Source organism: Aulonocara stuartgranti (assembly GCF_965226115.1).
Source record: "Aulonocara stuartgranti genome assembly, chromosome: 15".
NCBI classification, from domain to species: domain Eukaryota; kingdom Metazoa; phylum Chordata; class Actinopteri; order Cichliformes; family Cichlidae; genus Aulonocara; species Aulonocara stuartgranti.
In genome coordinates, this window is record NC_138951.1 from 11,387,470 (window position 1) to 11,504,799 (window position 117,330).

General features: G+C 40.5%; 1 protein-coding gene and 1 long non-coding RNA gene across 7 annotated transcripts; one reads left to right on the top strand and one right to left on the bottom strand.

Moving 5' to 3' along the window:
* Positions 1–10,043: 10,043 nt before the first annotated feature.
* Positions 10,044–112,801, bottom strand: stxbp5a (syntaxin binding protein 5a (tomosyn)). 6 transcript variants are annotated; one of them, XM_082506754.1, is made up of 28 exons: positions 112,435–112,801; positions 112,169–112,313; positions 109,907–110,004; positions 77,567–77,648; positions 76,176–76,276; positions 62,963–63,097; positions 53,515–53,578; positions 52,006–52,089; positions 39,383–39,506; positions 36,802–36,880; positions 36,004–36,158; positions 34,044–34,116; positions 33,640–33,787; positions 31,264–31,331; positions 29,318–29,358; positions 28,824–29,044; positions 26,505–26,677; positions 26,104–26,229; positions 25,579–25,730; positions 24,442–24,504; positions 22,399–22,452; positions 20,075–20,125; positions 18,711–18,992; positions 17,557–17,926; positions 15,746–15,911; positions 13,632–13,743; positions 13,314–13,534; positions 10,044–12,812 (listed from the first exon to the last, which is right to left on the bottom strand). In XM_082506754.1, exons 2-28 carry the CDS (start codon positions 112,304–112,306, stop codon positions 12,771–12,773), a joined length of 3,423 nt encoding a protein of 1,140 aa, XP_082362880.1. In that variant the 5' UTR covers positions 112,307–112,313; positions 112,435–112,801; the 3' UTR covers positions 10,044–12,770. The 6 variants fall into 6 exon arrangements, with proteins under 6 accessions (XP_082362880.1, XP_082362883.1, XP_082362881.1 ...); XM_082506757.1 differs by lacking the exon at positions 62,963–63,097; XM_082506755.1 differs by lacking the exon at positions 22,399–22,452 and having other exon boundaries at positions 112,435–112,800.
* Positions 18,937–26,192, top strand: LOC309689993. Its single transcript, XR_014271578.1, has 3 exons — positions 18,937–19,015; positions 20,680–20,714; positions 26,106–26,192. It is a non-coding gene; the product is annotated as an uncharacterized lncRNA (long non-coding RNA).
* Positions 112,802–117,330: the final 4,529 nt, after the last annotated feature.

Here is a 117,330-nt window from a genome sequence, read left to right on the forward strand (position 1 = left end):
CAGTTTGCTTTTTGTTCACTACATCCATTCCTGCATTCCAGGTTCACACTCACCTCTTCACTTCATGACACTATTTAGGACCTCCTGTCACTTAACGTGGCCTAAAACTTAATAATCCAAAATTATTAATTTGATCATTTATCCTGGACAAGTGGGAATATTGACCTTAACCTTTATAAACCTTTTTTTAAGCTGTTTAAATGGCTGTGCACATCCTTATTTCTGTTTTAAAGGTAGATCATTTAACATGTGGCTCTGTGAGGATAGCAGACAGTATAAAATATGGACCTAGCTACCGTGATGTCAACCGCTGGATTTGGGCTCTACAATCTGAAGCCTCAACTTAGCTTTTTTGGCATCTGCTGTTTTGGGTATTTCTTTTAGCCAGAGCTCCATCCATAGACAGTACAAGTACAACATATAGACACAGATGTCTACTAATTAGTGGTAAGTGACATTCAAATAAAACACTACACCAAAACTGAAGCATATAATTCTTGACTCCTCGGCTACAGACAGCTGACAAATAATATGGTTTCCTATGTCCAATAAAATGCTCCGTGCATCAACGACAGCACAAGCCTGGTGGAATGGTCCACTTAAGTGATTCCACGCAGCAGGTGTGAAGCCCAGCATACACATACTGACTGCAGCTACCTGTTTTGGGATGTTTGTCAGTCAAACTGGTCATACTCTGGCACCCAGGTAAAAAAATAAATACTATACCAACACTAATACTTTCCACAGAGGTAACCTTTTTTTGTACAAGTCAACTTTTTTAAGCTCCAAACTTGTGAGCCACTTTCAAGTGGTCTGTTTCAGTTCACCACCAGCTCTTCCTGTGGATTTATACTGAGTCAAACAACTTGACTCAGTAATAATATATATATATTATTTCCAAAAACCCATGACAAAGAATCCGCTAAGCAAGCTACACAGACAGCTTTCCAGTTGTCTCACTTTCACCTCAGGACCGTACCTCTGGGAAGGAAAGTGTCAGCATGACAGTCAGGGAACACGTCATGCTGCTCTAAATGATTGCTTGCACTAAAAGAAGCGTGGGCTGCACTAATTGCAGCTCTTCCCGACCTCAAAGGCCACAGGATGCCCAAACAGTAAGTGACCATCCAGATTTGGAACACCCCATATTTGGCCAGACAAATTGCAGCAATCAAAGGTTTCCCTCCCAGTTGGTGATTGGCTTCATTGTATAGCTGATATTTTTAAAAATCTCCTATCATGGAACAATCATACGACACCTGGCTAAGGTTCTGCACAAAGCAACGTGTGAGTGTTGCAGGGTGTGATTATGATTAGGATCCTAGACGAGGCAAATGTTCTTAAATTTCTGTTTCATTTTTCTTTCAAAAGAAGGTAAAGCAAACAAAGATGAACTTTACTGAATGGGAAAACAAGAAGATTTAACGGGACATTGGAAAGCAGGTCAACTGACAGCTGATAAAGAGAAAGATAGAGCTGGAAAAACTAATTTGGGAACAACGTGGGGTGAAATTAATGATAGCAGATCGGACAATCAATAAAGTGATTCAACAGAGTAACAGAATTGCTAAAAAGACAGACTGACCTAAGCATTCTAATTTTTCAGTTTGAGCACTCTCTGCATGCACGTTAGTCCTTCCAACGTGAAGTAGAGACACAATGAGGCGGCAGGCCCTTAACAAAATGACATCATTGCTTAGGAGACATCATTCTAAAGCAGTGTCTTTAAATATGATATGTGGCACATCTGAAGCATCTGATTTTTGTTGTTGTTATAACCCAGTGCTGTATTTAATAAGCTCTGTGAAATAAGCATTATAGCACTCACAGGAACACATTTATTTTCACCACAACATATAATGTGATCAGAATGAACTCTTTTAATAAACACACAAAGACAACGGGCGAAGGGGAGAAGGTTTGACTGTGTAGTTGGTCAATCTAGAGAACAAAAACAACATTTATTTGGAGTCCTCTTCCCTTATCGTGTTGGTGTCTATATTCCAGTCTTTTTTTAAAGATTCTTGTAAAGGATACACCTGTGCATCCACACTAATACCTCCTCCGGGAAGCCTCCTTTCTCCTCTCTGCCGAGATGCATTTTAGAAATTGAGACCTTCAAGATGGCACAGTGAGATCAAGTTTTCCATCTGGCAGGAAGGCAGAGAACGGAGGAGGTGAAGGAGGCGGCACAGATGAGAAATGAGGAAAGGCTCACAGAATGCACACAACAATAGAGACAGACACAGACAAGGAAGTACTTTGTGACAGGGGAAAGGTAGAAACTGTATGTAGTGCAGGGGTGGGCAATCTCAGTCCACGACGGCCGGTGTCCCTGCAGGTTTTAGATCTCACCTTGGGTCAACACACCTGAATCACATGATTAGTTCGTTACCAGGCCTCTGGAGAACTTCGGGACATGTTGAGGAGCTAATTTAGCCATTTGGTGTTGGTTCGAGGACACATCTAAAACCTGCAGGGACACCGGCCCTCGTGTAAATGGTAAATGGCCTGTATTTATATAGCGCTTTACTAGTCCCTAAGGACCCCAAAGCGCTTTACATATCCAGTCATCCACCCATTCACACACACATTCACACACTGGTGATGGCAAGCTACATTGTAGCCACAGCCACCCTGGGGCGCACTGACAGAGGCGAGGCTGCCGGACACTGGCGCCACCGGGCCCTCTGACCACCACCAGTAGGCAACGGGTGAAGTGTCTTGCCCAAGGACACAACGACCGAGACTGTCCAAGCCGGGGCTCGAACCGGCAACCTTCCGATTACAAGGCGAACTCCCAACTCTTGAGCCACGATCGCCCCATGGTGGACTGAGATTGCCCACCCCTGATGTAGGGCCTTCACCTTACGACAGGAGCGTCCAACTCCAGGCCTCAAGGGCCGGTGTCCTGCAGGTTTTAGATATCACCCTGTGTCAACACACCTGAATCAAATGATTAGTTCATTACCAGGCCTCTGGAGAACTTCAAGGCATGTTGAGGAGGTAATTTAGCCATTTAAATCAGCCTATTGGATCAAGGACACGTCTAAAACCTGCAGGACACCGGCCCTTGAGGCCTGGAGTTTGAAATCCATGCTTTAAGATATAAAGCGCCTTGAGGCAACTGTGATTGTGATTTGGCACTATACAAATAAAATTGTAAACGTGATGATAAGCACACACAGCAAGGAGGTCCCATGTTTGATCCCACCCACGACTCGGTTGGGGTCTATCTGTGTGGGGTTTGTGTGAGTTCTCTCTGGCCACTTTGGATTCCTTCTAAAAGTCCAGTGTTTCCAATGTTTCACGTCTAGAGTCATAGTTTGTGAATATGGGCTGCATGCATTTTGTGCTTTCACAATATTTATATAACACTTAAGGCTTTATGATCAAAAGGAAAAAATGAAAATGTCATTCTCTGCAATATGGAACCTTTAATGAATCTGTTTTTGTAACCAGGACACATGAAAGTGGTTGCCAGATGGTCCAGGGCTGAGTGCGTCTCACCTGAGTGCCCATTAGTTTGTGGAGGAAAAAAATGTGTGGGCATTGAAGCACATCAGGCATGTGTATGATTTCCCGAATGTTTTCTTTTTTTAATTAATCCTCATTCGAAGATAATTAAAATGAAGCCCTAAAATTTTACTATATTTTTAATTAGGAGGAAACTTTGGAAACTCTCTTGAATGCAGTTATGGGTTAACTGCTGAACTAACATGGAACTGGCATGTAGTGAAATGATCTGGTGCTAGCCACTGCAGCAGCTCAGCTGCTTTCAAACCAGCTATTAAAGTTTCATTCCCTTTATGCAGGAAAACAGCATGCCCTGCATATTCAAATGGATCCGCTCCAGGAGAAGCCAAGCCACATGTTTCTAAACAGCATTACATTTTCTGACAAGTGAAATGTTCGAGGATTTCACATATTCACAAAAAGAATCCTTGAACAAAAAGCCACAAAAGGGAAACTTGGACCTCTGTTTAATTACTTGTGGGATATGAAATAACGGCACTAATTACACGAACTGTAGCAGTGTAGGAATGTTTTTGGAAAACAAGAGATAACCGTTTTCTGCTTTCTAGGAACAAGCATTTGATCCTTTTTTCGTGACTCAGAGAAGTAAATTGATTAAACCTCACTTCAGTGCTTGTTTGAATCATGCACACACATAAATCACTCATTTCTGCTTAATAGAGCTGCGGTATTTTAAAACTAAATATTACAGCAAACACAAATTGGTCACGCAGGCTGAGGTTTTGGATGGTGGCCATTTCGTTTTGGTGTGCATTCCATAACTTTGCCTTTTGCATGTTTGCCTCTCTGGAGATGGTTTAAAAGAGGAGGACTTGCTGTTTACACTTTTATTCTACTTTAGTTTCTTCGAACAGTTGGTCTACATCTGAAGGAAAGTGGACAACAGATGAATAAAACGGGGTCTTGTGGCCCTGTGGGACCGAAATCTTGTCTCAGAAGCACCCAGCTGAGCATGTGGCACACTGCACAGCTTCATCACTGAGCCTTCCCTTCAGACTCCCTTCACTCTGTCGAAAGAAGCACTGAGTTGGAGCCTTTTTTAAAATGAAAAGGTCAGAGTTTCAACCGCACCCGTGTCGACGACACCCCTTCTTTCCCTTTACTCATGCATGCACACAGGCACATCGCACACATAAGCCCACAGACACACACACGTACACAGGGCCAGCCCAAAGATGATCTTCAGTTTACCTCCGAACACAGATGTTTCTCAGCTTGACAGACTGAAGCTAATGATCCTTTTTAACACATTTCTGCTTGCATGTTAACTCGGTACAGATGAAACAAAACAGTAACATATGTATTTAAATAAGCAAGGACTCCGAGCTTGAAATATCTCTCTTCATCACAAGAGCTGTTTTTTTCAGGAAGCAACTGAAAAGTGAAAAGTGGTTAAAAAAAATCACACAGATAATTACAAGAAGTCTGCAGCACATTTTCTCCTTTTTTCCCCCCACACAGCAAAACAGTCTAGAAATATCAAGTGAGTCACGATGCTCATTACCTTTCCAAATATGATCCTTCCAGCACTTATTTCCTGTAAGGGAGAACTGTTATGGGGACGTGAACTGCTAATGCAGTACTGACTCTCATATCAAATTTCTAAAACAAATTAGGAAGGGATGCTTTGCTTTAATGGATTTCTGTCACCATCACTGACCAATGGGTATTGTTTAAAATATAAGATTTTTTTTTATTTAGAAACCCCAAAACTTGAAAGCTAACAAATCTATATTACTAACAAAGACATTGAAACACTGAACACATTTTGTTTCCACATCTTTCCACAGTACTGTGCAGAAGTCTTGAGCCAACATCTTATTTCTTTAATTTTTTAAGGAAAAATGGAAATAGGTGTAGGAATGAATGGAAGGAAGAAAATTAATATTTGGCATGACCACCTTTATTCTTCAATAAAGCCTGAACTCTCTCAGTCAAGCATTCTTTTAATTCCTTAAAACAGTGATTAGCAATAGTTCCTCCCATGTGGGGAAGCCTATCCATGACTCATAGTGTTCCACTGTGTGTTTTTCTATCCAAGTGCTTTTACTGCATTGGCAGTGTGTTTGAGATCATTTCCTTCTTTAAACGTTGCTTCTTTTCAGCCACCCTTGCATTGAGATTTCCTGATGAGGTATCAGTGAATAATAGATGGATCAACTGCATCTCTCAGGTCCTATGTCCTCGCTGGACTTTTCTCTATTTATTAAAAACATGAGTTCCAGATTCAAGATTCAAAAATACACTGCGTGCCATGCTGAGATAGGTCAAGGTTATGGCTAACTGATCTTTGGGATTCGCCTTCTTGGTGGAAGATATACTGTTATGCTTTTCAAAATCTTTTCTTTTAAATTGGACTAAGAAAATATAGTGTGCTTTTATGACAGACTGCTAGTAACTGCCCAAAGATATCTTTTAAAATTGATGATTTGCTAAGCTGTTGATTATGGGAGAACATAGGTGAAAAGGCAGAGCAGTCAAAGTCAAAAGAACAACTTTTAAATGGGTTCAGAAACCCTGTCGAACTACTGCTGAAGACCAAATTCAAAAAGATAAAAAGGAAATCTGTTTCCTTGGAAGCCAAATATAAAGACATATGAGGTGACTTCTTTGTATATGAGGAAATGTTTCTGTCAAAACGTCTGTTCAGGCTTGTTGCTTGTTTAGAATGCATTTCTAGAAATGGTCTTTTTCTTATGCTGATTATAGTTGGGAGAACTTGAAGCACCGGTATCAGCAACTGAATTTATGTATGTGTGCTGCATATTTGTGCTGTGATAGAAGTTAAGATCTAAGAAGTGCAGCGGTTTAGTTCATGTCACCTTTGTTGAGCCATAAGATTGAAAGGTGAAAGCTTAAGAGCTGAAAAGTTGAGAGGTCACATAGTAGTTATTCACAGATGTTACTACAACTTGGAACAGAATGAAACAACATGTTAACTGTCCGAGTGATGTAACATGTTTGTTGGCACAGTCATTCAAGAACATGATACCTACTGATTGTTACATGATTGGACTAAAACTAGCTTTAAAAAATATATCTATTGCAGTATTTCATATTCTCAAGTACTTTCAAAAGCTTGTGATTAATGCAATTAAAAGGGGCGCTTATCTGATCAAACCAGTCTTGATAAATAATCCTTAAACAACTGGTTGTTTATCGATGACATTTTTGATGATATTTTAGAACAAAATACTCATTTTGAGTCTCCCTGCTGTGCAGGCGATGCTCAGGTCATTCACACTTCCAGTCACCACGGCAACAGTCTCACGGACATGTCATCTGCTGAGCAGCATGCTTAGCTGTGGATTGCCTGACCCTATATCTCAGTCAGTCAGTAGTTCAAACAGTACGCAACAACAAACATTTCTCCCCAGTGACCTTCTCTTCATGGCTTCAGCCAAATTGAACAAATCAACTATTTTTTTTCTCCTTATCTACCACATTTCCCTCTTTGTCTCCCTCTTCCACTCTCCCCTTAATTCACCTGTCAGCCTCTCACACCCACAGAAGCTTATCTGTGATGAAAAACACAAGCTCTCTTACCTAATAAAATGGCACCACTTTGTCTGATAATTCTGTTTAAGCAAAGACGGGAAGAACCATAAAGCCTATTCAATACACGGGAAGAGAAAGGGCAAGAGAAAGTAATAGATTCATTCAGTTATCTTTTCCAGAGATTTATGTTTTATGGAATTATAAATTTCACATATGGATTTGTTTATAAGTCCGTGGTGTATCTTCATTTGTTATTATTCCAGGAAACTCTGCTTTTCCCAATATTTGAACTATAGTGTCTCTGCTTTTAGTTAGATTGGGCATTAATCAGCTAGAAGAAGGCAACATTCAATCACAGTCTGCTTTATCCCTCTAGCCAGCAATCAATATCTGAACTGCAATAAGCGTTGTTTGTTGGTTTATAAATCATTTGTCCTTTTATTACCAATTCTAGCCGCAAAAGATTAAGATATTCTATCACTATATTACTCTTTAACCTAATTACTTTATCTAGTTTCGTCTCTGAGCTATTTTGTCCACATTAATTCCAGCTACGGCTACCTGACCTTAGTCACACATACAGTGGGGCAAAAAAGTATTTAGTCAGCCACCGATTGTGCAAGTTCCCCCACTTAAAATGATGACAGAGGTCAGTAATTTGCACCAGAGGTACACTTCAACTGTGAGAGACAGAATGTGAAAAAAAAATCCATGAATCCACATGGTAGGATTTGTAAAGAATTTATTCGTAAATCAGGGTGGAAAATAAGTATTTGGTCACCTCAAACAAGGAAAATCTCTGGCTCTCACAGACCTGTAACGTCTTCTGTAAGAAGCTTTTCTGTCCCCCACTCGTTACCTGTTTGAATGGCACCTGTTTGAACTCATCATCTGTATAAAAGACACCTGTCCACAGCCTCAAACAGTCAGACTCCAAACTCCGCCATGGCCAAGACCAAAGAGCTTTCGAAGGACACCAGGAAAAGTATTGTAGACCTGCACCAGACTGGGAAGAGTGAATCTACAATAGGCAAGCAGCTTGGTGTGAAAAAATCAGCTGTGGGAGCAATCATCAGAAAATGGAAGACATACAAGACCACTGATAATCTCCCTCGATCTGGGGCTCCACGCAAGATCTCATCCCGTGGGGTCAAAATGATCATGAGAACGGTGAGCAAAGATCCCAGAACCACACGGGGGGACCTGGTGAATGACCTGCAGAGAGCTGGGACCAAAGTAACAAAGGTCACCATCAGTAACACACTACAACGGCAGGGAATCAAATCCCGCAGTGCCAGACGTGTTCCGCTGCTGAAGCCAGTGCATGTCCAGGCCCGTCTGAAGTTTGCCAGAGAGCACATGGATGATACAGCAGAGGATTGGGAGAATGTCATGTGGTCAGATGAAACCAAAGTAGAACTTTTTGGTATAAACTCAACTCGTCGTGTTTGGAGGAAGAAGAATACTGAGTTGCATCCCAAGAACACCATACCTACTGTGAAGCATGGGGGTGGAAACATCATGCTATGGGGCTGTTTTTCTGCCAAGGGGACAGGACGACTGATCCGTGTTAAGGACAGAATGAATGGGGCCATATATTGTGAGATTTTGAGCCAAAACCTCCTTCCATCAGTGAGAACTTTGAAGATGAAACGAGGCTGGGTCTTCCAACATGACAATGATCCAAAACACACCGCCCGGGCAACAAAGGAGTGGCTCCGTAAGAAGCATTTGAAAGTCCTGGAGTGGCCTAGCCAGTCTCCAGACCTCAACCCCATAGAAAATCTGTGGCGGGAGTTGAAAGTCCGTGTTGCTCGGCGACAGCCCCAAAACATCACTGCTCTCGAGAAGATCTGCATGGAGGAATGGGCCAAAATACCAGCTACTGTGTGTGCAAACCTGGTAAAGACCTATAGTAAACGTTTGACCTCTGTTATTGCCAACAAAGGTTATGTTACAAAGTATTGAGTTGTATTTTTGTTATTGACCAAATACTTATTTTCCACCCTGATTTACGAATAAATTCTTTACAAATCCTACCATGTGGATTCATGGATTTTTTTTTCACATTCTGTCTCTCACAGTTGAAGTGTACCTCTGGTGCAAATTACTGACCTCTGTCATCATTTTAAGTGGGGGAACTTGCACAATCGGTGGCTGACTAAATACTTTTTTGCCCCACTGTAATGCCCGGAAGCATCAAGCGGCAACGCAGAGATACAGTCTGTAAATTTGTACTCTTACGGGAAATCATAAGCTAAGCTGGTAGCCTCTCTGATTTTCACAGTAATTGATCCACATCGTAATCCTTTGTAAATACAGTATGAATTTACAGATAATAGGGATTAGGATGATTGCATCTGTGATTCAAGAGGTCTGTTTCTATCTAGAGGCCAACTGTAAGGTATTTACAGTAAATATTAGTGGACGTCTCCCCGTGTGAGATAAAACATTTAACAGAAGTCAGACTTGGGGTGACTTCCTGTACATTACCCCAAGATGAATATATAAATAAATTAACCCTCCTTGTCTGCATCACAAGTGAGCACATGTGGGAATCTGCTGTGTTCAGTACAGGACAATGATGTTTGAGGAAATGGAGCCTTGGAGTATAAATAAAAAACTAATAAACAAGGAAAACTACTATATAACTTCATTACTACTATGTAGCTTTGGCAGTTTTCTGCTTCACTGATGAATATATGTATTTATTTTTGTAAAAACTAATCTTTTATTTGCAAGTTGTCAAACATTAAACCTGCTAATAATAACTAGTAGGATCGCCCTTTCACTGTTTGCATTTTTCCTATTTATTCAGTATTGCTTGTTGAGGCAACCATGTGTATTTACTGCCATCTAATGTTGGGATAAAATTGTGATGAAACCAGTTTTCCATGATCTAACTGTATTTCACTGAATATGCAGTGTGCCTGCATGTCGTTGAGATACTCCAACATTTTATTCCTCTTTCTGCTAAACAGAAACCGTTTAATAACCGAAGACAAAAATCCATTTTCGACTTTTATTTTCCATTGCACAGTAATCTCTATCTACAGAATTTCTAAATTTTTGTGGCAGCAGATAAAGTCATAAACATCCATGTGAAAGTTGCATAAAACTGTACAAGAAAATTGGCTACAATGAGAAAAATACTGCAACCCACTGATAACTGTTGAATCGAGGACAGAAGATGGCATATGGCAGATAGACAGGACTCCCTCTTATTGAGTGTGGATCATATCAGGTAGGAATACTGCATACTGTAGTACATGGGCTGAAAAATCAAATTCACTCAAAGATGGGAAAACAAGTATAACATTCAAAGAAATAACAGCTGGATTAAAGGGAAAGACATCAAACGGATATTGGTGGGGGGCTGACTTGTAGCTAAAACAGCTATTTTTCCTGAAGTACTTCGTTTTGTCTCTCTTTTTAAGCTTAGGGGCGAAAGATAGACCAACCAGCCAACATTCACACCACAATGCTTACTGGAAACACAGGAGGCCACACCTGTAGCTGCGCAACCAACGGAGAGAATACAGAGGACAAATGAAGGACTTTTAAATTAAACCAAAATTTAGAGGTCGTCCTCACATATTATCACACATTATCTTACCCTTGTCCTCTTTTTTTCCCTTTTTTACTTAATTGGTGGTTTGAGTTTGTCCACACTTACCTGAACTAGGACATCACCAGCAATGAGTAAACAACCGGAACAAAATATAATAAATCATATCACTTCATTTACATGAACATAACCTTACATACAGACAGAGAAGATGTACAAATACACCCATTCACACAGATGAATACCATAAACATCATTTGAGGTGTGGTGGAATGATAGTGATTTTTATGATCCATCGTGTTATAAATGGCTGAGTTCCTTTGCGACTTTCCATTTCCTGAACCCTGAAAAGTGACAAGGGTGATATATCTAAACTGGATAACACATATTCACATGTACCGTGTGGTTTCCAGACTCGCGGCCAAATGCTATGGGACAACGCAATGGGAAAGGTAAAGCAATTCTTTGGCGTCAGAAAAAAATATGGCCTGTCTCCTCTTTTGTTGCCTGAGCAACTTCGGCATTTACTTTCCACTTAGATTGTCAAACTATTTACTTATATACAAATAAAGGTTAAAAGCCCGGCAGACAGATACATCACATTTGAGTTCGACTGCAAACATGGAAAATAGAAACAGGATAATAATGAAGATAACACCAAACACAGCTGTCTCCTCCACCTCAGTAAGTAAATATTAAAAGGAATCACACGTACAGACAAGTGTGAGCAAAACACAGAAAAAATTTAAAAAAAAATACACGAAAAAAGTTTCAAATATGTCCCTTTGAAAGATTACTCAGCCATTTTCTTGTTTTTATCCCACCTGTATGATTACTGTTAGGATTTATGCTTGCAATGTATGTAATCCAATACTGATACTTGGCTATTTGTGTATTTAACGCTGATTTCATCAAACCACCGAGCTCGTGACATCGGAGACAGAGCGAGCAAGTGGGAGGCAGCTCACATTGCATCTGCTAAGTGATTAAATTACATTTTCAGTAAAGGAATAAATGTGTGTGGCTCATACATTCTCTCTTTTAGAATAATAAAAAAAAAAAAAGCTGATGTCACCATGTTACTGAGTCCCAAATATGCCTTTTATATCCTTGCCCTCCTTATAGATTCCAGCCCTTTTCATAAGGAGAAATTAATTTCAGTTGTTAGACAAAAGTCACAAAATGTATTTTCTTTTTCAACAAATTAAATATCATCCACTTTCACAACAATAGAAAAATAAGAGTTTTTCCAATAATATTACTACTAACAATAATGATCATAATACAGACGGAGCAAATAACCCAACAAATAACAAATAGAGGAATGGCGAGAAAAGAAATTCACGCACGCACATACGTTCTCACGCACGCACCCACACACACGGTAACGATTTGAAAGTTTGTCAAATACAGAGGTGAGTCTAGAGATTGAGCAAGATGATGAAATATCCAGTGTACTTCCGAATGAGTTATCCCTGCGACCCTCTGCATAGAGGAGACATCGCTATCGCAGCACTTCTTATACCTCTCCAACGGTGCCTCCTTCGGCCCTCGCGCCCCGCTTCCATCTCCCCGATGAGTTATCCCTTTGTTTTGTACTTGTCACTTGGAAGTGGATACAGCATTGCACATTTATTAGATCTATGTATATATAATGATGTATTTACTTTTTTTTTTTGTACATTTTAATAACTTTTTGAAGTCTTTGCTTCTTCATTACACATTTGTCTTTTTTTTTTTTTTTTAGCCAGTTTGAATATTGGCCACGAGGGTACAGAGTAGAGACAACAGTAAAGAACATTTTGGCAAATGAGAGTGAAGAATCTTCAGGTGCATGGGCCAGTCAGCTACCTCAGAGGAGAGGCTGAACAGAGATAAACAATGAGACAAGAACATAAAAAGAAGACACCATTTATTAAGTTATTCCCTCTGAGGTCGTCTTCCTCTCCTGTCTACCCCTCAGTTCCACCCCAAGACTGAGGTAAGTACAGTGTTTCATCGTTGTGCTAGGGAAGAAAATCCCCAAGTGTCTCAGTGAAGGAGGCTTGGAGGGACGGATGAAGGGACAGACAGATGGGTAGGGGTCACGGTGAGTCCAGATGAGCCAGATGAGGGAGGTCAATCAGACAATGGTGTCCACAGAGCTCTACTCCACCCCTTCCACCAATCAGAACTGGTACCACTTTTTGTCTTTGCACTTTAGCATCATCTGGAAACAAAGAACACGTAGTCATGGGAACATGGTCCAAATGATCGGGCAGTACCACAAAACCATCACGTCTCTCTCTAAAACCACTTCCATTTGCTGTTGATAAAGTTAATTTTATGTAAGAATGTATATGAATTTGCTTTGATTTTGAATTTTGTTTACTTGGTCAGTCAAACACTGTAAAGAACAGGGGCCCTCACATAATTTTAGAAACCGTTTCCATTCTGAAAGAAATCTACAATTTGAGTAAGTTTCTTGGTTACATACTGCCCTCTACTGGTTAAATAGTGTCAGGTATTACATGTAATATTTCACAGTAACTGCTTTGCTGTGTAAAATATTTTATGGAGGGTCAAGACTGGTCACAAGCATTTAATTTCATTGTTTATTGTTTGTTAGTAGCACTAATGTACAGTGAGCATTCATGATGTCACATCGTCGCTCTGTTAATTGTGGGTATGAATTTTCAAGCTCGACGTCCTTCTTGACACTTTTGCTCACCTCGTGGGCGTGTTTGGAAAAAGAGTCTGCACTGGCCATCATGGCGGCCGTCCTCTCCTCCAGTTCACCCAGTTTCTGGCCTCTTTCATCTAGTGCTATCCGGGCACGTGCCAGATCACCAACCACACCAGAGGCAGCTCCCTTCATCCCCTCAATGCCACCTGGGCCAGGGATGTGCTGGGCCAGACTTCGCGATGCCCTTCCAGCTGTTACTTCACCAACTGATCGAAGGAAGAAAAGACAGATAAGCATGAAGTGATGGTACATATAGGACAGAAATATACTGTATGTATATCATCAGATACATATTCGGCATACATAGTTCCTCTCTGTCCAGCGACTGTGCACCGCCACCAAACAGGCCTTTGAAGAACCCTCTGTTGGGGGCCTCCGGTGTCTCCACTGGTGTGAAAAGTTCACCCAGCATCTCCTGAAATATTAACACATTTTATAAATACATATATAAAATGTATAAATATAGATAAAGATATATATATACTAGACATATAGAATAGAATAGAATAGAATAGAATAGAATTCAACTTTATTGTCATTGCACATGCACAGGTACAGGGCAACGAAATGCAGTTTGCATCCATCCAGAAGTGCTTTAGTGATATAGATATATTACAATATATATTAGCAATAGTATAGATATGTAAGTATATTACAGAAATGGGTCTATTATGGTATGTTATAATGTACACGGTATGAAGTATGTTGTGAATATTCTATAACTATAAGTATGTACAGGCTGTAGTGAGTACAAGCTATGTACAGGCTATGAACAGGATATAAATATGAAAAACTATACAGACTATGAAATAAATAACTTTACAGAAATCTGAGATATACAGCTATACAGAAATGTGAACTATGGAAGTTGTAAACAGTTGTAGAATTAAAGATTATCGAATGTACAGAATGATTATTTACACAGAGCTATACAGTAGTGCAGTTAAGATAAGTGAGGGTGTAGATAGTTTCTACAGAGGCTATATAAAGTGCTAGTGGTTGTGAGTGGTGGTTCAGTCCATGTTATTATTGTGTGTTTGAGGGTACAGTTGTCCATTGTGGGTGTGTGTATGTTCAGTCCATGAGTTAACGTGGGTCAGATGTCAGGAGGCAGAGTTCAGGAGTCTGACAGCTGTGGGGAAGAAGCTGTTCCGGTACCTGGTGGTCTTAGTCCGGAGGCTCCTGTAGCGCCTCCCAGAGGGAGGGCTATCCCCCAATAATACAAGTCCCTAGCTTGTGAGACACACTGCAGTAAAATCTGGACACGGTTATAAATAGAATAGTTCTCACCATGGATGACTCAGTTCCCCATAGTTATTTCAGGCCAAGCAACTTATGTGAGACAAGTTTCAAACTACTTAGGCTACTTTGGATTAACTCCATTCCTTGCATTCATTTATTGATGTTTTGTGTTCATTAGCTATGACACAGGCAGTAAGTGAGTGTATGACAATATAAAGGTTTCTCCTGGTCCAGGCTTAGGCGTCAGAGCTTTGTGTGCCCGCTGGATATTCAGAGCAGGGTCTGGTGGGAGAAAGAGCTCAGCTCTCAACAAGTGTTCCACAAACTGCAGCACAGAGTTTCCTTCAGAACCTTCTATTAGGCCTATTGATCCATTGATAATATACATTACTGGACAATATACATTTTTCTAGGGCAGCCAGTTTTGTTACAGTGACTGAATTAATGCATCTTTTGTGGCCATGTTCCAACTTTCCATCTCTTCCAAGTGTTTTGCAGCTTCTTTGAGTCTTGTCTTATAGCTAGCTACCTCACCTATTGTTTCTGTCAGTTTTATATTAATGTCTGGAATTCTACCTTCATTTCTTGTTTAATGTCTTTGTTCAGTGGGACAAAATCAGTTCTGAACTTTGCCTTAAGTGAGTGAATTTCTTTAATGATGTCCTGGAAGCCTGAGTGGAGGTGGCTAGCCCCTTCTCCTTCCACATGCTCACCTTGCATGCTGTTTTCCGACTGTCTCCTCTAGCCGGCTCCCCTGTCTTCTTGACCTTCTCCCACCGTTCATGACATTTATTCCACAGTTTAATGATTAAAAATACTTCAGCACTTTTATTTGTGAGTTTTTACCAGGAGCTGCAAACTTATGCTGCCATCCTCTCAGCATCCCCCTTGTGAATTTTGATTAGATAGAGGGAGTTTGGCAGGAGTTTTTCAAAATCTCATTCTGGCATGACAATAGGAATATAGGGTTATGGTATTTCAAAATTCTTCCTGTCTGTTACCCATAGAGACAAGGTTAATTTTAATACGTGAATATTTCTTATAGGTATAAACAAACCAAAACAAAATAGCCTAGGTACTTAGTTGGCTAATGTGTGTCTCCAAGCCATGCAGAGATTTTAAACTGTTTTGCAATAGTAACACGTAGTAGTGCTGTATATAGAAGGCTAATTCACCTGTAGGTTTTCACAAGTGTCCTGACTGTAAGTGATCCTCTGGATCTCAGTGGGGGAGCAGAGGTACATGGCCTGACCCAGGTTAGTAAAGCAGAAAGTCCTGGCTATCCGCATGTCTGTCAAAGGTAGGTAGTTCACATCCATGAGCGGTCTCAATCCTGGCACACTGTATGGGAGGCACAGAAACAATATCAATAAAGTTTCTGACCTACTCTGAACTCTAATTATTTAAACTCAACGTCCATTTTGTTAGGTATACTATTTTGTTAAGGCAAATAACTCATCAGCCAAGATGTGCAGCAAATCCATAGACAGTCAGACCTGCTGAAATACAATCTGAGCATCAGAATGGGAAAAAAGGTGTCAGATTGTCTGGTCTGAATATTTCAGAAACTGCTGATCTAGTGAGATTTTGCCGGACAGACGAAACTAGACAATAACCCAAGATCAGCAGTCGTCTGAGTTGACAGGAAGGAAAGAGTAACTTGCAAAAACAAAAAAAAACAAACTCTGGTTATAAACAAGTTATGCAGAGAAAGATCTCTGAATGTACAACACGCTGAACTTGAAGCAGATGGGTTACAGTAGCAGAAGACCACACTGGATGTCAATCCTGTCAGCTGAGAACAAGAAACCAAGGCTATATTTTGTAGCCCAAAACTGAACAATAAAAGACTGGAAATTGTTGCCTGGTCTGACGAGTCATGATTTCTGCTGCGACATTCGGATGGTAGGATCAGGTGTTGGCATAAACAACATGAATGCACGGATCCATCGTGCTTTATATCAATGTTTCAGACTGATGGTGGGGGCGTAATAGTGTGGGGATAATTTTTGGCACACTTTTGACCCCTAAGTACCAACTGAGCATTACTGAAATGCTACAGCCTGCCTGACCATTGCTGCTGACCATGTTCATCTCTTTATGAACACAGTGTAACCATCTTCTGTTGTTTCCTTCCAGCAGAATTACACACCCTGTCACAAAGCTCAAGTCATCAGACTAGTTTCTTGAACATGACAATGAGCGGTGTAATGAGAGATTCACGTCATAAATGTGTAGCCGACAAATCTGGTCAAACTGTGTGATGCCAATTCCAATATGGACCAAAACCAAAAGCTCTTAAGATGGAATGTTTCCAGCATCTTGCTGAATCTAGGACATGAATAATTAAGGAAGTTCTAAAGGCAAACACTTTTCCAAACCAGTAAAAGCAAAGTGTACCTAATAAAATGTCCAGCATTGCCTGGTGTTTGGCACTTTATCCTTGCTTTTAACATAGTCCAGAAAGAGCCTGTATTATGACACAAAGTCTGAATTCTAAAAATGAAGTCCAAAGTGTGAAAAAAAGTGAGAATGCTGAGATTAAAGTTCGAATTCTGAAAATTCAGTCTGGAAAAAAAATTTATTTCTAAAATCAAAGTCCAGATTCTAAGTAAAAAATCTGAACTTAAGATCTGAACTAATTAAAGTCTGTATACTATAAAAAAAACACCTCTGGATTTCGATGAACAGGTGCAAATTATGACCAAATTAAATTATGACCCCAATTTTTGTATGTACCTGTCCTCTTTCTCACCATATGGCAGCTTTCGCTGTACACAGTTTACAGATTTTGTGTGGAAAGTCTTTGCAACAAGCACAAATATGAGCAAAATTATTTGCTCTCCTGCTTCTTTTGTTAAGTCAATTCCAGTTCATGTATATAAATATATAGACATGCCATGCATGATAGAGGGGAGAGCAAACATTCTTAATTCTAACTGCATGTATTGGTTGAAACATTGCCTGACTTTAGATGTAGCCTTACCTGAGGGTCATGATGTGGCCGTTGGCACAGAAACAAGCCACGCACATGCCTTGGTTCATCTGCACCACATCTGCCCGTAAGATGAAGGAGGTCTCTGTGATACTGTGTTTATAGATGCAGGACTGGGAAGGAAGGGCAATGACTTTGGCCTGTTTCTCTGAACACACTACAGCATACTGGCTCTCATTGAGGTCCTGGGAGGTGGAAGGGGACACTGAGACGGGCCGGCGCTTACGGACTTTTTCTCTTTCTTCGCCGTCTGCTGTAACGTTGGGTTCATACCAAGGCTCATATGCAGATGGCAGCTGAGAACCCGTGGAGTCTATAAAGGCCATCCGCAAGATGCTTCCCTTCAGCCGTACCAACATACCTGGTGAACAGGAGGAAAAAAATCTATTGGAACATTATATTTCCAGAGGACTGCTGCATTTTGGAAATGCTTAGTGTGTTCTGGTGAAAAATGACTCCAAAGTTCAGTGATGGACGCCGAGATAATGCCATTCAAAATAAGTATCAGGCTAGACACTGGCTGCCTCAGATTTTTAAATACAAAAACTAAAGTTTTGACTGAATATATCGATAGGAAATTACAAGTTATCAAGGCCTTCATATCCTTTATATCTTTAAGACACTCCTGCAGTTTAGTAGAGGACAAGTAGAGGACAAAAGAAGAAGAAGAGGCAGGCCTAAAAACTTACACACAGAAGTAGAACAATATATGAAATTCGTTTCTTTGAGAAACAGGAAAAATCTAAAATATACACATGATAAACAGTATAATCCAATGATCTGCATATGATCACACCGTATATTTAAAACAACTATTTTAAGAACTTTTGGAATTAGTCATAAGGTCAGTAATTAGTAAATAAATGACTAAAGTGCCTACTTTAAAGTAATGGTTTGATTAAAGCCACCTTAAAAGCCTCTGGTATGTAGCCTATTAGCAGAGATAAATTGGTCATACTGTATTTATGTGTACCATTTTTGGTCCATTTTCACTTAAACATTTAAAAATCATTGTGTACTGTTTTTCCTTAAAATTTACAGAGTGGGTTGCCAAGTTTGGTCTTTATTGCCGTTAAAAAAAACAAAAAAAACCTCTCACACTCTAATTTCCCTCCCTCCCTCCCATCTGAGATTGCTTTACCCACCGGCAGGTGAAAGGATAACTGGCTGCAGTTGCCGTTGCTCTCCAGCAGGTGGCAATGTGAGAGCCAGAACCAGGACAGTTCCCAGGGAGGTGCCCACATACAGGCAGGGTGTCAAAATGCTGTCCCCCTTCCGAGCGAAAGTCTCACAGAAGTGGAATGAGCTGATGGCCTCTCGTGCTTCCTTATCGATGCTGGTGACACTGGACGAGCGTGAGCGGCTGAAAGAGTTGTCCCGGTGGTCTAATGGGTTGGCACCCCGCGGCGGGCATACAGACAGGAGGACAGTAAGGAGAAAAAACAGAGAGGTAAAGCACCTGCAAAAAAGTATTATTGCAAGACAGACAATGGAGAAGTTGGCACAAAATATGCTAAAAAAAAATAAATAAATAATGAAAAAAATAGAAACATAACAATCACTAGCTTCTTACTGCCTTAAAAGAAAGAGTTTGGAAGTTAAATGCAAATGGATTTACACTTTTCAAAGCAAATTCAAGGCATACCAGTAATAGCATTTTTATTTGTTTATAAATGATTGATTTTAGTACTGATAATGTAGATACTGGAAATTGAGAGAAAGAAAGTCGACTCGCACTTTTAACAGCTAGTGGCAAAATAAAAGTAAATAGTTAGTGGTCTTGTCTTTCTAGGAAAAACAGATCTCATAAGTTGAATTGCCTTTTTTAACAGAGCAGCATCATTTAAGACCTATTTGTTGATGATTTAACATCACTGCAGTTCCCTTACATTATACAAGAGCCATCAATTTAACACAATTTTATTACTATAAAATAAACCAGCTGTTTGGCACATTACGAAAGTTAAATGTGCATAACACTGAGATCATTAAACAAGCATACAGGTGAATATCTTATTTTAAACCCATGAAACCTAACAATATTCCATGTTTGGGAAGAAGGTTGTACAGAAAAAAAGTTGTATTGATATTATTTTATTTTATTTTATTTTTTTTGAAGGACCAATCAGACAGAGAAAAGAAAGCCATGAAAAACACACAAGAGAAAAGAAAAGCTGCAAAAGTTACACAAAGCTTTAGAGTGAGATGGGGTGTAAAAAGTTTAGCTTAGCACCACTGACCTCTGCTTTAACCCCCACCATGGTCAAAAGAAGTGTGAGCAAGGGTTCATTTCCAACAATTTGATTGAGTTCAATCATTTTAATTCAGTTCAGATCAGTGCTACTTTTGATGCATGCAAACTAAAGAGAACAGTTGCACAGCTTGCCAATTTTGAGACTAATAACCAGAAAAAAAACTGGACTAATGTAAAGTGATGGAGTCCAGTCAGAGCGAGAAAAGTATATTGCATTTCATACAAATTGTTTGGAGACACGAAGTCAAGGCTTACCCAAGTCTGGCTTTAGCTCAGTAGGCAAGCTTAATTTCCGTGACATCTTTGCTGGAAAAAAGAGAACATCCCTCTTTACAAACACATGTCTAAGCTAACACACGATGCCATGCAAAGCTAGTTAATCTAGCATTGGAGTAGGACTGTGCACACACCTGAAATACACCAAAATGACAGAAGACTGTTGAACAAGTGCCAAGGGATTGTTTTATAGAATAGGAGAGCCAAAATGCTTTAGACAGGAGGAGACACTGCATAAGGATTAAGAGACGACCCTCTGTATCACAGAGGCATGCTGTTACAGACTAAACAAAAGAGGTGACGTCTGTTTGCACAATGCCCTGAAAGACAGGACAGGTAAGACACACGTCAAAACTGCACGGCCATTCAGGACCTTCATGCCAAAGGAGCATGCAGCAAGAAGAAGGAAGTAACAAGAAACAAAAAATGAACCAGAGATGGAAGAAAACATAGTGAAAAGGATGGTTAAACCTGCTGCTGGTTATATACTTTCAGTACTAGTTTGTAAAGCATTCCATCTTTCAGAAGAGTGAATATAAATAGCAGTGAATGAAAGTCCTAAATATTATTTTCTCTGTCTGTAGGAAAAAGAAGAAGGACGATAAAATGAGACATTCAGGTAATAGAGTTATGACTGTCTTGCAATTTAAACTGCCAGAAACAATACATAAAGAAATCCATACAAGTTCCTTTAAAAAAACTGCAACATTCGTAATACCTTCAAGTATTTGAGTTGAATTTGATTATTTTGGCTTTTTATCATTAGCGTTTTATTTTTTAAGCTAAGTGGAGAACATAAAATCTTGCTGTTGCCCGTCTACGGTACTTATGAAGGTGTAGACCAACTTTTAGAGCCCAAAACGTGCATATGCTATCCATACATGCATTATTTATCCAGATGATTTGATTTCTGTTCTCTAGTATGCTGGAAATTGGGGGAATTTTATTGACTTTATCAAGATTTTTTTAAGCTAAACTAAAATACTGAACTCACATATGTGGGTTTTGGGGATATTGTAAAAATATTGCACTGTGAATAATCAGGTGTTAAAAGGACTCAGGAGGACAACATCAGTTTCCGGACCAGGCTAAGCAAAGACAAATAATCCAGCACAAACAAAGCAGCCACAACATTAAAACTATTTACGAGACGTTGTTAACAACAATTATCTTGTACTCTGAAAAGCTGGCTCTCAACAGTCACGTGAACGTTACTTTGGCATGGTTCACCCACCTTCACATTGCTAGAGACCAAGTATATCGGACATGACGACAGCAATCCCCAAACTTTGCCTCCTGATGTTCACGTGGACGTTACTTTGGCATGTTTCACCCACCCTACACTTTGCTGGAAATCAAGCGTATTGGACATGGCAACAGCGATCCTGAAAGGCAGAGGCCTCCCCAGAAGTGCAGAAAGTGATCAGCAATAGCTCAAGCAGCATGTCAATGAGCCCAAGATGTTGAACTCCCAATACCCATGGGATGTGCCTGAGTAAGCCTGATCAACAGAGGGCTCCACTGTCAAAATGTGAGACACTAAAGAGTCAGGGCTGCTATGTCATCACAATGACCAAAAGAAATTTGTGCAGGTGGTTTTAATGCTGTCGCTGATTGGTGTGGATATTGTACTTACTCACTGTCACTTGTATGAGATACCGAATCCTTCCTTTGCTAATCCTCTTTTTTGACTTGCTCACTTAGTTTAAATGTACTTTTACAAAGTTTTATCAACACACACTGAAGTTGGACAAAGACAAAATCAGACAGACGAATTGCTCTCTGTTCAATGGTATCATCAAACTTCGTACAATTAGTTGGGACAAGTATCAGATGCAGGCACATTTACAATATGACACTCGTGCTACATACATGTAGCATGCAATATGTACAGTATATTTGACAAGTAAGGTGTCTCAAGAAAACTGCAGTCCCACCGTCCTTCCAGGTAAGCTTTTGCTTCACAAGCTCTGAATCCTTAGAATATAGTTTTCGTATATTACTCTTCTGTGCTCAAATATCAAATATGAGCATCTTGTCATTTCAAATGAAGAATACTCATTTATGTTAAAATACAAAGTGGCTTCAAAGATAGTTGAATAGAAGCTAACCCAGGAGTATAGAGGAACGTCAGCTCTCTGTTCCCTACTTTAGTTCTTCCCACTGTGGTGAGTATGGACAAAGGAAGACAGAGACACTTTCTCCACAAAAAAAAAAAAAGGAAACAAAACAGGGGCACCAAATCTAGACCACGTTTTTTCCTGCCTAAACAGCCTCTGATAGACATTTTTGCCCAATCTTACCTCCTCTACCACCTCCATTGTAGAATTGGTGTAGATTGCTGTTTGACATCAAGACTTTTGAGGGTGTTGGGGAGGAGGGAGGAGTAAAATAGAGTAAATGCGCAGTTAGAAAAACACCCATTTTTACCCCATTACCCCAGTGCGTGTGTGTATTAGCACAAAAACTGAGTAAATATTTATTTGGTCAACTATTTCTTTGTTGTAACAATGCTTCTTGGCAAAAAATCTTGGAGAGGCAGTTTTTTTTACCCTTAAGTGATGCCACATTTGTAAGGAAAATGCATTTGGAAATCCCCCATTATATGGATGTTGGCCCTCAATTTGGAGATTGTACTAAGGCTCACTCAAAATGGTTTTATGGAACACCAGCTTAAAGTTGCCCTGTGGCTCTATCCAGATCAGTCAAATGTGGCACAACCCATACTCTGCTGCTCAACCCACAAATGCATTTTCCTTACAAATGTGGCACCAATTAAGGGGAAATAAACAGGCTTTCCAAGATTTACTGCCAAGCATAGTTAAAACAAAGAAATAATCAACCAAACACAGATGTGCTTACTTGTTCTGAGCAGAAATTGGCTTGTAATGTCAATGGCACCTTTCTTTTTGAAGGAACACTGATTTCACTAAGACATCCTGTCTTCTGATGTAAATTATTCTCGTACAATGTAAAGAACTGGGAAATAAATCAAGCCAGGCCATCCACATTTACACTGTATTTAAGTCTAAAACAAGCCATCCTACAAACGTTACATTATTCCTCTGCAGAATTCATACCACAAATACTCAAAGAGAGACAGAGAGAGGAAATAAACAAAAATCTAAAACAAACTGGCTCACACTTAAAACCTAGATTACAAAGAGAGTTTTGTAGGAAAGCACTCTTTTTCTCTCCCTGTCCCATGAGTATAGCAAAGCAGACAGATGTATCACATCACAGTCTGGTGGCACCAGACACAGAGACTGGGACAGCCATCATACCTGGAAACAGCAGCAAGCAGACTCTGTGATTTGTTTTCTGTCTGACCTTTTTAAAAAGCTCCTTATTTTCATCGTGGTAATGCCAAGTTACCCATAATGAGATAAACCTAGGCTGTTCTCTCTTCAAGCGCCTTCAGATGAAATACTAATGACGCAGATTAAGATGGAAGCAAGTAAAAGAGCAACGGGGAATCTTGTTCCTGCATATCACAAAGCAGTAGATCATCAAAAGGCTGAATATTTAAAATCAGAGGTGGGATAGTGCAGCATAAAGTGGATTGTGTTTTTGTTCTAGTACATTCTATTGAGTTTGCTGTCTAAATGTCATATACACACAAAAACTGCTTAATTTGGCAATACATTTAGACGAATCTGCTTCAATACACTGCATCCGGACACAGGGAAATGTTGAAAGACGCACCCTTATCGAAATCCAAGTTAAAAATAATCAAGAATCTTGGCATGCAATATATTTGTGAGTATCAAAAAGCATGGAATTTCAGTGCTACGGAATATGTGAAGCCCCTTTTCCTACTAATATTCATGTAAATGAATAGGTTTCTCTACCAGAATGCAGAGTTTGGTTTTCCCATAATTTCGAGCAGCCTCAGTGAATTACCATCAGTCCCCGGATGCATTTACAGCCTATGTAACCCAGTTTTTCAGAATACAGAGTGAGATTATAAATGACGTATTCCCCTTTTTTCAACTCTGCAAAGTGGTAAAAAAAAAAAAGAAAAAAGCATGGACATATGGCAAAACTATTATAAATCCATAAATGTGAAATATTTAACCGAAACAGTGCATTTTTAAAGAAAGAGGTTGAATGAAGCCAAACACGTGAATGACTCAAAAAAGAAGAAACTTCTAGAGTTCAAGTTTGATGAGCAACAACTTCATTACAACATTAATAACCGTAAAGGCTATTTTGAAACATTAATCTTCCTCCCAGCACACGTAAGTGGTTTTCTAGGTATATTTCTGACTGCTTTACTGTTTGGTTGTTATTTCTGCTATATTCGCCACTCCTCTCTTTCAATGACAAGCTGAAAGATATGTTACCTGAAGTAGGCGACTTGCAGCGGTCCTCCGATGTAGCCGAGCCTTCATTGATGTCACAAAGACCTGTATGAGAGATGACATAATCAAAACAAAAATCAGGTGGATTTTCAAAAAAAAAAAAATATTGGCTGTTCGCTCTGCGTATGCATAAAAAATATGTTTCTTTAACTTTATATTTTAGTGTCGCCTTGGCTAGGATCTATGTGCAGTCTCATCCGCCATCTGTCAGAGACTATCAAGGTCTCTAGTTTTCTTTATCCAGTTTTAAATGCTACTTCCTCCCTTTCCCGCATGCATGTTTGAGTATAAGTGTGTTTATTTGTGTGTGACATTGTTCTGTGAGGCAGAAAGCCAAGCAGACAGAAGTCCCTATTGGCAGAGCAACACAGCTGGATGCCTGATTACTGCTCACACTTGCCAACCACTGACAAGTGCCAGCCCACTGCTCACCAGTTAGTGACACCAGATGCTCTGCGAGTATTTAATGTGAGCCTTTTTGTGAACATTCGGATGTTTACACATACAGTACTTTGAGTCTTTACTTGCATGTGTGGTTGCTTTGCATACAGCATAAAAATCTCTCAACCCACGTGGACACACTTTGCTAAATTCATTAATCAAACTTTTGCTCAAGTATGGACAGGAAACTGTCGTGACGTTGCGGCAGTATCAAAACATGCACTGCTGTTTTCTGACACGTGGTGGCAGTGTGTCCTTACTGGAAAGGATACCGTTCGCTGTCCGTGGTAGACAATAGTAAAAAGGAAGGGATGCGTGGAAAAGGGATGGGCTGCGAGAGAGTGGGTATGTGAATGAGAGGCAAAGAGAAAGAGAGAGGCGGATAAACAAAGAGAGAAAGTCAATCGAAGCACAAAGAGAGAGCGAGTATTTGGTCGTCATCGCTCAATCATGCGTCAGCATTGTAGACTAAGCAAGAAAGAGAGCATCATTGTGCATTCAAAGCGTGTCGTCACTTTATTCATTCTCATATTTGCATCAGTTTACAGTTTAGAACGGGAACTAAAGAACTGTGGGGTGAGCTGTTCTGGCCAAAAAAAAAAAAAAAAAAGCTGTAATGCTCAGAAAAATGAATAAAATGTTTTTCTTTCTGGCTTCAATCTTCTCTCTTTTTATTACCTCCAGAAGGCTGTCGCGTCTTTCTTGGCGACCGGGGCTGTCTCTGGTAGGGGTCATTAGAGCCATAAAGCTCGACCGTCCCCAAGTTGAGGACTACTGTCTTCTGGATGTAGTCCACCACTGCCAGACCGTTACTGTTGCCAAATACCACTCTGGGGATTGGCAACAAAGTAAAGAAGAAGTGGGAAGAAAAGGAGGGGTGAAAGTTTTTAAAACAAGAATAACGGAAAGTTACAGTTAGGAGATTTGATTTTGTTTTGGAATACGTAAACATTGTAGTTGAAGCCCAAAATCAGGTGGAATCTCTTAAATTCCCGTAGCTGCTGAACTGTGTCGACAGGACTTGAGCAGTAACTTCTTGAACAGCACCGGTATCTGTGACGATTTTGCCTGCAATTTGATTTGCGCTAACTTTGCTAATGTTGCTTTTTACCTTCAGATTAAGCGTCTTAACATAAATAGCATAAATCCCAGCAAAGTCCCAGAAAATGCTTCTAGTTTCAGTTAAGGCTTGCGTGTACTTACAGGCCGTAGGAGGAATTGACGGCCAGACTTGTGATCTGCTGAGGAGGCTCTCCACTCACCCACACTAACTGGACCACCAAATCTACCTGGTAACCTGGAGACTGCTTCAATGGAGTACTGCGCACTCTGTGGATGAAAGGAGGCCATAGACAAAAAAAAAGGTTTCATAAAAAGAATGACGAGGGGCGCAGCTGCGGTTGTGAAGCTGTTGTGTATTGAGTGGCTGCAGGGGAATGTTGGGGAGGCTGTGGCTGAGAATGCTTCGAGTGTGCTTGAGGCAAAAGGCAAGACTCTTGTGTGCATGAGTATGTGTGCAAGTGCTCCTGCAGCTTATGAGCGTTTATGCGAGTGCTTCTCTCTCCCTCTCCTTAAAGTTATATATGTGTGTATGTGTTTCATACTTGAGGCAGGGTATGTTGCCTCCATCAGAGTTGTTGCTGCTGGTGGAAGGGTGTGAAGGTGGGCCGCTTGTCTGAGGAGAGGCACCGGGCGTCGGGAGCGCCGATGTCTGTTCACCCCCGCCATCTGGAGACTCTATGTCATTCAGCTCGTACTGCATTCGCACCTCTAGCAACTGGATGAGAGGACATACACACAGGTGCACATATTAACATGCACATTATAAACGAGGAACATCATGAAACTTCCTCTTCTACATTATTGTAAATAATAATTCCTCAGGACATGATGACTGTGTCGCTAAATGGCTTTCATATGCGATCGCAGAGTCACTTTGATGATAAGGAGGTGTTTGATGTTTGTGTGGGAAGATTGAGAGTCTTAGAGGTCCTCCAATACTGCGATGTTTCATTCCTTCTGAGTCCTCCTTCAGGCTACCCCTTTGCAACCCGCGCCTTCGCAGAGACACGCGTGTACGATTCACACACACCGATACACACGCAAACTCATCAGCTCCTCTCTTTTGCATTCTGTCAGTCTCATTAGCCCCACTGACATGTGGGAGTGAAGAGTGATCAGTGCCCTTGTTCAGAGACTACCTTCATTTCTGCAAGGTTATTTAGAGGTGTTTGACCTTGTTCTAACACGGGCTGTTTCGCCTAATTACTGCTCGCCATTGCTGCATGTAGCGTTCTGATCCACATTACAGCATGTGGCGTTTAGGACTAAGGGCTCTAACATTTCTCTTCTGCGTGCATCAATGCTTAATGTCATTTACCCACAGAAAACTGCAAAGCTTTCAAACATGAACGTAGCTGATTTTTAATCTCTTCCAACAGCTACTAAGAGGCTCCTAAGCAAGGCACTTGAAGTCTATAAATTCATAATTGCTTCTTGCTGTTTGTTTGAAAGAACAAAACATTTGGGCATTTAGGACAAACAGTGCTGAACACAAAAAGGGCATCAGCTAAACGCGCCACAGTGCCACCCACATGCTTTGATTGACAAGTGAACACTGCGAAGTCTGCTGCAACAACACCTCAGCAATGACTGTTCACAAGAAATATGTTGCCAGGACTAGAAAGATAATCTCATGCTAGACACTATTTTATTGCTTTGCTACCACAACCAACAGCAAAGCATATATGCACAGTTTCACGCTAATACAGAAGCTGTGAGCATACGCGGAGATAATAACGGCATTTCTCTTTATTTCATTAAGCACCCGCCATCACACCACCATTAGCATTTACATCGCTATCAAAGCAGGTCATAATGATGGTCTAGCTTTGCTTGTTCACTGCCCTGTCTGTTGGCATGGTAACCATACTGCCTTTGACTAGGCAGATCTTTGAGTTCATGTGGTTGTGCATATGCCTCAACATCTGATGCTTAATTTATAATACCGCAGTTGTGTCCGTTTGCTTACGGAGAGGGGTTTTGGAGCGACGAAAACCAACCACTGCCAGACGAATGTGGATGACACTGTGCATCGGTCAAATGCAGATTGGTTGACGAGTGGGCTGATGTCATGCCAGAAAGTGATTGCCTTCATTTGCAGTGTTGTAAATGACTTTTGGCCGATAATTTGTCAGACATATTATGAACGATGAAATCATTTTGAGCCAGAAAGAACATTTCTGTCAAGCTGTAAAGACACACTTATATATCCTTTATTTATCCAGGTAAGAATAATCCTAGATATTAAAAATGTCCTTTTTAACCAAAATCTGGAGAAAAAGGCAACAGAAACTACAACAAATATGTCATGAAAGTTCTATAAAGATACACTAAGTGGTCAAAAAGGACAAGATAGATTATAATGTAAAAAACTGAGTAGGTACAATAACGCAGAGTTATAAAAATAATCGCAAAACAGGTAATTTCTTAATTTTATCTCCAGTGCTTTGTAAATCCTGTTGACTACGGCCTATTTACCAATTTTAAGAAATAATATGAAACATAAAAAACATCTACAATCACTTTTTTGCAGATAATCTTGTTTTTGACATAAGAACAGGGAAGGGAGTGTGAAAAGTACAAACAGTGGCTGCAGTGGACACTTCATTGTTTTTAACACTGTTTCACTTCAGCTCTTTGTATCTCATAACTTAGTTCTCCTCCGAGGCAAACCGATGGACCAAAAACAAAACAAATAGTAGCCCACAGCTCTACAACATATTTCTGACAATGCACCCAGTGAACAACAGGCATTTATTGCAGGCAGGCATTAGGAAGCCACGTATTACAAAAGATGATTAAGAAAAACATGAAATTCCTGGAAGTTGAAGCTAAAGGTAAAACTGAAGACTGATACCCACCTGAACCACCTCAGTAGTTACTTCCAGCTTACTGAAGCGGTAGATGATAACATTGGCTGACACACCGGCCACACACAGCATCCGGCTCTCAGGGCACCAGGCCATGATCTGAATGGCAAAGGGGTCTTCATCTGACACCTCAGTGCTGCCCTTGTCCTCCTTAGACCTGTTCCTGTCAAATATCTTGGCTGTTTTGAGTTTATAGAGCACCTGGAGCATTACTAGAAAGAAAGGAGGAAAGAAATAACATCAGGAGGAGCAGCTATATTGAAGCCTATGCTAAAGGAGACGCTCTTACAGGCTTAAATGAATGAGTAAAAAACAAAGTGTCATTTAAATTTTCAAAGTCATTCTGTTTTCTTTCTTTCTTGACTTCCCTCCTTTTTCTTCCAAGTTAAATTGAAACTCAAAGTGTCCTTTGACTTTTTCTGTTTAAAAGCTAATAAAATAGTCAATAAAATAAACTATATTTGTAATTTATGAGCTTAACCTACTTGCAGAGGCATCCCAGAACTTCACAGTTCCATCAGCGTGCCTGGAAATGCATGGGAGTGACACGAGACACAAATGAAGGACCATGTCAGTTATAACTTTTGACTTTTTATGTGAGCAAACAACACCAGCCAATTTGTAACATTTGCAGGGAAAGAAAACAATATCAGCCCTGGTAACAAAAATGTGTCAGAATTTGCCATAGTAAAGCTTTTACAATCAAATCTCATGAGAAGTGAGAAAATCAAAATACACTTAGAGGGTAAAATGACTGAAAGGGAAGTTATTTATCCCTTAAAAAATCCTTTACATCAGCCACACGTCTCTTCTTTGAAACCAACAAGCTGATTCCCAAAGAGCTATTACCCGAAAACTTGGTGTGCGGTGTGTTCTTGAAAAATCTGAGGAAACTGGACAAGTGGAGTGAAGTGGAGTGCAAATGAAGAAGTGACAAGCCTATGTCATGGTTTGATCCACCATGCAATACAGTACCATCTCCAAAGCATCAATAGATTGATGTGAAGGTCAAAGTGATAATGATGCTATATAGAGCTATTTAAAACATGTTTGTTGCTGCCATTATTTTGTATTGATAACATATAGGTATTCTTTGGGACTCTGACATCTTCTTAAAGATCAAATAAGTCAAAACTTTTATAAAATGTCTTCTACTGTTAAAAGGATGCTGACATTTCTTCTTCTTCTGTTTGTATAGTGAACATTTAGATAATGATACTGGTATCTGGGTATTCTTTCAAGTTGTTCCCAAAACGCATTATATTTTTAAAGAAGGTATTGTCAACATAAAGAGAATGAGCTATTTCTAGTTAGTTAGAAATATACTGTAATAAGCTCTCATTACTAAAGTAGTAACATTTAGAATCCCCATATGTCATTTCATATATGCCTATATGCTGTCAATACAAACAAAAAAAATAGTTCTATATTGCATTTTTATCACTCTGACCTTCAGACCAATCTTTTGACCTTCAAGGAGAGGCAAAACGTAGCATAATTTAAATCTTCATACAGAAGTTTCTATTTGTTAATAATACACACTACACTTGTTCACATGACCCCACTCTACACCCCTACAAAGCTATTCAAAACTTCTCAAGCTATCATATTTAGAGACAGAACGATACGCATGCATGTAAACACTACCAAAAACATTTTGGCAGAGGTAATTAGAGACAACTCAAGCCTTCTGCGCAGCGCTGTCATTTGTGATTTTTTTTCATAACTATAACAGTAAGAAATAAATATATAGCCAGAAGTATTCGGGCATCTGAACAGCTCCAAAGCAATATCAACATAATTCAGATCACAAGACGTCCTAATGATATAACGAGGAGATATATTCTAGACATACACGGGTTCCCAACTCACTAACAAACATTAGAAGAAGAAAACCTTCAATAATCCATTAATATCCAAGCACTTCTAGACAAACATAAAGGCGTAACATCAATATGTGTTATAAAAGAATGCTTTCGTATTGATAATTGACAGATTTTCTATTTGGTGTCACAAAAAAATGCATGTCATTTGGCTGTGTTTCTTCTTTGTTTTGTTGGCAATTCAGCTAAGTGGAGAGGGAGAGAAATACTGTGCAGGCTGTGGCACTCTTCGAAGGAAAAAAACCTGGGCAGAATAATAATGTGGCACATGGGGGAGAAGAGACAAGGAGGAAGGAGAGGAGCAAGGGCCTCCTACTGCCTAACCCATACCTCAATGTCACTCCTTTCCTGCATGTGTTCTGTAAAAAACACCCACCCCCCACCCCTGGCCCCCTTTGTTGACAGCTTTGAGAGGGATAATAAGCATCAAATGGGAGCAAAGTGCACATGATGGGAATATATAAAAACTTGGTGACCTGACAGTGCAGGAGAGGGGAAAGCAATTGTGCAGGATAATAAAGATAACACTAATGAAATTAGTGTCTTACCCAGTGATGATGATCTCTGGGTAGCTCTGTATGCCTTGACCCCAGTTTCCACCACTAATGGGCCATTCCTGGACAGACAGCAGACAACACACGCGTTACCTTAGTAAATGAGATCGTACAGGAATCACTATGTCAGTAAACAAGGTGTCAATGAACACACTGATTGTGCAAATAGATGACATGATAAACCAGCGCAAGTGTGAGTGCACGCAGGAAAACAAGCGCGAGTCCTTGGTGTACGTCTCTCAGCGTGTCTTGCGATTATGGTGTGCGTCTCCATGTGTGTTAGCGGGGGTTTGGCTATGAACACGTTGACACATACAAAGGTCAACGGGATGACTCACGGTGATCTTTATGTGAGAATACCCTCCCGCAGCTCAGTAAGGCTTGTGCTTAACAGGAAAAAAAAAAGGAAGAAGCTAGGCTGCCAGTTTGGGTCAGTGCATGCTGACATTTCAGACAGAAAGCCAGAACAAGGCAACGGAGAAAAGAACATAAGCATACATAATGGCTGAAAAAGCAGGGGGTCTGTCTTAAATGATACAGAGATGTGAGAAGAGAATGAGAGGAGAGAGGAGGTGTACTGAGGACGGGAGTATCATTAGGTAATACGGCACTATTATATAGTCCATTTGGCTTCATGGAAACATTAAAAAATATGTTTCCGAGGACTAAGACAAATTCACCTATTATGTAGAGCGAGGTATTAATCTACCCTTCATCCTGTGACCTTCTTGTTCTTTATGTATGTAGGCGCATTGTGGGAATTTCTGTTTCTTCGTTCATCACATCAAAAATCTGTGATGATTATTTCATGAGTTACTGCAATTCATTTTATATCAAAATATTTCAAAACGTGCCTCATTCAATAATGTGGAGCAGCATTTAGTTGTTTGTAGTCTCAGACTTCTAATTACAGTTCAGTAACTTCCTAATAATTTGTGTTTTCTGTGACGTTTCCCCAAAATACTCATTTGACACCAGTAACAGCTGTGATAGCAGCTCTCTGAGACACAGTCATGCTTTGATTTCATTTCTAACAACAGCATGCTATGCTGACAAAGCGGCAATATAAATATAGGGCTGTTTAGCATGTGGTGTCTACCCGAGGCCTGTACTCAGAAGCTGGATTTCAAACATAACCTGCTCTGGACCTTGCTGCGAAAATATTGAGGTGTCTAGTTGATCACTGAAAGCTTTTTGTGTTTCCCAAATGACCACTGATAATATAGATTTTTAGACGCAACTTTATTCCTTGTTTTTCTGCTACGAGCAATTTAAAACCCGTTATTGTTATATAAGTTTTAATACAGCAACATAAAAAAGGGCATGTGAGTCTAGTGCTTTCCGAGCTTATATAATTATATATGCAACTAAGCGTAGTTACTGGTTTGATATTGTTTTTGATATATATTTTTTTCTTTTATTGCTCTCAAACCTTTTTTACTGCCTGGTTTGCAGCTGAGGGACCTGCTAAAATTGTCTTACACACCATAGGTAGGCCTTTATTTATTCATTATTGTGCAATAAGAGCAACATATCTATGAATTTACAGTGTTTTTTCCCCCTATCATTACTTTCTTGCTTTAAAAACATTTTAAGTAGCACCTTTTTCATCTTACTTACCACTCGCACACATGCAGCACTTTTTATGACGACACTTACTTTACAGCAGTTTCCTTCTCACGCAGACTCACATACCACCTTGACTAAAGCAGCTGTATTTCATTTCATTTTAAGTATATGCTTCTTTCTTTTTATTTGTTTTATTACATCTAAAATATCGCAAAAAGCAACGAATAATGCCTCGATCTAAATAACCTCAAGAACAGATCAAAAAAGCTAAGGTCAGAGTTCATGATTCAGCAATTAAAAAGATTTGGCAAAATAATGGTATCCATGAGAGAGACCCAAGGAGAAAATCTGTACTGACCAAAAAGAACTCAAAAGCTTGTCTCGCATCTTGATAATCTCCAAGATTTTAGGGGAAAATATTCTGTGGATTTATTAGGTTTAGGGGTAGTTACTTTTTCACACAAGGCCAGGTTTGGTTTAAAAAAAAAAACCCAGATTTTTTTATTTACTGAGGTTATCTTTGTCTAGTATTACATATTAATATTTGCTGAAACATTTAAGTGTAACAAAAACACAAACATATATGGTGGATGCACTACTTTTAGTCTCCTCAGAATAAATGAATATTTTCAACCATGTAAAACTGCAAATCTGAAAAAAAAAAAGAGGCTTTGCCCTTTGAGTCTATGTCTTAATCCAAAGTCTCTTCTTCACCCACGATATGTTATACAAGTGATTTTCTATTAAGATGTCAGAGGAAGAAGGACACATAATGGCATCTAATGATAAAACGTGCAGTACCTTTTTGCTGTAGCCCTGTCGTTTCTGCCGTGAGCCAACAGAGTAAAGTGCAGGTATGAGGTCCACAGAGCAGTCGGCAAAGTACTCGCAGCAGGTCACAGGAGACTCGTGGATAGTCAGAGGATAGGGGTTCTCGAATATTGGATAACTGTTAAATACAGCCCGCACATACTCAAGTGACAAGTCAGTCTAAATAAAAATAATATGTCTGCCGGTGTCAGTTGCACTGGTCAAACACAGTGTTGCATACCTGCAATTCAACAAATGTTGGACATTGACTAAAAATGTTGAGTAAAGAAAGGAATAATAAACAACAGTGACAAGCTGTACTACTGGGCCAAGTAGCAGTTTACCCCATGGTTAAGAAACAAAAGTCAAGATAATGAACCATTTTTTGAACCTACCCATTTTGTGCAAGGTCGATCACAACTAAATCCTTTTCTAGAAGGACGACCACAGCATAGGGTTCCTGAAAATCTGCAAACCGCACAAAGATTCATAACATCACACTTTTATCAGTCTTGTAATTCCATGAGAAAAGAGCTCCCCTAAAATATGCAAACCACATGGGAAGAATTTCCCACTCTTTATACAGCAAATTATATCTATGCCCTTAAGATGTGAGGGCAGGAACGCTCAACGCTAGAATTTTATTATACTATGTAATTTATAACTGTAGGGGATATTGCTCAAGTTGAATATTTGTATCAGTCTGATTTGAGAGTAAAATGTCATATTCCATTTTAAGATTAGTGCCTCATAATAGATTTTAACTGTGGTAATGAATAAATTCATTTTATTTTACTTGCCACTGCATATTCTGCAGAGGCTCAGTATATATTGTAACCTGCAGTGCAAAAATTACTTCAGTTTCATACATTTGCAATAATCAACGTGTCAAGTGGAGCGTTTCCCAAATCTGGTTGTTATTAACAGCCCCTTGACAAAAGCAGACTGGAGTTATAAAGACCCACTTAATTTGTGGGAGAGGGCAAACATGCAAAACCTCCTCTGGAGCTTGCTGCCCTAAAGGTTTGTCCAGACCCGGCTGTCACAGAACACAAGGGTTGTTTCCTATCATATCGTCCACGATAATGTAAAGTAAAAATTCTAACGTGCCATAAAATGTCATATGCGATATAAAATGTTTATGTTTCCTAGTGTGTGCCACCATGAGACAAGCCCAGGCATGTCTGAGAACAAAAACTGTGTCTTAACCCTCGATGACAAGCTTCAATAAAACACCATTTCTCTTATATCGTCAGAAATATCATCATTGCAGATTTTCTTGACATATTGTTAAATTACTTTAAGTCCAAAGACATGCAGTTAGTGGGGATAGGTTATTTGGAAACTCTAAATTGCCCATAGGTTTGAATGTGAGTGTGAATGGTTGTCTGCGTCTATGGGCTAGCCCTGCTACAGACTGCAGACGTGTCCAGGGTGTACCCTGCCTCTCGCCCTAAGACAGCTGAGATAGGCTCTGGACCTTCCTATCAACGCATCTGTTGACCACTTACTCCCTATAAATGGGGACATGGCAAACCAAAACAACATCATTTCCCCTCACTGAAGTATAAAGCATTTAGGCATTTTCTTTCATTTGTCTCCTATATGTCTGTACTCTAAGTACACCTTAAAAAATTCTTCAATTTCCAACACTACCGTTTGTCAGTGTTTGGATTTTTATCATTTCCTTGTCTGTCTTAAGAAATCCTAGTTTGTCTGTTTAGTTTATCATTCATCCAAAATATTCAACTTTGTATTGACAAATATAGTTTATAAATGATATTTAGGGATACCGTCTCATCTGCTTGTGCCAGGATTATTAGACTATGTGGACAAACATTCATTGTGGAATCCAAAGACCCAGTAATGTCCATTACCAGATGATTTCAGTGAGCAGTGACATCAGATTGTCAGTGACATAATGAAGTCGCCATTCTTACATAATTCACTAATCCGTCCTGTAGCTGTATACGTGCCAGATAACACAGCAGCAGAGATTGCATCCTGGATCACATACATACAGGCCATACTGGTAAGCTCCAGCTGTTGGCTCCTCAATACCATAAATAAAATAATAATTAAATTTAGATTGAAGGGCATTGTGCACAGCGGGATGAAATGAAAATGTAATAGCCTATGTGTCAGATAATAAAACTGAAAAGTAGCATCCTTTCCCTTGGGAAATTTCTGATTTATTACAGAAACACACTCACACACACAGACAGGCTGTCCAACATAATTAAGAACCAGAAAGTTGTGTGCATATTTCCGCAGGTGTTAGTGCAAAAGAAGAGTAAATTAACAATGTCCACAATTCTCAGACGTTCTCATTCAGACCAAAGTATGCACACTTACCATTAGGATATGGTGTCTCACATAGCGTGAGGAAGTCTACTATAGGATAGTCCATCTCCAGCACAGCAGTACTCTTCCCATGCATCACTGTTAGACAAGGCCTCCGGCCCACCGTGTCGTAGGACAGACCACCAGAAAAGATTATGAAGGGGTCCCTGGAATGAGTTGCATTCATGCAATTATTTACTTAAATGGGTTTTTAAAATATTAGGCATTTTATATGGTGGGGCTTTATTTAATAATGTGCGTTCACACTCTTAATATTTTATTTAGCCAGCAGGAAATTGTTGTGGCATTAAGAGCCTTGGCACAACTTAAAGCATGAGTCAATCTGACTACAAATGAAAAAAATCAGTACAGTGAGCTTAATTTTTCAGGAACTGTTGCATGGATATTAATGTATGTATACCATGGTATACTGTAAGTAAGATGTCATCATGCATACAAAATAACATCAGGGTTGGAGTTAAAACAAAAGACTTTGATTTAAAGAGGACTGGGCTTGTCTTGTCTTGTCTTTAGTATCCACAACTCTGAGTTTATGCTTTATATAACAAAATAGCTGATTAAGAAAAGCTGATACTACAAAATATATAGTTTTAAATGATTGGCTTAAGTTACAAACATGAGGAGTATCTGTATGTAAGTAAAATGCAACTTGAGCTGCTTTGTGGGGACTTTTGTCATGGCTCTGCCTGCATTAAACACATGCATGTCTATAAATATGCTCAAGTGAACGTGCATGGGCACAAGTGTATAACAGTATATGTGTACGCGTGTGAGACTGAGGGACCATACCCAATTCTAGTTGTTTTGTACTCCACTTTAAGAATGGGCTTACAAGACTCTGGCTTCTTTCCGTCCTTGGGCTGTTTTCCTAAAATAGAACAAACAGAAGTTACTTTGGTTTGCAGTTCACTCCTTCTTCACCCAGTCTCTTCTGTCATCTTGGGGTTTTTTCCCCCCAGAAGCAGCATTGTAAAATGCTGTGCTGAAGAGTATGCAGCAAAATAACAGAAACCTATTCATCAGAGAGAAGAAAGACAAATTCAAGGACAGGGACATGCAAAGAAAGGTGTAAAGATCCTGGATGATTTACAGAATCCATCTTTTCAAACCTCAAGGGGTGTCAGTGTGGAATAAAATTACACATCCATCACATGCATGCCTATGTGTGCGCATTTCTGTATCACAAAGTACAGTGAGCAGTTGAATTTATATGAAAAGTCTTACTGAAGAGCGAAAGTGACCCCAAATGCAGGTTATGCAAGGCAGGTCTGTATAATAAAGAACACTTTTTAATAACTACCATTTAATAATGGATATCTAAAAAGACAATTAAAAGAGGACTTATAAGCCTTACTTAAACATGTCAAAGGAATTTGCATAATTGCCCATTAAATACCAAACTAATTATGCATGCAGCAGTGGGAGAAACAACTAATTAAAAAGCCCATGCGGTGAAATCTTTTCTGCAACCCCCGACACATAAAATCAGCTTGAAAAACTGATTCAAAGTTGTTGTAATTTTTGATTTAATTTCTTTTCTTGTTCCCTTTTTCTGACTCTCTTGCTTTCTCTGCCCAGTTGCCGTCGCCTATTTTTCTTCCAGGTGCTTCATCTGTGTGAACTAAGTGGGGTGAGTCAGTGTGTTGGGGGACAGAAGAGTATGGATTAAATGCATCTTCAAAAGAGCAGACTTGCTTTCTGCAGGAAGTAAACAGAGGACGCACATGCACACACAAAGTAAGGAAAACAGAGGCAGGAAATAATTGAACCGACAATAATCCTCTGCCTGAAATGAGGAAACAATGATTGAGCCATGTGTAGGCAGACACTTGAGAGATGGCTACAGCGAGAGTGGCTACAGAGGGAACAACATAATCAACACTACAAGACCGTCAAGTCATCAGACCATGGGCAATCAGTGTTTTTATGTAACAATTAAAAAATAAAGTTACAATCACACTCTATATGGATGTTTGTTCCAAAGCTATATTCGAACAGGTGGCACCCAACTTTTTTGTTTAGATCCTCTAAAGCAAAGTCTACCTGCAACCCATCCACCCATATTTTAATTCTCCAGCCTAATAAACATCTCACACCCTTTAGATTTATCTCAACACTCTCCATGGAGGTCTTGATCCCTTCACCGAAAGTTTCTTCACTGTCCTCAGTCAACTAGCTTGTGAGACAATATAAATTAACTCCATATGCACTGCATGTCAAATTTCAATAATGGTGATTGTTATACAGAAACGATGTGCGTCAAAGATTATAGAAATGTTGAATCTTGAGAGGAAAAATCAGTTAGAGTTCAACTATAGTTGATTAATGACTTATGAAGTGTAAGGGCTATTAACTTCTTATTAGTGATTGTGATTGACAACAACTGGCAGTTTCTCTTTCGATGTATAAAAATAATTGTTTTGATCTCAGAACAATGAGAAAGTCCTAAATGGTGGTCGTTTTGAGCTATTTCTAAGTAACTTAAGACACCAAGATCACTTCAAACAGTTATCTAGTTTACATCAATTTAACGTGATATATCATTTGCCACGGTCTGGAAGTAGACCCAAACTGTCATCCTCAGATCAGAGAAAACTTATTAGGACAACACAGGAACCACCAAGGCTCAAGCCTGCCATGAACTACAAACAGGTGGAACATCAATATAACTGCCCATAGTGAAATTAATTTTACATCACCATGGACTGAGAGGGTGCCAACCAAAAAAGAAGCCCCTACTCCACTGACACCTTTAAGCTTGACTGAAGGTTTCGGCTGCCCACAGAGATAACCCAAATGCCTTGTGAGGTAAAGTTTTATGGTCATATGTGACAAAGATTGAGCTATTTGGTCATAATGACAAAGGTGTGTTTAGAAGAGTAAAGGTAAAGCTTATAAAGCTAACATTGTACCAACTGACAAGGTGGTAGCATTGAGCTCTGCAGCTGTTTCGCTACCAGTGGTACTGGTATATTGCACAAAGTGGATGAAATAATGAAGAAAAACTCCAAATTCCCCAGGAAACCAGCCAATTCAAATGAATTGTATCAATGAGCGGTGAAATATCCAGCAAGAATTATGCCAAAAGCTTTTTAATACCTACCAAAGGCATCTAGAAACTAGCTAAGGGACATTTAACCTATCAGTGAGTGCATGGTGTATGTAAATATTTGAGGCAGCACGTATACCTTTGACCCTGTCTGGATTAAAGGAAAGACAAAATAAAGTCAAACTTCTTCACCCAGTTCTAGTCATTAAAAATGTAGGAACCCTTGAAAAAGACCAGTTCAAGGAAATCATTACAAGCCAAAAAATTACTGTGACATTGTATGTATAAAGTGTGTGTGTGTGTGTTTTTTTACTTCCTTACCGTGTGGTGTGATTGTCTGTATGGGCTTGCCCTGGCCTCTGACGTTCCATATGGTCAGAGTTCCATCTGAGTGACTGCAGATGAACTGCTTGCCCTCGTGATGCCAGGCAACTGAGTGGATAGCCTAAGAAATGACAGGCAGGAAGGCAGGGGTTGGGGGCAGTGGTTTATTCGAATGAAACCTTATGTGCCAGCATGCAACTTGCACACTACAAGTTTGTTGCATTACCACAGCCATATGGTACATGACTTTCATACGTGGCTTAAATGGCCGCGACTTTGCACACTTGCGCAGATGGTTGAAGTGAGATAAAAGAGCTCCCTGGCTTTAGAAAATTTCCTGTGGCACAAATGCATATATTAAAAGCTTTCATAGGAACCATTTGTTGAATGTGAAATAAAGAAAAAAGAAACCCCAGCTAGATGGTTCCATTAGCAATATTATTAACTTAGGAGTCATATTTCATAAAGATACAGCATTACTCTGACAAATGTGTCCATAATATTCAATATAATTGAAAACCGCTAATACTTCAATCAAGACCATATGGTTTAGCATGAATTACTGTGGAAATAAGAAAAAAAGTATTTCGCTTTGACTCTAGTCCATCATTGAGAGCTAGAGGAACAATAGAAGCTTTTTAAAAGGTTAAAAAAACTACTAAAAGGAAATACAGTTAATCACAAGCTTAATATCAACTACAACAGTTACAGAAAAGGTTGCAAAAGAGGAAGTTTAAGAGGTGACCTTTAGTTAGGGCTTCAAAACCGAGAAGAGGGCACAAGTGAAGAAAATAAAGACCAAATGGAGATACAGATCTGTGATTCACAGACAAGCTAACAGATAAAGAGAATAATGGGGAAAGACAGACAAGATTGAGAGAGCTGGTGCCCTCTCTGTCCTCTCATCTTTCCCATCATCTGAACAGTCCTGCTGCTGTTGTAAGCCTGGCTTGGGATGATTTATGTACTAGCAACAAAACACAAACACATCAAAACCAAAGTGTATCTGCAAAGGCCAAGCTTGCCCTTTTGTCGTCGTATTCAATGCTGATAATTAAAACCAGCAAACATTTTGACATCAAACCATATGTTGGCTGCACGATGTGTGAAGCCGACAGCCATCCACATCAGCCCTTTAATATTTAGGGCATTTTGTCTGAAAATCCCCTCGTTGTCACTGGTCCCACTCGCCTTGTGTCCTCGGCGCTGCTGCTTGTCTCACATTGCTCATCTGAAATGAATGACTGCCTCTCTGTCAGAGCTGATGTGAGTGCATGGTCAGGTTAAGTCAATCTCTTCCAATTGCAGCTGCCATTTATTTAGGTGTATATCAATTTTGCCTTGAGTGTGTCATTAATCATAAGCAGTGCTATATGTCAGGCTCACCAAATCTGCTGAGTTTTAAGAAAAAAGCTGCATGAAAGGGAATAGCATCAGTCAGCGCTCTTATGGCACGCTCTGAGCGGTGTACCTGTTTTGTGTGCTCCAAAGTGAACAGTATCATACTTTTGCTTCCTAGTTAAGTGTGTGGTGTGCTGCACAGACTCTCCTGGCACGTTTTATGAAATCATAAAGACTGAATCACCTTTATGATCACACTGCTTGGTTTTAACAAACTAAAGACCAATCAGAGACTGAGATCAGTCTGCTATAAAGCGTAAAATAACCCCCCCCCCCCCCCCCAATGTGCTCTTGGTTCTGAGGTTTTCTCATGGAGATTTCGTCTTCCTGAGGATTGTTAGAAATAAATAGACATGATGACTAACGGCTTCTGTGTCTCTTTAAACTGGGGCGGCGGTGTGGAGAACATGGTGGGGATGGTTGGATGCAGCAGCCCAGAAGGAGAGACAGTTTGACAGCACTTTTTTTTCACTATACACCAGTGATTCACTGGTGTATAGTGGCAGGTGGTGTGGATGTAGTTATTTGCAGGTGTCTCGAATACAGTGCGAACACATCTCTAATTTTGTCAAATGTTTAGCATCCCACACTGTGGAAATGAAATCAATGTTCCAAGTTTTACTTTCAGTTATAAGTGCAGACTGTTCTCCTGGGGATCTAAATTCTGTTGTCAACACTAAAAGTATACTTATGGATAGATGATATCTAATAATGGATACTGGTATAAACTGTCTATGATTTTCCCTCAATGCAGTCCAGTCCACTTTTGAATATTCCTCCCTGGAAAATTCGCCCATTCTGTGTTACCCTGACACTAACAGACTTCTAGAAATCTATCAGTGCATTGTTCATCACGCCAGTCCCAAGAGGCAACAATGCCCTGTGCTTAATTGGAAATGAGCAGGATAATTGAAACACATGGCACTCATCAAATCAAACAATACCAATTAAAAAGGCTAATTTCATGATTTATCACATCAGGTCAGTTTTTCACAGATTGGTCTTTGGGGGCTGAGAGGATCCTGTCTACATTCATCACAGTTACACAAGACCTCACACAGACACACAAATACACACTCGCGACAAAGACGCTAACAAGCATAGAAAACAGGAGAAAACAAACACATTAGTTTTGTGTCACAGTATGACCCGAAACAGCCCTGAAATATCATTGGCTAACCCTAAATGACACTTTACCTTAGAGTAGGGCTGTGCGATATGAACAAAATCTCATATCCCAATATAAGAATTCTATCATCCTGATAACGATATAAATCACAAAAATGTAACATTTTCTGTAAATTCTGTGAATCTCGGGCAGCTCGACTTGCGGGAAGTGTTTCCAGCTGCGCGTCATGTAGCTGGAGTCGAGTGTTTTAACAGATGCATGAAACGATACATTTTTAGACATAAGTTGTAAAGGCCGCCGTTTTCTTTGTGAGTATTTATTACACGGCGTGCTGCGGGGAAAAGCCTGGGCCCTGTGCTTCGTACGTCGCTTACTACATCCAAGATCAAATGAAACATCCAAGACCAAACCATCGCGCTAACCGTGAGCGCGCTAATCCGGTTCCCCGAACACACCTGCTGTTGACGATTAGTACAGCTGGACGCAGTAATGTGACATCACTGGGTGTCGTAAAAGGGGCTACGCATCGATAGTAGAAACATTGATCGGCAACCCTCTGATTGGTCGGCGAAAATGTCGACGGAGCGCGCTCGGCTCGGTATTTTTCGGCAGCAGAGCAAGAACTCTTGAGTGAGGGATTTCAGGAGTTTCAGAGTTTAATCAGAACGCAAGGGAACACTGCAAAGGCTGCAAAAGCAAGGAGCGAGGGCTGGCAGGAAGTTGCTGACAAATTAAACTCGTAAGTAATTTAATAATAACAATAATAATGGAGTGGATTGATATAGCGCTTTTCAAGGCACCCAAAGCGCTTTACAATGCCACTATTCAGTCACTCTCACATTCACACACTGGTGGAGGCAGCTACAGTTGTAGCCACAGCTGCCCTGGGGCAGACTGACAGAAGCCAGGCTGCCATATCGCGCCATCGGCCCCTCTGGCCAACACCAGTAGGCGGTAGGGTAGATTTATTATATTACACTATATTATCCAATATTATATTACATTATATTATAATATGTTATATTTTATCCTCTTTCACATTAGAGCCACGACAGGACCCACTAGAACATGGGAACAGGTAAAAGTGAAATATAAGAATATTCTACAGAATGGTAATATTTATCACTTATATTGCTTTTAGTCTCTTGGAAAGAGACCCTGGAATAATCTGTTTGTTTATAACAGCAACCAAGAAAAGGGCAGAGCAACAAAAGACAGGTGGTGGTCCTGCACCCCCTCGTCAACAAGTTGGTTAAGTAAATAATACCCTCACGGGAAAATCGATATCTCTCTATGAGCACACTGTCGCGCTGAGCTAAAGGATCCTGTCTGTCCCGCAATATACGCTGAATTCTGAGGACTCTCCTTATCAATCTTGCACCTTCCGCAATGGGTGGCTCGCGTATACGGACAGGACATGGCTGCGACAGACTTCCCAAATCCACCTTCGCTTTTATAGCCGTGGTCTCTCATCTTGATTACACGAAGTAATTTACAATTGCTACTCTGAAATATGAATTACATCTGTAATAATCACATACATGTAATAGAATGTTAATAGTACATTTCCCTTTTTTAGGAAATGACCTGTGTGAAATCAATAAATGGATCAGGTGCTGCATTGTCTTTAGTTACATTGATGTTATTTATTTATGGTGAAACAGTGGTGGAATATCGCTGTTGCTTTCGTATGAATGACGCGGGCATACCTGCGTGGCCGCGATCTAATTCTGTTTACATAAAGTAAACCTGCTCCCCAGCAGGTTTACGCTTACGGCTCTGTTGCTATGACAGCAAGTCCCGGATGGGCTTCGGGGAACCGAACAATCCAGGATCACGCGAAATCGTCAACAATCTCATCCAGCTAACTCACTTAGCGCGGTACGAAGAACAGGCCCCTGTTCTAACATTTGAGTCTAAGATTTATTTTTTTAGCACGTGGCGGCTCTTTTTTACTTCTCATCCGTAAATAAGCTGCTCTTTCACGTGGTTCAGTTTATTTTGAAAAGTCTCAACAGGATCTTGAGCTTTATTGTGAAAGGTTTATGTGGAACATAAACAAGCGGACACGTGATGGTGTTGTTACCGTCGTTGTTGCTAACCACAACACATAAAAACAGGCGCTTGTCCGTCCATAGTGTGGTTATATTAAATATAAGAGAAAGAGAGAACTTTAGGAAATTAATATAGCCACTACAGTGACCATCAAAACAATGAAAAAATATTGCTGTAAATAGTTCATTTTGCGACACCACGAAACAAACGATAGCATAAAATGAAACAATAGACGTTTTTATGTCGTCATCCGATATATATCGTTATATCGAACAGCCCTACCTTAGAGCAAGACTTTACACAGAGTACTCAACATACTGCTGTACCTGTTTTTGTACACATAAAAACACATACACACACACAAGCAGTCACATACACACAGCAAAAGTAATGCGAGTCAAGCAACACAACCAGCTTAATCTGAACAAACAAGGCATTTGGGGGCAAAACGTCAGCAGTGATTTGCAATGAGCAATCCATTTTTATTCAGTTATTTTAAATCCACATTTTCTGCTTTTGTGTTGCAAGATGCTCGTTACATAAGTCTTGAAAGAAACAAGCCCCAGTGAGCCTCTTATTTACACATTTAGATTTGTCTCTGTATTATGAAGATGATTCACCATCACTGTTTCTGACTGAATAAACAACTTTGGAAGCACAATATACTGTCAATCTCTACATAACCAGCATAATCAGACACTCCGAGTATGATGGCAAGGTGGCAGTGTGTAAATACCCGTCTGAACGAAAAGCTTTTTTTCTGTTCAGAGAATCAACAGGTCGAATTTCTTATTCTGCAAAACTCAAACTGGATCTTCTTGAGATCTTTTATAAGTTTTTAAAGAATTCTAAAAAGAGTAAACAGTCAGTATCCAACATGAAAGCGTGGATCCATCCTGCTTTGTATCAAAGGGTCAGGCTGCTGGTTGGGGTGTAATGGCTTAACTGCCACAGCCTGCCTGAATTTTGTTGCTGGCATGTCCTTTTCTTTATGACAACAGTGCACAAACAGTTAAGGCAGTTCTGAAGGCGAAAGGGGGACCAACCCAATATTTGCAAGGTGTACCTAAGGTGAGTGGTGGCCAGTTGATAACATGCTAATGTTGAAAATAAACTCCAAGTGGAGCCTCACAGAGCTGTTGGCATGGCTGTGCGGTTTACTTGTAAACAGGGTGTTGTGGTTTTTTTGTTTTAAATGAGTAAAAATGACCAAATCAGTGAGATATGTTACATGTTCTTATGTGGGTTTTTTTAATAGTCTGAGCAATTGATGACTATTCTACAGAGAGAAAGACTCATCCAAATGGTTGGGATACCACCCTGAAACCTCACAGCTGGGATGATTATGTGACTCACGTGTTATAAACAGCAGCTCGTAAACATCTCTAAAACAACTTCAGGGTGGGAATAAGCATTAGAAAACCAAATTCACCAGCAAACCAAATGCATGGGAAGTCTTGTTACGACATTACACTTATGCATTTGCATCCACTTTATCCTGATGGATGGACTCCCTAAGAGACTGACCATCATGTAAAGAGTGATACTCTCACCACTAATGGGTATTATGCAAGCCTTGCCAAATCACCCATGAGCTCTGTACAGTTAAGTTGTCTGTCTGAAATCTCAACAGGTCTTAGGGGGAAAGAAAACACTTCCTAATGAAGCCACACTTGTGTCAGATAGTTTGCAGATCATTTTGTAGCATTTGTTTTTAATCTTAAGGGATAAGCAGATGGGAGGGATTCACTGCGAGAGGACGCATTAAATTAAGATAGCGGAGCTGCCCATCACAGAGAATGCTGCAGGAAATGTGTGGAAGTCTTATCTGCCAGGTGGATTTTTTTTTTTCTTGTCGAGAATCTCACCCATCCGGTTAGAACAGTGCCGGTCTGATTCAACAGTATTAAAAATACTGGCAGGCTGTTTACAAAATGAATGCTGGAATAAAATATGTTAACAATGCAAATTTGTCCACAACTGGAGCAGGTTATTGTTATGTTTTATTTAAATTCAAATAATTAATGCTTCGTGGTTGAGGGGAATATGTTTTCCAATTTTATTGTTATTGTTGCCCTTTATTAGTAGCTGCGAGAATTATGACCTGCTCCTGCACAAATCCCTGCAAATATTTTGTCCCCCAAGTTTTTCTCTTGTGTTTGTGGACTTTTCTTCAGATCGTGGCGTAGGTGCTAAGTTTGGGTGCGCTTTGTGTTTGCGCGTCCTGGTTATCGTAGTCGCAGTCAAAGTAACCAATTTCTTATTTGTCCATTTGTGAAAAGAAATAGAAAGGAAAAGAGGAATGGGGAGAACAAAAGGAAGGGTAATAGGGAAAATAGAGTGCCTTATCTGTGCAGCTTTGGCTGGACATCTGTGACAAAAGCCTGAACAGGTCGTGCCTTTGCAGCTATAGAGACTGACTGCCAGATGCACTCCGAAGTTGAAATCAATAAAAATAAACTGCAAGCTGCAAAAGTAATGTTTTTTTTCCAGGGATACTAAAGATGTTTACTTGAATTCTACGCTAAATTCTTGTGAATAATAGCAGGTGCTGTGCTCCCTACTATATAACACTGTATGGCATCTATACACCAAAATACTACTAATTTTTTTTACTGTAAATGCACATGTATGCGTGCAGAAAGGCTGTCTAAATTAGTGCAATTAAACAATAGGCTTACTGAAGGGGAAAAAAGGATTACAAATTCCATCCATGCATTCAGTGTGCGCCACCAGGACACAAACACAGAGGGCGGAGGGAAGAACTAACTCAGATTTGGCTGCAATATTAACCATTCATCAGGTTTTGAGTCAGATGGAGAAGAGCGAGGCAGGGTCACAGTGACAGATGCTCTCTGGCTAGCACTCACTGGAAACCCATACTGCTGATCCACAGCTAATAATAGACAATCCACTGAAAGACACAGAGTTGAAGGCGTGCTCTCTCAGCTCTTTAGGAGCTTGTAAAAACAAGTTTTATTGCCTTTGTTTGCCTGAACTCTGCTGGAAAGTGTCAAAGTTTTTTCTTTGCGGTACAGGATAAGTTTGCTAATTTGCTAACTGTTCTTCAGTTTGTCAGCATCTGTAATTTCCAAATGCTGCCTTCATATATTTTTTTTTAACAGAAAGAATTTCATTTCCTCTACTTGCACAAATTATACAAAAACGCTTGCAAGACATGTTAAAAAATGTGGCAGGAAAACAGGAAGTGGCATTGCTCATTATCTCGATCTTTTGAAATCAAAGACCACAGACTGCCTTTCAGCTGTTTAAACATTCGCAAATTTCCATCAAGAGTAAAATACGCTTTAAGATGTCTGTGCATTTTCTAAAGTCTGAATCCATCACCGCGCGGTCTGCTGGCTTACTCTGCTGTTGAAAAGGAGAAGACGAAAAGCTTCCTTGTTCATTTCAGTCGACAACTTTGATACTTGGCAGGAAGCTTCTAGGCAAATAGGGTTTGAATGAAAGCACGCTGGAGGAAAAAAAAGCACGCGCGGCAGGAAGACTATAGCTTGGAGAGGATGTGAGAGCTGGAAAAGAGTTACTTCACAGTATTGTTTGAAGAAGCTATGTGGAGTTTGCATAGAGTCATGATGCCAGTAAATCACAGCCAGCGAATATAACATCGCCTGCAAATCCATGCATTATCAGTGGCTTACAATTAATGTTAATAGTTTCATTTATATTGAGGTTAACAAATGGATGCTAATTCTATTTATGCTTATTATTAAGGTTACAGTGGGTGGCATTTTAAAGCATATTATAAGAAATATGCTTTAAAATATAGACAGAAAATAAAAAGAAATTAACTGCAGTGAAGTCCATTTTAAAGATACCTGACCCTGGAAAACATTTAGATTTAGTAGCCAGGGGAGTAACTTCACCACATATCAAATGAGATGAAAGAACAGTTGCATGTTGCAGGCCCTTTTTTTAAGTCAGCCAGTGAAAAATTACATTGAAGCAAGACATAACACCCCGCCCAACCTCTAGCTCAATACCCTGTCCCTCAGTTCCCACCCAATCTAACCCCCCCAGTCCCTGGGGAGGTGTATCTGCGAGGGTTTGGAGAGAGGAGATGAGCTCCTCTGGGAGATTCAATACTAGGATCTGTAATGCCCAGGAGCAGTGGGAGGATATTAGCTTATCTGAGAAAAGGATGTAGGGAGAGCAAAGGCAGAGAGGCAGACAGAGTAAGAAGGAGAGCTTCATACATACTGAACATACAAAATCTCCACCTCTTTTTTTTTTTGTATTTGTATCTTACAGACTGCCAACAAGGTGAGCATCTACGTGAGTGATACGATAATCTCATTATCTTAAACAGACTAGCCCTTTGTAAGGCCGCAGACACAGCTGCATGGCCGTGTACATGCTGAGTCAGCATGTGTGTCTATGTGTGTTCTTACAGCCATTCAGCTGGCTTAAGCCTCAGTAACAAAGTTATGAATGAGAGGTCCTATTCATAGAGATGTTTCGCTCCTACCAGGAAGTCTAAATCATGGACTGTAGGAGTTCAGACTATAATCAGATTGAAGGGGAACAGCTAGGTTTGATGTAAAAAGGCAGATATTTCTTTTACCGAGTAATAGCATTAAATTAGTCAAATTTAACTCATACATTAGTAGAATTTGTGGGGGTTTTTTAATTGCAAATCAATAAATTAATAGAGTTTAGAAAGCAGAGTAAGTGATACAGTGCATGGCTAATATCAGCGTTATTAGTCATGTACTGCTTATAAGATGAAAGCAGTGAACATGAGTCTAAATCTTAGTTTAAAACAAGATTTCATTACAATGCTGTTTAACTTGCAAGACCCAATCTCAGTCAGATAAATGCTAGGTCCAGAGAGAGTCGAAGCAGCTCTGACACCATCTCTATTTAACTGTCATGTTTTCTGTTATTTACAGAAATACACTGTTACCTTATAAAGCCAAATAATCCATTATTTAAAAAAAAGTGTATCTGTTTTTATACAAGAAAACCACTGTGCTGCTTTACAATCGGACATGAGCACATGGCACTCTACTGTGTGAATCATAACCGTGGTAAAATATGTATTTAACAAAGTCTTCTTCTTTGTAAATGACACAACACATCTTCTGCAGTGCTACCCAGAAATGCTTTTAAAGCTTTTAGAAACTACTAAAGTTTTACATACTTAAAATTCCTAAATATCAGCCCGTGCCAGCACTTCATTTGTAATTTTACACCCTCTCATACTGTTTGGGTGAAATTTGGCCCGTTTTGATATTTGACAGCAGCAAAAAATATCCTAAATTGACCCAGAATACAAATGAAAAGTGAAAATATTTTAACATTTTGTACTGTTACCTTGTACATTTAGGCTGTTCTGGGTCAAACTGAACCTGTATCTATTTTAAATGGATTTTAGAGCCACCAGTGTGAGTAATACCAAGGGAAATGGTGGTTTTAGGAAATCTTGAAATTGTATTTTCTTACGGGACAGTGGTGACAGAATCTAAGGGGGATTTTGACACTGTAACAAGAACTGTCTGTGTTAGCCTGAGCTCCTGCTGAGACGGGCACCTGCTGGTCTTTGAAGGATAATGGGCAAACCTTGAAACAGCGAAACAGAACAGAATACGGTGTACATAAGGGGTCAGGCAGAGGTTAGAGAATTTCTTGAGCGATGGTTCCTGGACACTTGAGATCTATAACAGAGTGATGCAGTGGTTATCACTCTCACCTCACAGCAAGAAGGTTCAGTTTGAAGTTAGAGCTGGGCGATATGAGATTTTTTCATATCACGATATGTTTTTTTCATTTCAGGCGATAACGATATCTATCACGATATAAGCCAAATAACTATATTTGTAAGATTTAAATGTGCCGTTGCTCACAAGTAAAATGTGAAATAATCAGCAGCTTGTTTTTATTTAAATATTTATTTCCCATAATAAGTTCAACAGGGTAGATGTACTTAAGGAACATGAGACTTTTTCAGATAAATAAAGGCAAATATTGCAAACTACACAAAAGGCAGCCGCTAAAGCGTTTAAGTTTCAAAATAGAACAAACGAAACAGACTAAATTGTCAATTCCACTTAGAAACAAAATATTAATTCTAAAAATAAATCTTAGTTTGTTTTACAGAAGAACAGACAAAACTGACTAACTTTTGTCAATATCAAACTGAGAACTAAAAGGAAATTCTCGATCTCTCCTTGTTGTATAGCTGAGCTTTTCAAACAGTTTTAACAGTTACTTTAGTCTGACAAAAGCCGAATGACGAATTAGCGCTTCCAGTCAGAGACTGAGGCTACGTCCACACGTACACGGGTATTTTTGAAAACGGAGATTTTCCGTTTCCGTTTTAAAAAATAATCCCGTCCACACATAAAGGCAGAAATGAAGGAAAACGCTGCTATGAACATGCCAAAGCAGCAGGTGGCGCTAGATTCCTAACCGTACCGAAATGTTGGCCAATCAGAAGTCTAGAAGCCTCGGTGGGGAAAAAGTAAACAAAGCTGGGGCATAGAAGCAGAACCGAGTCGTATGTGTGGAGGGACAGTAACTGTGTGTGTGTGTAAGCATTTAAACACTGCAGAGAGTAGAATTAACAGTAACAGTATTGTAGAAATTCATTTCACCGAAACAATAATGTGGCGCACAGTGTGACGCATGCACCAGTTTATTGTATTTCCAGACTTGCTTTCGGCACAATTTACAGTGCACGCTACTCTGTTTTTTGTCAGACTTGAAATAGCCGAAATACCTTCACACTACGGAACTTCTATGGCTCTTCCGTTTGACAATCTCTCCGGCATTGGAACCATCATCTGTTTTCTCTTCGGTCACGCTCGGTTGATTTTTCTAGTCGGCACACTCATTTCCTCCATTACGCGCCGGCTCCATTACCCGCTGGCTGCTTCCCAAACAAACACACGTGCGGCTTGGCACTTGTGCTGTACGTAACAAGTCACGCGACGTGACGCTGCGGCTGTGATTGGTTTGGCTCTGCGCTACTTAATTTGGATTGGCTGACTTTTTTTTTTTTTTGAGGACAAGAGCGGCGAGGTCTATCGCGATAGCTTAATTTCTCTATCGAGTAAAAGTTATATCGCGATACATATCGTTATCGTTCTATCGCCCAGCTCTACTTGAAGTATATGGACTAAAGTGCTGCATGGATGCATATCTCAGGTGGTTAGTAAAACTATAAAAGCTCTACGTGAATGTGAGTACATTACATTTGCATCTAGGAGCTCCCACAACGTAACAAAATAATCTGAGATTAAAACAGAAATCAAAAGAGGGACTGGGTGTTTTGTTTATGATACAGCAGTGAGAACAGAGTTTAACATTTATAGAGGTTACACGTGTTTTCCATGATTTATGTAAAGCAGGACATAGTACTGCATAAGAGTAGATATTTTCTCAAAAAACAGTAGTAATTAAGGTTTAATTATCCATTAATTGTCCATTTTTAAGTCTAAATTTCCAAATAAAACTGTAGATCAAAACTTGATTTAGACACTTATAATGAGAGAATTCTTGGCCTGTGTCAAAATGGACCCAGACCATGCTGTGAAGACATAAAATATGAACAGTGTGTGAGGGATAAAGAGGAAATACTTTGTCTTTAGCTTGACAACACAAATCTAGTTAGTGATGGCTTATTTAAAAGTTATTCTCTTATTAAGCAAATTCTGGCTTCATCCTACTATGAAGTCAAACCTGACAGCCCCCCTTTCTTATTGAGGTGAAGCAGAGACTAGAAAGTTTTATCTTTCTTATTTTATCACCCTGCCAGCACTCTTTTTGTCCTCCATTGTGTGGTTTAAAGCACAGACAAGAGAAAGGAAACACAGCTGTAGTAAAGTATTTCAAACTCAGGTAGACACACACACACACACAGACCAATACACACATTCACAAAAATGTATGCAATTCAGTTCAGAATATGTGATTTCACTTCCAGTCCTCGTATTACATTTTCTTAAAATGGAAGTCAAATGAATGCTGGAAATCTATTAGAGAAGAAAAGAAATCTGGGATATTTGCCTACCTCATCATATGTGTAGCGATAGTCTGCCTTCTTTGATTTGAGATCCCACAGGACCACGATCCCAGACTCAAATCCAATTATAAGCTGGAGAGGAAGAGCGACAGGCAGTCAGTGAGATAGGTAGGAGAGATGACAGACAAGGGGATAGAAAAGACCCCATGATGGGCAGAAAAAGAAGTAATACGTTTGACATTCAAGCACAGCGTGAAAGGAAGTCAGGTGTAAGAAGACTACAGCGGCTTAGGAAAAAAAACCTGCCCACCCTACTTCACAAAAAATGATATCAGATAATACAAAAAGAGCTGTAGAAAAAGAACATGATGCTTTAAAAAAAATCTGAGCTTATTCACAGAAAAATACTTCCCGCACTCAGTCTCAAAAATCATCAAAAATCATCTGCATTTGTGTCAAATTCCTCTCATCAATTAAAATAACCAAAACAAATATATACAGTAGTTGTCCTCCAGCACCTCATGGGTGCTGTCTTGTCAACTTATATCCTTATATACTTATCACACGCTGTTTAAAAGGCATGCTGATACATATCTGAAGAGTGGTCAAAGTGGTCAGCACAACCTGCATTCAAATTAAACTATACTCTAAATGGGGCTACACTAAAAAACTAAGTAATGCTTTCTCTTGACTCACCCCTTGTTTCTTCATATTTTGCATCCGAGGTGCCAGACTTCCTGTAAATTATTTTTAAAAGTGGGCTTAAGCTGTAATTTTCCTGGCTTTCTGAAGCTCTTTCAAAGTTTTTCATTGTGCACTGACTGCTTTTTCACTCATTGGCTTTCAATGAGGCATTCTTAAGGATAGGAAACAGGAAGAAAGGGCCGAGATGTGCCAGTTTACACAAGAACTGGCCTGAAAATTAGAGGCAATAGGTCTTATGGTGAGATCAATACCAATTTAAAAACTCTGGTGCAAATTATCATCAGTACGCTGAAAAGTACCCTCAGATGTTGATCCACCATGCAATATCATCTGGAAAGTGTCTGATTGGCAAATTTCAACATGGCAATGATCCCAAACGCACTGCCAATGTAGTAAAAACATACCTGGACAGATTAAATCCAGGTGGAATCAACCACGGAACATTATCAGTCATGGCCTCAACAAAGTCTGGACCTGGACATTGTTAAAGTACTGTGGGATCATGTTAACGGAGTCCTTTAGGAAGCCTGGAGAACTATTCCTAAAAGTTACTCAAATAAATTACAAGAAGTGTTGCCTAATAGAGTTCAGGTAGTGTTAAAGAATAAAGGTAGTCACATTAAATATTGACTTTCAAGCTTGTTAAAATTTTATAATCTGTTTGCTTTATATACTTTATATACTGTGCAATCCCTGTATGTTTCCATGTTTTAATAACTCGCTGCACATTTATCCAATTTCTTAGAAAAATATAAAGAATTGTGGGGTAATTCAAGACTTTTGCACAGACTTTTGACCAATGTAAGCTTTGCAAGATATTGCGATTGGGTGCAGAAAGCCGCTGATTCTTACCTTTCCTTCATCCATGGGGTTATCACTTATGTGAACAACTGGTCCAGGATGAGCCTTAGAGGACCTTGTAAGAAAGATCAAAAAGACAGACAGTTTTTTTTCCCCTTTAAGCCAGGATGGAGAAGACAGGCATCATGTAAGATTTACTAATATGACATGGTCATAGCCCTCATCTTAACCCCTAGTGAGGGTTAAGATGAAGACCGAGTGTCTTTGGACTTGTCGAAGAGGTCTGCTGGGAGGACAGAGCTGTCAATCATTCCAAGGCTCTAAAAGGCCGTACAAAGAAATAAGCTTCCTGAAGGTTGTGATGGATGACTCTGTCAGGCCAGGAAGTCCCCAGTGGCTATGTGTATGTGCATCCACGTGCTGATATGTGTGTCCATTTGCATGTCAGTGGAGATGATAGAGCAAAAAGTGCTCGACAGCCTCTCCTCTCCCCCTGCTGTCTGTGCTTTACCCTCCAGACAGTCTTATGTCAAAACTCCTCTTTCTGTGAGCCACATGGGAGCCAAATGTACCTAACCTGCCCTGCCTTAAAGAGATGATGTGGACAGAGGATTGCCAGGCAAGGTCACTGCTGAAAAAAGTGGTGACTCTTGGAGCCTGAAACATATCCCCAGCACCGTGAAGCAAGGGCAGGGATGCCTGACAAAGAGAAGGAGAGGAAGGAGCTGCAGCCAAATGTAAGTAATGCAAAAATGAGGCAAGGCAAAGTCGTTGTTTTGACCTATGCCTTTGCATATTTGTGACAGCGGAGGACACGCTGATGACAATATCAAAAATGTAAAAAAGATGTACATATTTCACTGGGAACATATTTTGGATGGAAATCAATTAGCAAGGGATGAATGTTAACTCTGCTCATTCGATTTAGCTTAGTATATTTCCATGAATCTATGAATATAACCAAAGGGCAATAGAAGGAAAGAAGAATAGACAACAATGTGTGTGTGTGTGTGTGTGTGTGTGTGTGTGTGTGTGTGTGTGTGTGTGTGTGTGTGTGTGTGTTAGAAGGTAGCAGTTAGTGGGCAGGCAAGCAGTCATTCAGTCATCTCTATATTTAGCCCGTTAGTGCTGGAGCCTTATTACCTAAGCTCTGCTGCAGCCAGAGTTGTTGATTTATCTAATCCCCCCTTCACTGCCTGTGTCTCAGCGAACAGCAGTCCACACCCGCGCACACATTTGTGTGTCAGTGCAATTAAGACACATCTTAACATCTACCCCATCTGTAAACAATCCCCCTCAATGCCACAGCAAAATAGTACTCTGTTGCCAAACTACAAACTGCAAGTTCCCCTCCGTCCCACATGGTTTACTTGGGGTTTTAGGGTTTTTATATATAATGTTCTCTGTGCTTCCCTTGAGACTTCACAGCAAATCTATTTTGTTAAAACCTGTTGTCGTACAGTAAATAAACCAGAAGTGAACATATTTACAAAGTTCACAAAAAACCCCAACACATTCAGGTTTGGAGATAAAGGAATCACCATAGCAACAGAGGCAGGATGGGCAGAGCGCGAGCAGGCTCCCAAAAATCATCCACAGGCAAACACACACATGCACACACACACACACACAGATACACGGAATGGTGAGATGCTATACTGTGCATGTATGCCACTGTATTTGTCTCAATATATGCTTGTGTGCGCAGAGTATGCTTGTATTCTCATAGTATGTTCGCATTTATCACATTCTTGTCTTTCAAAAACTAAGTGAAGGTTTTATATGTCACACAGACAGACACGCACACACACACACACACGCAGAACCAACAGCAAGAGTAAAACTAAATACCCCGTGGCAAATATAATGCTTGTTCAGAACGTCATAAAATCTTGCAATCCCCCCCACCCCGATACCTTCAGCCAGTCATCTGTTATAAAGCCTTACTGCACCAAATCCTTCTCTGTATATCAAACATTCTCCCTACCCAGCAATGCCTTTAGCGCATTAAAGAAAATGGCCTATTACAATACATATGTTGCATGCATGCGCACGTGCACTGTAAAGCAATTGTCTTTGCGTGTATAATGAACACAGGAGTGAGGGGGTATTTAAGCACTTGTAAAGGTAACACCTCATTGAATTTAAAAGCATCTCCTCGGCGCTGACACACCCACATTTCCTCATTCACACGCAGAGAATATAGCAGTAACTGAACTCATAGGACGGTATAATTTCAGATATTATGCATTTAGAAATGAAAGCACAAAAAAATCATCAAGCATACCTATTCAACAGCTTAACTCCAACACTGACACATGCCCACACAGTGAAGTCCTGAACATCTGGTGTCATCATGGGTGACAATCTCTCAGGCTGCAGAGGCGCAGTCAGCATGGCAGTGCCTCTGCGGCAACATGGCTTGAATAGCCTATTCGCAGCCTGCTGATTTCTTATGTGGCCTGATGTGACCTCAACAGACCACGCGTGTTGTATGTGTGTATGTGTGTGTCTACTATAGCGTCATTTTGTGTGATTCTTTATGTAAGCATTCATGACAGCTACATATTTTTCCAGCATAGGATCACGTTCCAGACATCAGTCCTGGCTTAGCTATACTAATTCTGCATAGAGAGCTGCTTCCTCATCAAAACTGTAGCCTCCTGAAAGAGACCAAAATCAGCAGAGGCAGCCATGAAATGGTAATTGTTATATTATTGGAACAGATTTACTTTTTTTGGAGACGTGCTCTCATTCATCTTCCTGCCACAGGTTAGAAAATAGGTGACACATCTCGGATCCGTTTCTTAAAAATGAAGCTACCACTAGACATCGATTGGCTTAGCTGAGCACAGCTACACAATATCTGCCAGAACTCGCTCATAATCCCAACATCCGATGGCATAAACCCCTATAAAAAGGTAACATGTTTTTTTTAGAGAAAGAATAAATGAAATTTTAATTAGTGACATTTAGCATTACTGCTAGGCTTGGTTTAAGACAGGGTAGCTGATTTCTGCTGCTTTCTGTCTCTATGTTAAGCAAGCATTTTCAGTCATATTTAATGTACAGAAATAGAGTCTTCACCTTCTTCATCTTTCCTAATGTCTTCACCCTCTAGCAGGCCACAAGGCCACGAGTTCCCTCCATTTAAGTTGTCCCCTGAGCTTGCCCTCAGGTGTGGTCCATCTCCTGTAGCTCTGACACAACAGTTCTCTTCCAGATAATTCAGGGTCTGCCTGGTTTGTTTTGGGGGGGTTTTCCCCTGGTGAAGTCCAATTAATGACCCAACCATTTAAAACATTCCAGTTTTACTTTACTGCAACGAGAGTCTTCCACTCTAACTTTCCGAAAAACACTAAATACAGGTATTTAAAAAAAAATCTTGATGTTTTACGACCAAAAATCTATTTCTTTGGTACTGAAAAAAGATTAGAACAAGAACCAGACTATAAATATGTGTAGGAACCAAACAAAATTAACCTGTGAAGTGACTTATTTCTACCCTTAATTAAACAGAATATCAAAAGGATATGTATAACAACAAAAGATCACTGTACCGGGTCTACAAGCGGTAGCACAGCATTCCTGAAGTCCCAGTACATGGCTAGGGGGATACTCCCAGCCATAAATCTTCTCTAATCTATTTTAGTACCAGCTGAGGATTTCACACATGCATATAAACAAAGTGTGCAGGAAGTATTCATGTAAGAATTTTTTTTTTAAGATTCAACCAAGTATTTATACTAGCTGCAGGGTTCGAGTGGGGGAGCAGGAGGAAATGAAAGTGGACAGAACAGGAGATGCCTCGGGTCAACATGTTCACGTGAACTACCGGTATGTGTCATAGTAAGCTCTTAACATTTGCTCCAGTCCCACTTCTCCTTGTCTCTCTGCACCCAGTGACTGTTTAGCTGATTTAACACACACCAGCGCACACATAGTCACTGCTAGATACATACAAAACAGCTTCAAACTGTATATTCAAGTTAGATGAAAGGATACGTTGAACACTTAAACATTCAATAACTACATACCCTCCTACACAACTAGACAAGAAAAAGGAGCTGTGTTAATATCAGAACAGTTAACAGCCACTGAAAAGGATATAATAACTCAATCTGAAATCATGGAGAGATGTATTACAAGTACGGGGTACTTAAAGAATATGCCTTTTTTCAGAAATTGTTAACTTGGTTATTTATTTATTTTTCTTGTCTTTTTCATAATTCACTTTTTGGGGGAGGGAATGTAATGCCACTGGGAACGCAGCAGTGGAGTGATGAGAATGTAGGGGATCCTAATGGAGTTAAGTCTTTGATAGGGATGCTTAGTAGAGCACAGTGGTACACATTTTGCATGTATAAAGTTTGTGTATGCTAATTTATGATTAATATACTGCAGTCAAGTATATCATATATGAAGGATTAGCCTAATTCTATTTAACCTCCTAAGATCCTGACTCTTTAATAGCATGCATTTTTAATTTCTCTTTGCTATTTGGGCTGATCAGGACCTGATGAATGCGAAAACAAAGAATTACATGATTTTTGATTTTTTACCTCATTTTTGTTTCTGAGAAAAAATGAGATCTGTATATGAGGACATTTGCTTTAAATTTCGATAGAACAGTGGCAGTATAACGTCCTCGTAAGTGGATATCAGGCCGTTGTAGAGCAAAATTTAGCATTTTGGTCTAGACAACCCAAAATGTGATGTCGACATATGTGGACGCCAGGTCCTAGGAGGTTAATTTGCTTTCTAGTAATGTTGTAAGAAGAGCTTTAACCAATACAGAATTATTTAAGACCAATACTAATACTGATATTCCAATACACTGGCTATTTTCTTTCCTTTCAGACACACCCAAAAAAAAGATTTCCCTGATATTTATTATATTTGCTTGTTTAAGCTCTTCTCGGATCAGCTGGATATTGTGTTTTTGGGGCATTCAAAAACACGTGTGTGGCTAACAAGGAAGTTGGAGAGTGCCTTCCAATGACTAAGGCTACGTCCACACGTACACAGGTATTTTTGAAAACGGAGATTTTCCGTTTTCGTTTTTAAAAAAAAATCCCGTCCACACGTAAAAGCCAAAACGAAGGAAAACGCTGCAACATACCAAAGCATATAGCGATATATTCCTAACCGTGTAGAAATGTTGGCCAATCAGAAGTCTAGAAGCCTGGGTGGGAAAGAGTAAACAAAGATGGTGCATAGAAGCAGAACTGAGTCTTATGTGTGTAGAAAATCTCCACCCTGGCAGGAGTTTTTAAAACACAGTTTACGTGTGTACGAAAGCTGCAAACGTACGGAAAAATCTGCGTTTTCAAATATAACCGGGTACGTGTGGATGTAGCCCTAAGTCTGTAACGTCAACAATCATAACATGATTAAAGGGTTTTCTTGTAGTTTTCTTTAGTTTTCATTTAAAAGGCTCTTATAAATGCTAATACCAAGAAAAATGGCTAACATCGGCTGACAATATCGGCCCGCACATAAATCGGTCAAGTTCTAACAGTAAGTTTGTTGTGTTGTTATTTAAAGTATATAATATACCAATTCATTTAGAAGCAGAATCCTTTTGTTGTCATTAAACATCAGATGTTCAACGATATTAAAGGCAGTTTCCTGGTAGCAGCATTTAGACTAAATAAAAAAGTAATAAAAGCTAGCAATAAAACACACCTAATAATGTCAGCTGTACAAACTAATGTGCAAGTTTGCTCTGAAGTATTGCACTTTTCTTGGGGTGTGGTGATGTGTATGAGATATCATGTCTATTGAGATATCTAAATTATTTCTATGATTGTTTTAAAAAAGAAAAAACGTGCATGTTAACAAACTCAGATTCATATGTTGACGTAGCAGCCTTCATGCCTGTAGCACTCAGTCAACAACAGCGCTGTGCAGACGGCGTAGGATGTTAGTTGGTCTAAAAGTCCAGTACAATTTCTAACACAGTAGCTTGGGAACAGAGGTGTGAGTCATCCAAATACTCGGAGCACTCGGCCTGGGGCTACTGGCACAGCAACTGCACAATTTGTCTTCAAATAGCAGGGCCCAAAGGATGATGACCCCTGTACACACTGCATCTTATCCTCATTAGAGCAGTCACAGCTGCACTGAGGTGTACTAGGCAGGGCTTGAAATACAATGTTTAGGTTATATTTTCCATAATACAGCATGCAGATAACAGCAAGAACATTTTGGATATTTATGTCTAATGGAGATTTGTTTCATCAGAAAGCTGCCCAAGGTGACACCTTCCTTTTTTCACTCTTAAAAAAAGGCAAATTTTAGAATTTCATACTTGACACCAGCAGGTGTTGTTTGATAAACGAGACAAACAATTAATCACTTTGCTGATTGGATATCTATCACACAACCAGTCACTGCAGATGTAAGTGGAGTGACTGTGATTTTGACAGAGCACTATCTTGGTCTGATGAGAACAACAGAAGACGCTTTTGTATCTGGAAAGTGACGCTACTAACGCCACAGCTGGCTGAGGCTCAAGAGACAACAAGAGAATCACCTCACACCTCTCTGATCTTCATCAAAGCAAACAACCACCACACACTCATACATTTAAACAGATATGCAAACTGAATGCATCCGCATCAAGTCTGAGAACTGATTCCTGACGATGCTGACATCTTATGCCGTCGATCGAGGCTTGAACCGGAGATATGTCCTCCGACTCACACCGCAGGTTGGGACAAAAACAGCAATACGTGAAATAATATTTTGTAACTCTATTTTCTACAAACCTGAATGACTTAATGTCGTGTGAGATGATGCCTGATAGGGAACACGATTCATCTTCGGCTCGAGGTAATGAAATGAAAGGTGAAAGCAGATATACTGTAGAGATTTAGATGTGAATGTGATCTTGAGAAAAAGTGGAAATCTGAGGAAGGTATGGAAGCCACACAGGTCAATACATATCAAGAATGTTTAAAGAGATCTAGCATGAGCAAAAAGACAAGTACGGCACGCTTTTGTAATAATATTTGGTTTTAATACTAGAAATCCGGTCGTTAAGTGATGACGTGACGAATCCTACTTCCGGGCCTAAAGTAGTCTGCGTTTAATATGGCTTTTGTGTTGTTAACATGTTCATTGTTATGTATTTTCTTCTATTTAATCTCAAAAAGCTCCTAAAACAGTCAGTGATCACTGTTGACCTCCCTCGGCTTTTATTACCGCTAATCATTTATTTAAGCTCAGTTTTTAAAACCTTAGGATGTAACTACAGCCCAGCCCATGCAGCAGTATATGAATGACTAACCTCATATTGTGGATGGATTATCTCAGTTGTTCTCCTAGCTGAAGTTTGGTCCTTTTACAGCATCCTGCAATGCGATTACATTTGTTCCTGACCACCGAGAACACTCACGTTAACTTTTATCGAGTGGAAAAAAAGTTAGCTTGTTTATATTATGCTAACATAGCTGTGTCGCTAGCGGTCACGTAGCACATCATTATATACCAGCTAGCCAAACTTCAGTAACCCTACAAACGTCACTGCTGTTTAGTTTTCTGTCTTCATTTATGTTGGAAGTGATAACAGAGCTGTACGTTTTAATTTGTTTCCAAAACCCCGCAGTCAGGACATGCTATATTGTATTTAGATAGAAGCTAGCGAGCTAACTCCCTGCTAACTTCTAACTCTGTTAAATGTCATAAATTCCGTTTTCATGGATTCCTGGATGTTAAACTCAATTGTTACACCTGGTAGAGCAGAACGCTGATCATTTTATTAAAGATGAAAGACTTTAAACAGTTTTTCAACTCTCAGTAATGCCATAGTGATCGTTTGATATATGGACCTGCAGCAGAGTTTAGGCCCAGACACGGCTAGTGACGTCAGACTTAATGACCGGATGGAAGGACTAGATTTTTATTATTTCCAACATGGATGTTTTTGCAATTTGTGATATCAAAATGGGAAATTGAGTAATTTTTGAGATTACTACTTTGAAGAAGGTAGAAGAGTAGGGTAAGCTTTTACTTTAAACTTTCACAATTTCACATTTTCTGGAGAATATCACAAATATTTTGAAACTCAACAAACAAAAGTGTAACTTTTGGTGAAGCAGCCATATTTAAAGCAGCTAAAACGTCACATTTCAAATCAGATATTGTTCCTACAGTAGTTGTTATGGCGAGTGCACTGGTAGCATACCACAAGCTGTGTGTGAGAGTCTTAATGAATTTGGAAGTAAAAGAGAAAGCGCTATTTCCATGAAGTCAATGTTAACATATACATATGCAGTATTAACTCAACTGGCTGTACATGCAGCTGATGCCCAATAAACTGCTATTTAAATATTCTTCCAGAGATGAATACATTTCTCATAGTGCAAAAGTCTTTACTCTTTCATTTCCCACCAGACAAACATTGAAATAGAAGTCACTGAAACAATTTATGGGTGGCAGGGGATGCCAAGGGAAGGTGAACAGACATTATGAAGGTGAAGGGGAACAGCGTGGAAGGTTTTGTTTGTCCTTTAGTCAAAAGGCACCCCGGTATCTACCTCACCATCATCCATATCTACTCTCCATCACACATTATTACTCCTTGCTTTCCCCCTTTGCCCTTTTTTCTTTAATTGGAAAACTTTTTCATCTGCCTCTCTGACTTATCCGTGCAACTTTATTCTTCTGGGCGATCATTCCCTGCCCTCTCTTACCTGCATTTATCCTTCTGTCCTACTCCATTCCTATATCACTCTTCATCTCTACATGTCCTTTCCCTCAGGCAAAAGCCCTGTGTCATCCTTTCCACTCTTCTCCCCTCCTCTTCTTTCTCTCCCTCTCTCTCTCTCCCAACGCTCACTCTCGCCTTTTCCTCCCTGCAGCCCTGTCGACGAGACGAGACGTCTGTGTGTACCATACACTGATCTCGGCAGACACCTGTTCCACCCCCTCTCTCCCTCCTACTCTTTTCACTCCGTCTCCACACACACACACACACACACACACACACGCAGACACACATGCACAGTTGGAGATGAGGGGAAAGCATGAAGCAAAATGCTCCAGTGAATAATTTAAGTCTATACAGCAGGGAACCAAAATGGAGCCTGTCAAGCTGACAGATCCATTCAAACAGCAAAGAGACAGGTCCCTTACTAGCTTGAATCTGATACTGGGAGTGGAAATGATACAGTGACTAATGATTCTTTCTTATCTCCTTACATTTGGAATACAATAACCTTTTGACCGGTAAAACGTCAAACGGCGTTCTTCTGTTTTCAAGGTGAGTCACAAGACCCCAAGGTCCTCATTGGAGTGTCGCTGATATGAGTTCAACTCTAACAAAATCTATATATTGATCCACTTATCGGTGATTCTCTTTGGATAAGATACCCCGCCATGTGAGACAAAACCTATGAAGGTTTTTAAGTATAAGACAAAAGCAAAGCTTTCAGGACACAATCTGGAAGAGAGCATCAGAGGGTAAAAAAAAAAAATCACGAGGGCCACTCACAGTTCAATGGCTTTGTTCCACATGATGACGTAGCCTGAGAGCATAAAGGACTCCACGTTGACAATGTGGATGTTCCCTCGTTCTGTGCCGATGTACAACCATTTACTCTGGAAGGGCAGGTGGCAGAAAGTTATTCTGTGGACAGAAGGAGAGGAGTGTTAGAAACAGAGGAAAGGGAGGAAAAGAAAATGTGGACAAAACCTCAGAGGAAGACAGAAAGCCAAAAGTAAGAAGCTTCTTGAAAATCACTCAGTCTTATTCTAACACGACAAATTATGCAAAACTATGAGAGGATTATTTACCACTCCACCAGGTCGAAGCAGTCAAGATGAGAGTGGCAAACCACAGATTTCTGAGTCATTCAATCAGACCCTTTTCCTCTACACCCACAAGATACATGAGGGCAAAGAGGCAGCCATCATTTTCTTCGGGTTTTTTTTCATTATCACCCACATCTCCTCCTTTTATCCATCAATCAGACTCAAGTTTAATGAGAGGTTATAAACCCTTCCCTCCTTATCCATTCATCTTCTCATCCCTTTTTCATCATTTTGTTCTTTCATCCATTCTCCAATTCAACTTTCAATCCATCTGAGGAATAGTAATGTACAACCTTGCTAATCCGGCTTGCTAATATTTCAAGGTTATTCGGCTCCTCCAGCGATCCTTTTGATTCTGCACGGTGGTTTGAGCCACACCTGTGGTGCTGAGAAGCTTGTATCTATAGGACAAAGCCCATAAGTTTCATCAGCTGAGAAAGCCATCCATGCAGGAGGAGAAATAAAGCTGCACTTCTTGTTCAGTATTTCTAACAATGGTACAGCGACGTACTTCCTCCTCAGCGCTGACGGGTTTGCTCAAGTTTAACAGCAAAGTCACTTGGCACAATTGCTGGCAATTTGCTGCTATCAAAGACAGATTAAGTGGAGGCAGTGTGTCAACAAAATGCTTTGAGATAAAACAGAATATAGTTTACATTTATCTTGGTACCTTGGCAGGGATGAATTAAAAAAAACTGAACTTAAAATCAGGCTCTGTACTATATCATGAAGGATTAAATTAACCATACGCAACTAGGGCTGCCACGATTAGCCGACCAGTCACAATTATGTCGACTATCAAAATCGTCGACGGCGTTTAAAGCCTTGTAAAATCCTGAAAGACGCAGGAATACGTAGTAGGATTTAAGTGTGTAATAACGGACTGAAACAGAAGATGCATGTACAAGGATGCCAGCTGCTGTTAAACCCCGACGAAGAAGAAAAGTTATATCGTAGCTGTGTTCAGGGGCCGCATCCTTCGGAGGCCGCATTTGAAGGCCGATTACGTTACAGCGACGTGACGAAGGCTTTCCAAATTCGAAGCCTTCTGCAAATGCAGCCGACAAATGCGTCCTACTTTTCCCCAGATTTGAAGGATGGGTCGGGCGTATCCTTTGTGGCCCAACCTATCCCAGAATTCATAGCTCAGCCAATTCGAGTTTCAAACAATGGTGAATGTAGCTGTGTAAACTTCAAATATCTGCTCGGTTTATCAAGACATCACATATTTGCAAAAGTGCTTCGACGTTTTCAGAGACATCTGTTACCCACCAGCTCGATAGCTAGCCGGGGTTCAAGGCTCACTAGAGCCCGTGAGAACACCGGACTCCCGGCAAATTGTTTTCAAACCCACCGCGGTCTTTCGCTACTCAGGTTAAACATGATATATAAGTCACTTAGATAACTTAAAACTTTTACTGTTTGGCTTTTTTCAGTGTTTTATTTGTTCCGGAGTAAATCGGTTTGGCTGATATTAAAGTTACAGTTTTCACACAGCTGAATAAATGTCAAACAGAAAACTGATTATCAGAAGCGTGAGATGGTCGAGAATTTACTCCAGTGTCCTGTCATATTTTAGATAGCAAGAAGTTTATTAAACTTCACCGAGACAATCTGCAAATTTTATTAAAAGTTTAATAAACTATCATCTTGTCTTTATTTTTAGTTAGCACATACCGTAAATACTTAAAGCTGTAAGCTAATGATAGTTATATAAGTGCAGACGCATGCTGATGCAATAAGCTGTACGTTTTACGTCCAATGGATGCATGATCTGATTAGTCGACTAATCGCAAAAATAATCGGTGACTAGTCGACAATCAAAATAATCGTGTGCGGCAGCCCTATACGCAATATTAAAACAATTCCTTATAATTAGAAAAATATGCAATCCCATTTTCTGCATGATTCAATGTTGATTCAATTGAGCATAACTAATGTGCAAAAGCATTTTAGAGATTAGGGATGGGTATCGTTTAGGTTTTATCCGATATCGGTGCCAAACCGGTACTTTTGAAACGGTGCCCGTGCTTAAACGGTGCTCAAACCGGTGCTTAAAGAATGGAGAACACAAAATTGGTCCAAAAACCTCTCATGTTCAGCTGTTTTTTTGTAAAAAGATAACAATGTTAGCCTTTTTTATGGCATCACTCTTGGCTGGAAGCAGTGCTTAATCAATGGAAAAAACACAAACTTTGTCCAAAAACCTCTCATGTTTAACTGTTCCCCACTTTTTCTTTGGTCATTTTAGCCTTTTTGGCCAGGGTGAAGGGAGTATCTGCCATCAAACAAGAAGACAGCCGCATGTAGCTATGATGATGTTTGCTAGTTCACCTTACATGCATTAATTTGATAATGCGGTTAGCCTACTCAGCGTAAATTACACACGAACAACATTAAGCTACTCACTCAGAGAAGAACAGCTGCTGCTGCTGCCGTCATCATCCGTCATCATTTCTGCTACACTGGCAGGGCTAGGGGCCAGGACTCTCCTCTTCGGGTTTTTGGGGGATGTTGCTAACTCCGGGTCCGATAACAGGCACCACACCCGCAGTAGATGCGCTCGGTGTGAGGTCTCGCAGCAAGCTATCAAATACGGCGCATTTCTCAGCTTTTAAAAAAAACGCTATGCGTCGCCAGGTGTTTCATGGGATTCGAGGTGTTACCTCCTTTGACAGTATCACAGTATCAGCTTAAAGCACTTGTTGCAGGCTGCTGAGTTTGCATATTTTGCTGTGAAGTACAGCCAGACTTTGACCGCTTCGCCTTGGGCATTTTTAATCTGTAGCTCTGCTCTAAAAGAACGTACGTACCTGGACCCGCCTGCTATCCTCGGAAACGTAAAATGATTGGCTAGAATCTAAAGTGTATGACATCTCAGGAAAAAAAGCACCGAAATAAAGCACCGAAATGTGCGCTGCTTTTCGGTCTGGTTACTACCGTTTATGTCAGAACCGGTACCCATCCCTATTAGAGATACAACTAAATAATAGAAACTGTGATCTTGGTTATACATATGCAAAAAAAAATACCCTGTTGAAGCATGACGGGTAACTCGATCTCTAGTTATCAGGATTTGTGTCTCCATGTGCAGCATATGGATGTTGCCAGTGAACATTAGTAATTGCATCTCCTCCAAAACTTACTTCGCAAAGCTGTTCGGTAGCTTAAAGCATTTTAAAACTTTTCATTCACTCTGGGAGTCGATCTCACACTGTTGCTCCGGGGCTGTACTGAGATCAGCAGCAGCTCTTACTATAACACACGCTCTTCCCCTCTCTGCCTCCATGCTCTGCTTTAACAAATAAATATATTCATACTTTTGGAGAGGCAGCAGGCTGCATCACATACCAAGCCTCCAAAATAACACATGCAAAGAGACATAAAACAACATTTAACTCATATTTTGTATGACCACGTTTATTCTTCAACAGAGGCTGAACCTTCTTGAGCGATTTGTCTTGTGATTTCTTTAAGTAGTCTTCAGGAATAGTTCTCTAGGCTTCTTAAAGGACATTTAAAACTCTTTTTGGATGTTGACTGCTTTTTGTTTTGCTCTTAATGTTCCCAATGTGTTTGGGATCACTGTCATGCTGACAAATGAAACTGTTGCCAATCCAGTGATTTCCACATGGTATTGCATGGTGAATCAAAATCTGATGGTACTTTTTGGTGTTCTTTATTTCATCATATTTTGTGAAGACCCCCACCACCACTGGCTGAAATTCACCCTAAACCATGACAGAGCCTCCACCATGTTATACAGATGGCTGTGGACATACATTCTTGTACCTCTTTCCTTATACTGTTGATGATTTGAACCACAACTTTCATAGATTTATCAATCCATAAGATCTGTTGCCACTGATTTTCAGTCCAGTTCTTGTGTAATTTGGCATTTTGCCACCTTTTCCCCTTCTTAACAGTCACCTGAGATCATTTTTCACGAGCTTTCGGCAAAGTGTAGATAAATCAACCTGCAAAGACCTGAAACAGATCCTGTGTCAGAACCCAAGGACATGATTTTCAGATGCCGTTCATCTGCCTTGCCACTTCTTCCAAAGAAATGTTCGCAAATTCTTTAGAGACACATGCATCATGCCTAGATACACCAGGTTTCCAGCCAATAGCTCTTTGGGAATCACTTTTTTGGTGCAAAAATGATATTTTATGCTTGTCAAAATGTGTTATGTTTAGCATTTTTTGTAAATTCAGCTAAAGAAATGGAACAACTTTGTGGTTTTGCAACAAAATGCTAGTAACATTGTGTCTACAATTAAAAATTGGTTATCTGTTATGTGTAGACGTAACAGTGGTTCATCCCTTGGGCTAGATGGCTCTTTTGCGCTTGAATGGTTCATAACTCAAAGGTTCACAAAGCCAAGGACATTTTAAAAACTGAAGAATGAATGGTTCCCCAGAAGCAAAGTGTAGAGGAGTGAGGTGTGGATCAAGGCCTTTGGACAGTCTTGTACTATTATAAAGTGGAAGAGCTTAGCTTTCATCATACTAGGTTCATGACAAAATCAAAATCAAGTTTTAGCATATTGTGGAAAGTACTTTGCAGTGACTGACCTTTTGAAATCTTCAAAAAATAAATGTAACCCAGATTTTTCACGTCCATGTGTAAGATGCATCTACGCAAAGCAGGGACATGATAAGGCTTAAAGGTTGCTGATTTGATTTTGTGTGTTTACCAATCTCAACAGTTTCCATATATCTCTTTCTTCAAGAATAGTGTTATATACACACTTCAAAATCTCTTAGGGAAAAAACGAACCAGATACCAGAAACCATAGTTGAAACCACTAAAAACGTGATTTTTAGTGGCTAACTCGCATGTGGATAGATTATCAGAGAGATGCACATCTTTGTACAGATGCACTTAACCAGAGGAAATGTAACAGCAACACGGATATTCATGATAACTTGTGGGATCCTTTTATCTAGCAGACGGTCCACTGCACAAGCAGATGTGCCTCGTCTATGCATATGAGGGCTTGCATGTGAGCATGCGTCGATTTCATGAGCGATGGTTTTGTAAAATGCAAACATATTGTAGTTGTTACTGCATTTATGCTTACTGTCTGTCTGTATATGTGAGTGCAAATGGGTGTGTGTGTGGTTATTACGTGCTCCCCAGCTGTTGATATGAATTAATGTAATTGCACATGTATTGTGTGCAAATGTATGTTGTGTATAAATAGGTTTGATCCATGAGCATATACAAGTCAACTGCCAGAATATAAGGGCCAACTGTGAAGCATAATTATACAAATTATCCTTGCAGTTTGTTAGTGTGTTACTGTGTATGTGTGTGTCCATTTCTCTGTGCGTGTGTGCAAACACGCACTCAGTTGTTTGTGCAGTTGTCATTACGTGTGTGTCACTGTGTTCACACTTGTTGTGCATGCACGCGTCTCCTGGTGAAACCTCCAGCTTCAAGTGGTCACCACACAGCTGCTGGTTGCAGGCTCGGAGCCAAGCACACTGCCTTAGAAATGACAGACACCTGCTGCACAACACAACTCTGACACTAACTGCAATGTGAGCTAGACGTATGACAGTACGGTTCGCTGTGAATTAATTGTGAAGAGGGGACACTCCAGAAAGTCATCTTTTATAAAGCATGGTTTTATGTGGCATTCCTATCAGTGAGGATCATCCAGTAATCTGCTCGCGCCTGTAATTAGAAATCACCAGTTACAATACTTTGATCTACGCTGCCTTGATCTTGTGACACTTTCCTTTTTTCTGAACAACATTTTACCATGCTATCCTTCAGCACAGACCACAGGGTGCAGAATGGATAAATAGACAGTAATATGAAACAAATTTGTTTCCAGTGAAGCTGTCCTGTGTGGTTTTATATTAATTCACATTCCTGTTTGCAAATACACTCACTGGCCACTTCACTGGTTACACTTTTTCAACTGCTCCTTAATGCAAATACCTTATCAGCCAATCACATGGCAGCGATTCAAAACATTTACAAATGCAGACAAGTCAACCTGCTGAATTTTTCCCTGCATAAACATCTATAAGGTTTACAGAGAATGATAAAAGGAAGAAAAAGAAAATATGCAGTGAGCAGCAGTTTTGTGGGTGAAAATTCTTTGTTGACACCAGAGGTCCAAAGACACTGTTTCAGGCTGATAGGAGGCCAACAGTAATTCAAATAACCACTTGTTACAGCCAGTGTATACAGAAGGGCACATAATACATATAATCGAAACTGCAGCAGATGGGCTACAACAGCAGAAGACCACACTAGGTGCTGGATTAGTCCACAATTCACCTGCACTAATCAAAATCTGATAACAGAAGACTAGAAAAACGTTGCCTGGTCTGACAGGTGTCAAATTCTGTTGCAACATTCAAATGGGAGGGTTAGAATTTGGTGTAATCAACAGGAAAGCATGAATCCATCCTGCTTTATATCAACGAGTCAGGCTGCTATTGGTGTTATGGTGTGTGGGGGAAATTTTAGTACCTTCGTGCCAACTGAGCATCATTTAAACACCACAGCCTACTTGAGTATTATCCATCTTCTGATGGATGCTTCCAGCAGGATACTGCACCATGTCACAAAGCTCAAATCATCTCAAAGTGGTTTCTTGAACATAACAATTAGTTGACTATACACAAATGGTATCCACAGTCAGATCTCGATCCAAAAGAGCACTTTAGGGATTTGATGGAACAGGAGATTTGCATCATGGATGTGAAGCTTTGCAGCAACTGTGTAATGCTATCATTTCAATATAGAGCAAAATCTCTGAGAAATGTTTCTAGCGCATTGTTGAATCAATGCCATGAAGAATTAAGGCCATTCTGAAGGCAAAAGAAGGTCCAACACGAGCAAGCTGCAACTAATGAAGGGGTGAGTGTATATTAACAGGGGTGATCATGAACATAAATGTATATTGTTTATAAATATGTTTGATCTGTAAACAATGGGAGGAGAGGATGAAGACAAAGTTAATCATTGTTTCATTTTACTCACTGTGTTTCTTGCCAATATTCTCTTTCAAAAGCTATTCAAAGTCTGAAATTTTACAATAGTTTGGATTTCTTTGGTATTATTTGGATTAAATTGGATTATTTGGATTAGAGTGATTCAGACACAGACAGCGAACAAAAAGGAATCTCCATAAAAATGACATCACCATTGTCAAGCAGTTACAGCAGCCAAAAAAAGTCGTGTAAGAGTTGAACAGTCTTTAAACATAGCAAATTATCCATGAGAATGAAAGCTTCTAATACCCCAAAGCGGTTAGGCGGATTTTAATCTAAGGTGCCAATGCTCAAAGACATGCACGTACTTTTGCACCTTTGCATGTTTCAATGCATGTGTGCAAGGTTAGAAGCTGGGGAGAAAGTTGTGGAGTGAATCAAATCGAAATCATCAGCCCTGCAGCAGCTTTAATCAGCCAAATATCTCTGAGCAAAGTCTGCTGAACTGAATAATTCATTTTTCAAGCATTTTTAAGACATTTGATTGACGCACTCCCAATGTCAGCAAACTCCTAAGTACAAAAAAAATCTGTGATAGCAGGCTGTGACTTTAGGCTTATTATTAAGTCACCTTGATTGACTGTCAGACAGCTTCACTGAAGTATAAGAGGAATACAATGAGGTAGTATTTATAAAACAGACTTTCCTTAATCTTACCACAGAGAACATAAAATATTAGGTGTCACTTTTTTGCAAGCACACACTCCCACCTCTCCCACCATTATCTCGTATCATATCACCCTATTTTGACGATAACATCCACATCTGCAATGCATTCCTGTGAGGCCAGGAGGTGACGAGAGCATCCTACGCCAGAATGACTCGGCAGGATTTCTTTTTCCCCCCACACTCCTTCCCACAGACTGACTCACTGCTCTCTGGCTGAGGCCCAGTGTGTCTCAGCTCATCCTCTCTTCCTTTCTCTCATCTCCCTGTTGCCTAATGTGTATGGATACTGATGCTCGAGGGGCTTTCTGCAACACTGCTCTCAATCATCAACTCAAATTCTGATCAGGGCTCAATTAGGGAGGAATGAAAGATCTGTTTAGAGCACTTGAACGGGCCTAAAGATGATAGGAAGTGGGCTGTGGTGGCTCAACAGTGATATTTCTATCATGGAAGAGCCCACACTCTGACCCCAGGTATCAAGCAACTTGGCATACACGGAGAAACAAAATTTCCCAGCATGCCTACTAACCAAACTACATTTTTTGGCCATTAATCACCAAATATAGTTCGCTTTCTTTAGCTTCTCCACATTTTACAGCCTTATCAATAGTAAAAGTGAAGTTACCGTTTTAAAGATAGCAGTCATAAAGACTGATCTGCTGGCGAGAAAGCTGTCGAAAGCGAGTGCCGTCCAAAACCAAAACATCCATTAAAGGAATAGTGCAACATTTTGGGCGACACGTTTGCAGTAATTGCTTTCTTACTGAGAGATACTGCAGCTGGCTAAATCAATAGCACCCTCATGTCTGTGCATTAAATACAGAGCCTGAGCCAAGAGGCATTTAGCTTAGCAGGAAGAAACAGCAAGCCCAGCTCTCTCCAAAGTTAAATAATCTGTCTACTGGCACCTCTATCCCTCTCATTAATTAACGCGCTTTATCGTGTTTCGATAATCACGGAAAGAAAGAAACAATTTGTGGCTTTGTGGTAAACGCTGGAACTTTCCAGACGTGTCACAGATTTGTCATCACCAAGAGATTAAGCAATAACCACTGACTGCAGTGAAGCGCAGAGCCAAAGGAATTTTGTTCATTACGCCAAGTTAAGTCCATCTACAACCACAAGCTGTCATAATATTTGTTTTGAATGTTGTCTTAACTTTACTATGACTTAACATTATTATTATAATTTTTATTACTATAGTGGAGTATTTTTCACCCTGTTAAGAAGCTGCTGTCACAGTTCTGGATGGGTGAGTCAGTGCTTTTCTTGATGGAGTTCACAGCTGCTCTGTCCTCTGGCAAGTTCAATTCAAGCTTTGAACAAAGTGTCAGAGAGGGCAAGAAGGAAAAAAAGATGGGATTGGATTGCAGTGGGTGACCGACATCTTGGCCTTACAAATAATTGAAAGTTTTCTGGCTTTACTAGAACACTCACTCTTAACTTCAGATGACACTTCAAGGTGTGATATCTATTGGGAAACATGACCTCATGGTATTTCTTTCTTTTGACAGCTACAGAAAGTATGATCGGGGTGCACACTTAAAAAAACGCACACACACAAACATAAACAAAGCAAGGATTACAGATATCTGTAGCTTCTTTTTAACGGTGTGACAGAAAAGCTGAGTGTGCATGAGGTCCTACAAAATCTAAGTAATTCCAAAGATCAGTTGTTTTAATAAAAATACCTATGGGAGGTATCAGCATATAATAGTAAGCTGATTTCTAATACTGTTAAAGTTTAAACCCATTAGCTTCTACACACCTATCATTGTATGTTTAGTCCAAAGAAGTCATCCAAAAAGCCTTATCAACTTCACCTTATCTGGTATTTTATATGTAAGACCAAATCAACTGATGCACATTTCTATCCGATTGTTCAGTCAGACGTCACTAGCCGTGTCTGGGTCTAAACTTCGCTGCAGGTCCATATATCAAACTATCACTATGGCATCACTGAGAGTTGAAAAACTGTCTAAAGTCTTTCATCTTTAATAAAATGATCAGCGTTCTGCTCTACCAGGTGTAACAATTGAGTTTAACATCCAGGCATCCATGAAAACGGAATTTATGACATTTAACAGAGTTAGAAGTTAGCAGGGAGTTAGCTCGCTAGCTTCTATCTAAATACAATATAGCATGTCCTGACTGCGGGGTTTTGGAAACAAATTAAAACGTACAGCTCTGTTATCACTTCCAGCATAAATGAAGACGGAAAACTAAACAGCAGTGACGTTTGTAAGGTTACTGAAGTTGGACTAGCTGGTATATAATTATGTGCTACGTGACCGCTAGCGACACAGCTATGTTAGCATAATATAAACAAGCTAACTTTTTTTCCACTCGATAAAAGTTAACGTGAGTGTTGTCGGTGGTCAGGAACAAATGTAATTGCATGGCAGGATGCTGTAAAAGGACCAAACTTCAGCCAGGAGAACAACTGAGATAATCCATCCACAATACGAGGTTAGTCATTCATATACTGCTGCATGGGCTGGGCTGTAGTTACATCCTAAGGTTTTAAAAACTGAGCTGAACTGAATAAATGATTAGTGGTAATAAAAGCTGAGGGAGGTCAACAGTGATCACTGACTGTTTTAGGAGTTTTTTGAGATCAAATAGAAGAAAATACATAACATTAAACATGTTAACAACACAAAAGCCATATTAAACGCAGACTACTTTAGACCCGGAAGTAGGATTCGTCGCGTCATCACTGAACAACCGGATAGGCCTGTAATGTACACAGCTACACTAAGGTTTCTATAGTATTACCACTTGTCTATAGAGAAGCACCAATTTTTATCTACAGTATAAGTTGGATGAGTATAGCCCAGCTAAAGACAGCTGACTCAATTTGTTTCAGTTTTATTTATATAGTGCCAAATCACAATAACAGTGAAGTAACGTCAAGACCCCACAATAGTATGAGAAAACCCCGACATTCAGATAACCCCCAATGAGCAAGGTGACAGTGGGAAGCGAAAATTTACTTTTAACAGGAAGAAACCTCCAGCAGAACCAGGGTCAATCCCTCACTGCAAAATAGTTGGGGGTGAGGATACTGTCTGCTGTGTCAGATGACACAGTGGACTTTAACACCTACAACCAACCATTTTCTTCTGTTCATTTAATTCAGAATCAAGGTGCAGTTGAAGCCTATCCTAGCGGTTGACAGGCGATGTACATCCTGAGCAGGTCAGCAGTCTGCCGCAGGGTTTTACCATCATTAACACCTCAGCTAAGTTGTATGTCTTTAGAAAGTAAAAAAAATCTATTCATACCTGAGAAAAAATGCAAACTCATATTGTGGATACACAGGGCAAATAAAAAGTTAATTCAAACCTCAAGCAAGATTGTGCCTGTGAAGGGCAGAAGAGATAGTCAGTCTGATTTTCCCAATGAGTCTGACTGGAAAGACTTCTTCATGAAGCTCAGTTATCTGAATTTTCTCCAACTTGTTACATGTTGTGTATTGATTTCAACTGAATGGGGCTGAGAACATGAATGAATTAAATGGATGCTCCATTCTCCTGCTCCTACCTTATAACCTTCTTTGGTAATCTCTAGCTTTCTTTTCTTATTCTATTTCCATCTCAAATTCGTTAACTGTTCTAAGCTTCTTCCTAAGATTTTTTCAGTTGCTTCCATTGCATTAGTTTAACGGTCTTCTCTTATTTTCCCATTTCAAACGTGTCAAGTGACTTTGCAGCTTCTTTTTCCCGTCTTGACGTCTCTTAGCAGTAACTCTGCTCTTCTTTGATGCTGTGTCTTGAGGTCATTCGGCTGGGCGGCAATGTTTACTAAATGTCAGAGGCAGTCAAGCGCCTCCACAAGAACACAATCCGCCCTAAAAGCTGCTGCTGGCCACCTGTCCATCACATCATCGCCATCTCAGATCATTTGTTCTGAGGTTTAACCCTTTCACCGCTTTCCACAGTGACAGATCGTGGGCCAGTGATATGATTGGCTCTGATGGGTGTACACTAACTTCCTGGAGGTGAGGTGATTCTGTACTTGTGTCTCAGAACTTAAACTGCATAAAAAAAAAATGCAGTATTCAGACAGTATGACTTAGAATTTTGCCAGTATGTGCACCATTCCCTCTGTCCTTTAGATGCAACCCTGAGAAGATGTCTATCCTGGCACCTTAATTATCATAACACAATACAATTATAGGCAAAAAACAGTGTTGATTCTTCAGAAATTTACATCACAATCTAATGTTAGGAAGTGGTATACTAGCGAGCAATAATATGGTCCACATATCCATATGTGGATTTGGGACCTGAAGAAGACTGAGTTTTGGACCCAGATTACTCGTTGAGGCTCCTGACTACGGTAGCTGTAATGCTCAGACAATCCATTAAGCGGTGCAGCTTCGTCGCTTACCAAAGTCGTACTAAAGCATTTTTGATTTTTGAGCACCGTGTAGCACATAAAATCAGTTCGAGGTCAGTAAGCACAACCAGAATTCAAACATAAGGCGCCCTGGATTATAAGGGGAACTGTGGATTTTTGAGAAAATTTGTATTTTAAGTGCGCCTTATAGTGTGGAAAATACAGTAATAACTTAAAGTCGATTGAAACATGCAAAGTGGCCGAACAAATATGTATAGACTGCTTTTCTTCTTCAGGGTAACAATAGGGTAGATTTGTCCAGTGGAGAAAAGGTTTACATCACCATACCTGATCAACTACTTGAAAAAAAAAATCACTCACATTACTTCTGTTTTTATTCATGACATGTTTGTGTCTCTGCGTGGTGTAAACTGGTATAAACCTTCAGGTGTTTGGGTAGGTTTCACACCTGTGCCCCAGTGATGGGAAAAACCTCAAAGGCAAAGCAAGTGACCCAAATACCAAGTGTTTAGTTGGAGACCAGCAGAGAGAGAAATCGAGAGTATCAGACTCTCTGTCACTTCCAGTGCTCTGTGCACAGTTTTGCAAGCGCACAGACAAATGTGCCAAATGAAATACCATCTGTTTGCACACTGTATGACTGCAAAAACTAACAGCTGAAACAGGCGGCAAACTGACACTAACCCTACTCAGAAAATCACGGTTCATGTTGCACCAGACCAGGTGTGGGGTCTAACTGAGCATGCAGAGAAACAACTGAGAGAAAAACTGGAAAGCAAGTGGACTCAATTAAGTATGCGGTGTTTCTGACCAGCTGCAGCTTTTATGCGCGACCCACTTACCTCTCTCTGTTGAACTTGAGGGAGTGGAGGATGGCTGGTCTCTTCTGTCTCAGGTTCCATAGGTGGACGCTGTCATCTGCCAAAGCGCTCACCAGCGCCCCCTGTCATAACAGAGGCATTGAGTTTCCTTTTTTGAAGGTGACAAAGGAAAAGCATTCACACAAACATGGTAGTGTCATTAACTACATACTACTGAAGCTTCCATGAACACGTCTGCACATTTTGTCTGCGAGCATGACATGTATTAGTCAGACTGCATTCCCTAGAAACTCAGGGAACTGAGTTTAAATCAGGCAGCTTTCTCCCAGGTAACGATGATGATTCATAAGATGTATATAAGTGTATGTCTGTGTGTGTGTGTGGGAGGCACAAAAAAATCATCTCGATCTCCCTAAGGGTTCGTTTGAGCTGCTGAGTCACAGCCACACAGATGCTAACACACACAAGCACACATACCGGAAACACTAAGTATGAAATACTGCACTGGTCGTAAGTGATAAAAGTCTGAAAAGATAGTCAAAAATGTTTGTGTCTGGCCTGTACAGTACTGTGCAAAAGTCTTGAGCTGCTCCTTCATTTCTTTATATTTTGCTTCCAAGGAGCCAGCCTTTCAGTCCAGGCTGGCTGACAACTCTGAAAAAAAAAAAACCCTCATAATTTCTAATTTCTTTAGCTTATTCTTTAAAAAAATAGCTAGGATAGCACAGTTAGTCAGGCATAAATAGTATTTTTTAATCAAAGAACCGTTGACATATCTCAGCATGCTGTGCAATGATTTGAGAAAACTGAACAACAACAAGAAAAGTGCCGTAAAATTTTGAACCATCGTGCAAAATATGATCTCAAACACACTGTCAATGCAGTAAAAATGTACCTTTATAGAAAAGACATCAGAGACCAGACATCAACATTGTTGAAGCACTGTACAATGATTTTAACCGAGCTACTTTTGCACAGTATTGTAGCTTAAAATTATATAAGAGGTTTTCTGGTGCAGAATAATGTTTGGGTAAGTTGTGCTGTGACTGTGTTATTACAAGGAACAAGCCAAAAAAACAGTTAAACTGCCACAAGATGTAAAACAACTTCATGTTATATTGTTTTTTAAATCAATTCGGCACAATAAACTTTCAATGCATCAGTATAGTTCAAACACAAGCAGCCATATTGTTCTAAACTGGAAAAAGCTCAATATTACCTGATAAGATCAATGACGAAACAAAGAAGGTTGGAGAAAATCGTGACATGGCTGTTGATTGCTAAATTTCAAGACTAAACAGCAGTTGTTTGAAATAGCAAAATCAGCCTAGTAGCTGCAATCAGTCATCAAGCGTGTATTAGAAGTAACCACAAGTAAAAATGGGAGTCATTTCTCTGTTTTTGTAACCTACCTCATTGATGAGAAACTGTAGCTGGATGACAGCCGCTCCACTCTCATGCTGACAGTAACACTCCACACCAGGACGCCCGAACCTGAAAGGCTCTCAGTCAAGGAACGTACAGTTCCAGCAAAGAGATCATCAAAGCAATAGCGCATGTTTCTGTTTGTGCAGAGAAAGCTGGTGTGTTCTGTGTCTGCATGAGAGAAGAAAAAAAAATGGCAAAAAAGAACAAGTGCCTCAGCATTTGAAAGCTCGAGGGTCATGACACCTGATTTAAATGTCATGACATGTGTTCCTGGGTAATTGTTAGGAAGGAAAACGAAACATCCACAGTGACGTAAATTTTATGGTCTGGTAACAGAGATTCAGCCCATTCCTCCCCTCCAACAAAACTCTTTACAGTGCAAGACTTCCTCCTTACACACATTTCATTTAAAATATTAGCTCATTATGTACCCTACAGATAAAAATCACAGGGATCAGTTTCACCGAGGAGCATTTAATTTTAACCGTACGCTCTCAGTATGTATGCACTGCAAATGTAACTCAGGAAACAGTAAGCCACTTACAGTAGATGACTGCAGTTCTGTAGAAATAGCAATAAATATACAGAATCAACACAAAACAGAGCTACAGTAAGGAACAGACACAGACAGATTGACAGCGAGAAAATGGAAATGTGGGGTCATGAATTCAAGTATAGAGAATATGAATCAGCAGAGAGGAGGTGGATATTATGTGACCAGCTGAGCAAATAAGAGCAGGAAGAAGAAAAAAAAAGAAGAAGAAGAGAAAGGGCACATTTGGATATACTGTACACTGACAATTCTAACAACAGATGCAGAGAGAGAAAATAGACACAACGATGGAAGTTTTTTCCTTTCTTTAAAATAAATAAATAAATAAAGGGGGAAAAGGAAGGAAAGAGCACAAGTCTAGCAAAGAATAGCAAGTTTCCTTTCTCGAGGAGAGTGAGTGGGTGAGCTTACTGATTATTTTTATTCTTCCCACGAGTATCAGCACTAAGGCAGGGGGTGTCAATTTTCATATGGGGGCACATGAAGACACCGCACTCTGGGGATGACACTATCGCTCATCATTAATATGCGAGGGGAGGGGGTTGTGTGTTTTGGCATGTGGCCAGCTACAGTAAATTTCCTGAAGAGCTCGATATTTCTCTTGAATCTACATAGACACAAGAAGCAGGATGATTCAAAGGCAGAGAGAGAAATGTTGGTTCAACAGTGGTAGCGGCAGCAACAACAAACAAGAAGAAGCTTATCTCACCTGAATGCAAACACCAATAATCAAGTCCCACTCAACACAGTGCGCCATGTGCCATAAGCCCTAAACATAGGTATATCTTATCAAAGTATTTTACAGGTGATCATAACACCTACGAAGCCTTTAACGCAGCTAGCATTCACCCAGCTATGTTAGGCTTTTCGTTTCCTCCACATTTATTCTTCTTTTGGCCTCAATACACAGGAAGGTATATATAAATACACGCACTACAGTATATATTTATCTGAACTCTATTCGTATTTTTGGTCATTTAGTCCTTTGTATTTAGTCATCTGTAGCTATGTTGACAACAAGGTGTTGTCTGATAGCATGGACAAGGCTATGCCTAAACCAGCTCGAGTCAGTATGTTTTATATTGATCTTATTATTATGTGTAAATCACAAGGTTCGCTCATAGCAAAGAATCCACAGAGAACTGTTGCATCATTAACCATGGAGCTCTCATTAGGCAGCAGCAGGTAGCCAGTTTTAGCTTTTAGCAACTCAATAACCGGATATTTTCATCAAGAGCTGGTTGAATCTGTATGGGACTGTGAAGAATTTCCACTCATTTGAATCCCTGTTTTACCCTGAACAGGATTATGTCTAAGGTAATGAAAGCCCTAGGACCCCTTGACAGTTTTTCTAAATATTCTAATTTAATTCAGCGTTTATTTTGGTTGCTCATGTTGAATGGTTTTGCACACTGTCCTACTATGGACCCAGTGACACCTCTTTTTCAGTAATGTTTTTGTTGTAAAGCACTTTGTGATATTTATCTTGGACGGTGCTACAGAAAGAAAAAATATTGGGGCAAAGTCTCAACAAATACCTGACAGGGAATTTACCTGGTAAAACAGGTTGTTATAGAACAGAGTTTTAATTGCTGAAAGGGGGTTTTGTTTGGTTTTTATTTCAAATCCAGTTGTAACCTCAATATCTGTACTGAATAATTTTACTTTTACATCTAGAATTTCTTTTATACCTGGTGTTGTTACTCAACATAATCTGTAATTTAAAAATTGCATTCTTCTTCTTGAGTTTGCCAAATTGGTTTCATATGAAAAAATGACATACCAGCAGCTAGCTCTCTGTTTCTTAAGGAGTAGCAAAGTGACTGAAGACTACACACACGTAAGCTAACCTATTTATTTAGAAATACAATGTGATACAATGTTTACAATGTGGTTTATCATTTGCAGTGTTGGGAGCAACACATTCCATTTAATCACATTACATTTCTCAGTGATGTAGCAGCATACCATGCCACAGTGATTACATTACATTTACAATTATGCTATCACTTGCGTTACAAAGGTTCAAACAAACAATCTTTTTCTTCTTTTTGTGCAATTGTGCTGCAATCGGCTGATTTTACAAAATAGTGGGGCAATCTACCGCTTTTCAGAAGTGGACACATGTGCACTGGGTTTATTTTTATTGCACAAAAAGACAAGACCACATGGCACAAACTGCCCCCAAGCCAGAAATAACTACATTGCACTGCTAGCACAACATTAGCTCTTTGTAAGCATCTGCACAAAAAGCCATAAGCTAGCCAAGAACCCAAAATGATGTTAAAGCTGGGTGCCAACCCCAGCCCAGGACCTAGAGCCTGAACTTCAACAGGTAGTAAAGGCAGTGATGAGCAGTCAGGCTTGTAGCACTGTAGCGTCCATTTTGACATTTACATGTTTTTACAGTAAAATGCTGTGAAATGGCACGTTGCATAAAACTTTTGTGGTTTTATGGAGAAATGTGGTGCATGTCTACCACTGTGATGGCATTTGTGTGTGGTTACAAAAATGTTCATGAGAAATTTTTAAAAACCACAGACAGGACATAAAGAAGAAGTTTAGTGACTGCAAAACTCCTCAGACAGTATTGAGTTTGGGGCTACAAATGAAGAAATAAAAAAGAGAATAATGAATATAACAGAGGGCCAGAGAGCTCATCAGCATGCACCAAACCTTTTACACCCAGTGGATGAGAGTCTCAGTGCTCTCTCCACTTGACCTGTGGTGTGCCTTCTTTCCTCTAGCATACCGCTACTAGCTAACCTGTCACAGGGTAATGTAAGCCAAATGTGCAAGTAAGGGGGGAGAGAATGATTATAAATATATGAATGTTGTGTTCATATTACATAAGTGTTTTTTTCATTACACATCACCCAACTTTTTTTGGAACTGAGGCAGTACTTTGCACGGCTAATGTAGCTAATGTCACCATTAGTTTTGATCGTGTGTACAGAGTTTAGTCCAACTTGTTTTAAAGGGAAAATAATTTAGAAATTGTGCCTCAACTTTGAGAATTTCGATACGAATACGATTGCGTTGTATGGCATAGCAACTGCAGTCTCTCTACTTCTAGGTCTGATTCTGATCTAGAACATTCAAAAATACAATAAATAGTACAGTCTACAATAAACAGCACAGTTGAAATAAAAGGGGCTTATACTATGAAGTAGTGCAGGAATTTATATATCTACAACAGTGATAAAAACCAAGAAAAGTAAAAAGGAAGTTAGTTAAAAGTAGTAAAAGTAAGACTGAAGACTGACATTGTGGAAGACAGAAGTGCAAATTGCATTAATAAATATTAGATCAGAGCAGACTAGGCTTAGAAAAGGCTTGACAGGACAAGGGCAAAGACAGAATATTTCAGACAGAGAAAAAAAGATGTGCCGTTCAGTTTTTTTTATATTTAAGCATGTAAAACAATTCTAGCAGACCTCTAAAATAAAAAAAGAAAATGATATTATTGGCCTGTAAATGATAACAAGGATTTTTTGTTTCAACAAAACTCAAAGTAAACGGCAATACAATTGTTCTTAACCATCAGGTCACAAAGTGGAGCTAAATCAGCCTGCATGACATCACCTTGTGAAATCACTCTGGGTTTTTTTCAGAGGGGGGGGTTTAAAGAACCATTTTTGGATAATTAGTGCGAAAGTGGCCCTTGTACACATTTTGTCTTTCATCTCTTTGCAGAAAGCTGCCAAGCAAACAAGCAGAAGGGCCGGCTTGCTGTTAGTTAAGATGGTTTGGACCCAGAGACAGTGCAGACCATCTAAGTCAAAGTGGCTTAATTGAAAACTCTGTCTGAATGTTGCCTGGCAACCAAATCTTCCTCTCTGTAAAAGAGAGGAAAGGATTTAAGGTTGTGCTTTTTAAACTGCTCTTATTGCTTTCTCTCTGAAGGAAGGCAGCCATCCCACATGTACGATATCATGAAGCGAACACACAAACACGCACACACACACACAGCCTGGGGATGTGATCAGGAAAACATCCTGCCGCAAAATATGTTGAAAACACTGGCTTTTTAAAAATTGTTTCAGTGAGTGTCGCTCACTTTTGGTCATACCCTCAACAAGAGGGTATGACCAAAAGAAACTGGTCATAGACTGAATTTCCTCATGTGTAGTTCAGTTTGAGTTTACCTCTGCTCTGTGTTTCTCAATTGGCATGCACCAATTCCCTCGGCATCCAATCAAGAGTAACCAAAACTGTCAAAAGTGCCCTGTTTCCTCTTTTTATGTGTTATATTGTTGTTGTGTCTCTTCAGGCAAATAGAGGAACTGCAGGACAAAAATCAACATTTTCTTTTTACCATTTGCTGACATTTCAAAGAACTAATGATTAATTAAGGAACAACAAGAGTCAATAAATCACTAAACAGGCCAACAAGCAATTCATTAAACAAAAGCAGCTATATAAAAATGTTTTGTACGGGTTATTATTGAATGCCCTTTCTGCTGATCTCAATATCTGATTAAATCTTTATCCAGTAAAAGAAAGCTTCTACTTGTGTTTTTGTAAACCTCTGGGCCGAGTAAATGTTTTCTTATGCTTTGTCAAAATGACTTTCCTATAAAAATACAAATTCCCTCTGGCAGTGTGTTTGTGCTGCAATTTCATGGCAGGGTGGGAAAAAAACAACAACACAGCTTTCAATTCCTGTGAATTGTTTTCACATCACTGACTTTTAACGTGTTATAACAACACTGACCGAATATTTTAGCAGATGAAGAATGAGGAAGACAAATTAGAGACAAAGACAAAGTTTCTATAATGACCATGCTTTTCTGTATCGCTTGATGTACAACCACGATTCCAAAAAAGTGCAAACACTGTAAAAAGAAAATAAAAGCAATAGAACATAGAAAACGCATCAAGTGCTTGAGCTGATGTGAAGATGGCACAGGTTCACCAATTGGGGGAAAGAACTGCATCTACAAACTGTGAAACGATTTCTGAACAATGTTCCTCAACATAAAATTGCGAAGACTTTGAATATGACTGTGCCTTCCACAAATGCAGGTTAACATTTATCATCCAAAGAAGAAACCATATGTGAATATGATTTAGAAATAGTGGCATCTTCTGCTGGCTGAAGTTCATTAACATGGACTAGCCCAGGACTGTTGAGCAGCTAGAGTCCTGTATCAGACAGCGAGGGAGCAACGTTACCGTCCCAAAAGTCCAGCAGCTGATCTCCACAATCCCTGCCCATTTATGGACTGTTGTTAAAAGAAAAGCTACACAGTGGTAAATACAGCCTGTGTTGCCGTCGTCAAGTTTAAAATGAGCTAATATTTTTCATTAAATAGTAAAATGTCACCGTTTAAACATTTAATTTGCTTTCTATGTTCTATTGTAAATAAACTTGGTTGTATGAGATTTACAAATGGTCGCATTCTGCGTTTATTTACATTTTGCACAATGTTCAAACTTTTTATAAACTGGGTTAGTACACAGAATAAAGCGAATGTATTTTACCTCTAATATTTTCTCAGAGGAAAGCATTTTAGTTACTCACAGTCCAGTACTGGTTGCATTACTGAAAACAGAATAAGAATATTACATAATCACAATGATATTCACCACTTTGCAAATAAAAAGTCCGGGACAAGTCAGTTGTATTTTTTTCATTAAACAAACATGCTTCAAGCTGTCTCAGCTCGATGCACATGGGACAGGCTCAGTAGGAGCCGTGTCGCAGTTGTCGACAAGAGCGGTCCTCATTCATTTTTACTCGAGCGAGCTCTATCTCAGTTTACGTCCCGCCCACTGCACCGACTCTAAAAGTGGACCTCAGGCAGCGATAGCAGCGAGACAAGTCAGGAAGACAGAGAGCAAAAGCAGAAAGTGGGTCAGCGTCCCGTCTTGTCAAGCCTAATGAAAGTTTGCTGAGCTATTCTCGAAGTCAAAGATGACTGACAATTCGCTTTTTTATTGCTCTTCTTATATTTATCTTTGTCAAAGCCACAGGCAATTTTTCTGACAAATAAAGGTGAGTCAGTGGGAATTTGGTAAAGGAAAAACGGTCATAAGGAGGACTGGCTGTGGGAAACAGACTATGGTATGGAGCTCAGCTTATCTTGATAAGTGGAACTGAACAGGGATGAGCCTGTGTGTCATACAAGACAGTAATCTTTGTTAGCCTTTCTGCTCACATCAAACATGAACTCACTGTGCATGGTATGTTTTTGAGAGGAATAGCAAGCCACATCAAGGGGGTGCAGCTTCTGACGAGAACAGAATAAAGAGGGTGGACAAAGAGAGAGCGAGAGACTATAACATGAATCGGAGTGATGCAAAATAATGAAAAGGCATGATAAAGAAATGAATTTGCAAAACGTGAAACATTAAGAAAAGTGACCATATCAGAGGAGTATACAGTGAAAGCGAAAGATGGGGGGGAAAAAAAGGTGATTAATGGAGGATACAGAGGAAAAGGAATGAGGGAGAGGCAGTGAAAGAAAGCACCAGAAAGAGCAAGCCTGGGAGCACAGAGTTGCTGTGACGTTGGGCCTGAAGTGACGTCAAAGCTAGCCACTCGTACATCACCCTGCCAAAGAAGAGGCGGGGCCACGGGGCACAGCACTGCTCTGCACTGGACCCAGTGACAGGGATGAGGTGATGGAAGTTGGGAGGCAGAAAATGCAAGGAACAGAGTGAAGGCGAAGCGAAAACAGTGGGGGAAAAAAAATGAAAGACAAACAGAAATAAAAGAATAAGAAGGATAGATGCAGGGGAAATAATACCATAGCAACAGCAAACCAAAGAAACAAACTGAAACAGACAAAAATGTTGCAGAGAAACCCGCCCCGCGGACAAAGGACTCGGCTGCCTCTCCTCACATCATCGGCTCTCATTTAAAGGCAAAATCCTACTGATCGTACATAACGTCGCAGCAGACCTTCACCTCAGTCTGCTAGGTCCCGTGTCACTTATCTCTTGCCCTTCCTCTGGCTGCCCACTGTTGTTAACATCCAATTTAAAAGCTGCTAAAGGAAGCTGTATCTCCTTTTTCTCCATCATGAACAAGCCCTGCGCTGCTATTACCAGACACCTTTGTTAAGTCAACCCATATTGCTTCATGCTGATTTGGCACATCTACAGATATCCTCATGCATTTTTGATAAAGATTATGATTGCATTTAATGGGCACTAAATGCATTTCAATGTATGACTTAATCAATTAATTCTTTTGGTATATTCTAGAGTCCACAGTATATCTCTCAGGGTTAACACATTTTCATGTGCCTTTATAGCACTGTAACACATTCTGTGTGTTCACAAGGACCCTGCTTTATAGTGTTGACATGGTTTTATTAATTTAGGTTTAAAAAAAAAAAAACATGCAATGGGTAGAGAGAGCAGGGCTGGATTTTATTTATTTGTGAATAAGATACACGGCAATCAGGCACAGGACACACCAGTGACAGAGAAAGTGCAAAGATGCTCCAGAAATCACTCTTTTTCCCGACTTTCAGTGTCACGCATGCAAAACAGACAGTTTTGATAGTTAGATAGTTATACCGAAACACAAAAAGCACAAATGCAAAAATCGTATGCAAGCAGCATGCATGTAAAAAATAAATAAATATGCAGAGTTGAGAAAACTGGTGATTTATTTGTTTAACACGCTCCTTGTATAAATAATCCCCCCTGACACATTTGATTTATTATGTAGTCAAACAATTAAACTGTGTTGAGCCACAGTATTTTCCGCTGCCTCAGCTCCCACACACACACGTGCATATATATAACACCCCCTATGTCTATAGATGACATTCCTGTCAATGGCTATTTGCTGAAGAGCACAGCAACATGGCAGTAATCGCCCTCCAGGTTAAAAAAAGAGGCCCGTTTTAGGAATTTAAAGATAGGTAGCTTATTAGGAGCAGTAAGCTGCAGAATGAGTGGTGCACTGGCAGGTCCATTGTGTTTAGAAAAATCATAATTTACCAAGAGTTGCAAAACAATGGGCAAAGAAGAATTACCAGCATTCCAGAAAAGATCACTCTTGACTTGTTCTTTTTTTTAGGACTTGTGTATTGTGTGTTGCACTGAATTAATCTGGCCACCATGCTACTATGCTCATGTGAGCCTTTGGTCTCCTTGAGTGACTTATGAATGCAATGCAATGATGCAGAGGCAAAAATGTTTGTGGCCAATTGTACCAGAATCTCTGTTCCGTTAAGAAATATTAGTCTGGGTCTGAGCCAGTAGGCGATGCAGCCACAGTTATGATTCACAGTAAAAATGCTGTAGGGATAATAGGGATTGTTGGGCTCTGGAGTATGGCCAGTATTAGGGTGTTAATAACCAAGAGTCTCATCTATACCAAGACAAGTCAGCGGTTAGCTACTGTGCATCCACTCAAGAGAAGCAAGAGAAAGAGAGTGAAGAAGAAGAGAAGGAATGAAATTAATCCACTGGCTGTAGAGATTGAAGGTGGGAAAGCGTAAGGGAGGGTGGGAGCGGAGAATCGGCAAGGCCAGAAAGGAAGCAGAGAGCGAAGGGGGTAAACTATGAGAGAATAAACGTTGAGTCAGCGGAACAGGTTGTGGCCGATTGCTGCTGCAAGAACATGCAAAGCAAAAGGGAGAAAACGAGAGATGTGAATGAAGGAGGAAGAGGTGAGATCGAAAGAGACAGGAGAGGAGAAGGGAAATAAAAGAGTGCGACAGAAGAAAGAGGTAAGTGGATGAACAGGAATAGAAATACAGGGATATTTAGTTGTATGACAAGATCAGCTTTTCCTATTCCCTGAGCATTTTGGAAAGAAAGGAAAGATTTTTTAGGTATGCTACTGCAACCGCCAAAAAATTCAAATTCAAATTCAAATTTTTATTTGTCACGTACACAGTCATACACAGTACGATATGTAGTGAAATGCTTGGACAACTGCTCGTGACCTAAAGAAAACAAAAAAGGAAAAGGCTATGAATAAGATAGGAAATAAATATGAAAAATTAAAAAGGGTAAATTTAACTAGGAAGGAATAAAATATAAATTAAGGTTAAAAATGAAATAACTGTACAACACAAATTAGAATGAAGGGTAAATTTAACTGGGAAGAATAAGATAAAGATAAATATATAAATTAAAGTTGAAAATAAAATAACTGTACAACAAAATACACAATATAGAACTATATAAGAATGTATGAAGAAATCTAAATATAAATAAATACATACACAATAACAGCAGCTGTACAAGTATTAACCGGAAATGAAGAATATAGTGACCAGTGTTGTGCAAAACCAAAGTCCAGAAAGTCCAGTGTGTGTGTAAGAACCATATGTGTGGGTCAGTACTGTGTGGTGGTGTGATTGAGAGACCGTATCGCCTGCGGGAAGAAGCTCCTCCTCAGTCTCTCTGTGTTGGTCTTCAGGGAGCGGAATCGCTTTCCTGACCTCAACAGAGAGAACAGTCTGTTGTTGGGATGGCTGAGGTCCTTCACGATCTTCCTGGCCTTGGTCCAGCACCGCCTGCTGTAGATTGAGTGCAGGTCAGGGAGCTCGGAGCGGATGGTGCGCTCAGCTGACCGCACAACCCTCTGTAGAGCTCGTCTGTCCTGCATGGTGCTGTTCCCGAACCAGGTTAAGATGTTTCCCGCCAGGATGCTCTCTATGGTGCACGAGTAAAAGTTCCTGAGCACCTTGGAGGGCAGTTGGAAGTCTCTCAAGCGTCTGAGGTGGTAGAGACGCTGTCGGGCCTTTTTCACCACGGTGTTGATGTGACAGGACCATGACAGGTCCTGCGTGATGTGAACTCCGAGGTATTTGAAGTCTAAAAGTCTCATTTAGATGACTCTGACAGCCTGCAGCTTAATAACAGAAGTCATGAGTTCTGCTGTTGTGATTGCAATGCAAAGCCAGTTAAAGGATTACGCTCCAACAGGCAATGGAGCTCAACACAACAGGGAGTGTGTGTGGATATTGGCACTGATTCCTTCTGATTTGGAGCCCCTTAGTGCTAAATTGATTACATTTAACTAGATCTGGTTTTTAATTTGATTCATTTACATTTTTGGTGTTTTCAGTTATGCCACACAAAGTGGGATAACGCAGTTTTACCATGCATGAACTGTCAGAACCAGATGTTTCTGAATATTCGCTTTAAGGACAAATATGCCAGAAACTGAAGGGCTGAGGACTCGTCCACCTGCAATGTCTGTGCTGCCTATATAACGGTGGGGTTTAAAATGTAATAGTAATGCCAGCGAGTAACATCAGAATAGAAAGAGTCATATTTTCAGTGTATTTAATAGCAATCAGACAATCCCACATAGTAGATTATCCTAATTTTCCATATGATCGGATTTCACAGGAAATCCAATCGCATCATAAAGTAAATAACACCATTGTATAACCCTTCCAGCGCAACATGAACCGTGTGATTAGTTGTAACAACATCAAAATGCATTTTTAAGGTCACAGACGTTTGTAATCAGAAAACAGGATGGCGGACTGACATCCCGAAAGAACCATCAAAGTCGTCAAGCAAGCACCTTCACAGCTAATGTCATGTGACCACGTGGGGAGCTTGATCATTCGTGATTATAGCCCAAAGGATGGTCCCATCTTTCGGCCAGATTGCGCACTGCTAGCAACAAGCAGTGGACAAGAAAAATTAAGTTTAGTGTACAATTTAAATCAGATGGAGATCACCAAGAATTCACAGGCCTCCTATGAGATCCCTCCCTGAGCCTGGTTCTGCCGGAGGTTTCTTCCTGTTAAAAGGGAGTTTTTCCTTCCCACTGTCGCCAAATTGCTTGCTCATAGGGGTCATACGATTGTTGTTTTTTTCCTCTGTATCTATTATTGTACGATCTACTGTGCAATATAAAGCGCCTTGGGGCGACTGCTGTTGTGATTTGGCGCTATATAAATAAAACTGAATTGAATTGAATATGAGATGTATTATTTACTATATGACATTCTGGAACTTACGATAACCACACTGTAATGCCTCGATTTCCAAGAAAAGGACATTTTGCATATTCCACATCATTTAGCTCTAAATGAACCATTTACAAATATTCAGTGGGTACACAAGGCTAGTATTTCATGCAAATACATGTTCACTCAAAAAGGTGCTGAGACTGAAAAGATTTGTATCTTTAAAATAAAAATTGTAATAATTAAAAATGTATTATTTTTGTTTAGACCTAAAGAAATGCAGCCAGATTGCTGTGCAGAATAAAGAGGTTCCTGCAAAAAGAACCTTTTAGATTCTTGTTCAGTTCTGGTTCACGTTCTGTAAAATATTTAAGAGAGATCATTGGCTTTGGCAGAGGATTGTGCTCTTCAGATGCCCTTCTTATTTCATATGTGACAAGAGAAATATTTGATAAAAATTAAAAATGAATCACACAACCCCCTTATCTCCAAAGGGATACTTGCAATTCCTTTGCACACAGAGCTTATTTCTATTTCTTCTGCCACACATTCGGTATACCGTGGTCAATGAATTGCACAAAATGAGCATTATCAATATGAAAACTGTGTTCAATTCATAAGCTCATATCAGATAGGCCACCCAATTGGGTATTGAATTCAGGAAGGGCTGTGGAGAGGAAGAATAAAATATCTCCTTAACATCTGGGCAATTTTACCCAGTAAACATAAGGTTTCACAATAAAACACGACTGTTATTGAATATAGTGAATGAAGAGAGTGAGGAGGCATCTAAAAGGCAGATCCAGTTGAAATGCTTAAAGTGTGTGAATAAGATACACGTGTAATAATTTTCTCTCTGTCACACAACTGAGAGATTGAAGACTGGGGAAAAAAGACAGCGGGGAAATAAAAGTGGCTTTTAAAGACAAAACCTCGAGTGGAGATTGAGAAAGGCACCGGGGAGAATTATTGAAGGAAAAAACATGGCTGGAACGTATAAAGATAGAAAGGAAGGAGAAAGAGAGGGAAAGGGAGAAGAGGAGGAAGACACAAACATCTGCAGGACTAACTCGGTGACTGGTTTTTCCTGCTGTCTATGAATAATGGATGTGGCGAAAAGGAGCCAGTATATGCATTTAGATAGCCTCATGTATTATCCTTTCAGAGTAGTTGGGAAGAAAATGTTTTATTAGAATTTAAATCAATGCCAAATTAACCTTAAACACATTCACGTGGCAACATCGGGATACAAGTTTCAACAGCAATAAAATGCACCTGGAGACCTCGTTTATTCTGCTCTGAACGGGACTGCGTGGAGGGGAAAGTGTGCTGTTTTCTGCTGTATTAACTCGAATAAAAACTAGCCACTAATTTCAAGCCAGGTTTGGGTGTGGGTGGTTGTCACGAACAAATACAGATAAGCTAAGGAAGAACTATAACATATAATGCAAGCCCTTTTACAAAATCCAGTATTTCTGTCCACTGAAATTTTTAAAAAATGCTTACGTTTCTTACTTCCACCCAATGTTTTTTCTTAGCTGCTTTTCGAGCTATGGTATGTGAAGTTCCTTGGACGTTTCAAAACTAATGTGTTCAAAGATGGTGCTTAGTTTTCAACTAATCACAGATAGCTAGGAGACACTGGAGAGCTTAGTACTCGAGACTTAAGGTGAGAGGCAAGACAGCTTGTCGCAGTGAGAGTCTCACATCCACAACTACAGTTAATTTAGATTTTTGTGTAACAACCACATTTTTGGACTGTGGGAAAAAATCACTGCAACTGCACCAAACACAGCACGCCCCTGCAATAACCTTACAGGGCAAATGATGCCTCTGATATCATCCTGCTTCAAATAAAGGTCTGTTACATGCTGCGGTTGAGGCATGCACTCCCCCCAGCACTGATATCAAGAAAATCTTTCAAAGGTAGGATCATGGGAGATTAGTAAAGATTGGCCACTAATGTGTTTCTGTGTGCCAACCGATGCAGAGCCAGATTGTGCTCTCAAGGTCATGGACCTGTGAGCTGCAAGTAAAGCCAAAATCGCTGTATTGCTAGACACGCAGCAGTATCTGATTGATAATATATACGCATGCACACCTCAGCAATTATATATGTAAAGAATTGATCATTAAAAAGAAAAATATGAAGAAGAAATGATGTTATCATCATCGGTTTGATGACTGAAATGACGAGAATGGAATCCATAGATTTACTCGGGCTGATGAATCGAGGTATTCGTACCACACTCCCTGCTGGCAATAATTCTGTTGTGTCTGGTTTAGGACTAATTAGGCATCGTTGGTACACTGTATGGTTGTCAGTTTGCCCGTAGCACAGCGGAGAAGGGCATCTTGCCAAGTGTCACGCAGCATATAAAATATTAATCTGAGTGCTGTCCTTTGCTCTTTGATTAATGCGAGACAGAAGGCCAAGTATTCGCAGCACTTAACCGGAGTCTACCGGTGAACTTGCACGCATGCACGCATACACTGAGGCAGCAGGGTGCCACAGCCGGTAATGAAGGTGTCCTTCAACTTGAGGACAAAGGTTTAAGGTTTCCGATGTGAGCAGCCACCTGCCCTGCTGAAGTATCGTTGAGCAAAAAGCTGAATTCTTCACTTCTCTGCGGTACTATTCAGCAAAGACCTGGCTCCCTCCCCACAAAGACAAAGACATGCAAAGGAGGTGAAATGGTGATTGTAGTTTGGATCTAGGTGTGAACGTGAGTACGATTGTCTATGTCTGTGTTAGCCCTGGCAATCTGACCAAGCGTCCCCTGCTTCTCGCCCTGTTTCAGCTAGGACACCGCTTAAGGAGACTGTTGTGATCTCAGAAAGGCAACCCACTCTCTCTCTCTCTGGGTGTCCATGCTGCCTCGGTAGTGCCGGGGATGTGCTGCATGTGGTGCATTCTTTTTAACCATTTGTTATTTACTTCATTTCTGATTAGTCATTCAAGGCATTTTCTAAGGAAACAAAATGTATTTCCAAGGTTGGTCCACCACATTTGGTATAGCAACTAATATAATAGAGAGGTTCACTGGTATCATGATGATTTCTGGGCACCTTTATCAATGTCAATAAGATCAACTATATTTGTATAAAATTTAAAAAATCAATAAAGTTTCAATTTAAGTTTCAATTTAAGATTTAATTCACACTGCTAGCTGACCAAAACAGCCTAAATACCATCGTTCCCTCGAAGCTGGACAGGAAACTGCAGGATCTAGGACTGAGCAGCTCCCTCTGCAGCTGGATCCTTAGCTTCCTGTCTGACAGACGCCAGGTGGTCAGACTGGGCAGCATCACCTCATCCCCCATCACACTGAACACTGGTGCTCCACAGGGGTGTGTACTGAGCCCTCTCCTGTACTCACTCTACACCTACGACTGCACAGCCACTAACAGCTCCAACATCATTGTGAAGTTTGCGGACGACACTACAGTGGTGGGTCTGTGCCAGTGTGCCTGCACATGTGATGTGACAATAAAAAGTGATTTGATTTGATTTGATTTAAACGCTTTAAAATCCCTGACCAGGCAAAGCTGTTATAAAATGCACTGATGGATGGATGAGTGTACATTTTAATACCTGTAAGTGCAGCTGTGGATTAATTCAGGAGATGCATTCAATTGGATTAAGCAATTCGGGGCACCGAAAAGGAAGATATTCTCACTGAATGATCGGATTAAAAAGAGAAGAATGCATATTCACACAGGCAAATGCGCCATGCACTTAATTAAACAGCAGCGCTTTGATGACTCACATGTCCATCTGTGCAATATAAAAATATGTGCCTCCGACTACAGCACAAACACTACAGTACATGTTTGTATGCCATCTCCTTCATGCAGCGCAGTTATAGTCTCCCTGAGCTTCTTCCAGGGATTATAACAGGCAGGTTAGGGGGAAAAAAACGGAGAGAGTCAGGCGAACACAGTCACATCACACAGCACATACAGGCTTTCAGGGATGGATTTGAAGTGAGTGCATGGTACAACAAAGACAGCTGCATAAGTCGACAGAATCGTTGCTGTTTATGAATGTGCGCGTGTCGGTGGGTGTTTATAGACATGTGCCGCGCTTTGTGGAGGGCGCCCAGGCCGTGACATTTCCCGTTTTGCCACTGAGTTTTGGGCAAAGTGTATACAGCGTGGGAAAGACAGGAAAAAGAGCAACAGAGTGAGAGCACAAAAAAAGAAAGCACGTCTTCCTCGCTCTGCTGCTAATCCCCTCTGTCGCCTCTCCGCCTCTCTTGCTCGTACCATTGCTGTCATTTTTATCTCTATCGCCTTTCCGTCTGATGTGTCTTTCAACTTACTCCCCCCCTCTCTGCTATTCCAATACTCCTCCAAGTTGCCCATAGCCCAACTAAAACATGCATTTGCACACACACAAGCTGTGATGTGTAGTGTTTTGAAACTAGGACAATGGATGTCTGTGTGAATGTGTAATGCATGCGTGTCTGTTTGCACATATTTTACCAGAGCGTCTGTCTCTCTCTCTTATGCAGTTTTTCAAACTCGAAGTATGGCTGTAGATGCACCAACCAGGCAAAGCATGTTACAAATAAATAAACAACCTTTTATGAAGTCTAGTATAATCCGTTATTTGAACAGATTTTTGTTCTTCGGGTTCCTCATCTTACTATTTATGTTTGAAACTAAATTAATCTCAAGTAGGTGCTTTTTTAGACTTTGAGTCAAGATTGGGTTTCAACACACACACACACACACACACACACACGTTGCATTGTATACAATAGGCATCGGTACAAAATACTGCAAGTGCAAGAATACTACCATCATCGCCTGCTTGTGGTTTCTCCCTGCATTTAGTAACATCTTTACAAAGCCAAACGCTGCTGTTTGGATCAAGGTCAAATAACTGACTCAGCTAGTCAAGGATTCCCTGCTTATTCACCTTGAAAAGCTCTTTGGTTGCTTTGGCCTTATGATTAGGATCTTGAATAAAATGCTGTCCAAAGAGTTCTGGTGCAACTAAATGAATCCTTGCAAGCAGAATTCTCCTGCACCTCAGAGTTCATTGTCTTTTTCTTCAATAAAGGCATCATTACATTTTTATTAAGTTTTTTGAGCTGTTCCTTTTGTTTTTCCATTATACTGACAGATTTACACTCGATCTTATATTCTTCTGGTTTTGGTGATCCTTAGTTTTTAAGGATCATTTGTGTCTAGCTGCTTTGTATATTAACATGGCCGTAGGTTTCTATTGGCATTTATTATACTCTATTTGTAGTTAGTTTATATTCTAGTTAATCTTTTAGGTGATATGTAGTTATTGTTTGTGGTCCCTGTCTGTCTACACTCTCTGTGCCTTGTCTCTGTAGTTGTCTGGTTTTCCTGTTGTGTAAAGTGAGTCTTGTTCTCTTTTAGTAACGTCTCTGCGTTTACTTCTTCCCTGCGTCAGGTTTGTATGTCTTAAGTCTAGGTCACCGTCTCACCGTTTCCTGTTTTACTTTGATAGTCCCTTGTCTTACGTGTGTTATGTTCAGTTTTGCTTCCCTAGGTTCAGTAATTGGATTCAGCTTCCTGGGTGTTTTGTAATTTTTTTTTGTTTGTGAGTATTAGGAACAAAGCTACCCTTTATGTTTATGTTTAGTCATGTCTGAACAGTGCAGATTTAATACTAAACTGGAGTAAATCTTCTTTATTCAGAATAGCTGGTGGAAAATATAAGACACAAGGGGAAAAAATGGTGGTTTGAATGTTTGTGAGAAAGTTAATGTACAGACAATATAAAGTCAAATTAAATATATGAGTCGAGGCATCATCGTACGTCTAAGTAGTGTTTGACTGTGATTTCAGCACAGTCCAGGTGTGGTACCGGCATTTCATGAAACAAGATCTCATGTCTCATTTTGTGTGTATTCTAACGGTTCTAGCGAACATTAAAATAAAATGATTTTAAAAAAAAAGGGAAATTCTTTGTAAAATATCCGGTTGCAGGTTGTTTGTTTCCACTTTTATTTTGGATCGTCATTTTAAAGGCTTGCCAAATCCTCAAATTAATTTTGGAAGAAGCGCAGGCATGATGAAAGCATTATTGGAGAGACCTCTGGGAATCTGAGCCCAATAGAGCTTATTCAAAAATGAATCAGGGACTCTGTCTGAAGCCCAGAGCTGCTGCATCACATTAGTCCCACTGTTAGCTGGTACACAAGCAGAAATGCAGACACTCATATACTAACTCACACATGCTATATGCTGATAGACCCTTACACACACACACTGAACCAGCAGTTCTCCTTATAATGGCAGTAAAGACACCTCATGCATGCAGAATGCACCAGCTGTACATACACCCATGAACTCTCATAAAGGACAGCCATTTACATACATTAAATGCATATACTTAAAGAGCACAGTCTAATACAATGGCCTCAGCCATTAAAAATGCATTATACTGCAGCAACAGTTTCTAAAAATGACCACCTGGGCAAGCTGCTGCAACAAGGATCAGCCTGAGAGTGAGATGAAACCTAACAATACTCTTCTTTAAAGGATTCAGTTTTGTTTGCATTTAAACCGGTGATGCAACCGTCAGTGAAGTAGTTAACTGCATTCATTATCTGTCTGGATGCTAATATTTTGAGGTCTGCCGCAAAGGTTAATGCACTCACCATTGTTACCCCCCCCGCCTCATCGTGTTATTGGCAATCATCAACGCCCACTTTTAATGTGAAAGCAAAAGCACTGCCAAGCGCCAGACAGGAGGAGAAATAAGGCCAATAGACCCCAGTCGAGGCTTAATGGGGGCCTAGCGGCGTGGCTTACTGAGACCTCTCCTACCGCTTGTTCATCGCTCACACCTGCTGGTCGCCTGAGAGACGGAGGGGGCTTCTGGCTTATCAAACAAATTAGCTGCTTCATCACAGGGATGAAAGTGGCGATACACAAGCTGTGAAGCTGTCCTTTTCTTTCACGGGCAGTCCTTGCTCGAATACAGTCAAACAGAGAAACGATGCTCTGTTTGACGGAGGCCGGCGGATCTACAGTGCACTGCGTGGTGAGTAAGAAGCGATGGGTCTCCCAGCCCTCTAGGGGTCTGACACTTCAACCTGCTGTCACAGCAGACAAATGGCCAAAGTGCGGTGGCTTCTGCTTGGACAGAGGTCTGATTACAGTTAGATCAGAAGCCAATTTTTTGCCCTTCCAATCTCTGCAAACCCCACCCACACAGCACCACAGTTCTGAGTCACAGAGCTGAATGGCTGCAACCACTATGGCTAGCGTCCATATGCATACACTCCTACAGTACACTTTATCTCCCTCTAATTTCTCATCCTCCTCTTCACTTTTCTAAACTTAGATGAAACTTCGTCAGTCTGCAGTGAGATCATCCCTCTGCTCTTCCTGTTGATTGTCATCTTGTCTCCTATAGCTGTAGGGCTTGCAGCCTGCTTGTGCTGCAATGAATGACAATCCAAGGACACATCTGCACCACTTTTAGGTATTTATGTCTTGACAGCTTTGCGTCATGTTGATGTTATCCCAGAAGTCTCCATGCTTGTGAAAAACAAAAAGAATCCCAGTATACGTCCCCTCATATGGAGTCTGCCAACTCCCAGCTGGATGATGCTACAGCAGACAGACACATAGACATATAGCTCTTTGTCTCTGGACAAACACGTCTAGAATTTTGTCCTTATTTTCCCCCGTCAGCCCTCCTCCACATACATCCCCTCGGGTCCTGAGATGTGCATCTCAACATCCTTGCCCAACCACCCCCCACCATTTCCACATTTTATAGGACAATATCTTCCACGCTGTGCACATATCAGACAAAAGTGCAGCCCGATGGCCAGTCACGTGCCACAGAGAGACAAACATCTTGGTCGTTAGCATACTCTTATGGACTTAAATATAGGCCTGTCACACTTAGCAACAGGCTGAGAGCTGAGTGGGGAGGGGGGCCTGTGCACATGCCAGCCATGTGGCAGAGCATTAAAGCCTGAGTCATCGCGTCATGTGACATGCGTGTCTTGCCTGCAGGCACTCGGCAGGACTGCATACTAAAGAGCAGCCTAGAGAAGCAACAGGGGGATAAATACCATTGCAGCTACCAGCGGAGGAAGGCGAACGTCGGGATTTGCGGAGCTCTTATTGACAGACAAAGACTGTGCCAAGTCCAGGCTCGCAGTCTCAGTCGGCTAAAGTTTAGGACATTGGCTTTACTCAAGCAAACTCCATTACAAAATGCCATTTATTTAGGCTGGCAGCAGTGAGGCTTAAGTCACTGATCGGACATTTAGAGCCTTTTCTCTCGAGCTGGGGAAAATTTCAAACATTTGTTTGCAATGTCACTGTCAACATAAGGAAGAGACACAGAAGCCATCCAGTGCTCTCAGTCGAGGGAGGTGAAATAAATCAATGTCCCAGTGCATGAATCTGCGATCAAACTAAGTTTGGCCAGTTCGTATGGAATAGATTATAATGTAAATGTAGGGCAAGTACAGAAAAATAAAACACAGAGCTCACTTCAGCAGGGCATGGGGACCGACAATAATATCTTCCTCCCAAATAAGAAAGCTAGACTCAGGGCTAAAAGGTGGATTTAAATTCAGGGAGGGGCTTTTGAAATGTTAGCAACAGCAATGACAGGCACTCCAAGCACTGTGAAAGGCCTATACCAGTCGAATTACCTAAAAGTGAGAGGCCACATATATCACAGCCTCCTACACGCAACTGCAAATTCCACTGTTGCAAAAGCAGCCGTGGAAATCAGAAAGATTTGAAATTCATATTGTTTAAATTGAGAGTAAATAGGATTTGTTTGTCTACTTGGATGCTTTCAGACAGACTGAAGACCTTGGTGACACATAACTGAAGTCAGCGGCAACAGCAAGCTGTAAGAGTGCACTTTCTGCTTTTATAAATGTACATGGTTATGTTTTAACTTTTCCATCGCTGCCCCCTTTGTGACCATGGAAACCACAGAAGCTGCAGGACAATACAGGGACTCATTTTGCAGATGGGCTAATGAAGCCTTTTCTCATATAAAAGTAAAACATTTGAGGGTTTTTTTTTTTAATTTATTTCCTTTTTTCCCCTTTTTTTGTAGATGCTATTACACTCTGTCCTATCAGGAGATATTAACAACATTAAGTCTTACCAAAGCAAAGCATTTTGTACATGATTCAGCAAAAAAAAAAAAGGAAGTAAAACACAACCTGTTTGTTTGTTCTAACATCATCTTTCCCCAGACACTGCCCACCAGCTACACTTTATTTTATGTCAAATACTTTCTCTTTGACAAATAATGCACAGTGACAGCCATACAAGTGCTGCTATTTTGTTATTGTGGCACAGCTGCCCCTAGTGTGTTTCTTTACTAAGTTTCTAACATGTTACATATACACAAAACATACAATTTCAATTTATGTGTGTAAGGCCAGTGCAGGAGCAGAGCTCTTAAAAAAAAGAACATCTGAGAGGTCGTTCCAGCGTGGTGAGAAATTTTTCTGTTGGACATAGCCATGAGCAGCTTCAGATGACTGTGCAAAGTATTATCTTAAGGTAAGTGTCATACACACTTTGTTCAGCTGGTGTACACTGCTTAACACTGACTGTGCAACGCGGAGCATGTGCTACAAGTAGGACCAGATTTATCCTGCTCGAAGGTTTTTGCGGCAGTTAAACGACAAACATCTTAGTTGCAGTTAGTTACATCTTCCATAATATGCTTATGAGCAACATAACCCACATGTCCACACTGGCAGTCTAGGTTTGTTAGCTAGAGCTGACAGAGACGCTAATATTCTACAGCTGGAGCTGATTTAGTTGACTATGTAGAAATTAGCCTTTAGCAAAGAAGATAAAAAGCATGACATAGAAGACTCACACTCAAATTGCATAATCGTACGTCTTGGACCTAAGCTGTGAAGCAATAAAACTATAGGAAACTTTGTGTGTCTGTCACAACAGATGGTTCATTTGTGTGAACGTTAAGGCCTTGCTGAGGTTAACTACACATAAATATAGAAAAGGCAAGGCAAGGACACCTACCTACTGTACGCATGCAGCTCCGTCTCTGTCTACAAGAGTCTTTATCACACACATACACCCACATCTCAGCGCATAAAAACGCAGTGACAGGCAATTCCTCAAGTTCTGGCGCCTTGGGAACCTTTCTGTCTTTCCTCCTTTGCACACTCGCAAAAGGTTCAAATCTGGTTTTAGCCCTCAGGTTTTGGCTGATTTGCGGCTTTACATGTTTTATGTATTCATGCTTACAGAATCATCAGCTGGCCTCACATTATCTGCAAGTGCCCTTTTGATATCAGGATTTATTTTTAGTCAGTGACTCGAGCTGCCCGTTCTCTGAGGCAGCAAGGCAACCTCAAACCATAACTTTCCCAACACCATGATTTGCACTTAAAAACTGCCTTCAGTCCATGCCAAACATTTCTACCGTTTCTGTCGCCAATTCTGTATCTATCTTTGACGTGTCACTCCAAAACACTTTATTCCAAAAGACCTGATTAATCATTTTCATTGGCAAACTGTAGTTTTGTTCTTTCTGGACAACAAAAACTCTTCTTGCCACACTTCCCATTCAGATCAAATGTGTGATATTTCCTGATTTTTTGAACAACAACAGTTGCAAGAGTTACTTAAGATCCTCTGACTACATGTTAGGTTGTTTTAGACTTCTTTTAAAGCAAGTGACGTGCTATTAGAATGACTTTGCTGGAACAGTCGGTCCTGGACACATCGGTAGTGATTTGAAATCTATACCACTTGTTTGAGTGATTTTCCTTACAGGGGAACGATTACTCTCAAGTCATTTGGAAACCTTTTCAAAAATCTTTTCCCTGGCTCACAGCCATCCAGAAGCCTTTTTGTCAGGGCCTTGGAGAGCTCTTGAAGACGTGAGGGTAAAAGAAAGCAAAGCAAACACCCTAGAAGGAAAAGGTTTAAACAAGACCGGGGTTACCTGCCACTCCTAATGGAGATTTTAATCCCTGATATCTAATCTGGAATTTGTGATTCTAATTTTATGATTTTGAAGAGGTGATAAATGTAGCTATGTACTACAAAATGTCATTATGTTTACTTTACCTGTAGGCTGTATTTTAAAGATCAATTTTTTTAAACGTGTGAAAAACACTGGTAATTTTCATGTAATTTAATTAGATTTACATAATAAAACATCATTAACTAACAATCTATCTGTTTCTGGAGCTTGGCATAATGGCCTTTTTACATTTTGCTTTTAATTAATTGGTCATAACCGTTGTGTTGGGGAAACAAAGCACATGTGGCGAACATTAACATGCGCGTCACCTCTCGCAAGATAAGCTCCTGGATGTCTGGGTAAAGCGATTGGAAGAGGAGAGTGTTCCGAAGCCAAATCATAAGGAAACATATGAAACATTAATGCGGAGGCAGCAGCGGCCCTTGAGACAGAGTGGAAGACTGCCTACAGTGGTTGAGAAGAAATAATTGGATGCAGAGAATAAGTAGCAAAATCAGGAGCTTAGATAAAATAAAATACATTTTAAAAGCACAATGCATAACAGAAGAAAATGTAGAAAAGAGTGAGACAAATACTTCACAGTCATTTCAGAGTCGTGGCCCTACAGAGACCCGGAGGTCACGTCAAAGGCAGGGGGAAAAGCAAGATGACAAAATCTTTGTGCTTCACAGCGTTCTGTAAGCCAGTCCCCCTACAAGCACCACAGGGACTGTGCCAACCTGACAGCATAAGTTTGACTCACCCCCACCACAGTTCCACACATTAACAACAATGTCAAGCAAAACCACCGAGTCTCAACCGCTCACGTCATATTGAAACAAGCACCTGAACAAACACTCGGGTTTTTTTTGCTTATTTTTAGCTCATCAAATGAAGCGTTTTTATCCACTCGAGGAGAAGCCTTTAATTCAGTCCAGTCATTTTGACAGCAAAGCATGTGCGGGACAGTTATGCAGTTACGATTTCTTGCACAAGCTGCTTCTTGCTTTGTGTTATCAGTTCTTTACTGTAGAGAGCAGGCCACAAAGCCATGCTCAGGACACATGTTCACCCTCCCAGACGTGAGGATAAACATGTGTTTACAGACCAGAACAATCCCCTGGCACACACTGTGTGTACTGACGGTAATCGAAGGACATCGCATTCTCATTCAACCTCAAAAATGCCTTTAAATGAATCCCATACTGCGTGTTCTCTGTTGACGTCATGTATGATTTGTTAGATGACAGTGATATTTCAGCGAGACGCCGGATTTCCAGCATGTATGATGAAGTGATATTTATATCCCTTGACAGGGGAGCGCTATCAGCACGCGCCAAAACCTTCTCTTGGAAAGTTGCAAACAACAGCTTGTACTTAACCTACCAAATAATCGGCTATTTATAGGCAAAGGGCAATCTGGAGCTTTTTTTTTTTTAGCTTTGAAAGGAAAGAAACGAACGGTTTACATGATTTCTGAAGCACCAGCATTTAGTCCTCTGGGAGTCAACCAAAGTGCTACGATAATGAAAGCGACAGACTCACAAATGAAATCAATAGGAAGCATAGGGTTACCACAAGTATCATCACTTAATCGGAAGCCATTCACAATGACACCAAACAATCTATTAGAGTGTGCAGGGTATTTACCTTTAATGCTTGACTCTTGATGACAAGGGACCTGCTGTTGTACAGCAACCGGACAGTGGTCAAAGCTCTTGGTTGCAAGGATGCCGTTACATTAAGAGAAGAATATTGACCAGGACTTACACAAGTGCAAATCAATACAATAGGAACATGATCCTCACAAGTGGCCCAGCCAATGCTGAAAATGCAGCTGTGCGAAATAGATCCTGCCGTAAATCACAACATTCCGACAGAGCTGCGGGCTCTGACTGTCACTCACTCGCTAGGCCGAACAGCACAGCGGCGAGTATGTTATCAAGAGTGGCGTGGTTAAAATGGAGCTCACGTCTCAGATCAAAGATTATCAGTATGTTACAAAATGGGTGATATTTTCACAGTTTTGGCCACTGCTTTGGTTATAATAGAACTACAATCACTGAGAATATTGCTAAGACATGGGATGAAAGCAACAATGAAGTTAAATGAAGCGATAAATGAGCAGCAAATTGATTAGACAGCTAAAAGTGGAAAGTGTGAGGGCCTGAAATGCCTTTCTTAATATCTCACTGAACATGGAAACTGTAACTGTTGGTAAATACCGACATGCTTCCACGCCCTTAAAATTCCTACATACATCTCTAATTTATACAGCAACTCATATGGACTGGTACTTATATAGTTCTTTTCTACTCCAACAGTCCATCGACTGAGCACTCAAAGCACTTTTTAGGAAAACCCATATTCGTCCATCCTCAATTAGATGTCTGTGAAGGTTCTCAGTCATTCAGGTCATCGTAGTCTAAGGAGCTTGGAAAGAAAAGCGTCTTTAAGTTGCTTGAAGACGTTTCGACTCTCATCCAAGAAGCTTCTTCAGTTCTAAAGTCAAATGGTGGGGAGTCCCAGATTTAAGCCCTGTGGGAGGGACCAAACAGCCACTTCATAAACGCACGGCACAACATAGAAGAGCCACCTCCACGGGACAAGACTCGGCTGTCTATCTGCATCTAAAGGACAAAGGTCACTCTTTTGAGGATACCAGTGTTCACATTTCGGACAGATAAGACAGATGGTTTGAAAGAGAAGTGAAAGAGTCCATCTATGTCCACTGTGAACGGCCATTTTTGCACAGAGGCGGTGGCTTACGACACCAACTGTCTGCCATCAATAATCCAGTTTTTGGTTTCCCTTCCCAGACGCCTTAACACCCACTCACATCCTGGGCCATTGACTTCAGGAAATCACATGATAGGGTGGGGCTAGGTTTAACAATGAGCTCACCCGAAACCTCGGCTGATTGTGACCTACACCCGTTGTCACACCTTGGCTCGTGTGATTAGGTAGAGGATCAATAGGGGATCCATTGTACCTCTTGGGGGGACACTCCCACAGGGCTTAAATCTGAGACACCATTTGACCTTAGAACTGAAGAAGCTTCTCGGATGAGAGGTGAAACATCTTCAAGCAACTTAAAGAAGTCCAGACGCTTTTCTTTCCAAGCTCCTTAGACCACATCAATTAAAGTTTTGCAGGCAGGATTAAAAATGTCAATCCAAACTTCCTACTGCGTTTGCTCCACTGTCCTGGAAAATGTTAGCTAACCTTATACGGTAACTAAGGTTCCTTCAGGCTAACATAGGGATTTGCTTAGTACCACTAAGCTCACCTTAGTATGACTTTCTACCCATGTTAAAGTGGTCCGAGAGAAAATCAATCTTTTCATGGTTACTTACAGTTAATAATTACAGCTAACACAGACAGTGTAGCTTCACCTGTCCACAAGCAGTCAGAATAAAGCCAGTCAACATCCAGTACAATAGGTACACTCTCCGAGTGCGTGTGTTCAAATATAAACCTATTTATTCTCTCCAGCCCACGTGACACTGTGTATTTTCATTGAGCCACTCAAGCGTTGTCTCCCGTCTGTTGGGAATAATTAGTGCACAGGTTGGTGACCTCTCAGGCATTGCTACTCTGCATCAAACAGTCAGTACATGTGCATTACTTATAGCTTGGTTTCTTTTCATGCAGTGTACAGACAAAAGAATGAAAAAGTGCACATGCATTAACAACCAGCAGATGTAAAATGTGCCTTTGGTCAAAAGCTTCTAGACAGCACTTATTAAGCAGTCCTTCAAGTTCCCACCTTAAATGTGATGAGTCATGGTAAGTAGGAAGGCCTGTGTGTCTGGATGAACTTTACTTTTAGATGTGCACTTTTCCATTAGTTAACTGGTCAAACGGTTTAAACCATCAAAGCCACATGCCTCTCTTTAATGCGCAGACATACACACACTCATCATCCCTGACAAGGCAGGAGTTAACAGAGCAGAGAGATAAGGAGCAAGAGGAGTAAGAGCTGGAGATAAATGTACACTAAATTATTGAGGAGAAGCAACATGGCAGCACAACTTTAATCACCCTAAACCCGGATCCCATTTGGTGCCTGTCAAGGCTAAAGGACTTAAGCAGAACACGCTGTCAGGATATTGGACAGGGGGAAGCAGCAAAAACACTGTTGCGGTACTGATGCAGCAAAATTTGTTTTCCATTTCTAAGAACCGATAGAACAGAGGACGCTGAGTGCTTTGGGAGGGCATGAAAGATTCAAACCTGGTACATAAGGGGTCTTTGATTAACAGCACTTCAATACAGCGCACAGCCACAAACACATGCCCTCTTTGTTCCGGTAATAGTGTAAAGTTGATGTGCACAGAACTGACATGAAAGCCACATCTTGGAAGTTCCCTTGTGACCTTACCACGGGCTAAACTTTCAAGACTTTTTTTTTTTGACTATATCACACGGTTATATCGACTGGCAGTTTTAAGACTTAATTTCAACAGATTTTCTCTTCTTTCTCTCCCCCAGTCCTTGTTCTACTTGTGTGAAAAGTAAAATGAGGTCCGCTGGGATGAGATACTAATCCCTCTTTATATTCTGTGATACCAAACCACAATCCTTCATCCCCCATATGCTACTGCCAGCTCTCCAGCTAGCCACTGAGAAGGAAACAAACTATACACTTGTAAATTTAGTAACCTTTCCACCAGAGCAGATTATATGAAATGTGAAGAAATACGTACACTGATGTTTAAGTCACCAATATATAAAATATGCATTTCCCTTCTACACTCAGTTGCTTGCAATTAAGAACCTAAATCACACCACAAAAAAGCAAAGAAAAGAAAGTTTTAACAAAACAGATAAAACACCAAACAACTGAATAAATGGTCTGTGACCTGAAAACAAGCTTTAGCTTTCCCTCCATCTCTAAAGATAGTGCAGCTATGCAGAGAAAAGTAGCCAGAGGATCACTGTAATTATTTGTTAAAGTCGAACTGTACTATGAAAGCAATAATAATAATAACCCAGAACTTATATCACTGGAATCCTCCAAGAGAGTCTCACATATATTGAAATACACGGAAATATTAATAACGTTTCATCGCGAGTTTAATCAAAATAAGAACTTCCCTCGCATACATATGATGAAGCGCTGTAGAGATTGTGAGCTACAACTGAACACTTCCTTTGGTGCATATTATACCAATTAAATTCACGCTTGTATTGCTAAGTAAAAACAATCTGTGTCATTAAGATCACGTCTCAGCAAGATTTTCAAGTGACTGTGGGCAAACGTTGAAGGGTAGCACACTCACTCATTGAATCAGAATCTGCATGCGTGCATGCATGCACGTGCCGTTTCTGCATCCACCAGAGTCTGCTCGCATATACAAATGTTTGCCCTTTTGTGCACGTCACACATTATTTGCATCCGCATCCATTAACATCTGTACAAATCATCTATCATCGTGCGTGTGCATATGTGCAGAGGCACAACTGCATGTTACCTCAGCCACCTCCGGACAGCTATTCTGAAATAATAATTCTGGGGATGAGCGCACGCGCTTCTGTGTGTGTGCCTGTGTGCCTCCATTTGGACGTGAGACCTATGATGTCCTGCGTTTGTCGATGAGATAATCTGGCGGAGCATGGACTGACAATTTGATCTATTGATCTGCGTCTTGCTGGCTCACAGGGAGTCTCTGAGTTATAGCGCTGCCATTTCTTCTGGCCACCATTAGTAAAGAGCGATCTCTCTGGGGAGGTGATGCTGCCACAGTGTTAAACACATTTGCTGCAGACCACCCAGAAATTGAAATACATACAGATGACTCTGGTTCCAGTGTTATCACATTCCAAAACTGTAAATGTTTTCTGTCAGCCGGACACTCAGTTTCTATATACTGTTGCTTTGATGCGCAAAAACAATGTCTGATTAAAATCGTGTTCAGTATTACACGTTCTTGCTGACACAGCATAGAAAATATCTGACCAAAAATGAGCAAAAGATTTTCACAGTTGTTGACAGTTTGACACATTTTAGATTGTACTTGATTACTCCAATATACTGAAGTTGGAGATCCTAAACTACGGGTAACTGATCCATGTGTTGATGTCACTTGTCCCATGCTTATCATACGCCTGCAATCTCATATATCGACTACTTCTCTCACCCCAACCAGTCGGAGCAGATGGCCCCGCCCCTCCCTGAGCCTGGTTCTGCTGGAGGTTTCTTCCTGTTAAAAGGGAGTTTTTCCTTCCCACTGTCGCCAAAGTGCTTGCTCATAGGAGGTCATATGATTGTTGTGTTTTTTCTCTGTATGTATTTTTGTAGGGTCTACATTACAATATAAAGCGCCTTGAGGCGACTGTTGTTGTGATTTGGCGCTATATAAATAAAATTGAATTGGAACTGAATTATTATGCAGGATATAGCACTTTTTAATGTAAAGACTTTAATGGGTTAAGCACTGCGTTTGAATCCGCTCCAAAGCCCTACCCCTGGTCCTTCTCCCAGTTTTCCTGTCTACAACTGGTCTATTACAATAAAGGCTAACAGCTTCTAAGAGAAGTATAGCAGGTATTAACTGCACGCTTGGTTAGTGTTAGTTTTGTCTTTGGTATGCCAAAGTATCCTGATGATAGTGAACAAGTTACTGAAGCCCAAGTTGCTCCTGAGTGTGAATGTTATACGGAGAGCACTTAGACATATAAAAAAGTGCTTGTGCGAATGTGTGTGTGGATGGCTGAATGAGACATGCTGTATAAAGTGCTTTGAGTATTCAAGTAGAGCAGAAAAGCGCTATACAAGACTCGTATGATGGAGCTCGGCTGGCACATGCGGTTTAATTAAGGCAAAAACTAGCATTACTCTCAGTACTGACACTACTATTATTTAACACAATCCTCTTTTTACTTTTACCCTTCATGTTGATCCACAGCATCACATTAAAAAGAGGTGTGGAGGAAGAAGCAAGAGCATCATTGCAGAATGGTTTCAAGCTAAATGCTCGTTTTATCTTTTAACCTTTTCATTTTTATGAATGCTGGAAGCCAAGATTGCAACAGTGTTTTTTTTAGTCCGGTGAAAAGCTAATCTTCTCATCTTTTTGTCTTATGTTGATGGCCTTGTGGTTAACCTCCTGGTAAACACTAAAAGGGCCTCTGCAGTGTTCATTGAAAAGTAGCGTCATCAGAAAGTATTTGGCCAAGAAATAAAGGGCATAGGAAACAAGGGAAGCTTTCTTTTTTTTTTGCTCCTCCACCTTCATCAGAAACACTGTCTCATCACTAAAACCACTAAAAAAACTGCTTTATTAATTCAGCATTTTGCAATCTTGCTTATTTTTGAAAATACACAGCTAATCCAAAGGATAGCTAATGTGGGGTGACTGCTTGCACAGCAAATTCCGTTGTTTTTTTTAAATGCTTATGACTTCTTTTTGCTGTTGATACTGTGCAGAAAACAATTGAGTGTGTGTCTCTGTGTGTGCACTTGGGCATATCTGTCTCACTGCATTACCACACACAGATCAATAAGGATTCTATTCTTGGCCATTAGATCTTGAAAAAAAGGGATAGCCTGCCTCTCTCACTCTTCCCTAGCTATTCCCCCTCTCTCTCTGCTCTTCCTGGTTTATTGGCCTGTTCTTTCCACGGGCTCACCAGCCAAGCTCTTTCTCTATTTCCCGTCTTTCCCTCCTCCAGATAACACCAAAGGGACATTGTCATCTTCCCAAGTGGACGCTGAAGCCAGAGGCAGAGTGAGTGGTGAGCAGCCAATACGAGGCAGTTTTGGGGGACCACAGAAATGATTGGCTTTATGTCTACAGGGATGAGACATATCCTCAGAGAACACAAACACCGACATGTATCGCACATGTGTACACATCAGTGCACGCCTCCCGTTTGTGCTGTAATTTTCAGTGCTTTGCCACGTTGCCAGGCTGAGGCCCTTGATCTGCCACTTCCTGTAATCCTTCATGGAAGAGGGGTGCAGCCAAATGTCCTGGCAGGCCAACCAGGCAAACAAACACACATATACACACACTCACACAGACGTCGATATCCATGAGAAGCCTCTCATGGCCCGCCAGGGCTTAGATGTGACCATGTGTATCAGCACAGGGAATCCCTGGATGCCTTTCCAAAACCTGCAACCAGCCAAAACTTCAACGAAATCACAACCTGCCACAAGACCCACATCCGGCAGCTCAGCACTGCACAATTTATGAATCGCGAAAGCTCGAACTACCCCGCCTGCATCTGCGCCACAGTGGTGTCGCTGTCATCAGATAAAGAGACAGGGCTGACTAAACAGTAAAATAACGGGGGAGGAGAACCAACACCAAGGAGCAGATAGATGACTCCCAATTCACCTTCCACTGACTCTGATAAGACTCTATCTGATCCACATCACTCAAACACAAAAGAGATCCCTCAGTTCATTCAGTTTCAAAGTGACCAATTACAGCCAGCAGGAAACATCTGACAAGATCATTCGACCAAAGTCGGTATAGTCTGAGTATAGGCTGACTCGCTATAAACTTCTTCTTCCTACTTTGGAAGTAATGGGTAATGTACCAGAAAGCAAGACACAAGCCCTATTGAGCTTATCCCCCTTAACATAGTTCACCTACCAAAGCAGGAATTTCTACTTGTATCTACTAATACAAGTGATCGAATCTGCTCTAGTCCAGTTAAGGTTTATTTTGAATCTGTAAAGCTTTAGGAACATACAGTTATCGCTTTAAAATGTGGTGTGCCTACCATCTCACTCAGTCTGTCTTAAAACATTTAAAAGGTACACAGGCTGCCCATCTTTTTAAAAAAAAAAATCTGGCAAACACGGTTCAGTAGACTCTCATGCTCATCATCATCCTCCCTTTTTTCCAGTGCAAGGTGAACGAGACTGAGTCACAACCATACCTGCCAGCAGGTGGGAAAGAAGGACAGCCAGGCGGACCGCTCTTAATCACACCGTAATGAGCTGGCAAAGGTTGTCGGACAGGCAGGAGAACACACAGAGGACCTGTAAAAGCGGCCTCACACAGGCAAGTTCGCAGGCGTTCTCTGAAGTTATATGACTCCCCGTGGTGCCATTTCATCGCAAGCTGTTGTCCCTGTTTGTGTTAACGTCCTCATATTGCAAGAAAGCCGATGCGAGCTAACACAGCCGAACGGCAACACGTATTTCAATATGTGGGGTCTGTGTGGGCTTTGCTTTGATTTAGCATCGTGGCTCAAGAGTTAGGAGTTCGCCTTGTAATCGGAAGGTTGCCGGTTCGAGCCCCGGCTCGGACAGTCTCGGTCGTTGTGTCCTTGGGCAAGACACTTCACCCGTTGCCTACTGGTGGTGGTCAGAGGGCCCGGTGGCGCCAGTGTCCGGCAGCCTCGCCTCTGTCAGTGCGCCCCAGGGTGGCTGTGGCTACAATGTAGCTTGCCATCACCAGTGTGTGAATGGGTGGATGACTGGATATGTAAAGCGCTTTGGGGTCCTTAGGGACTAGTAAAAGCGCTATATAAATACAGGCCATTTACCATTTACCATAGCATTCGGCACAAGGGTGCAAGAATGTAGCACGGTCAAGGTCTAAAAAACAGCTAAACTGTGAAATTCAGTGAAGGTAAATGTGGTCTATATTTTATGCATTGTCTCGCCTTGGGATAATATCTGGATGTTGGACTTTAAGTTGAAGAGAAATCAAACACTGAAGCTCGCAAACCCAAGAAACCCACCTTTCCAAAATCCCTCTAAGATACTGAAAACCAGCCAACATACAGGAGCGTCTGACAACAGCAGCTGAGGGGACTGTTCACTTACCTGCTGCTGCCTCACAGGGATGCACCTACCCAAAGGAGCTGCCACGGGCCACAGCAGCTCATAGAGGCTCAGCGGCAAGTAAAAGGATACAATCTGAGAGCTCCACTCTGGGTGCCAACGGCCAATATCTTCTGCACAGGGTCAAAAGCCATGGACGACGGCTGATAGGGGAAGCCATGACGGACAGTCTGGTGCGATACGTAGAAAAATGAAGAAGAAGAAAGAAGGGAAAGAAAAAGAAAATGTGTTAGAGAATATCAATTTGCATTTCACAGCAGGGGTGTTGTTTTGTCAGTGGATGCCACACACCTGACTTTGATAAACAAATAGCCCAGACGGATGCGAAGAGTGTTATGAAAGAAATATAAAAACTGAAATTGTGCAGACAAGGGAATATTAAAAAAAAAAAAAAAAAAGATAGAACAAATGCTCTTTCTGTGCACAGATATCCTTTTCTTAATGATAGGTATGATATTTGGACTCGCTTTTTTGGTTCCGTTTATAATCACTGGCCTAATTTGAGATTTCATCTCTCTCTCATTTCCCTCTTTTTATGTTGTTTTCCTTCTCTCGCTGCCTCCCACGTGCAGTCGTGATAACACTTAAAGTCTGGAAATAAAATACATGGAGAAAAAAAAACATGGATAAGGAGGAATCAGGTTATGATTAGCTTTTGTTTCTTCTTTACGGTATGCGACGCATTATAAGGTGTTCCTGGTTCACTCTGTGCATTTCTGTGAGGGTAGTTTTATGGCATCAGTCAGCCGGCGGTGGGCTGTTGGATTTGTTTACTTAGTGACAGAAGGCTAAAGTACATTACATAAGAAGCACTCGGTGCACCAGAGACACCTGCCTTCCTCGTAGAGAGACATTACAGAGAGATCCTGTCCAGACAGACAGCAAAGGTGCAAGAGTGAGCCTGAAGTCTTGTTCAAAGGCACTTCAATCAGACGTCTTGCTGTTGACAGACATATTTAGGCTGCAGTGGCTATAAAACCTGCAGTCTTTAAGCTGGTCTGTCTAGTCACCAAACCCCAACGTCCCCAAAGCCCTCGGGTATGTTGACATGATTCTAGATTATTTTCCCGTGTTTACTTCACGCGCTCTCAACGTAACACTTCTTACTGATGTTAATCTCCCTGGATTTGCACCTCTGTTATGTGACTACTAAAATACACGAGGACAAAAAGTCTTTTAACACACAAGAAAAGACTTCATCGTGCAAATATGCTAAAGCAAATCAATGGCAGTGTCATGTTTTTCCAGCAACCAGACATAACGAAGGATATCACACATAGATGATTTCAAATATATCAAAAACATTAGGTGGAATAAGCAAAAAAGCTTCACAAGCATACAATTTAAATATGTTGGGAAATCAATGAGAAGCACACAGTGGGGTCTATTAAAAGGGCAATTAGAAAAGCTGCTGAGGAAACTCTGAATTGACTTAACAGTAGCATGCACGTCATGTAAACTGGACGGGTATTATCCCAATTATCCCATCTACTACTGTGGTCAATACAGACAGAGGAGGGAGAGCCTTTTTTAATCTCCCAAGCAGGCCTGTACTCACTTCAGGCGCCATCAGTCCCCAATGATCTGGGGATAAAGTGGTCTGTGTTTAGGTGTGGATGAGGGAGACCGAACGGAGGGGGGGTGCAGGGATGTGTGAAAGAGAAAAGACGAGGGAGAAGAAGGGAATGGAGAGACACTGCGTGGAAAAGACAACACGCACAGTGCCACACGTTCGCTTACACACGCACATCAATCACAAACCAATGTTTTACTAATCCAAACCAACAGATTATGCAAGAGGGGATCAGTTCAGCCCAACCCCTCGATATGACAGTTCATGCCATGCGCACATGCAGAAAAGTCCGGGATTTTCACAGAGTACACTGGCGCAACCCTAACCCTACCATACCCCGTGTTGCTCGATGATTTTAAAAAAGCTCGAAGTACATTACTTAACAAAAACATAAACAATCGAATAGAAACTTGCAGCTGGTCGGTGCAGCGCACTCGCCAAACAGCATGCGCATCGTAGCTGCCTATGTTGCACTGTTTATGCGCATAGGATGTGATCTTTCTGAAATGGACAGGCTGCTCGCCAAATGTTCATTAAATCTTTAATGAGCACGTGCTTGTTGTAGTTTAGAAGAAGACTGCAGTGTAAAACGCTTTGCGGCTAATAAATAATTCCGTGGAGCTCCACTTGCACCATCCGTGTTCTGAGATGGGATAAGTGCAAAACATTGCCTGCAATAAATATCATTAGCGCTAAAAGCCAATACGCAAACAGCTGTATGATTGGAAAAAAAAAGAAGAAAAATCTCCAGTCTCGCCCACCTTGCAGAGCTGGAAATGCTCGGACTGGAGGGTCTCCTGGATGAGATGGTTCTCTTGTGGCCCCACTTGGACAGACGGCGTGGAGGAGGACACCTCTTTTAAACCGTCCAGCACCTTCCTGATGTTGAACTTCTTCATTTTCAGACTGCAGAACACAGAATTGAAATCACCCGCAATAATAATGATTTTAAAAAAAGATAAAGGGAATGGCCACTTTATTTCTCTCACACACACGCGTGCGCTCTGTTCCCCCCTGTGGCTCTTACATTTTAGTGCTTATTATTTATCGCAGTCTCCATGCTGGAAAGCTCAACGCGCGCACCGCACAGGTCAGGTCGCCGCTTGAGGTGTTTCTGGAGAGGGGGCGGTGGGGGTGCTGGTGCGTCGGTGTAATTTGCTCCTTGGAGTCCGTGCTGTGCCCCACTGCGTCTCCGTTCTTCCTCTCGGCGTCCCTCCCCTCCCCTCTCGACTGTGTGCGCCGCTCAGCCAAGGCGGAAACGCAGCGCGGCGGCGGTGGTGGTGATGCTGCTGCTGCTGCTGCTGACGCTCTTGCGCATGTCTGACAGAACAGGCTTCAACACAAATCCCGCCACCTTGCCAACCCCCCCCCTCTCTCTCTCTCTCTCTCTCTCTCTCGCTCTCTCCCTCTTGTTTCATCGGCCCCAGCGACAACGCCCCCTCCCTCCCCTCCCTGTCACGCACGTATAGTAGGTTTTGCTCCACTGCACCTGGTGATGCTGGTGAGCCTGGGATGCAGCAGCGTTGAGAGAGTCTGTGTGGAGACAGACGAGCAAACAAACCGGGGCTCAGTGCCATTATTTCCAATACACCCTTGCCTTAACCTCTCCGCCTCTTTTTATGTGCTTGCGTGGAAGATTCGCCATATTAAGGGTCACGCACAACAGATGATGGATGTGGAAATCAGTTGTTTTTTTTAAGCGAAAGAAATGGTTGTGCCAGGCTCAGCAATAAAAGACAGTCACAACAATATTAGAGCTGCATTTTGAACAGTTTTTGGGGGGCTTGGAGAAAAATGATAACATGAAGGACAAAATCATCCACTTTCAATCTATATTTAATTTTTTAGGATTTCTTTTTCCTGCTTTTTAAAGACGTTATTGCGCTCCCTGTGCTGTTTGATTTCATTATTTATTTATTTTTTGGCGAATGCTGCAAGGAGCGTTTGCAGAGAGGGAGCCACGTTAAGCAGCCCAACAGCTGAGCAAGCAAATGCGTCTATCAGTATCCATAGCAATGACTGTGTCCATCCTAGTGGAAGTTTACGCGCTCAACCGAGTTCCACGGCTACAACGCAAGAGCAAGACTTCATAGTCCAAAGCTGATGAAAAGGAAGGAGTTTGGAAATGTCTGGAACCGTATGGCATGTATGTCTCTCAACACAATAGATCTAATCTTTATCATTCTGTTTAAGATTAGATGTTGAACACATACAAATGTTTAATCCTACTTATTTTAAAGGAATTAACACTCTAATGTGTGTTTGCTGTCTTTATAGATTTGAGACTAACATTCACATGAGTCAGCAACAAAAGAGGGGCTCTGACTTTAGCTGTTCCACATACTTTTTCTGAAAGAACTTTCATATTTGCCATCTAGTGGATATATTGAGGGATAGCATGCCAGACGGTTGAAAGCTTTGAACTATGGAGGGTGTATGTCCCACCACCAAAGCATGGAGATCCTCCAAAGATTTAAGATATGCAGAGTCCGTGACATATGATTGTTAATACCTTGTGTGTATCAGACTTAGAATAGACTGGTGAGTATTGAAGAGCTGGACTCTGACCCTTCAAATCTACCAGTACAAGGGCACCAAAGATTTGAGATGTGTGCAAACAGTATTTAGATAGTCAATCCAATTCAGTTTTATTTCAATCGCACCAAATCAAAACATAAGTCACCTCAAAGTGCTTTATGTTGTAAGATAAAGACCCTACAGTAATACAGAGAAAACAGCAACAATCAAGTGCCCCCCCCTTTGAGCAAGCAGTTGGTGACGGTGGGAAGGGAAAACTCCCTTTTAACAGGAAGAAACTTCTAGCAGAACAAAGCAAAGGGAAGGGCAGCTATCTGTTGTGACCAGTTGGGGGTGAAGGGAGGAAGACAGGATAAAAAAATACTGTTTTTATACACTTCTGTAAACCTTTTTCACCTCACACCTAGATTAGCCAAGGCTTGATTCATGAGCTCACAGTTGCCCTTAAAGAGTAATAATATATAAAATATGTCTCCACATAAACACAGTCACTTCACAGAGTCCCGTGATCATACCTATTCGGTACCTTGCGCAGTCTGTAGTCTACCAGGAGCAGCTGCTATCGAGATCTAACGCTCACACAACTTTAGCACCAGGTACGATTCTCCTGAGCACTGAAGTGAGTTGAGTGCAGCACCCTGGTACAGCTGTGTATGTAAGGTCACAGATGAAGCACGAGCCTTGACAAGCTCATGCTTGAGTGACACAAATGTTGCCACCTGTTTGGGTTGTTTGCTAACACTCTCATCTTAGACAGGTGCCCTCGAGCAGCATGTGTGCAGCAGTGGAAGTAATAGCTGTGTGTCTGCGCTCGCTAGCACCTGATGCCATTTCTGTCCTAAAGTGGAGAAAGTGAGGGGGGGGGGATGCATTTCTGCGACTCCTGCAACAGCACATTGTAATCAAAGCTGATATAATGAGCTGGTCTATATGTGCTTTTACGTAAGCAGTCCTTTGAGTGAGCTTGGTTTGATGTAAAGGATGCATCGAGGAAATGAAGGCGCTGCTGAACAAAACGAATCAAAAACATCTGAAGAGGACCAAAGGGAGAGGGAGCAAATTATGAAATCAGCAATCATATCAAGTTGGCTCGAGAACAATTGTTGCCACGCTGATTTGCATAATGAACTGAAATTGACCGTGCAGACCTTCCAACCCCAACCGATATCTCCTGATCCAGAATACATTATGCCGCCAAACAAAGAGGTCCTTATTAGGTGATGCTTGCATGCGTGTGAGTGTGTGTTGTTGGGCTCACATGGTGACACTGACATCAGTGATTTAATTTGGCACCATTGTGTTGTAGCCTGGCCATTCATCTGGCTACGCCATGTGTGTTTGTGTGCGTGTTGTATTTAAAGTGCTTTGTGCTCTTTGTTAAGGTTACCGAGGCAGCGCAGTGTGCGAGGACTTTTTAGGAGTCAAAATGTAAATAAAGCAGGATTCACGGGATTTATAATCCCATGTAACATTTAAGATATACAGTAATAGTTGCTAATATGGTTTTTCTTGATGATTTCTTTTGATTTCTGCAAAGTCTGAAACAGGTTTTCCTACTATGTCCATTCTTTTGGGCCATTAAGGACTTCTTACCTTAAGAACTTCCTGTAAGACCGGAGGTGAATAGGGTACACAGTCATTAATTTGCAGGAAAAGAATGTTTCAAAGTTTATTTAACCTCCTAGGATCTGGCGTCCACATATGTGGACATCACATTTTGGGTTATTTAGACCAAAATACTCAATTTTGCTCTCCTAGGACCTGACATCCACTTACGAGGACGTTGTACTGCTACTGTTCTATCAAAATTTTAAACAAATATCCTCATATGTGGCTCTTATTTTTTTTAAAAACCAAAATAAGGTAAAAAAAAATAAAAATCTGGTAATTCTTTGTTTTTACATTCATCAGGCCCCAATATGCCCAAATATCAAAGAGAAATAAAAAATGCATGCCGTGGAAGAGTTCGGGTCTTAGGAGGTTAATGTAAATTAAAAAGAATTAAAAAATAAGTGTACATGTCACATTTTTGTTTTAGACATGCATGTACCAGCCAATCATGGTTCTCTACTAGGCACTTGCCACTACTTGTTATCAATGTATTGAAATGTCCCCATATTTGAAATATTTTCTCCTAGAACTGTATCATGAAGAAACATAGAGGCGTAGTAAAAAAAAAAAAAGTGAAAAAAAGTAATGCCAAGAAAGTGTTTCCCTGGGAGTAATGACAGTATGCAAAAAACCAAACAAAAAAACTGCAAAGCTTGGACTGCAATAACCCAAGTTGTGAATGTTGTGTCCCTTGAGACAAGACTGCAGCTAAGGTAAAAAAGAAAAGAAGAGCGGACCAGAAGAAAAAGAGGGAAGGAGGCACTGGATCTGTCAGCTTAAGTCAAGAAACTCACCCCAGTTTCTGGACAAACATGCATTAGTGGGGAACGTGATGACATCCATACAACGGGCATACTTTTTATGGCCGTTTCATGTATTTGGCTGCACGTACACTGATTAAGCCTAAATTTGTATCTATGCGCTCTTCATGAACGATACCCAGGAAGAGAACTGCACGTGGGCCAATTACAGCAGAGCACAGCTTCTTGCTTCAGTGGTCCCTCCATTATCTGCGAAAAACCATCTAATGCTGCTGACCCAGCTATATATATGCAAACTGAGCTGTTATACACACACAGACTCTGAGCCTATTCGCTGCTCATTCCAGATCAGAGATGATCAGCACTGATATCTATTTTCAGCAGTTCTGAAGAAACAAATCTTAGACTCAAAATACATATTTTATGCCTCTAATTTACACATACCCAGTTGTAAAACATGTTGCTGGACAGCAGATTACAAAGAAAATTGGAAAAAAAATCCACCTCAGCATGCAAATTTGCATATATTACACAGATGTTTGGATAAAGATGATAAATACGCATTTTTATCCTACATACATACATCTATCTGCATAATGCTGCTGCGATCCTGTAAAAAAAAGCTTAACCATTCTGATTATGTATCAATATGTGTACTTTATCCTCAAATAATACACATATGCCCTAAAAGTAAGTCTCTTTACACATAGAATACCTCAAGTGGATTTCAGCCCCTTATAATTGTACTGACCTAACAGGGATGCACCTTGTCACATGAGCAAGGATGAGCCTTCCCTAGCACCACAATATGCCGTTTCAGAGCTCAGCATCACAGTAAGCCCTATATGACCCTTATACCAACAAAGTCCCTGTGCTGTCTGGCAAAAGTGAAAAACCCAGAGGGAGGCAGGGGACAATATCAGGTTGCAGAGAGTTGAGGCGTCTGCCTGTCATGCAGAAGGACTGGAGGGACAGCACCCTCTGCCCTCACTGACAGCTGTAGTTAATCAAGC

Bases quoted from the DNA above. Each gene is read 5' to 3' on its own strand.
- stxbp5a (XM_082506754.1), bottom strand. From the start codon at position 112,306: ATGAAGAAGTTCAACATCAGGAAGGTGCTGGACGGTTTAAAAGAGGTG. The intron at 110,005-112,168 runs GTGGGCGAGACT...GTATCGCACCAG, and splicing joins AGCATTTCCAGCTCTGCAAG to ACTGTCCGTCATGGCTTCCC. The intron at 22,453-24,441 runs GTAACATATCTT...CACCCTCAAAAG, and splicing joins CTGCAAGTCGCCTACTTCAG to TCTTGATGTCAAACAGCAAT.